The following is a 103,005-nucleotide window of genomic DNA, read 5'->3' as shown; positions in this document are numbered from 1 at the left end:
TCCAGGGGATCTTCCCAACTCAGGAATTAAACCCGGGTCTCCTGCATCGCAGGCGGATTCTTTACCCTCTGAGCCACCAGGGAAGCCCTTCATAGTCATATAGTAACTAGATATAATCATGAGTGTAATAAATGGTGGAAGACCTGCAGCTCTTATCATTCTCAGGTCTGCTTAGACACAGATCATTCTGAGAGATAATATAGACTTTGGAAGAAGGTAGGCTGCATTCTCTAAGTGGAGGGTCTGGGTCCTAGTGAGTCAGCAGTGTTTGGTAACCTCCTCCCAACAAATGTCTACACAAACATTTCTCAGAAGTCTACGTGGCCTGGTAAGTCAATGTTATGTACCTAGGACAACTCTCTACCCAGTGACACTAAATGCACAAGACCCTCATTCTGTCCTCAACTTAGAAAGGGAGGTGGAGGCGTGAATGCAAAGAGCAGCATCCAGAGGTGACATCAGGGGCTGAAGGGAGGCCAGGGCTGGGGACACAGACTCTGGCCATGTGTGCCTTCCCCTGGCTCAGGGCCACCAAGCTGCCCTGTCCTTCTAGGGTGAAAACAGGTCAGGGTCCCTCCCAGCCCACATCTGTAGTCTGACTCTGGATCTCAAAGCTAATAATTATGATTATTTTCTCATCCTGCTCATAAGGGTTCCAGGGGATCTTTGGATAAATTAGGTGAATGTCTTATTTGTCAAATGCTGCTCACAGCCACCCCTGGGCTTACTACTAATCATTCTTCCCAAGTCTGTTCCCAAAGGACCTTCCAAGCACAGGGCCAGCTGCTCGGCCCAAGGAGTACATTTTAATCCACCACATTAAAGCTTTTCCACTTTATGACATTTCAAAGGAGGCGATTAGACTCAAGGTGCCAGGTGTCCAATAGTTTGGCTTTGTGTCTGGGAAACAATTTGTGAACATACTCCTTATTTTTGCATGTTTGTTATTTCTTTTGAAACCATCTGGCAACCCTAGCGAGATGAGAAAGAACAATCTCTGAGATATAAGAGAAAACAAACCACGCAGGAGCTTTATTAGAATGATTATTCTTGAAGTTAACCGTGGATAAATTCATTCAGGGGAACAATTTGCTTTCAGCGATCGGGAGCCCGCAGATACACGCCAGATGCAGCTAAAAGGACAAGAAAGATGCGCGACACGGCACTCCTGGCTGCAGCAGTACAAGGCGTCAAGGATGAGTCTTCAGCTCCGCAGCAGAGGGTGCAGCGGTCCACAGACGGACCCGCGCTGCCTGCCCTCAGGATCCCTCAGAGATGCCGGCTCCGGGAGGTAGCCAGGAGGAGGCTACACACCCAGGCGGCATCTCCAAAAGCCAGCCTCTGTTTATAGCAACATCTCAGTGGCTAAGAAATACGAGATGTGACTACGAACTGCCGTGAGTGTGAGACCTTGGCTCCAAAAGTCAATGAGAGGGGAAACCAAACGTTGCCTTTAAGATGTGAAGCAGGGCTGGCTTTTCCCTTAGAGACGGGCAAAAGCTAGGTCTGCATCACCTTTACCAATCGTGGACATGGAGTTGGAAAGAGTGTCAGAAGGGCTGTGGGGTGCCTGCTGTCCCCATTGCGGATCTGCTGCAAGTACTACACTGGCAAGTGGGATAGTCAGGCCACACCAGCTCCCAAAGCGTTTGCTCCGGGAGATTTGAACATGTGCCTTTCAGAAAAGCAGGGCACCCAATTGCTGTAAGCAGTCTAGGGCAGCTCTGGGTGGGAAACCTGGGCAGAAAGCGTAGGATAATCTGAGATGCCCAAGTGAACGGTGCCCTAGGGCAGAGGGTGTTCTGACACTTCGACTGACTGACAAGCAGGCTTTTCTAGCTCCAGTAGTGATGTGATGCTTCTACTTTTCCCTCGGGGAGCAAAGGCAGGTTTTTATCTGATCTTTCCCTGTGGTCAATGCTTTTGCTCTAGCGTTCCAGGGTTATCCATGTGTCTATTCTTCCACCTGGTCAGGGATCACTCCGAGAACTTCAAAGCAGTTCTCGAGGTGATCACTGAAAAAATGAAGGTTCGCCTTGATTTCCCGGCGAGCCTGTGTGGATGGTGGGGCCGTGCGGGACTTGGGACCCACACTGAGAAATTTCAGTCTGGAAGTATTCCCTTTGGGCAAAATTTTTCAGCCAGATGACTCCTGGAATAAAAGAGCCTCTTCAGAGCTATAGGCCCTTCTCTGGCTTTTCTGGCAGAGCTTGGTGTCGCCCTGTGATCTGAGCCCTCGTCACACAAGGGAGGGAAATTCAGTGATGCTGTTGTCTATGGCAGTATCCTCCCTACTCAGGTTTTCTGTAATTAACGCCTTCATCTCTTTCTCTTCCCTCTAGGTGTTAAGATTTGATTGTCCTATGACTAAAAAGCATGCAATGATTGAGCTTTCCCCTGACCTTAATCTAATCCTCCCAGATTTGTGCCTGCTAATTTTTAAGACCACTGGCAGGGCAATTGATGAACCAGAACTGAAGCTAAACTGGGAACAACGTCACTTCACCCGGGTCTTAGTAAGTTCTGCTCAGGGCACAGAGAGAGGCGTGATGGTCCTCAGGCGACACCAGCCAGGACTCCCTGGAAATGAGGATTGGGGGTCTGATTCTAGTTTTAGAGCTGGAATTGAAGGCAAAAGAAGGGGCACTTTGCTTTGTCTTAGATTTCCCAGTGGGGCAGTGTTTTGAGGAAGATTCCAGTTCTCTTTGCCGGAGGAAATATCAAGTGTCGGGGAACCGAGGTGTGCCTGGTGAGGGTGCTGGGTCCTCGCTGGTCACTTGCGAGGCTGCTGGATATGCTGGGTCCTTGGGGAGGGGTGTCTGTCTATGGAGGCGTGGGGCTTCTGGTGGGCCACCTGGGCGGCCGCTGGGGGGAAGTCCTTGTCGCCCTGTGGGAAGACACGGAAAACACTGGCTCAAAGCACTGTCTCATCAACCGTGAACAGCTGGGTGAGTTCATGCACGCCTGTCTGCCCAGTCGCTCAGTCACGTCTGACTCTCTGTGACCCATGGACTGTAGCCCACCAGGCTCCTCCATCCATGGGATGTCCCAGGCAAAAATACTGGAGTGGGGAGCCATTTCCTTCCTCCAGGGGATCTTCCTGACCCAGGGATTGAACATGTGTCTCCTGCATTGCAGGCGGATTCTTTACTGTCTGAGCTGCCAGGGAAGCCTGAGGAAGTTCATGAGCAAGACCCAAAGCCAGCATTCTCTGGCTTGCCTGTGCGAGTGGGTGGGTGGTGGAGTGGAGAACCTGTTGGAAGGTGGAAACCCATCTCCTAGGACTGTGGGGTGGTCCTGAGGCTTTCTGGGGGGCTCAAAGGGGTACAAAGACCCATGTACCTTCCAGAAGGTGAGAAAGCTCGCCATCTGTGCCCTCATGCCAGGGGCTCAGGCACCACAACACTCACTCAGAACCAAGCTCGGGTGTTGGGTGGCTTTCTTCTGCTAGAGCAGTTCTTGTGGTTGTTTTGAATCCCATGGACAGAGGAACCTGGTGGGCTATAGTCCATGGGGTCACAAAAGAGTTGAACCCGACTTAGCGACTAACACTTCACAGGTATCACCGTGTAATTCTTATTTCAAATCTCTTCAACCATTAAAAAATGTAAAAACATTGTCAGCTCACAGATCCCCCAGAAACCCTTTGGCCTGTGGATAGTCTACTAACCCTGGTCAAGTCTAAGGAGAAAGAAGACAGCAGAGGGTGGAGGAGAGGCAGGCAGGTGCTGTGGGCTCTTCCTGGCTACCACCCCGTCTGTCCCTGACCACAGAAGCACGTTCCGTGGACAGGGGGGCAATTAAGAGCCCCCCAGTCCCCCCGGCTCCCGGGTGGATGCATGGGGTGGGAGTAAGGATAGGAAGAATCAGGAGATCACGTGCTGAGACCCCGAAATGATGAAAGGGTGCTTACCCGGGCAATGACTCCAGAGATAAACACGGTCGGCTTGGGTGGACTGGAAGACAAGAAGGAAAAGACATGGACCACCATGAGTCACAGAGAGGAACACACAGGTGATGCGAATGGGGAGACTGACTTCATGACCGCATGATAAACAAGGAGCCCCCGGAGGGCGGTGGGAGCACGCCTCTTCCTGTTATTTCATCACCCGCTGGCCGCCGTCCTCTGGACACCCTTCTTCCTGAGGCTGAGCTCAGGCAGAGAGGGAGAACGCTGTAGCAGAGGACGTGTCGCTGAAAAGCACTCTTTTTGTTTTTGGTTAATCCTTCAGCTAACTGTGGGCAAGCCCAGTGGTTTTGGTCTTAGCAGACTGTGAACCTGGGTGATCCCTGGAGCAGGGAAGGGGCAGAGTCACAAAGGATGAACAGGAGACTCCAGGCAAGGGGCCTCCGGTCCTCTGGGCTGCGAGGCGCTCTCTTGCCAGAGTCCTCAGCTTCCAGAAGCTTCTAACGGGTGAGTTTCCCAGAGCCGATCGATGCAAGGCTCTTGGCCCTTCTGGGATGCCAAGTATTAAAAACGTAAGGTTCATGCTTCCACTGCAGGTGGCATGGGTTTGATCCCTCGTTAGGGAACTGAGGGGATTCCCTGGTGGCCCAGATGGCAAAGAATCTGCCCACAATGCAGGAGACTCAGGATTGATCCCTGAGTCAGGAAGACCCCCGGAGGAGGGCATGGCAACCCCCTCCAGTATTGTTGCCTGAGAAATCCCAGGGACAGAGAAGGCTGGTGGGCTACAGTCCATGGGGTCAGAGAAGAGTCAGACAGGACTTAGAGACTAACACTTTCACTTCACTGTCTTAGGGAACTAAGATCCTGCATGCCCCATGGTGTAGCCAAAAAAAATTTAAAAAAAGAAAAGAAAAAGTAAGGTCCTTGTGAAGCTCTTGCTATTTTTTAACACTCTTTCATCATACTGAGCTGACCCACCCTGTCACCAATACTGAGGGAACAGGATTTAGGATGAAAGCAGTACATGTTCATTGTTCAAAAGCAACAAGGCAAGCACATTAAAATCACTTGTAGTTCTACCACCTGGAGAGAACTACTGTTAACGTATGGGATGTCCTTCTAGCCTTCCTTTCTGTGGATAGAGAGATGCACTTGTTTCCTTATTAAATTTCCTTCTGTCTTACCAAAAGAGTCACCTTGTTTTGTAGTCTGCATTCAGCACTTAGTATCTGGTGAGCATACTTCTAAGATATTAAAAATTCTTCTATGGGTTCAATTCCTTGAGTCAGGAAGATCCCCTGGAGGAGGGCATGGCAAGTCACTCCAGTATTCTTGCCTGTAGAATCCCATGGACAGAAGGGCCTGGCAGGCTACTGTCCATGGGGTCGCAAGAGTAGGACATGGCTGAAGTTAGTTAGCACGCACACACATGCCTTTATAAAAATAACTGCATGTGTCATAGTTTAGAAGCATCAGGACACAGTTACAGGCAGTACACAGGTGCTCAAGCCTCCGAAATGTCTCAATGAGAGATAAGGGGACCCGGAAGCTGTTAGGTGAATGCAAGGCCGGCCAGTCAGGGTGGAAAGTGGGGTGAGGGCAGCTCTCAGAAGTTGGTGGCTTGGCTTACAGCTAGTCCTGTGGGCAGACAGAGTGGAATCGTCACCCCTGAGCTGCCCAGCCCTCCTCCCACTAGCTCTGCTGCTCCACCCTGGAAGGAAATCATTCGTTTTAGCTTTCTTTTGCTGCTGGCAAAAGTCCCAGCATTCAGAAAGTTCATTGTTTACATCCCAAGTTCAGTTCAGTCACTCAGCTGTGTCTGACTCTTTGCGACACCATGGACTGCAGCACGCCAGGCCTCCCTGTCCATCACCAACTCCCAGAGTTTACTCAAACTCATGTCCATTGAGTCAGTGATGCCATCCAGCCATCTCATTCTCTGTCTTCCACTTCTCCTCCTGCCTTCAATCTTTCCCAGCATCAGGGTCTTTTCCAATGAGTCAGTTCTTCACATTAGGTGGCCAAAGTATTGGGAGTTTCAGCTTCAGCATCAGTCCTTCCAATGAATTTTCAGGACTGATTTCCTTTAGGATGGGCTGGTTGTATCTCCTTGCTGTCCAAGGGACTCTCAACAATCTTCTCCAACACCACAGTTCAAAAGTATCAATTCTTCAATGCTCAGCTTTCTTTAGAGTCCAACTCTCACATCCATACATGACTACTGTATAGCTTTGAATAGACAGACCTTTCTGGCAAAGTAATGTTTCTCCTGTTTAATATGCTGTCTAGATTGGTCATAGCTTTTCTTCCAAGGAGCAAGTGTCTTTTAATCCCAGAGTTTAGCAAAAACATCTGAAATTCCCCCAAGTAATTTCTGTTGCTCCATGAGACTAAGGACTTCACGTCTTACTAAGCAGCACAGAAATGTTCCCTACATGATGCTGGTTTTGTTTTATTTAGCTTTTGTGGTTGCTTAACTGGATTGGTTGTTTTTTTTTTTTTTTTAACAAATATGGCTTGGCTATGGGATCAACAGCCAGCCAGGGATGAGTAAGTTTTGCCCAAGTGTAAGTCTCTGATGTCATTATGTTTGGATTTGTCTGGAATCCAAGCACACCCTGCCTTGACTGCTCCAAATCACCCACCAGCTCCGCCTCCAGGGATTTCACGGCCAAGGGTTTCCCATTGGAAGCTTAAGAACCATGCTCTCTCTGGATTCTAATATTTTGGAGGAAGCATCGAATGGCTTTCCACAGCATTTCCACATCTTAGATTCCTACCAGCAATGCATATGGGCTCAATTTCTCCACGGGCTCACCACTTTTAAAAAAATCATACATTTATTTATTTAATTTATTCATTTGGTGAGGGTGGGTCTTAGCTGCAGGACTTGGGATCCTCCATCTTCTCTGCAGCATGCAGGAGCTTTCAGTTGCAGCACTTGGGATCTAGTTCCCTGTTGTTGGTCAGTCGATAAGTCATGTCTGACGCTTTGCAATCCCATGGACTGCAGCACTCCAGGCTTCCCTGTTTTTCACTATCTCCCAGCCATCCAGCCATCTCATCCTCTGTCGTCCCCTTCTCCTCCCGTCTTCAATCTTTCCCAGCATCAGGGTCTTTTCCAATGAATCAGTTCTTCCCATCAGGTGGCCAAAGCATTGGAGCTTCAGCTTCAGCACCAGTCCTTCCAATGAATATTCAGGGCTGACTTTCTTTAGGATGGACCGGTTAGATCTCTGACCAGTCTCGAACCTATGTTCCCTGCTTTGAGAGCTCAGAGCCTTGGCCACTGGACCACCAGGGAAGTCCCCTCACCACGAATTATTTCCTGTTATTTATTTATTTATTTTTTGATAGAAGTCATCTCAGTGGGTGTGAAGTGGTATTTCATTGTGGTATTAGATGTAGCAACTAATTTTAAGAATAAGCTTTCTTATGGCAGGGAATAATAAACATCTGTATTGATCATTCAAGATCTTTAAAGCATAAAATCCACTGCCCGCAACAAAGTCCAATCTCCTCTAAAACACTGAAAAGGCCATAACCAACCATAAGGACACACGGCAACTGCCTGTACAAAGGTGACGGACTGAAGGCTAGCCCCTCGTGTCTTATCTAAGAGTGATCTCTGTTTTCACAAGTCTGGCACAGTGTGTGTGCAGTGCTGGTTTTCATCAGACTTAGTCTTTTCCATCTTCAATTAATAGCATCTCAAACTGGTCAGTGATTGTCTATTACCTTCCTGTAGTAAAAGCATTCTCTAAACTCCTTGAGACATGGTAGCTTAAATTCACAAACCCCAGTAAAGCGTGTGCTCTCGAAGCTGTGCTTGCAAAAACACACTTGTTTTAAATTCCATTAGGGTTCCACGTGAAGCATAACCTACATTTCCAAGATTCTATAAACTGTGAGAGCGGCTTTGAGGATTTATTTAATCTGATGAGAATCATTCTGACAGATGTTGGTTTGAAGAAGCAACATTACTTTCACGAAACAGAGACGGTGAAAAATATCGTTCCTGCCCTCCCCACATGCTCAGGCCTTTCCAGTCTTTGAAAACCATATTTATTTAAATTTAAAGGAACCGCAAACCTGATGGGATTAGCTGGAATTAGAGCCCCCGTAACCCTCCCAGCCTGGTGGGCTGCTGTCCATGGGGTCGCACAGAGTCAGACACGACTGAAGTGACTTAGCATGCATGCATGCATCAGAGAAGGAAATGTCAACCCACTCCAGTATTCTTGCTTGGAGAATCCCAGGGACAGAGGAGCCTTGTGGGCTGCTGTCTATGGGGTTGCACAGAGTCAGACACGACTGAAGCGACTTAGCAGCAGCAGCAGCAACCCTCCCATACATCAGCAGAAACCGCAGCTCTCTCACACTTGGCTTGTGTAGCTGCCAAACGTTTGATGCACGTGGGTTTCCAGTATCCACCTGTCAATATGTGTTAGGTGCTCAGTTGTGTCCGACTCTTTATGACCCCACGGACTGTAGCCCACCAAGCTCCTCTGACCATGCGATTTCCCAGGCAAGAATCCTGGAGTGGGTTGCCATTTCCGTTTCCAGAGGGATCTGCCCGATCCAGGGATTGAACCCGGGTCTCCTGCATTGAAGATGGTTTCTTTACCTGCTGAGCCATCTGGGAAGCCCGGCTTACAGGTGAGGGGACAGTAAATCAGAGAGGTCCATAAGTCACCCGATGCCTGCACAGCAGAGAAGCGCTCTGAGCCAGACTTGGAACAAGGGCAGCCCAGAGCATTAGCCTGTTGCCCTCATTTCAGGGCTGAGAACTGGGTTATGGAACAGGCTCTATTTTTAGGTTCTGGATTTTACACACGATTTAGAGGTGCAGATTTTTCACGTAAGTAATCTACATGCAGTCAGAGGATTCGTTATCCAAGCAGACAGTACAAGGTATTCAAACTGGCCTCTGCACTTCCTTTCTGACTTGGTAATGGATTATTTTCCCTTGAAAACCATCATTTATGTCTCTAGCACTTAACTAGGGCATGGGGCACTTCCATATAAGTTATTAATGCATCTGATGCTCTTCAGCAGGTGCTAGCCCTCTGTTACAGGTGAAGGCACATCGACTGCAAAAGGCTGAACCTTGTTCGTGGTCCTTGGAAGCACAGCCTGGAGGACGCAGGTCTGGGCCCCTCAGCTCCGTGCTCTGTGTTGGTTCATGGGCTCCACTGTTGCCTACATCTCAGCTCCCAAGCTTCAGGAACAAAGCTTGGTTTCAAACTATCCATTGAGTCAAAATGCAGTCTACATGGCCTAAGAAGGAGGCCCAGAGGAAGGTGGCAGGTGGATGCCAGTTGAGTGTGGGTTCTGATGTCAGACCATCCCAACTCTGCCAATGATTGGTGGGTGGGCTGGCGTCTGACCTTCTGAGGCTCAGTTTCCTCATCTATAAAATGGGTGGCAGTGGACCTTCTCTCACCAGGTACTATACATATACACGCTGCTTAGCACATAGCAAGTACTTGGCAAAAAGAGGCTCTGAGATACATACACAGATGTCACCAAACCATGGACTTGAAGAAAAAAAGCCCTCTGGGTCCTCAGTCGGATTCCTGTCTGATCGGATGGGAACAGACCGCTTGTTAGTTTCCCAGCCCATGGAAGACTGGAAGCAAGCCTGGTCAGTGATAAGGCCACATGAGCTTAATTAAGGTGGGGCGGCTGCCCTGCGGCAGGTGGCTCTACCCGGCCCACCAGCTACTCATCCACCCCCAGCTGTGGTCACAGCACAGGAAGCCAGCTGGGAAGGAAGCTGCTGGGGACGCCGGAAGTGGTGGCGGGAGCACCGTCATGTCGGCTACGTGGGGACCTCGGAGCCATCATCACGTAATGCTCCACCCTTCCCGGTGAGAAAGCACGTGAATGCTCAGAAAGGGATTGTACCCTAAAAATCTCCCTAAGAGTCAAAGCTGCCTGGGAATCAGGGAGCAGGGCTCTGATGAATGCTCAGACCGAGAAAGCTGCATCAGAGTCTCGATTTCATTTTCTGACAAGCGGCTAACACCCTGGGTGCAGTGTGCAGGTGGGTGGGTGGGTGGGGTACTTTGTAGAAGGAAGCCAGAGCAGACCTTGAGAGGTGGAGTTTAGGCTGAGATCTGAGTGTGAGCATGAGCACACAGGTGTGTAACAACAGGAAGGATATGACACCACAGCCCAGTGAGAAGGAAGGGGCTTGGGTTCATCTGCTGTTGTCAGCAGAGTGCGTGGGGCCCAAGCCTCTCATCTCTTAGTGACGGAGGTGCGTCAGTTTGGGCTCAGGTCCTGTGATGGACTCCTGGGGAAAGCCATCTCCTTACTGGGAGGACCGAGCCTTGAGGTGGTCTAGAAGCTGAGGCTGTGGCTATGGTCTGTGACTCTGTGTTCTCACAAAGTTTACTGAAAAATATATCCCACCTGGGGTGATGCTGAATACATTTTCTAGTAAATGGAAGGCAAGCAAAATCCTTCCTGGCCACTGTTAATTCTTGAAATATCTTTCTGGCTTGGCGTTCGCTTATTAAAGCTATTAGTTTTCTGGACACCAGAATCCTTAGTAGCATGGCTGGTGACCAGAGGGAGCCCTCACACGTGACTGCACCCGGGCATTGCTTTGTCTCTCACCCTTCGAAGCGTGGCAGTCAAGCAAGGTTGCCTCCCTCTTTCGGCCTGATGTCAGGCGCTTCAAGAACTCTCCCACAAGATGGCACTGCTGGTCCTTTGAGCTTGCGGCTCTCAGGCCAGCAAGGCTTTGTCCAGCTCGGCCAAGCCCGGGAAACTTCCCCCAGGAAACTGGGGGTCCACGGTGGGCAGGGGCCACGGGCATCTTAGGGGGTGCCCCCTTCTCCCTAAGGGCGAGGTTATTGTTCAGGGAGTCTGGCTGCAGGGAAACCAAGGACGACTCAAGGGCTTTAGGAGAAATTCTAGATCTAAAGAAAATGATCAGGAATCCAACTCCTTCCAGGATTTGGCATTCAGAGTTTGCAAAATCCTTAAAAAAAAAAAATTGGCTGCATCAGGTCTTGGCTGCAGCACTCAGGGTCTTTGCTGCTCGTGTGGGATCTTTCCTTGTGGTATACGGGCTTCTCTCTAGTTGCAGCGTACGGGCTCAGTAGTTGTGGAGCTTGGGGTTAGTTGCTCCATAGCAAGTGGGATCTTGGTCCCCACAACTAGGGATCAAACCTGCAACCCCTGCATTGCAAGGCAGATTCTTAACCGTTGGACCACCAGGGAGGTCTCCTGTAATGTCTTTTTAAGGGCGTGAGCAAAGGTGCTTCTCTGGAGGACAAAGTCTGAGTTTGTGTTTTCATCTTCATTTCAACAAGAAGACCAAGCTTCAGCATCAGCCATGGTGTCTCTAGTTCCCTGACTCAGGCCTGCTGATCCCAGGGGGCCGTGACTTTGGGACAAAGCCCAACCCGGCCTGTTCCTCTGAGTCTGTCCTAGACATGGGTCTCCATGCCAGAGGAATTCCAAAAACTCTGCCCTCCAGATGACACTCTGCCCACAAATACTGGATTGGTTGTTGATCCAGATGCCAGCACCTCACCACCAGCTTATTTCGAGAAGACTGCTGCCCCTAGTACTGACTGTGTAAGGCAAGGATGGCCTACGTGTAAACAAATGTCCCATAGACACTCTAGCCACAGTGGTTGCTGCCTTACTAGGGCCTCGGAAGCCACTTCTTCCCTTTAGACACGTGTTTCCAGAAAGCTACTCTAAGGTTCCCACCAGTCTCTACACACAGGACCGTCTCGTCGTGTGACCCGATGGTGTTCCCTCCTCTGGCTTCCCTCTGCTCTCACCTTATTCTCTCTCCCTTGCTGGATGCAAAGAGGATAAGATAAACACAGTCCTGACTCTCATTTTTAGCTGGCATCCTAAGGATTTCCTACACAGGTGCTGTTCCAGGCCAGTGTGTGTGTGTGTCTGCATTCATCACGATACAGAGTGGTCACCACGTCTGATCAGGGAAGCCTAGCCTGGTCTCCTGAGCGTGCTGGGGTGAGCTGAGCATCTGCAGGGCTTGGCAACGCACTGCCTTCTGCCGCTGAATCTACCAAGCACTGTGAGGACTCAGCAGCAGAGAGCAAAGCTGTGTAATGGAGCATTTGAGGGCTGGGCTTTGGAGACAAAAGGCTCTGGGTTCAAATCTTAGTGCAGAGGAGTAGCCTCCTTGAGCCTCTGTGTCCATCTGCAAAATGGGAACAATTCCTATTGTACAGAACAGCTGTTCAAGTCAAATAATGTATATAAACTGTGCTTACAGTAGGATATTGCCTCCACTGGCAAAATCAGTTCATTACAACAGAGACTTTCTCTGAGCTTAACCTGAGACCACTTCATGTAACTATCTGACAAGCTGTGTAGCAATCCTTCATGTGTATTAAATATTCTAAATGTTAGCTCATTTCAGTAAAGAGCACTTACAACGATCTAACCCATCTTCGATTCTGAACACATTTGTTTCAGTGTCATTCTTTTGAATTCCAATATAGGGAAGTACTAGTGGTTCAGATGGTAAAGAGTCTGCCTGCAATGCAGGGGACCCGGGTTCGATCCCTGGGTCAGGAAGATCCCCTGGAGAAGGGAACAGCTACCCACTCCTTGCCTGGAGGATCCCATGGACAGGGCAACCCGGTGGGCTGCAGTCCATGGAGTTGCAAAGAGCTGGACATGACTGAGCAATTAACACTTTTCACCAGTGAATAGCAAATGCTGACTAGACAGGTGCTAAAAAAAAAAAAGATATTTGTGGCCTATATAGCTTGAAATCAGATCTTGTTGGCTGTCTTCAGGGTCAAGGTTATGTTTTATAATGAGCTGGGGGTTCATGGTTCAAAGTACAAAGTATGTATTTTCTATAAGACAGCTATCATGGCTATAAAAAGGAAAATGATTGTTTAAGTAGAAAAAAACCTGACAAGATGACTGTTAATAGGATTCCTATTAAAAAGAGGTCTCATATCAATGTATGACAAAACCCACTGGAAAAAAAAAATAATAATAATAAAAATTAAAAAAAATAAATAAATAAATAAAAAGAGGTACACACTGATGTTAAATCAAATACAGATACCAAAACCCTCGTCTGATCTGGGTTTACTCCCCTCCTGGGCGGTGCAGGGGGCTGGCTTTGCATGGGACCAGCTCTTGCTAGGCTGGTTCTGGGAGACCCTAGCCAAGAAAGAGGAAACCCAGATTAACTTGCTCCTGGGAGACTGTCAGCCGGCCTGTCTTGGTTGTGGGAGCTTTGCCTCACACAAAAGTCAAGACATGGCCTGGGAGGACCAGACACAGCTCAGGTTAAAGTCAAGTACATAGAGAGATGGATGAGAGCTTTTGGATTTCTCTGCTGCTGGATTCCCCAGTAATTACATCCTTAATCCACCCTCCAAACTCACGGCACGGAGGGACTCCGTGAGCTGATAGCGGCCGTGGCTCTCTCCCCAGGCAGTCCGGTGCACACGATAAGAGATAAGCCGTGGTCCTCAGTGGTCTCCGGATTTTCAGATTCACCCGCCGCCTGATTAAAACCCTGCCTCTGTGGGCCCTCTTCAGATAGCACCACGCCCTCCTGCCTTTTCCAGAACTAACAGAAAAAGAGGCACAGAGTCAAGTACACAGAAAGCTAAACGCACTGCCAATTCTGCTTACTTGAAATAAGCAAACGCATGAGTTAGGACAACTTCCGTTCAGTTGGGCAGCTCCCACCCTCTCCCACGTTTTGACAGCAAGCTCTTGGGAATGTCCTGCTAGCACACAGCACAGCAGAATGGACCGGGTCAAGGTCACTGCGGTCGTGGGGAGTGCAGGCTGGGCGCTGGTTGGAGCCTTCACTCTCTGATGGTGAATAGTCAGCAAGCTCTGATTCCCCCCACAGTCCAGGTCACTGCCGGGGCGAGAAATCACTGTTCAGAACCCTAAGGCTTATTCTTGACTCGTCAGTTTCATTTGTTGGGTTATTTGTTGATTCATCAGTTTCACTGGTTTATTCATTCAACAAGAATATGTGTGTGTATACACGTATACACTCTAAGTACCCAACATGCCTCAGAATTGGGAAGAGGCCTCACGTTACATCAGATGCGTCTCCCATTTGCTGCCTGGGCGGCGGCTGCAAGGACCTCCCCCTGCCTCTCATCATGCCTCCTCCTCTCCTCCGCTAACACCCACTGGGCAGCGCTCTGGGTTAGGGGCCGGGGGAAAGATGAAAGTCCTCGGGGAGCTGGGCCTGGAGACCAACAGGGCACACCTGTGAGGTTCCCCAGATGCCAAACTGGAAAACAGGTCAGCGCCATGTTCCAGAAATGGGTTTTCCTTATTTCAGTTGTGGCCCGTCTCCATGACAACCACAGGGAACCCAAGCTTGTCCTCATCGGCATGAAGGAGGTCCATAGGCCGATCCTCCGATGGGGATGGGATCCTCCAGGGCTGCTCCTGAGCACCAGCGGGGGACCAGAGGCTCTCTCTGAACTTGACCAGGAAGGATTCCAAGTGGGGAAGGAAGGGCAGAGACCCCAAAGCTCTCATCGCCACCCTCCCTTCCAGTGTTCCCTTTGGGTATCCCCTTCCTGATGGTCCTTTGCTTTCCATTGAGGCACCCAGATAATCTCCTTTTGCCACCAATGATGCATTCATGGTACCTGATATTAACATGTGAGGAGGGTAACAGGAGAAGGGGGTGGCAGAGGATGAGTTGGGTAGATAGCATCACAGACCCAATGGACATGAATATAAGTAAACTCCAGGAGACAGTGAAGGACAGGGGAGCCGGGCTACAGTCCACAGGGTGGCAGAGAGACTGAGACACTGAACGACAAGCACAACAGTAAGCACGCAGAAGCATGGGGCTGGGAGAGACGGGCTGGCAGACAGAAAACACCCTCTCTGACAGCCAGGTAGCACCTGAGCCTCAGCATCCTCATCTGAGATGTGGAGCTCGTCACCCCTGGATCTCACAGGGGTTCAGGAAGATCCAGGGAGTGCTGTTTGTTAGGCACGCTGCGTACGAGGTGGGACTCCAGGAGAGAGCTGTCATGAGGCTAGTGTGTGAACGAGAGCAGATTTATCACCATGTCAACGTATGGACTGCGGACTGGATGGTGGTCATAGTACTTACAAAAATTAAAGCAGAGAAGCACATTCTTGTGGCTGGAGGAAGTGTAACCTGTAACCGTGAGGCAATACTTGGAGACCACAACGTGGATTGTGCCTGGGGCTTTGGGGGAAGAACTGAACCTGAACCAGTGCAGCGGCTGAGCTCTCAGCAGGCTGGTGATGACTGAGTTCCTGCGGGTACTAGGGCTAAATGCAAGCTTGAAAGTGAAACTGTTGTTAGTCTCTCAGTCGTGTCTGACTCTTTGCGACCCCATGGACGGTAGCCCACCAGGCTCCTCTGTCCGTGGGATTTCCCAGGCAAGAGTACTGACTAGAGTGGGTTGCCATTCCTTTCTCCAGGGGATCTTCCCCACCCAGGCAATGAACCCGGGTCTCCTGCATTGCAGGCAGATTCTTTACTGAGCCACCAGAGAAGTCCAAATGTAAACTCAGTGTTTAAGACATCAAAGAAGAACCTGTATTTTGAGATGGCAGGCATGAACACACCCCGCCCAGTGCCTGCCTTCCACCACCATTGGGCAAATAAACCCTTACTGAAGGCACATCTATTCTGAGTGGGTAATGGCAAGTGTGAGGACAGTGTGGCCACATTTCAGAAGAGCCGAAGGTTGCCCTCAGTCAAGGGCAGCTGTGAATTACCATCACAGGCGTAAAGGATTTGGGATATAAACTAAGGCTGGGAGAGAGAAAGAGGCAGGGGCCCTTTTCCTAGTTTTTTTTTTTTTTTTTAACACCCAGAGGAAGGGGAGTTTCGTTAGGTTTGGGAAAGGCGGACAGTTCAGTTGGAAGAGCAGGTTCTGGCTGGGGAGCTCGACTTGGTGCTGTCAGGATCCAGGGTGGCACAGATGTCCATGGGGGTGTTCACCAGCCTCTGTGCCTGGGCCTGTGTGTTGAATAAACACTGAACAACGCCGGTACAGCCAGAGGGCTGAGTTCTACAGACCCAGCATCACCAACACAGCCTAACTCCGTAGGGTGGCCTGGGGCTCAGGACACATCCGACCTACACGCAAGTGGACTCAGGGCCCCAATTCCTCTGGGTTTCTCTGGGTCACGTGCCACAGGTGAGAGAACCCTGCCATTGATTTGCACCTTGTTGCTGAAAACTAGAACACACTGCCTGACAAGCAGAAGCTCTCGTGTGACAGTGGGAAACAGTGTTTAAAACCAGAGCTCTTCCAGGGAATGTGGGCCACGTGGTCTCTGGAGCAGAGGGTACGAGTCGCCTGGGTTTGCACTGTCTGCAGCCTCGGTTATCGCATCCGATGGTGGAGCTGTTACGATGGACACCAGAGAGAAGGACCCTAGACTAAAAAACGCGACACCCAGGGGGCCACCTGGAAAGGTGTGGGGCACGGAGTCTGCTGGGGAGTGGGTGCCTGGCTGAGAATCACTCCGGGGGAATCAGAGGGCCGTGTTCCACGTGAGACACTCGACCAAGCGCCCAGATAAACATCACCGGTGTCCCTGCTTCTTCTCTCAGGGCGGCAGGCGAGGGTGGCATGCGAGTGCGAACTTGAAACACTGGTTTTTGTTTTTTTGTGGGTTCTTTGGTTTGTTTTTAAATATTTCTGGAGTATAGCTGCTTTACAATGTTGTATTATTTTCTGTACAGCACAGTGAATCAATATACATACATGTATATATATATGTATGTATGTACATATATCCCTGTTACAGGAAAAAGCCACTGCTGACTCCTCGTTGGGACTGTTTCTGTGACTTGCTTTCTGTTGCTTTTGTTATTATAACCACACATAAAGGGCATCCTCAGAGAATCTTGCCCCTGTGCCTGACCATTAAACCAAACTGCTTTTGTTCATTTAGCACCCTGTCCTCAAAGTGGATGGCAGGAAGAAATGAACACCTCCCCTGCCTGAGGCTTGCCATTCTAGGAGATACTTGCAAGATTAATGGCCTTTTCACTTTGCTTCCTCACCACCCCACCCCCCCATCTCTGATCCATAAAAGAACCTGGCATCTAGACACTGATAAGACGGTTATTTTGAGACATTAGTCTGTCACCCTCTCACTCGGCTAGCTCTCCGAATAAAGTAGTATTCCTGGCTGCAACACCTTGTCTCTGATTCACTGGCCTGTCAGGCAGTGAGCAGAGAGACCTAGAACTTGGTGACACCCTCTTCTTTGGATTTCCTTCCCATTTAGCTCACCGCAGAGACTAGGAAAGTTCCTTGTGCTGTAGCAGGTGCTCATTAGTTATCTATTTTATGTGTATTATACTGTGCCTGTGTGCTAAGTCATGTCCAACTCTTTGTGACCCCATGGACTGTAGCCTACCGGAATCCTCCACGGGATTTTCCAAGCAAGAATACTAGAGTGAGTTGCCGTTTCCTCCTCCAGGGAATCTTCCCAGCCCAGGGATTGAGCCCATGTCTCCTTCCTTGGCAGGAGTCACTTGGAAAGCCTTATTTTATGCACGGAGGTGGTTTAGTTGCTAAGTCGTGTCCGACTCTTGTGACCCTGTGGACTGTAGCCTGCCAGGCTCCTCTGTCCATGGAATTCTCCAGGAAAGAATACTGGAGTGGGTTGCCATTTCCTTCTCCAGGGGAACTGAACCTGGGTCTCCTGCATTGCAGGCAGATTCTTTACTGACTGAGCTAGGAGGAAAGCCTATTTTATGCCCAGTACTGTATATATGTCAATCCCAATTGGGATTGAAACACTGTTTTAAAAGAAATAACTTATATCCCCTACAGCAAACCCCAGTCACAGAGGAGCTCTTCTTAACTCAAGATGTTAAGTTTCCTCAGCATAAAGCGACATCTTTATGGTTCAGTAACAGGGCTATGAGTCCCTAAAACAATTACTAGTGAGGTAAATACCAAGTATTTTCTGCATCGCTGTTTTCAAAACAGATCACGAGGGCAGAAGGCATTGTATATTTGTCTTGCTGCCCTTTCTGGGAAGAAGAAACAAAGCAGCCAAGCCCCTCCTGCCTGTTCCGAGACCAGCAGAGAGAAGACAGAATTGGCCCCTGTGGTCCTGGGGACAGTCACGTGTCCCTGACTCCCTGGGAGAGTCCAGCCTGAGGCCTGGGTCACAGTGTCACTACTATTTGCACCTCCTTTCACGCTGGAAGACATACCAGTCTAAACACGTTGCATGGCCGCTCCAAGCCGAGATGGAATTCTAGAAGGGTCCTCACCATTACTCGGGCTCTAAGGAGTTTGATCATGCATGTTAGCAATTCTCAAACTCGTGCCTGTATGACCTGAAAACCTGAGCCAGCTTCGAGGGCGGCTCATGGGCTTTCTTTCCATTGTTTTCCCTGCACTGACCCTTCCCCAGCTGTGCTCCCCTGAGGACTTCCCACGTATCGTGATACAGCAGAAGCGCTTACACGCCCAGCACCCCATCAAGGTCAAGGTTAATGGTTGAGTTTACACTGTCCCCAGCACCTGACATAGTATCTGGTGCACATGGAGGCCCAACAGATGCCGTCAGCACCAGCTGAGCGTGGCGGGCACAGTCTACAGTGGCAGGGGTGGGACGGTGAGCTCACGTCTTAGGAACGCGCGGAGCTCCCCTGGTACCAGAGCCTCAAAGGCTTGCAAGGAGCAATTCAAAGATTTGCTTTTGTTCCCTACCGGTGGGCTGGGCCAGATCTGGTGCAGGGGGTGGTGGACCTGGTGTTTTCAATCAAATGGGCTCCTTCCCCAGCGTTTGCCAGAATGACCTTGAAAACTAGTAAACAGTCTCTCCCTAGTAAGACAGGGCTCAGGCTAAGAGGTACCTCTTAAGTCATCTCACGCCAAACTGAGAGTGCTGGTGGAACCATGAGTTGAGTATTAGAGGATAAGAACAGTTAGCTGAGGGCAGATAGAAGACAGAAAAGGGGCGAGCACCTTACTGAGACCACTTTCCAGAGCCTATGAATTAAATTTCACAGGAAAAGAATCCATCAACTTTCTCTATGGCCATTCCTGGCAGATGCCAATAAGGGTTGGGTTTCTTTGCAGGACTCTCATCACATTTCCCTAAAAATCTCAAAAAATACAGACCTAAGGCACAGGTTCAAAGGCAGCCAACCCTGTAAAGAAACTGGAGTCTTTTTTTTATAAAGTCTGACTTCATTTTACTGCAAGAGGGACCATAATGTCCAAGGCATTGACTCCAGAGCTTGGAGAAGATGAACTTGAGCACGTGCTATTCCAACTCTCATCATGGACAGGTTTTTAAATTCCATTTGCTTCTTCCCTTTGGGGCTTCCCTGTAGGCTCAGACAGTAAAGAATCTGCCTGCAATGCAGGAGACCTGGGTTCGATCCCTGGGTTGGGCAGATCCCCTGGAGAAGGGCATGGCAACCCACCTCAGTATTCTTGCCTGGAGAATTCCATGGACAGAGGAGCTTGGTGAGCTACAGTCCATGGGGTCACAAAGAGGCAGACGCGACTGAGCGACTAACACTTGCCTCTTCAGCTGGATTCTCAGATAGGTGTGTCAGGAATAGCTGTCAGGAATTTTATTTTAGAATTTGGAAGGACCACCAAGGGAGTAGCCCAGTGACCTTAGCTCTAAAAGAGATCTTCCTTCTAACAATTAAAAGAAATACACCACAGGATTATGAGGGCTGAGTAAATCATTAAAGCATTAAGATGTTGATATAAATAAGCAGTGTGCATTTGATCACTCAAAATGGACTGGTTCTACAAGACTTCCAAGGCTCATAAAATAACGCTGGCTTTTGGCAGTAGCTGGCACCTTGGGTGCGGCTTCCCTGGTGGCTCGGTGGTAAAGAATCTGCCTGCTAATTCAGGAGATGCGGGTTTGATACCTGGGTCAGGAAGATTCCCTGCAGAAGGAAATGGCAACCCAATTCTGTATTTCCATTCCTGGGAAATCCCATGGACAGAGGAGCCTGGCAGACTACAGTTCATGGGGTCGCAAAAGGGTCAGACACAACTTAGCAGCTAAACAAAAAAAACCTGGGGTGCATGCCAACGGCTTCTTTAACCTGGCAGCCTGGCTGTGGGGTACCAGGGAGCCTTCTCCTTGGCTGCCTCCCAAGGTGCCCCAGTGGAGCAGAGAGCAGGGCCCTGTGCTGTGATGCGGGTCCCTGCCACCCAGCCCGGGGCCGGCCACTGGCCGGCTGTGACTTTAAGAGGGCGGCAGGGAGGAAGGAGAGAGAGGGGGGGTCACAGATGAAGCTTCCTGCCAGGTGCCGTGATAATGATGAGTGGGACAGTGAGAACTGATCCACAAGGTGTAGCAACCTCCTACCTGCACCAGGAACAAGGCAGCCCGCGCCCCCAGGCCCTGGGCCCGCATGGCTGACGCTCATCTTCACACGTGCCTTTGTGCCTCAGAGTCTCCAGTATCTCCCCTGACCTCAAATCAAAACCCTTGGGGCCAGGTAAGTTTCAGAATTCAGATTTTGTTGCAAATATTACAAAGGCACCACACTGCATAAATTGTGATTAATGAACATTCCCGAAGGGGCCAGGGGCAGCACCCCTTAGTCAAAACCATTCATATTTTCTATAGCCAAAATACAGAGGTTCCACCCAGTAGGATAAACAAGAACTATAAATAGCTGCACTTCAGTTTCTGCCACCGTATGAGTTTTATTGTGAAAATATGAAAACCTCTGCAGTTTTCCCACCCCCCTTGGACTGTGCACTTTGCTTCTCTGGGGACACTGGGGCACTTTCCGCTTGCTACCTCCTAGGAGGCTCCCTCCGCCACCGAGCAAGAGAAATGGATTTGAAATAAACAAGACAGTACAGCTGTCGAGTGGTAAAAAGAATCTTAGGCATTAGCCTGGGATTACACAGAGAAGCTGCAGTCAGCTCTGTACATTTATCTATAGACAGCAAAATCTGATTCATGCATTTAAGCCAAATATTTGGCAAGGCAGAATAAAACAGATGCAACCAGGAAATTCCTCCCAGATTGGCAGCCTGCCCCACTGTTTCCTGGGTTCAGACAACTTGCACTAACAACCTAGTCTCACATTTGCAGCTGATCTCAGAGTCCGCATTCCAGCCACTCTCTGAGAGGCAGGCAGGGCAGGCGGCACATGGGGAGCTCAACCTCTTTTTATACAGATGAGGAAGCCACCTAGTGATAGAGGAGACCGTGTTACCTGTGGTCCCCTGTCTGAGAGGAAGTGGGGTCCCGACAGGAACCTGGGTCCTCAAATTCTCTGGCAAACTGTCCTCCTGACACCGGCCACATGCACAACCCTCAGGACTGTGGCCCTCAAATATGTTCCAATCACTTCTAGTCTTTTTATTTTTAATTATTATTTACTTTTAATGGAAGGATAATTGCTTTATAGTATTGTGTTGCCTTCCCTGGTGGCTCAGACGGTAAAGAGTCTACCTACAATGCAGGAAACCCCGCTTTGATCCCTGGGTTGGGAAGATCCCCTGGAGAAGGAAATGGCAACCCACTCCAGTATTCTTGCCTGGAGAATCCCATGGACAGAGGAGTCTAGCGGGCTGCAGTCCAGGGGGCTGCCTAGAGTTGACACGGCTGCGTGACTAACACACACATTGTGTTGCCAGCCACCTCAGGTCTTGTGATGTGATGCGAGTAACCTCGGTCAACTAATTCTTGGAAACCCTGCTGCCCGTCTCCTCCTCTTGGAGATTTAAATGCCCTGAGCGCATGAGGACCCTGAGGTGTTGCAAGGAACCCAGATGAGCTTCATTTCACGTGTGTTTCATGAATGCATTTGAATATGCAATCTCTGGGGCAGAACTCCCGTTGGCTCTGACACATTCAGGGATGCTGATTAAAGGCAACTCCAGTTGTGTTCCAGGCTGTGCACAGAACTGAATGCGACTGATCCACTTGGAAAGTGTTTCACCTCCAGGATTGGAAGAGAAATCACAGTGATTTATCGGGAGACCCAAGTCTAGGGAATCAATTTTTCCAATCCTCCTCCTTCTCCTCCTTTGGCCAGTAATCCCCAGCCACGTGCTGCTGGAGTCCTGAATGGACAAGCCAGGCTCCCTCCACTGCTGACCGTGAGCAAGGCTGGGAATCCTGCTCACAGTTGCTTAGGCATCTTGTCACTCGCAGGGAGACAAAGCACCCCCACGGAGGGCTGAATGTCCTCACTGACTCACACTGTCTGTGCAAAACCTGGTGAACAATGGGCATTTTTCAAGGCAAAAGGGGACCCATCTGTGGCCTAAGACCCTGCCCTCCTCCAGCCTTCCTTTCCAAGCCAGTATACCCTTTCCTGGGGCTTCCCCGTTGTTGCTAGTGGTAAAGAACCTGCCTGCCAATGCAGGAAACATAAGAGATGGGGGTTCGATCCTTGGGTTGGGAAGATCCCCTGGAAAAGAACATGGCAACCCACTCCAGTATTCTTGCCTGGAGAATCCCATAGATAAAGGAGCCTGGTGGGCTATGGTCCATAGGGTTGCAAAGAGTTGGACAGGACTGAGACGACTTAGCACACGAATACACATCCCCTTTCCTGGTTGAGCAAGGTGATGAGGGCACAGCTGCTGCTGCTGCTGCTGCTGCGAAGTCGCTTCCGTCGTGTCCGACTCTGTGCGACCCCACAGACGGCAGCCCACCAGGCTCCCCCGTCCCTGGGATTCTCCAGGCAAGAACACTGGAGTGGGTTGCCATTGCCTTCTCCAATGCATGAAAGTGAAAAGTGAAAGTGCAGTTGCTCAGTCGTGTCCGACTCCCAGCGACCCCATGGACTGCAGCCTACCAGGCTCCTTCATCCATGGGATTCTCCAGGCAAGAGTACTGGAGTGGGGTGCCATCGCCTTCTCTGTGAGGGCACAGCAGCAGATTTAAAAGCAAAGTGAAGTCACACCTTTGGCTCTGATTTTTCCTTTGGAATTTACTTGACCTATCAACATGCTGGGAAATTCTAGAAATTATGAAATTCTTGGTCAGGTGGGAGAACTAGACCAAGTATCACTGGTGAACATTTGTTCCTGCAACTGTAACAAAGTGACGTTCAGGTGGTCACTAGGAATTTTACCTTCATTTGGGTAATAGTAAAATTGCCCTTGAAAGCCTGTGAGGTCCCTAGAAACAAAGCATTTTTTCAAACGTGTGCTGTTAGGTGGGACAAGAAAGCAAAAATTATCTCCAAACTTAGATTGGGGAATTCGAGCTTTGCTCAGGGTCAGCACTTGTATCAAACAGTGGGACACTGAAGGGTAAGGGAAGGAAGGGTTAGTCGCTCAGTCTAACCCTGAGTTAGCGACTCAGGCAGAGTCGCTCAGTGCCCAACTCTTTGCGACCCCATGGACTGCAGCCCGCCAGGCTCCTCTGTCCATGGAATTCTCCAGGCAAGAATGCTGGAGTGGGTTGCCATTTCCTTCTCCAGGGGATCTTCCCGACCCAGGGATCAAACCCGGGTGTCCTACATTGCAGGCAGATTCTTTACCGACTGAGCTACAAGGGAAGCCCCTGGGACACTGAAAAGATGCCCTAAAACCTGTGGAGCAGGCGGCAGCGCTGGGGCAGCCTGGCCCACTGCCTCCTGCCAGCCTTCCCTGTGGACGGCATGCCACAGCCAGAACAGACCCCGGCGGCACCCTGTGCCCTAATGTTCTAGAATAACCAGAGGGATCTACTTACCGTGCGAGGACTGCTTTCAGCTCTAGGATTCTGACCGTAAAGTAGGTGAAGGGTCTATTTTGGACATCCTGCTACTAAGAGCTAATGTTTCTCTTACTCTGTGCCAGGAACAAATCCAGGTGTGGGTGGTGTGTTAACTCATGCAGTCTTCACAAGGGACCTGATCAGGTAAGCTCTATCATCAACCACAACTTATCCACCGATGAGGACGCCAGGGTACAGAGAGGTTTAGTAAGCTGCCCAAGGTTACACAGAGAGTAAGAGGGGGAAGCTAGGATCCAAACTCACAAATCTGGGCCCTTCAGGGCAGGCAGTGCTTTTCAGAGTCCAAACCTCCACATACTTTAAGGTCTTTTGCGGCTGTGACACAATCCTGTGAATTTACCCAAATGTTGCTTATGTGATAAGAAAATCAGACCGTGACTGATGAGCTGTTAAGACTAACTCACTTTACTAATCGACGGCCAGGCATCAGTGCAGCTCCACATAGCAGATGCCTCTGAAAGGGCAGAGTGTGCCGGGGCACAGCAATGACTTGGGGGCATAGATGGGCAAACTATAACTTAAGGAGAAAAAGCTGAATCTTCAGTTATTAATCCTCTATTCTGCCTGATGCGAAGAGCCGACTCATTGGAAAAGACTCTGATGCTGGGAAGGGTTGAGGGCAGGAGGAGAAGTGGGGGGCAACAGAGGATGAGACGGTTGGATGGCATCACCGACTCAATGAACATGAGTTTGAGCAAACCCCTGGAGATGGTGAAGGACAGGGAAGCCTGGTGTGCTGCAGTTCATAGGGTTGCAAAGAGTCAGACAGGACTTAGCGACTGAACGACAAGTCTGGAATTGCTTAAGCTATTCTCTATCGGATGGCTTTGATCAAGACCCACAATGAAAACTCGGGTCAGGTAACACCGTGACCCAGTGTGCACACACAGACACACCTAAAACAAACAGCTCTGACTCTTATAGCCTGGGAGGCACTCACATATTTTCTGCTTGATCCTATTCCATTAAAAAAAAAATGCTGGTCTGTTTCCACTCACTGAACTGACTTCAGGACCTACCAGTGGACCATAGCCTGCATTTGGAAAGTACGGTTTACTCTGAGGAATCAGAGTAAATGGTAAGCCTTCCTGTGCCTCCATTTTTGTCTGTAATCATAATAACACCTGCACATCGCTGTGGTTTTGCAGGGAAAGGCCCGCCCTGCAGGGCGGTTACAAGAACGGGCTGGCACACAGCCACGGCTCCCTGACCAGGACGCAGTGTCCTGGGGCCAGATGGTGAGGCGCTCGAGGGTGGCTGGAGTGTGTTGTCAGGTGACTGATTTTTCCATTAGAGGAAAACCTTATTTAGTCAGATTTCACTGATTTGAAGTTTATATACATTAGGGGACAGTCTGGATGAGTAGGCAACATAAACAAGATGGTAGGAAGGATATCAAAACCCTTTACAAAAGAAAGGTTTGGGGAAGAAACCCCGAACACTCGTCAGTGAAAGTATTATTTGTGTATCATCTGTATACACAAATAATGAATACGTTTATTACACAGGCATGAAATCACGACTCTTCTACGAGGAATTTTACTGGCAACACTCTAATTAGACAAGCCTGAGTTATGGTTTGGTTGCAAAAGCCACAATATCACATTTCTTTCTATTTTCTGACTTGGAATTCTAAAAAGAGTATCCCGTTGTTGTTGAACAGAATTAATACGATCTGGTAAAGTTCTACTGCATGAGGTTATACTTTATAAGGGCTGTTAGGTTTGCTATTCAGAATACATACATGCAATCCTATAAACGGTCAGGCAGGGGACTTCCCTGGTGGTCCAGTGGCTAAGACTCCAAGCTCCTGATGAAGGGGGCCTGGATTCGGTCCTTGGTCAGGAAACTAGAGCCCCCATGCCGTAACTAAAGAGTTCGAAAGCCACAGGTAAAGATTCCACATGCTGCAACTAAGACCTGGTGCAGCCAAATAAATAAATTTTTTTAAGAGGCAAATTACTTGGGATGGCAGGTGACAACTAAAAGTCCAATTAATTCCATTCGACCCCACATTAGTCTCCTGGAGGCTGTGTAGCTGTGCCCAAGGTGCAAGGTCCAACAGAACGTGCCCCCGAGAGGAATGAGGTAAACAGGTCAAGGGCTAGAGCCTTTCCACCGTCAGAGAAGGTTTCCTCCCCCACGTCGCTGTGACAGCCCTGCTGCCCCCTGCAGAGGGCTGTGGATGCGCTCGGCAGATGTTGAGGCTGCCCGGGGTTTGTGGTTTTCTCTGTGCTGGGCCTCCCAGGCCAGGTCACAGCTCAGGTGCCCTGGGAATTCCCAAGACGGGACCATGAAAGGCACTGACAAGACTTCTCTGACCACAGGACTCTTAAAATTTTCCTTTTAAACTTTAGCTTTTCCTTTAAAATCTGCAAACATACACAGGATTAGAAAGCATCATGTACACTAGCACCCAGCGCCTACAGCTCCCATACCACACTGCTCTATCATCTGTTCCTCCCCACTTAACTCTGTCTCGTGGGGGCTTTTAAAACAAATTCCTGGTGCCACATCATTCCATACATAAACATTTGAGCAGCTAGCTCTAACAGATAAGGATTTTTGACAGAACAAGACAATACCATTTTAGTACACCCAATGCAATTAACATCCATTTCAAAAGCAGTATGTAATCAATGAAGTGTTCAATTTTCCTGATTTGCTGGAAAAAAAAAATCTTTTTTCCCTTGGCTTGTTTGAAGCAGTAAAAGAATATGTGGAACTTTAAAAATATTTGTATTAAAAAATGCTGTCCTGATTGTGTCCTGTGCGTTGGGCGGCCTGCAGGTCATTTCCACCTTGTTCTATGTGGCAGCCACTGGCTGGTGGGTGATCAGTGGGTATGGGCCCTGAGGCCACCCAGCGGGCCCCTGGTTCTCAGCCAGAGGCCTCTTGGGAGAGACTGCACAGGAACCCCAAGGGCACAGGAAGACAAAGGGGGGAAATTGGGGCCACAGGACTCTCTTTATCAGGGTCCTTTACGGGGCTGGCCGGCTGGGATGAGCAGGCTTGGAAAATTTTACACAAGGAATGCACCCACATCTCACAGTATCATCAAAAAACATGGCTCATGTAAAATAAGCTGACAGTTAGCTCCTTGTAACATGTCCCAGGGGGAGTCCTCGAAAGGCAAGCATGGCTGTCAGCACTCAGCCTAATTTATCATGTGTCCCTCGAGGGCTTCAGGGCAGTGGCTCAAAGTGTGGGTCCCACACGGCAGCATCAATTCTTTGGGAAGGGGCTGGAGAGGCAGACACTTGCCCCCCCGACCCCCAGATTTGCTCAACCAGAAATGCGGGGGGCGGGGGGGGCAGGGCTGGCGATCTGTGTTTCAGCCACTCCCAGGAGATGCTGCCTTGACTCGGGCTGAGAACGAAGCTGTCCCCAAGGTCATGGTGCTCTCAGGGAGAGGGGCAGCCCTGGAAGTCCAGTCTCCCCCACCTTTAGAAACAACCAGGGGAACACTTGCTCCTGTGTGTGGGGGCACTGACGACAGGACAAGAGTGTGTGTGATGGTCGCTCGGTCGTGTCTGCCTGTTTGCGAACCTACGGACTGTAGCCCGCCAGGCTCCTCTGCCCATGGGGATTCTCCAGACAAGAATACTGCAGTGGGTCACCATGCCCTCCTCCAGGGGGATCTTCCCGACCCAGGGATAGAAACCTGGGTCTGCCGCATTGCAGGCAGACTCTTTACTGTCTGAGCCACCAGGGAAGCCCCAACTAAGACAAGGCCCAGGGAAATAAAGAAATATTTTAAATAAGCGTTTTGGTCCTAACTCTGCACCTGTCCCATTTCAGAGGCTGAGGGGACCCTCCAGGGTGCAGCCCCCCCCCCCCCCCCCCCCCCCAGTTCTGGGCAGGCTTGGGGTGCCCTGCGGAGCAGCAGAGCTGGAGTAGATGGTGCTGCAGGAAGCCCTGCTGGACGAGGACCAAGGAAGAAGACGAGGGCCAGGGAAGACGACGAGGACCAGGGAAGACGACGAGGGCCAGGGAAGACGACGAGGGCCAGGGAAGAAGATGCGCAAGTTCTGTAATCAACAGTGGACAGTGCAGGCGGCTGAGCTGAGAGAGCCCTCATTACGCTAGAGCAAGTCTCATCAGTCCACCCTCGTTATATTTGAAAACGGAGAAGGTACTCAGGACTGGCAGAGCTGCAGACCTGCTGTCCCGTCGCTTAACTAAGCTGTGAGCCTTCCCCCCCTGAACGGAGGTGCATGTGGGGTGTAGAACCCTGAGAACCACGCCAGCACCTAGACCTTCGAAAAGTTGTCTGATGTGCCGGAAAATTAGAGTGAATTTGAACTTGAGTGAAAGATGCTCAGTTGTGTCCGACTCTTTGCAACCCCGTGGACTGTAGCCGGCCAGGTTCCTCTGTCCATGGGATTCTCCAAGCAAGAATACTGGAGTGGGTGGCCATTCCCTTCTTCAGAGGATCTTTCTAAGCTAGTCGAACCCAGGTTTCCTGCCCTGTAGGCGGATTCTTTACCTGAAAAGCAATTCCCAAGAGTTTATCTGGGGAGGAAGCAACAGACAAAAGTGAAGGATTCACACAACTGTCGGGAAAGGAGGGGGGTTAATGCAGGTTTCCAGGCAAACGGGGCTGTTTCTCCAACGCTGTGGAAAGAGCTGGGCAGCTGAGCAGGACGGGCGCTCTCCTGCCTTGTCCATCATCCGTGCCCCGGGGCCACGAAAGCTCACCATGGAATTTTCACCAGGAGGCTGCACCGAGGCGTTTATTACTTTCTTTGCATGTCAGCTTGTCACATGTAACAATTAATTTGATGATCCCAAATTGGACCTGACAAGAAGCCTCTTGATGATACGGCATGCCTGGTATTCGGCAGAGATGAACACCATTTCTAATTTCTCCTGCAGAGATGCAAGGATCAGCTGGGGCCTCGATTCTAATTCCCAGAGCACTCGACTGGGTGCCCAGCTCGTGGCGGCGAAGCCCTCTCCTCTGACAGCTGTGGGTGATTTTAGGAAGCGCCATGTCCCAGGGCTGCTCACTGATCATTTACAGTTTTCAGGATGTGAGGAGGACAGGCAGAAACCGAGTGCCGCCAAAGGAGAATCAGTGGGAAAACACGGCTGAATAAACTCTGACAGTAAGTCAGGAAGGAAGAACATTTGGTTGGGGAACCTGATTAATGATGAATTTCTCAGGAACCCATCAATGGTGCCAGGTACACGCCCTTTGGACTAGACATCCGTGGGCAGTCATCTCATTCCATCTCCTCCCCTCCGACAAGAAGCCACTGGCTAAACCCAGTCCCTGCAGTGTGGGGGTCCCTTGCTGGCTGCCACTCCTGCCCCCCAGGGCAGATACCTTGGTCACACTAAGGAGAATGGTTTAGGGGAAATATGTGTGTGCTAAGTTGCTTCAGCCGTGTCTGACTCTTTGTGACCCCATGGACTATTGCCCGCCCAGCTCCTCTGTCTATGGGATTCTCCAGGCAAGAATATCAGAGTGGGTTGCCATGTCCTCCTCCAGGGGATCTTCCCGATCCAGGGATTGAACACACTGTCTCTTATTGGCAGGCAGGTTCTTTACCACAAGCGCCACCTGGGAAACCCGGGGGAAATATATCACCGTCTAAATGAAGACACTTGTCCCCTGACAGTGATGCCTCCCAGCTCACACCCACCACTCAGCAATGGGCCCTCACGCTTGACTCTTTCTGGAAGTCACTATTCCCGATCTCCCTTTAAGGGATGCAGTTAGGAATGAGCCCACAGAACCAAACATCAATCACAGAAGCTGCACAGCTAGACATTCAGTGTTCAATGTACTGAGAAACCCTCTTTACACGTCTTCTAGCCCTTGGCTCCTGCAGCCGCAAAGTCTTTGCCGTCAGAAGGTCAGCCGTCCTTCAGAATCATGTCCCTTGATGAAATGTCAAAGCCAAAGGAATATAGACAGACGTGCCTTACACACCTGCCACCTCACCTCCTTCCTGCTATCATGTACTTAGTTGCTCAGTCATGTCCGGCTCTTTGCGGTCCCATGGACTGTAACCTGCCAGGCTCCTCTGTCCATGGGATCCTCCAGGCAAGAATACTGCAGTGGGTTGCCATGCCCTCCTCCAGGGAATCTTCCCAACCCAGGGATCGAACCCAGGTCTCCCGCATTGCAGGAAGATTCTTTACCGTTTGAGCCACCAGAGAAGCCCAAAGAGCAAGCAGTTTACAAAAGAAAGCCAGCGAACCATTTCTCTTATCTGAAACAGTATTTATGACGATAAACTCTTAAGCTGATAGGAAAGAGAAGATACGTTAACAGCTTATTAGATAACAAATAAGAATGCAAAAAAACACGGCAATTAATTTAATCCCTTATATACACATCTCCTGTGTTCAGTCACTCAGTTGTGTCTGACTCTTTGTGACCCCATGGACCGTGGCCCACCAGGCTCGTCTGTCTATGGCATTCTCCAGGCAAGAATACTGGAGTGGGTTGTCATTTCCTCCTCTACGCAATCTTCCAGACCCAGGGGTCTAACCCACATCTCTCATGTCTCCTGCCTCGACAGCCGGATTCTTTATCACTAGCACCATCTGGGAAGCCTATGTGTCCCCTATCCTATAAACATCATTTGAGTTGTGCAAGATCCCTCAACTAGGTAGTGGTACAACTGGCCCAACTCAGGTCTTCCAGCTGAATCCTTCTATTCCATCTTGATACCCAGTGAGAACAATTCAGTGGCTACGAACCCTAGAAACAATACTAAGCTCCTCTGGAGCATCATAATGTTTATTGGTAAGCCCACTTCCTTGGGACATTTGGGGAGAAATAACAGATGAAAAATAGAGGTGCTTATAGAAACAACTGTTAAGAATACTCAGGCAATAAAAAAAAAAGAATAACCAGGCAAGAAGGAAAATAACAGTTTTGAGTATTTTTAGTAAAGGAACAGACAGCATGCTACAGTCACTAACATACAGTGCTTTTCAAGGAGAGACTATTTTGCAGGCTCTGGGTCAGAAGCAAAAGAAGAAATGTGTGAAAGCAAGCTCCCGCCTCATTAGAAGTCTTGGTCTGAGCTGGCTCTACGTTTTACTATATGTCACCATCTTCTACCAGTCAGTCCTAAAGCAACTCCATCCTGAACAGTCACTGGAAGGACTGATGCTGAAGCTGAAGCTCCAAACTTGGGCCACCTGATGCGAAGAGCCAACTCGCTGGAAAAGACCCTGATGCTGGGAAAAATTGAGGGCAGGAGGAGAAGGGGGTGACAGAGGATGAGATGGTTGGATGGCATCACTGACTCAATGGACATGAGTTTGAGCAAACTCTGGGAGATAGCAGAGGACACGGAAGCCTGGCATGCTGCAGTCCATGGGATTGCAAAGAGCCAGACACGACTGAGCTACTGAACAATAACATCTTCCTTCTCATTATAATGCTTAGTCATCACAGTGCAGCATTGATAGGGCTCCTAAGGATGAGTGAAAAGGATGCTTATCCATCTTGCCCTGCATCTGAAGGGTCCTGGCTGCCATCCGAGAGCATCTGCCAGCTGTCCATTTGGAAGATTATGGAAGAAATGCCGAAATACAGATGCGGCATCGTTCAGGGGCAGAAAGACACATATAGCACAAAGGTAAACCTGAGCAATTTGTTTAATGAGCCACTGAGCACGGGCAGCCCATTTCCCTGTGCTACCCTAAAACTGCTTTACAATAACTTTTAGTAAAAACTTAAAAAGATTTAAGAGCACAGCCCCTCTCATCCTGTTTAAGCCTGAAATGGTTTATAAACACCCACCCAGGAACTCAGTTGGGAAGATTCCTTGGAGGAGGAAATGGCAACCCACTCCAGTATTCTTGCCTGGAGAATTCCATGGACAGAGGAGCCTGATGGGCTACAGTCCCTGGGGTCGCATAGAGTCAGACACGACTAAGCAACTGAGCACGCACGAGCACCCAGGAACTACTCTATCCCCAGGGGAACGCAGAGGACCTCGGTGAGTTCTGAGCCATCTCCCCAACTTTCTGGAGGACGGAGTTCTGTTTTCTCATCTCCTTCCATGTCTAGTGGAATTCTAGATAGGTGGAAGTATCTCCATAACAACCAGAGACTGGTTAATTCATGCTGGGTTGCTAGTTCTTGCTCCTCAGAGCTTGCAGAGACTCACTGCCTCCTTCCATTTCACTACAAAAGTCCAAAGAGAAATAGATTGCTCTACAAACCTCGTGCTGCAGATGAGGAGAGAGGCCCCAAAGGCCAGCATTCTACCTGGGACCACCCAGGGGCCATGGGCCAGGACACAGGGAGCCACCAACGTCCAACACCTGCCCCCACGTCCACCTCCCCAGCCAAGATGCTGTAGGCACATTTCAGGAACACGTGGAAACCTGATCCTTGAGGAGGACATGTACCCAAGTGACTTGACTGCACGGTCATAAGGGTGGTCGAGATTTAAAAAGGAAACTGAGAAGACCAACAGATAAACTAATAGATGAAAGGCCTGAGTGGATTTCAAGGGGACTATTTCTCTGCTTTGGTTCTGGGTCTCCCTAAGAAGCTCTCATGCTCAGCCCCGCACCTGGGTGTTCAGAGCTCCTCATTCAGGATGACAGCCATCTGGGCACAAAGCCAAAGGCTCTGAGAATCCAGAGATACTCAGGATGGGATTCCCTCCCCTTCCCAGGAGGAGAGGTGGGGGTCAACAGACGCTTGCCAGCCTGAGCCTCACTCTGCCTCAGGCGCCCCTCTGACTCTACAAATGCAAAAAAAGAGATTTCTCATAGAAATCCACCCTGCAGGCTCAGCCTTGCAGAAGGTGGCAGCGGTTTGCATCTGTTTCTACCTATAATTACATTCAGAAACTCTGGCAAAATGAAAACAGCCTCTCCCATTCTTTAACAGTATTTGTTCTGGGTCCATGTGGCACCACCCTTCCCATTTAGGCCATTATTTCTTTTTTCCGCTTAAAGTCATAACGAATTTAGGGACCGTGAATCACTGGTTTTACCTTGACGCCAACTTCCTTTCATTTGTACTTTGGTCTGGTTTCCTTTCTTTGCAGCGGACTTTGGAAACCTTGGACCCAGTTTCGTCCAACCAGGGATCGAACCCACAACCCCCATGATGAAAACAGGGTCTTAACCACTGGACTGCCAGGGAAGTCCCAGGCTCCCTTTTCAGTAATTTCTCTTCAACTCCTTGTGAAAAGAGGGCCAGCTGCCAGAAGACAAAGACTGGGCAGCAAATTAGCAAGTCTTTGTTGTTGGTTTTTTTTTTTTTTTTAAATGTAATAGTAAAGGACATTTAAAAAAACTTTTTATTTTATATGGGTGTATAGTTGACTTACAATGTTGTGTTAATTTCAGATGCACAGCAAAGGGATTCAGTCACACATATACATGTATCTCTTCTTGTTCAGGTTCTTTTCCCATTTAGGTTGTTATATAATATTGAGCAGAGTTCCCTGAGCTGTACAGTTGGTCCTTGTTGGTCCATTTTAAATATAGCAGCATGAGTCTTTGGAATCAGAGGTTTGGGTTCAGATCCTACTTCTGTCAGTTTCTGCTGGAATGACCTTAGGCACATTATTAGCCTTTCTGAGCAAATTTCCTCCTTCATAAAATAAGGGCCCACCTTCCCTGTAGGCTGGGAGGACAAAATAAGACTAAGCATATAAAGCACTGGTCTAAGAGTGGCTGGTATTTGTCATTGTTTGACTATTAGACTTTCTGAATGATGCTGAATTGCTTGCTTCATAGCAGGGACCATCTTCTAAACTTATTCCCTGAGGCCTGATTAAGATGGGACATAGTCATAAGCTCACCCAGCTGAGTGACAGATGCTTTCTCAATAGATTCAAGTCCCATAGAAACAGGGTTCAGTCCTGTTTCTGAGGGAAACAGGGACAGTTCTCAGAGTGTTTGCCTCCTTCTCTTTGCAGTACTTATAAATATGGTGACCACTTAGGAAGTTATAACTGCTTATGAACAGCCAAAAGGTAAATTGTTCATGTAACATTTTCTACCTTTTATAATACATGGGCTTCTCAGGTGAGAATCCGCAGTAAAGAACCCTGCTGTCAGTGCAGTTGTGGATTGGATCCCTGGGTGGGGAGGATCCTCTGGAGGAAATGGCAACTCACTCCAGTATTCTTGCCCTGGAAATCCCATGGACAGAGGAGCCTGGCGGGCTGCAGTCCACAGGGTCACAAACAGTTAGACATGACTGGGCAACCTTTGGCACAGTGTTGATACACTTCTGACAAGCACACAGACTTCGTCAGACAGACAGGGATAGGGTCTGGCTACACTAAGTGTGGTGGGAGCAGGCAGCACCATGACCCATCCTCCCAGAACCACCCCACCAGCCCATGGCATTTTGGCAAGATTCCCAGGTGATTCACAAGTGCTCTGAAATCTGAGAGGGTCTGTCTGCTCCTGAGGAGCACTGCTGCTTGGCCAAGCACCACTGGGCAAGTCCCACGCTGTCCATGCCTCCTCCTTCCACCCCACCTGTTAAACTGCAACCTGTAAAGGATCTGGGTTTTACTTTACCTGCCAGCCAGCCAGTGTGGGGGAAACGAGGGGACGCCAGTTACAGATATCATATATATATACATAAGTCATATATATATGTATGTATGCATATATATATATGTATGTATGTATGTATGGCTTCCTGATGGCTAAGCAGTAAAGAACCTGCCTGCCATGCAGGGGACTTGCATTCGATCCCTGGGTTGGGAAGATCCCCTGGAGGAGGGCATGGAAACCCACTCCAGGATTCTTGCCTGGAGAATCCCATGGACAGAGGAGCCTGGCGGGTTACAGTCCATGGGGTCACAAAGAGGTGGACATGACTGAGAACAGCACATATACTCACACGTATACTATTGTATAACTTAATACTGTATTGAGAGAGTAGATCTTAGATGTTATCATCACTAAAAACGCTAATTATTTTGAGGGGGTGGAGGTGTTAACCAACCTTATTGTGATGGTCACTTTACAATGTACACACCTATCAAATCATGCTGCATACCCTGAATTTACGTGTATGTCAGTAATATCTCATTAAAGCTGGGAAAAGATTTAAATAAGAGTGGAAAACCTAGAGAGGATCAGGGTTTGGTGGAAGAAAATGATGTGTTCAAATCTGTAGGCAACTTGAAACATTTTTTAGGATTGAGATATCCAATCTCTATATAATTAATAGACAATTACATATAACATTAGGACATTTTTAGTTCACTTTTTTTTTCAGACCCCAGAAAGTGAACTTATTTGATTTGTTTACTTTTAATTTGTTTACTAGTAATATTTGTTGACAAATTTCTACTGTTTTATGAATTGTTTACTCATGTTCTTTTTAATTCCTTGGTACTATCAATATGCTCCCCATTCATTTTTGCAGTCCATGTTAGGCTTTTAATCATCACTGCTATTAAAAAAGAAAAAACATAAGTATGGAGTTACTTAAAACGCTGGGGAAAGATTTAGACAGCCCAAGGGGCAGGCAAGAAAGACCACACTGGGAACCTTGGAGGGACCAACACTCCTTTCCTTTCACCTTATTTTTCAGAGCTTCAGGGAAATGAAATATAAATCGATGTACAGAGTGGTAGATTTTGAGTGCAAGAAGTTAAAGCAGTGCTACTGACCTATAACCTAACTGCTCTGTGAGTGTTCTTTAGACACCTGACCTGCCAGCGTCAGGAATGGCTATCATCTAGATCTCAGGTTCAAACAAACCATGAGCCAGGAGGAATGTATCCTGCCTGAAGGTAGGTGTTTTTGGTCACACCCCACTGCAGCAGCAGGGAGAGAAACAGCCGTATGTGGAGACCTCAGGCACGGTGTGAGCGAGGAGAGGAGAGCATGGGGAGGAGGAAGAGGGGGACAGACCCACCCCCAGTTCACCGTCCAGCAGGAGCACCGCTCACCCCACCTGTCCCCAAAAGCCCCTTCATGCTGTTCCCTGGCCACTGCAGTCTCTCCCTACCTGTCAAAACTTCATATATGCTCCCAGGCTCAGAGCATCAACTCTTCATTGTTAACTGAACAGCAGGTTCAGTAACTACACTCACGTGTTAACCATCTTAGCTTTTCTCTCAACTCCCAGAACTTATCCAATACTGCAGAGTATCAACGGTACTTCCTCCGCAAAAAGTGTAGATTTCAAAACTGTCAAAAAACTACTGCATCTGGTCCGTTTTCTACCGAATCCCTGTGTCGTAAAGTGAACTTAGCAGCAAAAGTCCAGCTATTCCGTAGGAAGGAATGTTGTTAAAGAAAAGGGAACCAGTTAGTCCCCCTATAATCAAACTTAAACATTATCTTCCACTGCCATCTTTGAAAATAGGCACCCAGACCAGAACTTGGCTGTCTCTACTCTGTCATCTTGGCTTTCCATCCTCTCATTTTCAGGCCTCCCGCGATGCCCCCAGGAGGGTAAGCAGCAATTACTTCTCTAAATTTAGTCAGCCTGGCTGAAGACACTCTAAATTTCACCGTCATCACACTGAGGGAATCAGCTACAAAAGGAGCAACAGATGCCATTTGGAATCTTTGCTCTCCCACTTTTCATCTTTAGTCCTGACTTACACAAGGTCAGCGTTAGCCAGAATAAAAAGTTCACGGTGGCGGTCCAACTTTTGGACAAATTCTTGGGGGTGCCAAGGACATATTCTTCTCAAACACTCTGGGATGCTCCCCCGTGGGGCTGTGCTCACCTGAAGTGCCAGGAAAGCAGCCAACCACCCCTACCAGCACACCAACCAGCTCGTAAGTAGAATTGTGTATTATCTGTCCTTTTGTGAGTGGCTTATTTCACTTGTTTTTGTTGTTTAGTTGTTCAGTTGTGTCTGACTCTTTTTGACCACGTGGACTGTCGCCCGCCAGGATCCTCTGTGGGATTTCCCAGGCAAGAATACTGGAGTGGGTTGCCTTTTCCTTCGCCAGTGGATCTTCCTGACTCAGGGATCGAACCCACGTCTCCTGTTTTGCAGGCAGATTCTTTACCACTGAGCCACCTGGGAAGCCTATTTCACTTGACACAGGTTAATCCATGCTGTGGCATTGTGACGGGATTTCCTTCTTTCCTAAGGCTGCACAGTATTCTGTTGAATGTATACACCACATTTTGGCTACCTGGTCATCCACTGATAGGCATTTAGGTTGCTTTGACCTCTTGGTTATTGTTAATAATGCTGCCATGGGTCTGCAGATAACTCTTGGGGACATTTTTTCAATTCTTTTGGATATATATCCATAAGTGGGCAAGGGCTTCTTCTTAACATAAAAATCTCTGTGGATCTCTTCCCAATAGATGTTTTGCTTCTGGTATCTAGACCTTTCTAGGTCTTTAAAAAAATCTGGCATCTAGTCTGTCAAGAGCTCCGCCTAGGAGAACCTGGAGTAGGTGAACTCTCAGGTGTGTCCAGCTCTAAATGCAATGATTCTATGAGAATTTCTTGAGTATAATACCATCCTCATGACTCTGGTCCACATTAATGAGTATATCTTCCCCTATAAGATGTACACAACCAGAAATCAAAGTCAATCTCTCCCTGGAGAGAGCTGAGGGCTCAATCGAATATCCCAGAAGGAGGAAGAATGTTCTTCCTTAACACTGACCTTACCTGGCTCACCTCTTTCACCAGCTGGAAAATAAGAAGTAACCAAGTTACTAAGTTAATTAACTATTTACCTTTAAAGAATCAAATTCTAAGCTCATTATTACTGATTCACTAAGTATTTTCTGAGTGCTATGCATTCTGACCCAGTTGAAGTCAACAGTTTATTTATTTTTGTTTTCCTCTTTCATTCTTTTTTTTCTTTTTAAATAGAATGTATTTAAATAGGGGGCTTAAAAATTTCAGGCATAGTTATTGTAATGTAATAAACTCAATAAAGGGCTCTTTTTTCTATGTAGTTATTTTTCTAGGTAGCATTATCCTATGTTGTTATTATTACATATTGCATTCTGTAAAATCCAGCCGCTGGAGAGTTGATTTAAATTCAGTTCCTATGTTTATGTAACAAGGAAACGCTCTTGATAAATATTGCAGCCCTCTGAGGAGCACCATAAAAACAAAAGAATTATCGGTTCCAAGAGGCTGGCTCCGGGGCAGACGCACAGGGCTGTCTGGAGACGGAAGCCGATAGCTCCATCTCCCTTCTCCCCTCCTTCTATCTGATGAAATGTGGAGGGCAGTGTGGTGGTCTGGTCAGGAGGCTGGAGGATTGTGGAGGGAGGGAAGCGGATGCTCAAAAGCACATCGATCACACCTTGTTTCTGCATCCCTTACGGAACCAGATGTTGGGTAAATACTGCCTCCAAGCCCATGACCAGCAGCACCAGGCACCGGAGGATAGCACGTCCCTTCTCAGCCTCACCCTGGCAGAGTCCAACCAGGCTCTCCTGACACAGGGGTGCCCACATGCTTCCTCCCTCCACTGAACAGTGAGGTTCCGATTCACCACCCACCAGACCCCATCCTGCCTCAGGGCCCATCTAAGGGGAGCTCAGACTCTAAGTTCCTGATGACACCACTGCCCACGACTCCCAGGACACAAAGTATTTTGCGTCCCACGCCAGTGGCTCTGTGTTCATTGCACAATTCTGGGCAAAACTTCTTAATGTACCTAGTTGTGCTCCTCCTGATCATCCTAAAATACATGAAGCCACGGGTTTTGGAAGACATGGAACTACATACAACCAGAGAGGGGCTACCCAGTGCCACAGGGGTAAAGAATCTTCCTGCTAAGCGGGAGACATGGGAAGCCTGGGTAGGAAGATCCCCTGGAGAAGGGCATGGCAGCCCACTCCAGTATTCCTGCCTGGAGAATCCCATGGACAGAGGAGCCTGCTGGGCCACAGTCCATGGGGTTGCAGAGTCGGGCACGACTTCATGACTGACAGGGAACTCCTGTTGGAGCCACCACCCGCCAGTCAGTGACGAAGGCAGTCTCGTCTCCAGAGGCCACGGCACAGTCGGGGAAAGTGATAAACGTGCAGATTATTTTATTTACATTTATCCTTTATCTAAAAAACCTCAAACACAATGAACTAAGCGTCACCGCAGTTCACTCACAGGGCCTATTTTGCCCGTCTGCAGCTGACTGCTCCCACCCGGCCTCCTGGTCCCTGGGGACCGAAGGGCCCTTTACTTCCTGTGTCTGACAACATACGCACGACACTGGTTTGCGGGCTAGTTAAATTCTCTAGTTCTACCTTTCATATGTTTCAAGCATCTAGAACTGCACTCAAATACACAATGAATGAATTTAAACTAACTATGACAAGATAAGGGGGCTTCCCAGGTGGCGCTAGTGGTAAAGAACCCGCCCGCCAATGCACGAGACGTAAGAGACTCGGGTTCAATCCCTGGGTCAGGAAGATGCCCTAGAGGAGGGCATGGCAACCCACACCAGTATTCTTGTCTGGAGAAAACCATGGACAGAGAAGCCTGGTGGGCTACAGTCCATGGGGTCGCAAAGAGTCAGACACGACTGAGCGACTTCAATTCCAGCTCGAGCTTCTCGTCCTGGTACATGTATTTCATGAACCACATTACGAACACCAAAGATCTAATTAGACTTGACAGGAAGCCACCCTTCCCCACAAAACCTGAAATCACCAGGAAGGACATTAGAAATTTAGATTTACATCCTGAATCATTAATGAGAAACACTACCTCAAGGGTATTTGGACCTTGAGATATGAGCTAATGGCAATAAAAAGTCATAATGGTTGGCAGGACATTTAAAACATTGCTTATTTCACCTTGATCTCATACATTAATATCCATTTTGTATACATTTTGTATATAACAGTAGCAAAATATGCACAGTATAATTTAAAAATGAATACACAAATATGGGGGGTGCAGGCAAACAGCAATTTTTAAATTGATGGAGGGACTTCCCTGGTGGCCCAGTGGCTAAGACTCCAAGCTCCCAATGCAGGGGGCCCAAGTTCAATCCCTGGTCAGGGAATTAGACCCCACACACCACAAATAAAGATTCCACATGCTATAACTAAAAGACTTTGCATACCTCAGTGAAAATCAAAGATCCTGTGTGGCGCAACTAAGAGCCGGAGCAACCAAGGAAATAAGTAAAATAAATACTTTTTTAAAATACTAAAAAAATAAATTTGGGGGTGTACAGTCATGATTTGGAGCCACTGCCCTGGTACAGGGCACCCACTGGGATGGGAGGGCAGACTGCTGCAGTGCTCAGCCTGGGCAACTGTACATGCTCGCACAGAAGCAGGAGTCATTTGCTGCGTGGGCCTCACAGGTGATAAGTTACTGTGCTGCCATTGCTGATGGGATGTCACTGAAGCTGGGCACTGCCAACTGGTGCCTCGTGCCATGAGGTGCTGAAGCGTGTTAAGAGGTGAACTGTGTGTTCCTCTGCCCCCCCTGCTTCTTATGTTAAAGTCCTAACCTCCAGTAGCTCAGCATGTGGCCTCATTTGAAAATAAACTTGTTGCATAATTAGTGGAAGCAGTGACAAGATTTTATTTTCTTGAGCTCCAAAAATCACTAAAGATGGTGACTGCAGCCATGAAATTAAAAGACACTTGCTCCTTGGAAGAAAAGCTATGACAAACCCAGACAGCATATTAAAAAGCAGAGACACAACTTTGCAGACAAAGGTCCATCCAGTCAAAACTATGGTTTTCCAGGAGTCATGCACAGATGTTAGAGTTGGACCATAAAGAAGGCTGAGTGCTGAAGAAGTGATGCTTCTGAACTGTGGTGCTGGAGAAGACTTGAGAGTCTCTTGGACAGCAAGGGGATCAAACCAGTCAATCCTAAAGGAGATCAACCCTGAATCATCATTGGAAGGACTGATGCTGAAGCTGAAGCTCCAATACTTTGGCCACCTGAAGCAAAGAGCCGACTCACTGGAAAAGACCATGATGCTGGGAAAGACTGAAGGCAAAAGGAGATGGGGGTGGCAGAGGATGAGATGGTTAGATAGTATCACTGACTCAATGGACATGAATTTGAGCAGACTCTGGGAGATGGTGGAGGACAGAGGAGCCCAGTGTGCTGCAGTCCATGGGGTCACAAAGAGTTGGAGATGACTTAGCAACTAAACAATAATTAGTTAAGATGAGGTCATTAGGGGGGCCCTGATGCAATATGACTGGCATCCTTATGAACAGGGGAAACAAGCCCCAACACACACAGTGAGACAGCCGTGTGAACACTAGAGTCCCGCTGCCTCAGCCCAGGAACCAGGAGGGGGCCTGAAACAGATCCTCCCCTACTGCTTTCCGAGAGGGCATGGGTCTGCTGACACCTTGACCTCAAATTTCTCGGCCCCCAGGGCTGTGAGACAATCCTGGGTCTGTGGCACTTTGTTCTGGAAGCCCTAAGGACATGAATTCACTCCTTCTTTGAGGGGAGACAGGCTGCCTGGCAAGAAGGTCCTACTATAACCCAGGTGTAGACGCAAGCAGGTGCACCTGAGCCTTTGCAGAGTGATGGGGAGAGGAGGGCTGCCTTGAGAAGGGGCTGCAGACTCCGTGATGCAGACAGACGCTCCCCACCCCTTGGCAGGCTCTCCCACGCTACCCGCTGACCTGGGCTGCCATGTGGAGACCCGGGCGCCTGCATGAGCTCTGTTAACCTTCTGCAGCCTGAGCGGCTCCAGGCAAAATGATGACTTTCACAGCTGCCTTGCCAGCATACAAACTGTACCACTTCATCCATGCCCAGGTGGCCTACAGACGCAGAACACTGACCATTGAGACTCCCGGACAAAGCTGACAGTGAGAGCTGCCCAACGACAAAGAGACTCTCCCCGTGTTCCCCACCAAAGCAGACAGGACCGTCCATCACGACTTCCTGTTGCCATGACAACGTGCCTCGGGCGCCTTCTATTCGGAGGATCTTGCTGTACCTTCAAGAAGGCTCTTCCCTGGAGGTGGCATCTCAGTCCACAAGCAGGTGACAACCCATTACCCCATCACAAGGACATCCCGTTATCCAACACCCCACCTCATCAAGACTCTTCCTGTGGCTGAAGGCAGGGGCTGGCTGCCACGTCATGGGTCCTGCCTGCTGACCGGGGCACCCAAACAGCACAGGAGTGGATGGCTGGCTGGCACCCCTAGTCCACTGGCAACTTCACGCATCGTGGGGAAAGGGTCACAATGCTTCTAAAACGTAGGTGACAGCTAGCCTGGATATAAAAGATAATCCTATTGCAAAGTAAGGATGATGCTGAAACTGGCTCACAAGCCTCATTCAAGTTCAAACATGAAGATAATGGCTTAAAGATAAAAATTCCCAGGCGTATAGGGTGTGCCATCTCTTAACCTCAACGTTTTCAATTTTCCATTTCTTACTTAAGACAACTTTAACTGAAAGAACCATTAATAATGGCCATAGATTATCATTTGGCATCTATTAGAGAACTGACCCGTTCCCCAACCCCAACTACAAGAAGCCCTTACCCCCAGGGCCTTAGAATTTAACCTTTTATGGAAACAGCGTCTTACAGAAGTAAATGAGTTCAAATGAAGCTTTTAGGGTGGGTCCTAATGCAATATGAGTGGGGCTTCCCAGGAGGCGCCAGTGGTAAAGCAGCCCCCTGCCAATGCAGGAGACAGAAGAGGCGGATTCAGTCCCTGGGTCGGGAAGATCCCCTGGAGGAGGAAATGGAACCCACTCCAGTATTCCTGCCTGGAGAATCCCATGGACAGAGGAGCTTGGCGGCCACAGTCCATAGGGTGGCAAAGAGTCGGAAACAACTGAAGCGACTTAGCATGCATGCACAATGTCCTTACAGAAAGAGGAAAGAGACACACAGAGGGAAGGTACAGCGACACGGGGAGGGCCATGTGAAGACGGAGATCGAGGCGAGGCATCTAGGACTTCCCCGGTGGTCCAGTGGCTAGGACTCTGAGCTCCCAGCTCAGGAGGTTCATTCTCTGGGGAACAAAGATCCTGAGTGTTGCACAGCATAGACAAAAAAAAAAAAAAAAAAGTAATATATGTGTAAGCCAAAGACGGCCAGCAAAGGAACCAACCCTGAGGAAACCTGGGTGTCGGCATTCCAGCCTCCAGATTTGTGAGACAACACAGCTCAGTTATTTCAAGCCACGTGGTTTGTGGCATTTGTTCCGGCAGCCCGATGGTAACTCAGCCTGCATCTAGCAACAACTGTTTCAGGCTGGAGTTAGCCATGACGGCAAAGAGCAACAGGTGAAAGCTTGTTGTGAAACAAATACAGCACTTTCACAGTCATTCACAGAACACGGAGCAGCAACAAGGAACGTCATGGATGTGCAGGTTCCCATCTGAGGCCCAACAGGATGACTCTCTGCCACCCACCCCTCCTTTTTAAAAAATTTATCACTTTTTAAAAAAATTTTTTAATTTTGTATTGGGGTATAGCCGAAGAATTGATGCTTTTGAACTGTGGTGTTAGAGAAGACCCTTGAAGAGTCCCTTGGACTGCAAGGAGATCAAATCCTAAAGGATATCAGTCCTGAATATTCATTGGAAGGACTGATGCTGAAGCTGAAGCTCCAATACTTTGGCTGTTTGATGCAAAGAGCTAACTCCTTGGAAAATAATCTGATGCTGTGAAAGATTGAAGGTAGGAGGAGAAGGGGACGACAGAGGATGAGATGGTTGGATGGCATCACCGACTCAATGGACTTGAGTTTGAGCAAGCTCCGGGAGTTGGTGACAGACAGGGAAGCCTGGCGTGCTGTAGTCCATGGGGTCGCAAAGAGTCGGACACGACTGAGTGACTGAACTGAACTGACAGCTGACTAATAAACAAAGTTGTGACAATTTCAGGTGAACAGCAGAGGGACTCAGCCATCCACATACACTCTCCCCTCAAGCTCCCCTCCCCTCCCATCCAGGCTGCCACATAACACTGAGCAACTCTCTGCCTTCTTATTTCAGGTCTTCTACTGTAAACGAGTGTCTTTTTCATGGTCTCCATGTAAAGAAATTCCTTGCTTAGCAATTAATAAGTATATTGGGGGAAACAGACTGCAAATAGCCCGTTTCTCCTTAAATTTTTGCCCTCTAATTGTAGTATCCCTCAGTGTATCCTGCCAACAACAATTACTGTGGTGTTTGCCTATTGGTGATATTCTACTTTACACATTTATTCACTGGAATTCTTCTATAAAGAAGAGCTGCCCCTTCTCATCTATGTGTTCAATTATTCATATCAGTATAGACTCATGGATATCTATTTTACTCTAGGGGTTATAATCCAATACTATCATTATTTATTTTATCATAAATTATTCCAGCTTTGCCATTAGGTGCGCCTTCAGGCTGGCTTCTGTGTTGCTCGGGAACACTTCCATGTGTTCTGGCACTACAAGCTGTGCCAGGCTCATCTGGTACTTTTCCAGCCCTGGTCCTGGAATGAACCACTTCTCCAAAAAACCCTTGATTGGGGAATGGTGTTTAGAAACCAAGATCCCGGCCCTGGGGGGTGCTTATGGCTATGTGGTGACAGTTCTTTAATGCCCTGTCAGTAAAAACAGCTAGGATGTATGTACCTCTTCCATGTATGTTTATTTATGTATGTATGTTCCCATCTATACCTACCATCCATCCATTCATCCATTCATCCAGTTAAGTTATGAGTTCGTACTGAAGTAAAGTGTTAGTCTCTCAGTCCTGTCTGACTCTTTGTGACCCCATGGACTGTAGCCCTCCAGGTTCCTCTGTCCATGGGATTCTCTAGGCAAGAATACTGGTCTGTCCATGGGATTCTCCAGGCTAGAATACTGGAGTGGATAGCCATTACCTTCTCCAGGGGATCTTCCCGACCCAGGGAAGGAACCTGTGTCTCTTGTATTGCAGGCAGACTCTTTACCATCTGAGCCACCAGCGAAGCCCGAGTTCATACTAACACCTCCAATTCTGATTAAATATCACAGTCATCTTAGTCTTCCCCTTTTGATCTGAAACCTCTTTCCCTGACCATGAGAAACTTGACTCTTCATCAGCCACAACATATTTACTTATTTGTTCAATCCTAGTGCACACATAAAGCAATTTCAGAATCACTAACCCAAACTCCTGTATGAAACACTGACTAACTGGAGTGTAACATTTATGCAGTTTTTTTGCATTTTTTTGTTTTTGTCTTTAGCCTGATAGTTTCCAGTCAAAGTAATGTTTCCCAAAGTCACTTATGTTAGATCATTTTTTTTTCCGCTGTACTCCTTGCAGTTGATAACTGTAAGCATTTGTGTTACATTGAGGGCCAGCTGTTACTGTGTGTATCCCATCTTGGGTATTTCCCACATCCTGGATGATTGGAACTGTTTGCTTATTTTGGGGGCAGGGGAGGTATGTGAACAAGAAACAGCATCACAGCCCTAAGTCAGTCCTGTACAAATTGTGGAGCCCAGGAAGGGCTGTTCCCTCCTGACCCTCACCACCCGCTTTCCCCTCCCTCACTCCTTCTACCCCTTTCTAATCCTCACCAAACCCTTCCAATTCTACTTTACTCCTCCTGCCACCTGCCTTTTAAAATACTTTCTACCCAGCTTGATTCACGCTCAGGCCTCAGCACATGTTCACTACACTGTATGTTAGTGAATTCTAATGACCCCTGAAATCCATTCTATGTCTGCAGTTTCTCCATTACATAATCAAACTGGACATTTTGACTTAATATGCTCAGCAGATGGCTTTGAGAGAAAAATCAGCTTTCCTTGATTGGGTCAGTTCTGAGATTGAATCTTGCACCCACTCAGGAAAGTATTAGCCCACAACAATGAAGCGTCTTACTCTTCTTGGATACAAAGGGCCGCAGGTAACTAGAATTCAGCCTGATGGGAATGTTTGGAAAACATTTTCAAATTTCTGCTACATTATTGGTTTCTTTTTTTTTTTTTTAATAGCATTTTTAAACAATTTGGTGGTATAAGGAATTATCTTTTTAATATCTGAAAAATGACAGGATTAAGGGGACAAAGGATAACACAAAGATTTGCAAAAGAAAAGTACAAGTAAGAGTGCTTTGAGGTTTTTTTGGGTCACACAACAACCTCTTTAATGCTCCAGTTGTTCATTTTCTCTGCAATCAGTATTTGATTTTCTGATTGGGAAAGGAAGCCATCAGAGATGAGTCAGTAAATGCAAAGCCAGCTTTAAATATCTAGGAAGTAAAGCAGAGTTTTGCAAATGCATATCCAAGGAGGAAATTGGCACCTGAGACCATGCACTTATTTTCATATTTGGAAAATGCTTGGCTCAAAACATGATAAAATAGAAAACTTTAGAATGAGGGTAATGTGAATTTTGAAGTCACATGCCATGGCATTTCCAAAGAAATTAATGTAAAACATTACATACCTGACTAATTCTGGAAATAACTATGGCCTTTCCATATGTAAGGAAACCAGCCCAGTGTCCTGAAAGTTTATTATAAGCTGTAATTAGGCCATCTACTTCGGTGAGGTTGCATGGGTGGGATTGTGGGCTTGAGGAATATGGGAAAGGTTATGGGCAACCCCGGAATCAATGTTTATTTTACAGAGGATCTAGGACTTCCCTGGTGGCTCAGATGGTAACGAATCCACCTGCAATACAGGAGACCTGGGTTTGATCCCCGGGTTGGGAAAATCCCCTGGAGAAGGGAATGGCCACCCACTTCAGCATTCTTGCCTGGAGAACTCTATGGATAGAGGAGCCTGGCAGGCTATAGTCCATGGGTTGCAAAGAGTCAGACATGACTAAGCTACTAACACTTTCTTCATTTTTCTGGATCTACAGTCTATATTGATCCTGAAAATATTTCGTCAGTTCAGAGGGTTTCTGTACCCTATTAGGGACATGGGATTCCAAGTTAAGACAGAGTTAGGGCTGAATCCTGGCCAGACCACTGATTGGGTCAGATAAGCTTACTGAGCCTTGGTTTCTTCATCTGTGTAATGGGCAGCTTTTAGTGGTATGAACATTAAACCCAGTGGGAAGCACTTACTAAGTGCCCAGCACAAAACAGGCACTCGTTGGTACACACAGCCCAGGGGCTAAGAGTAGGGGCTCTGCACCCAGCTGTGGGTCTGGGATGCTGGCTCTGCCACTCACTTGCTGTATGCCTTTGGAAAAGTCACTTAACCTCTCTGAGCCACTGAACTGGGAGTAGTAATCTGGAATGGAGATAATAATCAAGAGCCAACTCCCAAAGGGGGATGAGAATAGAGTAGTTGCAAGGATCAAATGAGTCAACAAGGGCAGAGCCCCCGTTAGAACCGGGCTAGGTCCACTGCACTCTGTATACCATCAGTGATCGCTATTAACTATAATTATTCAGTTAGCCCACTAGCAAAATAGAGACTGCGTGGTGGTGGAAGAGGACTATTACACAGAGTTCCAGGTCTGGTGCGGGGAGTTTGGAAGGAGTTGTATTGGCAACATGTGCCGATAGCTGCAGCGTCGACAGAGGCTTCCCCCCACCTTTGTCAACAGTGTGGGGGGATTTAACCCGCAGCAGTGAGGAGAGAAGCCGGAGCCCAGAGGACAAGAGCTATCACCCCCACAGGGAACACAACAATTTGACTTCAGGGAACAAACATACCCTGGCTCATATGCAAACCCTGCCCTGCAGTCAGCCAGACTCAAAATACCTGGTTCCAGAGCAAACCAGCCTTCACGGTGGGTGAGAGACTAAAACCTAGGGTGCTGGGTGTTCCCCTCCTTTCTATTGTAATCATTCATCCTCTGGCACCTTTATTTACATTGTGCATCTTCCATAAACGCTGTATTTCACCTCATGAGAAAAAAAAAATCAGTAGAAAGAGAACGAACGGGCTGTTCTGTCTTGATTTCTAAACATGCTAAGAAATGATCAGTTGTCACTGTATTGACACTGTGTTACACACAGAAGTAGCTATTTGTCCCTTATTCCACTTAAACTCATGCAGAAAAGCATGTTTCATTAATTTCCCAGGGTTTTTTTCCCCCCTAGATACAGCTCTGTCTCATCCTCTTTCTCCCTTCTTAAGGAACCAGCGGATATGAAGGGAAATGACATTCCAGGTTTCTAGCAGAACAATGCTACAGGTCACATGATTTTATCCTTGGTTCCAAGTCCAAGAATGTTTTCAACACCAAATGTTCTAACTCTTATGCAGGCAAAACTTACCCTGAACTGGTCCAAGTCTGTAAATCTTTAAAATGAATCTCACCAGGTATGAACATCATACACAGATTCCAACAGGCTGCTTGAGACCCCACAACAGGTACTATATGAAATACATACGATCTTATTCAGCTAAAACCTGCTTCCTCTCCCAAAACATAAGAATTTCTGAATTCTGATATGAATTAGGCCCCACGGTTTTCAGATACAGGACCATGGACCTGTAGGAGAATTCCTGATGCTGTTATGTTCCAAACACAAGTGAAGATAGTGGAAAGAAAATTCGAGACTTTTCTTTAAACCACCTTCTTCTTTTAAAAAATGAGAACTTGAGCTGACTTTCCTGGTGCTGATATCTCATGATTTAAAATGGGCAATAATCACTCACAAACTTCTCCCCCAATTTTGTCCTCCCCTCCAGCGACCACCCTAAGTGACACCCGAGGTTTTACAGAAAATACCCAACGGCACAGCATCTACGTAAGCAGATATGTGGGATCACCAAACCCATGCTCGTCCTTCTCGGGGGGCGCCTCTTGTCAGGAGCTATCCTTTGGAAAGCCTGGGCTGCTCTGAACCCCAGGCGTGGGGTTCAATCCTGCGCAGTGTGGCAAGCATTGACCTCTGTGGACTTCAGTCCCCCATGTGTAACCTGGGGAGCATTCCGCCTGCTCTTCAGGACTGCTGGAATGAAATGCACAAACATGCGCTGGCTGCTCTCCACACTCCCTTTCCCTCTGGCTGAGATTCGGTCAAAGACGAGTGACAAGGTGCAAAGCTTAAGTGATGAGTTACCAGGTGCAAAGCTTGGTGTTCACTTCTCTTTCTGGGGACAGGCTCAGAGACAGGTGGGCACTGACTGTGTGTTACAGGTGGGAGGAGATGGGCTTGTATCAAGGTCCTTGGACCAAACTTGGCATCAGAACCTGCAAGGAGCGCAGGTGTAAACAGAGATGGTGGTGTTGCAGGAAGGTGAGCTTTCGGGGACCCAGGGATCTGGTGGCAAAGACATCGTTTAAGGGCACTTGGTCACTCATCAGGGTGTGGCCTCGATGATTCAAGGTTTGGCTGAAACTGACAAAGCCCTAACGCTTGTGAACACTGTTTAAATCAGTGGTTCTCTGCCCTGACAGCCCAGAGACTCAACTAGAATGGCATTTTCAAAGGTCTGTGGGTGATTTTAATGTGGTGGTGGAGGGCTTCTGCCCAAAGACGGATGAATCCACTTAGATTTATTCGGGGCAAGGGAAGAAGGCGTGCTCTAGCTGTCCTGTTTCTCCTCTGTCTGGGGGACAGAACCCCCTCCTCACTGATCAGGAGAGGAAAAGCTCACAGCACAGGGCCCCAGGAGCCCAGGGTTTATCGGAAGTACACAGCAGAGAACAAACGTTAATGTTTAACTGAATAAGGGTGACTTGTGAATCCAGAACTTTCCTACCTGGGGCTCTCCCACTCCTGGTCGTCCTTGTCCTTCTCTTCTTTGGTGTCTCCAGAATGCGGGTGTTTCTGCACAATTCGCATCCCACCAGCTTTCACTGAAATGAAGACAAAGGGGTGTGATCAGTGTGAACACACAACCACCAGATGGCAGGGGAGCTACTCAAAGGTGTGTGGCTGACCCATGGCCCCAGGTCCAGACCAGCTGGCAGTGACAGCGATTAATCACGGAGAATAGTGCTATTATTGCCATTTTTGAGTGACTCAGTCACGGCTGACTCTTTGCAGCCCCGTGGACTGTAGCTAGCCAGGCTCTTCTGTCCATGGGATTGTCCAGGCAAGAATACTGGAGTGGGCTGCCATTTCCTTCTCCAGGGGATCCTCCCGACCCAGGGACTGAACCTGCGTCAAAGCCCCAGTACTACTGGGGGAGATTCAGAATGACAGGACACTCAGCCCTGTCTCATACTCTGGAGCCACTCGATATTTTCCAAGGCTTCTCTGTGTGTCTGGTCTCCTTTCAAGTGGGTAAGAGCAGTGGTGCTACCAGAGTACAAACCACATGGAGAAAGCGGCCGCCTGCTTTTAGGTTTTGTACAGGTTGTGATGCAGCAGCGGCCACTCCATCCCTGCCGGGGACATTTTCTCAAATGCCGACGGTGCTCTGATGGGGATACAGCCACAGGCAACACAGGACATCAGCCGTGTCACAGCCACAGAGCCCGCTCTGGTGACGACCTTTCCCGGACTGTGCTGTGAAACCCTGGGTTTGGCAGAAGTTAATTTCGTTTTTAAAAAACAGCCTTATGGACATGTAACTCACATACGACATGGTCCCCCTGGTTAAGAGTGTACAGTTCAGCGGTTTTGTGTATATTCAGAGTCGCACAACTGTGGCCACAATCATTGTTAAACAGGATCATCACCCTCAACAGAAACCCATCAAAGGTCCCTCTCCAATCCCTCCTCTCCCCCAGCTCCTAGCAACCAGTCATCTGCACCGGCCTATTCGGGACATTTGACATAAATGGAATCATAAAACATACAGCCTTTGATGACAAGAATTTTCTCTTAACATAACGTTTCCAAGGTTTGTCCATGTTGTAGCATGCGTCAGTACTTCATTCCTTTTTTCTTTTAAAGATTTTTTTTTTTTGATGTGGACCATTTTCAAAGTTCTTATTGAATTTGTTACAATACTGTCTTTGTTCTGTCTTGACCTTTTGGCCTCGAGAAATGTGGGATCCTAGTTCCCCAAGCAGGGATGGAACCCGCACATTCTGCATTTGGAAGGTAAAGTCCCAACCACTGGACCACCAGGGAAGTCCTTTCATTCCTTTTCATGGCTGAATAACACTCCACGGCATGGACAGACCACACTTTACAATCCACTCATCTGTGGATGGTCAGTTGTGCTTTTCCCACATTTTGGCTACTGGGAATAAAGCAGTTATGAACGACTGTGTATGTACAAGTTTTGTGTGGCCACATGGACTTATACCCTTATTTCCTTGGTACATATGTAGGAGTGGAACAGTTGAGTGACATAGTAATCCCACATTCACCCTTTTGAAGGATCTTCAAATGCTTTCCAAAGCCATGGCACTGTTTTACACTCCCACCAGAGGGGGTTCCAATTTCTCCACATGCTTACCAACACTTGTTATGGTGTTTCTTTTTAATTATAGTTGTTCTAGTAGGTGTGGTGTCTTATTATAGTTTGATTTGTATCTCCTTATAACTAATGTTAATACTGTTTTGCAAGAGAAAAAGCAGCAACAAAAATGGAGATTCTAGGATCTAGCAAGTGTGCAAAGAGCTAGGTTGAACAAATTAAGTGGCTTTCCTCAAGATAGATATTCTGCCTTTCGCATGTGCTGTAAGGTTCATGTGGGCACACAGAGTGTGCCGTCTTTCCCAAGTGTATTTGACCACAGAACGTCCCTCCTTCCCCAGTAATACTGGTTGTCATCCTTTAGGACTCCTGTATTCCACGGGATAAAGCTTGGAAATGCCGGCCTTATTTCCAAAAGCCAGTGTCACATGGCAGTTGACAGGGTTGTGTTTTAGGGTCAGCAAGTCCCTCCATGTCCTCAGCTGCATGGTCTCAGAGTAGTCAGCTGCTCACAGTCTCAATGCTTCATCTAGGTTAAGAGCCACGTCCTAAGTTGGAGAAGTTTAGATGAGAAGAGAAGCTATGAATCCTATCTCCCAAAGTCATGCTGTTTGGAGGCGAGGCCTTTGGAAGGCGCTTAGGTCATCAGGCTTCCCTGGTGGTTCAGATGGTAAAGAATCCACCTTCATTGAAGGAGACCTTGGTTCAATCCCTGAATTGGTAAGATCCCCTGGAGAAGAAAATGGTTACCCACTCCAGCATTCTTGCCTGGAGAATTCCAAGGACAGAGGAGCCTGGGGGACTACAGTCCATGGGGTCGCAAAGAGTCAGACATGGTTAAGCGGCTTTTACTTTCTTCCTTTCTTTTCACTTAGGTCATAAGGGTGGAGCCCTCATGAACAGGATTAGTACCCTCCTAAAGAGAACCCTGAGAGCTCCCTCACCCTTTCTGCCAGGGAGGACAGAGAATACAGCTGTCTGTGAACCAGAAGCAGGACATCACCAGACACTGAATCTGCTGTTGCCTTGACCCTGGACTTCCAGCCTCCAGAATGGTGAGAATGTCCACTGTTTACAGCCACCAGTCGATGGTATTCAGTTGTAGCAGCCCAAACAGACTAAGACAGAGGTGCACAGCAGCTTCCCAGCACTTAACAGAAAGCAGACTTTGCTAACTGAGCTCATGGTCCAGGGTTCGTATGTGGGGCTCACAGCACCACCCACCCCTCAACCTACCCACCCCCTCTCCCCGCCCTGCCCCAGGACAGCCACTCCACGTTCTGCCACAGCCCTGCTCCCATCACAAAGTATAGCCAGCTGGTCAGCCCACCTCCTTCAGTGTTTCAAATTAAGTTGTTCTTGTTGTTCAGCTGCTAAGTCGCGTCCGACTCTCTGTGACCCCATGGACTACAGCATGCCAGGCTTCCCTGTCCTTCAGTATCTCCTGAAGTCTGCTCAAACTCGTGTCCCTTGAGTTGGTAAAGCAAAGTTAAGTTGGACCCTGCTGAATTAGGAAAGCTCCGGACTGCTTTCTTTGTGATGCTGCAAACAGGAAGGAGAATGTGAGACACTTTGAGGCTTATACACGTCAGGTTTATTAGTTTTCAGTTTCCCTGGGAGAATTCAGAAAGCTGCTGATGGCTGCAGCATGGCCAGCAGTACACAGAGGCACTCGCTCAGAGGAAGGTAAAGCAGAGGCACGAGAAATAAAACACTGTTATTTAGTGACACGTCTGCGGGTCTGGGTTTGGGATGAGACTCTCCCTGCTGCCACTACCACTTCTTTTCCGTGGGGATATTCTATTTGTTAGGAAAGAAATACAATCCTGTCCAGTAATTCTCTCAAAAATCTGACTTCATCCTGAAAATTTTTGAAGTAGGAATAATTATCCTGATTTTGATTCCAATCATTTTATCTTTTCATTTCTAAAGCATTTCCCCCCTTGAATTCATGTGGTCTTTATTTGAGAGCATTTTACTTGTTTCCCATGTTTTTGATTCTTTTATATATTTAACCATTTTAGCCATGCCTGTCTTGTGGTTGTATATCTAATTTTTTTAGTTTAAATTTTTGGTTGTGCTGGGTCTTTGTTGCTGCCCACAGGCTTTCTCTAGCTGGGGCTGTGCACCTCTCTAGCTGTGGTTCACAAGCTTCTCATGGAGGTGACTTCTCATGTGGAGTACGGGCTCAGGAGTTGCTATTCACAGGCTCCAGAGCTCGGCTCAGAAGTTGTGGGGCACAGGCTCAGTCGCTCCACAGAATGTGGAATCTTCCCGGTCCAGGGATCAAACCAGTGTTCCCTGCATTGGCAGGTGGGTTCCTATTCACTGTACAGCCAGGGAAGTCCTATGTAATTGTATTATTATCAGGAGTCTTGCCCCCACTGTTTGCTTTTCTGAATCTGGCTCGTTTGGGGGGAATGTCTTCAGTGAGCCTCTGTCTGTGGGGATCCTCTGGGGGTGGTCTAGACAGCACCCCTTGGAGAGATGCTATGCACGCTTCTGTCAAACCAGGAGTAGGGGCAGCAGGAAATCGTTTTTACATCTGATTTCTCAGGATAGGAAAGACCAAACAGTGTAAATCTGAACAGACTGCCCATGTAAAGGCAGACCTGCAGTTACAAATTCTCAAGGAGACTCTGTTCTCCATCCGGAGGCCAGGCTGAAACACACCAGCTTCCTCACCACCCCACTGTCCTGCTGGACACTTTTTCCTGCACTCTTTCTCCATGGGTTTGGCCTCTGAGCACCCAGCTTGCAGGTGGCGTCTTGAGTTAAACGAGGCTGTGTGTGTGTTGGGGAGTGGGTGGGGGATTGCCTAATTGAACATGAGTGAAAGTCGCTTTAGTTATGTCCAACTCTTTTCGACCCCAGGGACTGTAGCCTGCCAGGCTCCTCTGTCCATGGGATTCTCTAGGCCAGAATACTGGGGTGGCAGGCGTTCCTTCTCCAGGGGATCTTCCTACCCAGGGATGGAACCCAGGTCTCCTGCACTGCAGGCGGATTCTTTACCAGATGAGCCTCCAGGGAAGCCCAACATGACTGCTGTTCTTATCAGAAGAGGAGACACCAAGTCACTTCCTGCCTCTCGTGGGCCCAAGGCTCAGGCTAACTATTCATTTAGTTTCTTCTTCGGATGTTGTTCCTAGAGATCGCCCTCACTTTGGGCTAAGATTTAAAGAAGAAAAAGAAAACAAAAATAACATTTTCAGGTTGTTTCTCAAGATTTCCAGGGTTATGAAGCCTGCCAAACTTTAATAAATGGGAGACTGAAAAGAAAATTCTACGTTTACATTATTTTTCACCCACTCTCTTGAAATGTAAGATTATGAATGCTTTTGTTTGAACAATAAGGCTGGAAGAATAATCCCATTAAATTTAAAAAAAAAAAACACATTTTCCTGCCCCATTTATCCCACCCCTACCCCGTGTCCATGAGAAATGGGTCAAAGGTGCTGTTATGAGTTTAACTATGACCTCCCCAAGTTCGTACGTTGAAGCCCTGATCTCCGGAACTTTAGGCCTGACTGGGTGTGGAGACAGGCCTCTAGAGAGGTGATTAAGGGGACTTCCCTGGTGGTCCAGGGGTTAAGAATCTGCCTTCCAAGGCAAGGGATCTGGGTTTGATCCCTGGTTCAGGAACTAAGATCCCACATGCTGCGGGGAAAACTAAGCCCAGGAGCCTCAACTAGAGAAAGCCCGCATGCTGCAACAAAGACCTAGTGCAGCTTAAAAAAAGAGAAGTAATTAAGTGAAAAAGAGGCTGTGAGGGTGGCCCTGAGGCTTCCCGGCTGGTGCAGTGGTAAAGAATCCACCTGCCAATACAGGAGGCATTAGGGAACGTGGGTTCAATCCCTGGGTCGGGACGATCCCTTGGAGAGGGGAATGGCAACCCACTCCAGTATTCTTGCCTGGAGAATCCCATTGACAGAGGAGCCTGGCAGGCTACAGTCCACGGGGTCGTAGACAGTCGGATATGACTTAAAAGACTTTACACTCACACACAGTCACACACACTCACACACACACAGGGTGGCCCTAATCTGATAGGGCTGGTCTTCTTATCAGAAGAGGAAGAGACACCATGGACGCACATGCAGAGAGGAAAGGCTACAGGAGGACACAGAGGGAAGGTGGCCATCTGCAAGTCGAGGAGACGCCTCAGGAGAAACTACACCTATTGGCGCCTTGATCATGGACTCCTGGCCTCCACAACTGTGAGAAAATAAATTTCTGTTGATGGAACCACCCAGTCTGTGCTATTTACTTTGTTATAGCAGCCTGCACAAACTAATAGAGATGTCCATTTAAAAATAATCTCTGAATCACTTCTGCTTGGCAGACAAAACACCTTGACACTGTAAGTCCCAGGTGTTCAACTGTGGCTAAAAGTAAAAAAAGGGTGCGCAACTCACTACAAAAGGAAGAGATGATGAATGCCAAGGTGATGTTCAAAATAATCAAGCCTTGGGAAGCTCACAGGGAGCCCGTCCACTCCTCTCTTGAAGTAAACACACACTCCCAGACTCACACCTCCACATCAGCACTTCATTTAATCTAGTTTATAAAAACAATTAACTTCATCAATCTCTCACAGTATGGGTGGTGATTAATGCAGCAATAAAGTGGCAATAATAATAATAACTCAAGGCTGAGACAGATTCATTTTAACTTGCACGACTGCCAAAAAATATGACAGCACATATTTATCGATTGTTTTATCATTGTCACTAGGACTCTTCATCAGTCAGAAATACAAAGGGAGAGTTACTTCTGCAGAAATCTTTGCAGGATTATTTGCAAATGCAAGTATTTTTCTGAGTAGTAAAAAACAAAACAGATTTTTGTTGTGATAGTTGTTATTCAAATATGAGCTTCAAATGTAAAGACTAACAAGCTTCCTCTTGGTAGAAGTCCTGAGCCAAAGTTAAGGCATGGATTCTGGGAGCCAGATCTCCAGGTTCAAGTCCCAGCTCTACATGTGTGTCCCGGCAGGTTGCCGGCACTCTGCCTCAGGGTCCCATCTGTGAAGAAAGGGTGGCAATGCTGATGACTGAGGAGGGAGCCCACCTGGAACACCCCCATCAGGGCCTGGCTCCCACAGATGCTCAACTCCTAGCCACTCTCACTCAGTAAAGTCACTCAGTTGTGTCTGACTCTTTACATCACCATGGACTGCAGCACACCAGGCTTCCCTGTCCATCACCAACTCCTTGAGCTTGCTCAAACTCGTGTCAATCCAGTCGGTGATGCCATCCAACCATCTCATCCTCTGTCATGCCCTTCTCCTCCTGCCTTCAATCTTTTCCAGCATCAAGGTCTTTTCTAAGGAGTCAGTTCTTTGCATCAGGTGGCCAAAGTATTGGAGCTTCAGCTTCAACATCAGTCCTTCCAATGAATATTCCAGGACTGATGTCCTTTAGGATTGACTGGTTTGATCTTGCAATCCAAGAGACTCTCAAGAGTCTTCTCCAACACCACAGTTCGGAAGCATCAGTTCTTCAGCATTCAGCCTTCTTTATGGTCCAACTCTCACATCCATACATGACCACTGGAAAAACCATGGTTTTGATGAGACGGACCTTTGTTGGCAAAGTAATGTCTGCTTTTTATTATGCTGTCTGGGTTTGTCATTAAACGGGTTTTAACACTTAGCATCCAGCACTCAGAGAGCCCTCCGTGTCCGAGTCCTTGGTGGTTTATCACCTCCTCCCCACTGTTTCCTCTGTGTAAAGTGGGGGTGGCAGGATCTAAGCACCGGATTGGTGAGTGAGCCACTCGCCCTCCATGGTGAGGGACTCCACCGCCTGGCAGCTGACCACTTCCAGGACTGTCCTCAGCCCCTCCAAAAGGAAGCTTTTGGAGAGTCGAGGACCTTGGATAACCCTTCCCACCGGATGGCGCCGCGTGCCAGGCCCTGTTCTAACCACCGGCCAGTTTCCACCCCACCCACTTCACCCTAACCCTATGGTGCAGACCACACCCCACCCCCACGAGGAGGGGAAGCCACAGTGAGCAAGCTTCTGACCCCGCCAGCCAGCGCCCTTAATCTCACCCCACAGGCCTTTTCCTGCTTCAATGTTCCAGGAAACAGAGCATCAGTGCTCCTCAGAGAGATGCCTCTGGGCAGGTTCTAGGCCCAGGAAGGCAGTGTGTTTGATGTGGAGAGCTCTCTGTGAAGCAGGTTTTCCTGCCCACAAAAAAAAGCAACGTGGGCGGAGGAAACAGCCTCCAGCTCGGACTTTGTCAGGGAGAGAAGCAACTGATGAAGATACTGCCCTGGGGCCTGGCAGCCCCTGAGGTGCTGGGGTGCCTGGCTGTGAAAGGGTTCCCAACAGACTGCTCCATACCCTCAACAGCAGGCTAGGAAGACCCACAGCTGCAGGTCGGGCAGGGGAACGAGAAGGGTGTCCCCAGCGGGCTTGAGACAGTAAGGCGCCCGGAGCCAAAGGAGGGGCCAGCCCTGGGGACCAGTGGGGCAGGACCCGTGAGCAGAGGCTTCCCTTTGCTCTTGCTGGGAAGAGCTATTGAAATCTGGTTCAAAGGAAAGCAAATCCACCTAAAAGAAGCCAAGAAAGGCTCTGAGAATTGCTCCGGTGAGAAAAAAAGGAAAGCAAAACAGAGACGCCCAGAGCTGCAGATCAGGGGTGAGAGAAATCCTCCCAGGTAGAGCAGCGCTGTGGCCGGAAAGCGAAGTGGGCACCAGACTGGACGGCCCTGGGATGGGGACAGTGGGTGGGACCAAGGCAGAGGGAGGCGGTCATTCTCCATTAAGAGGAGGTGCCCCACCGGGAGAGGGGTCTCCATGGCCAGCAAAGAAGCCACGCCTATCCGGGGAGGCTGGCGCCCCGAGCCAGGGGGATTCGCAAGGAGTGAGAGAAACAGGGGCAGCGGCTCTGAGTTAGAGGGGGCCCCTGGAGCTCCCCACCCCCCGCGGCCACGTTCAGTCCCCACAGGGGTTTTCTGCAATGGGTGAAAGGGATGCTTGCTTGAAAAAATGAGTCCCTGATACATTGCTGAACTTGCACCCCTGATGGTTTCCTCTCTGAGGAAACAGAGGATGAAAGAAGGTAAACTGCCATTCTCCACTTAGAGGCGAAACGTGTTAGGGTGGGAAGGCCCTTAAGTGACAGGGAGGAAGCTCACTCGCTCTCCAGAGGCAGGGTGTGATTCAGAGACCTTGTGCGTGGGCTGGACTAGAGAGGCCGGCCAGTCTTCCACACAGTGCAGGCTCCATCCCCTAGCGGCTGTGACCCAGAGGTCAGAGTGCCTGGTCATTGTTCAGTCGCTCTATCCTGTGCGCCTCTGTGACGCCATGGGCTGCAGCACACCAGGCTCCCCTGTCCTCTGCTATCTCCTGGAGTGGGCTCCAACTCATGTTCACTGAGTTGGTGATGCCATCCAACCATCTCACCCTCTGTTGGCTACTTCAACTTGTGGTCTCCATCAGGATCTTTTTCAGGAAGTCAGCTCTTCCCATCAGGTGGCCAAAGTATTGGAGCTTCAGCTTCAGCATCAGTCCTTCCAATGAATATTCAGGGTTGATTTCCTCTAGGATGGACTGGTTGGACCTCCTTGCAGTCCAAGGGACTCTCAAGAGTCTTCTCCAGGGCCACAGTTTGAAAACATCAATTCTTCAGTGGTCAGCTTGTGTGGTGACAGGGCCCACACCTGCCAGACAGTGACTGGTCCAAAGCTGAGGACTGGGAGAGGCAGATGCAGGGGAAACCCTGAGTTCAGGGAGGCTGGTTTCAGAAAGTCCAGGGAAGAGTGAGATCCCTGCCTCGAGGTTCTCGGGGACAGACAACCCGATAGTGTTCACCGACCACAACCCTAGTCTCCCCGCAGTGAGAGTGGGGCCATTTACCTGGGTTGTGGCCAATTCCGGGGAAAACAGACCACGGTAGGCAGGGTAATGTCCCCCTCCCCACCAAGCTGGCCACGCTCTAGTCCCCCACCTGTGAATACGCTTGGCAAGGAGGAATTAGGCTGTTAATCAGTTGACCTTAAAATAAGGAGGCTATTCTAGATTACATAGCTGGGCAAACTGTGATCACAAGGGGGACCTGAAATGTGAGACAGGGACACGGAAGCATCAGCGTGCCTACTGTGAGGAAGGCTGGACCAGCTGTTGCAGGTGGAGGAAGGGGCAGTGCACCCAGGAGCGTGGGGGTGTCTGGAAAGTAGAAGTGACAGAAATGGGGTTCTCCCAGGGAACCGCCAGATGAACCAGCCCTGCAAACGCCTTGACGTCTGCCCAGTGAGACTCATTTTGGACTTTTTACCTCCAGAACTGTAAGACAATAGAGCGGTGCTGTTTTAAACAACAAAGTTTACGGTCCTTTGCTACAGCAGCCGCGGGAAACTAACACAGTGACACATGTCACTTGCAGGTGGCACCTCGAGGCCCCGACACCTTGGCGTGCACTCAGTCCCCTCCGAGGAGGCCACACGCTGGGCAGGAGGGGCCTCGCCCTCTGCATTCCCCCCCCCCCCCCGGTTGGAGGGCCTCCTGGGAGAGAAATCAACCTTGACTTGTTCAGCCACTGCGATCTGGGGTTGTCTGTTACAACAGTGAATACATAATATAGCTGATATAACTGTAACTAATACAGGACCTGATACAAAAGTGGATAGTCCCTATACAAACAAGAGAGTCTGTGAACCTGGGAAGGCGAGGCCATTCACAAGACCAAGTAAGACTGCGGAGGCATCTTCTGAAATGAACAGGACACTCACAGAAGTGAGGAGCAGGAGGCATGTGTCAGCCAAAGTCTCAGAGCACAGAGGGAAAATCTTAAACACATCGTAGAAGTGCTTGGTCCACCCTAACTGGAAGCTCTTGAAAAAAAAAAGCACTGACTAAAAGGGTCCCTTTTTCTTCTTGGCATCTCAGGAGCAAAGGTGGGCTTCCCAGCTGGCATTAGTGGTAAAGAACCTGCCTGCCATTGCAGGAGACATAAGAGATGTGGGTTCTATCCCTGGGTTGGGAAGATCCCCTGAAGGAGGAAATGGCAACCCCCTCCAGTATTCTTGCCTGGGAAACTCCATAGACAGAGGAGACTGGTGGGTTACAGTCCATGGGGTCGCAAAGAGCTGGACATCGGCCATGACTTAGCGACCGAGCACACACACGCAGGAGCAAAGGAGGACACCTCTGTCCTGTATCTTCAAGCGCTGATCAGTGACTGGGTTGAGGATACTGGGGGTCGTGCTTAGCACACCTGTGATTTCACGGCTAATGCAATAAAAACCAAATCAGTCTTGCCTTTCTAGCAACAGAGTGGCCTGGATAATATGAAACCTCCAAAGGGAGGTAATTCAGGGGGAAGTATCACCCACAACCTTTTAAATGTATCCTGAATGATCAGTAGAACAGAGAACTGAATTATTTTGAAGTTACTAAAGAAAAACAAAGTGGTCTCTTTTCCACTATAATGAATAGAATCGTGTTTGTATTTCCATTTGACTCAGTTCTAGAAGGGACATAAAGTCTACTCCTGAAAGGAAACCACACATAAGATTAGTAACACTTCAAGCCATCATGTATTAGATTTATGAGAACTTTCCTGACATATGGTTTGCATCCCCTGGGAACTGGGAGGGGACCAGGACCAGCAAAACGTATGTCGCGAAGAGATGTTATTCCCACCACTGCCAGAAACCCACGGAAACTGGCAGGAGTGAGTCACAGTGAGGCTTGTCACCGAGTCCCCCTTTCTGCTGGGGATCAGCGTTCTGCTGTTAGATGAAACAGAACCTCAGTCACTCTGTTCATCTGTTATTTGCAAGAATTCCCAGAGAAGCAGCAGTCTCACCTCATCTCTCCACAAATATTTGGTCGCCGAGAACAGTGGCGAGCTCTCAAACATGAAGACTTGGCTACTTTGACAGAGGACCCAGCCACCAGCACATCACAGGATGCCAGGCAGTGCCCACCAGCACTGTATTTATTCACACAGTCCCCTTCCTCCGAGGCTCTTCAGGAGCCTCGTTAACCTCACAGCCTGGGAGGAGGACCTGGTGAAGAATGGAGCCCCTTTGAGAAGGGCTGCTGAGGTTCCAGGAGGCAAAGTACCCCCCTCAGGGAGCCCCCCTGAAGTCACTGTCTTGCGGGTGTCGGCAACACTCCAGAGGGCTTGGCCAGGGTTAAAAACAGCGTCGTCCCCTTGATCCCAACTGCAAGGTGACTGTTCGTTACTGCCAAGTGCTTAGAACTGACTGGTGAAGGGGAGCAGGCTGCCACCCCCAAAACCTGCCTCTTGGGCAAGTATGATTCTGAGCTGATTAAGAAACAGCACACAAGGAAAAGCTGGATACAGAGAAGTCACCCTTGCTGGGAACTTTTACACTCGTAGGGGAGATCTCCAAGTGTTAAGTGTCTCTTTTTCTCTGTACCAGGAAGAGAAATATGACTAAGTCACAGGAGAATCCTACTCTGCATAACGACCTTCCCCGGGCTTACCAGGCATTTCCTGGCTCCCTCCCACAAGGGGAACCTCCTCTCCTGGGCATGTTTTATTGTTAGTATTTAAGGTGGGGCTTGGGAGTCACTCATTTATCTTGAGCATCTCCTTTGTATACAGGAAAGATATATGTTATTGAACTGCTTCTTTTTCTTTATTAGTCTGTTTTTTATCCTAAGGGGGATCTCAGCCAGGAACCTAGAAGAATAAAGGGAAAGTGTGCACACATACTAAGTTGCTTAGCCCTGTCCGACTCTTTGCACCCCTCTGGACCATAGCTTGCTAGACTCCTCCGTCCCTGGGATTCACCAGGCAAGAGGACAGGAGTGGGTTGCCACACGCTCCTCCAGGGGATCTTCCCGACCCAGGGATCGAACCTGCGTCTCTTACATCTCCTTCACTAGCAGGCAGGTTCTCTACCACTAGTGCCACCTGGGAAGCACCCCATGCCCTGTAACACTCGGCAAATATAAGTTACGATTTCCATGATGCTGCTGCTGCCTAAGCTGGCTGAGAGTCCCGCCTGCACCACGAGGACACGCTGGAGACAGCTCAGCAGTGGAGGGAAGCTGTGGGCCTCTCGTGCCAGGGAGGAAGTGAGAGGCAGTTAAGAGGCTCTGGAGAAACTCACAAGCTATTTATTACGTATCACAAGCCAGGCCCTGCTCATCAACGGGACCCAGGCCCAGAAGCAAGGGGCACAGGCAGAAAGGTAGAGGTTGTGGGGTGCAGAGAAGCGTACCTGGCTCACAGAGCAATAATGAGAAAACACGAAAGAACATGAAGAGAGTCACAGAGGAGAATTTTATTGTTTTCCATCGCAGACTTAGGCACAAGATTTTGTTATCCAACTTAAGCACTTAATGAAAGTGTTGCCAATGTTTCAAGGCTGTTATTTTGATTTAGGAACTGGGCTCTGGGCTATCTGTGATGATTACCCTTTATTATAGTAGATGCTCTTTTTTCCTTTTAACATCTACTCTGCAGAACTTTCTGTTCTCTGGTCATGCTGGAGTAAACAAGACCACCCAGACCTTTCTGCCAGAAAAGGCTTCCACACAGAGGTCTCTGTGCGGTACTAACGGAGAGGCAAGACACTGCAACCGACGAAAGGTCTCTTTCTAACCTGCACCCCTGGGCCAGGATGCTAGGCCCTTCCTCCAGCTCTGGCCAAGTGTGACCATCCTTGCGAAAGGCACGATGACAGTGATGGCTTCCTTAGCGTCTCCTGCTGGACTGGGAGTGAGCTTAAGTCTCAAAGCCTTAAGAAGTCACTGCCTGAAGTCACTGGAGTTGTTTACCTGTGGCATTAACTGTCCCTGGGCTCCAATCCTATAGACGGTGACATTAAGAGCACAAAGGCAGCCCTGCCCTGCTACTTCCTCAGGGACCATCTGACACAAACCTCCCATTTCATGGATTAGGAAAACCGAGCCCTAAAGAAGTGACCAGCCTCAAACTCAGAACTCAAGTTCACTGCTTTGCCAGCACAAATACATTAGCTCCCTTCTCCTTGAACATAAATAAAATACTTAATTCATGATTCACACAGCCTAGCTGTTTACAATTCAGAGAAAACTCTGAGTCCTTCATGAAATTTCTCCCAGGGAGGTAATATCGACAGTTTATTCCTCCAGTCTTAAAGATCTCCATATGGCTGTCTCTATATGCAATTTAATTACTGCCACTTTGCTTTGGTATCATCCCAACACATACATTCTACTGCTACTCACTCCCTGGGAACAGGGGAGCCTCAGGCAGACTGCGGCTGAGGGTCACCAGTGTAAACGAAGGTGTTACCTCCTGCCCAACTGCCCAGGTCATCAGGCAGCTGGGCATGAACTCCCAGTGGTAGGACTTACAGGCCAGAGTTATCATGAAAGGAAATGCTTTGACATTCTTAACTTAAAACTGATTCAACACAGAGGCCCCCAAACTCTACTTTCCATTACAGTGGAACTGTTTTCTAAAATCCCACACCTCTCACACCCCACATGCATCGGTTAGCCATTTTTCTTTCCTGGTGCCTGTCTTGCTCTTGAGAGCTTATTTCACTAATGAAGAGTATGACCTACTCTGGAATGCAACACATGCTAAGGAACTGCTCTATTCACTGTGTGGAGACAAAGAATTAGCGCCCTATGGTGGGGGCGGCAGGCACAAATTGGGGAAATCTTTCCTTCAACAAGAAGATGGCATAAATGTTCCACAGAAAGCAGCCATGTTTGGCTCAGGCCTCTGTTACTAGCAGACTGAGTTGATACTCTTCACTAATGTGTGGAATGAAGACCCTAAAAATCCCACAGGCTTGCGCGACTGGGGGTCAGTCATCTCTAATTCCCTCCCAGTGCCCTTCCATATGGACTGATGGCCATTTCAAGGGAGAGGTGAAAAAAGCAATCGACCAGTTTGGGCAGATTCGAAAGAGCAAACAGGAACTGTGTTCAAAAGGGGGAGGAGACCATATGAAAATAAACGCTGCTCTGAGTCCCATTTTCGAAGAAAAAAAGACTCCAGCATTTAACTTCCTTGCCTCAGAAGTTTGGGATGTACAGAAGTTAAAAGCAAAAAAAAAAAAAAAAAACAAACAAACCACAAACCACACACAGAATCAAACCACTTTTGAGGAAAAGCAGAATGCGAAAGAAACTGGAGGGAGGGAAAAAAAGTCATATTGAGTGGTTAACGAAAAAAAAAAGATTTCCACTCCTTTGGTTCTTTTTTGTAATGCTGTCAGCCTACATTTAATCATCGCCAAGACGCTGAGAACTCTGTGATTTGTCACTGTTTTGGCTCCTCGTTTTCTTTTCTAAAGCATCTGTGCATTCTAAGGAAGCATTCACCGCCCAAACTTTTGGGGACACATTGTTCAGCTGGGGTTCTTTCAAGTCAGTCTAATCTGCACGCAACTCCCACGGACTTGCGATGTTTTCGCGTAAAGAAAACAGGTGTCGCCCGCGCGGGGCTGAGTCTACCTCAGACCGCACGAGTCGACCCATCCCGGGGCGGGTCGCTGCCTCCCCGCCCGGCGCCCCGAGCGTCCCGCGCCCCGCGCCCGCCGGTTCGAGCCCGCCCTCCGGACCCGCGAGAGGAGAGAAAGTGGGAACGCGTCCGTACCGGCGGGCGGGTGTCCAGCTTTCGTCTCCAGCTTCCCCTCGGGAGGCGAAGACATGGTGCGAAGCCGGTTTCAGACGGACCCGGACGGCGGCGGCGGGCTTGGGCTGCTGGGAGGGAAGCGCGCGAGCGTCAGCGCCGGGAGCGAGAGGCGCTCCGAGGCCGCGCACAGGCTGACTGACCGCGGCCGCCGAGAGGGGGCGCGGCCGGCGCGCGCCGACGTGGCACGGTCCCGCCCACCCGCGGCTGCGCAGTGGCGTCACCGCGCCCGCCCAGCCCCGCCCCGCCGGACCCCCCGCGCGCGGGCGCGCGCTTGTGTCCCGTGGACTGAGCATGCGCAGTCCGCGGCGCCACGTAGGACGCCAAGGTTGGAGGCTGAGGAGGAAGAAGGGGGCGCGGGGAGGGCGGGGCGTTGGTAGACGCCCGCGTTGCTGGCGGCAGGAGCGGGAGACTGGGTGAGCGTAGTCCAGCGGGAGGGTGGCACCGACGTGGGCGGTGCTCCGCCAGCCCGCCAGAAGGGCTGTGACCGTGGTGGGAAAGCTGAGCCTCCAGAGCTGGGCGTCCAGGCCAGTGGTGTGTGTCGTCGTCGGGGAACCAGCCCGTCAGCCACGTGTCCTCCGCCCCCCTCACACCTGGAGCCGCAGTTCGGAAATGAGACACCAGCGGGGACCGACCAGGGGCACGAGAATAGCCCGGATTTATTGAAGTTCAGTTCAGTCACTCAGCCGTGTCCGACTCTGCGACCCCATGGACTGCAGCACGTCAGGCCTCCCTGTCCATCACCAACTCCCGGAATTTACTCAAACTCACGTCCATTGAGTCGGTGATGCCATCCAACCATCTCATCCTCTGTCTTCCACTTCTCCTACCTTCAGCCTTTCCCAGCATCAGGGTCTTTTCAAATGAGTCAGTTCCTCGCATCAGGTGGCCAAAAATCAGAGTTTCAGCTTCAACATCAGTCCTTCCAATGAATATTCAGGACTGACTTCCTTTAGGATGGACTGGTTGGATCTCTTTGCAGTCCAAGGGACTCTCAAGAGTCTTCTCCAACACCACAGTTCAAAAGCATCAATTCTTCGGCTCTCAGCTTTCTTTATAGTCCAACTCTCACATCCATACATGACTACTGGGAAAACCATAGCTTTGACTAGATGGACATTTGTTGGCAAAGTAATGTCTCTGCCTTTTAATATGCTGTCTAGGTTGGTCATAACTTTTCTTTCAAGGAGTAAGCGTCTTTTAATTTCATGGCTGCAGGATTTATTGAAAAGATGCTGCAAACGTCCCCACCCGCCACCCCTGAGAGAGCGTGAGGCAGCGCTGTGAAGCCTGGAAACCTTAAAGGTCTTGGAAGGTTGAGCGTTTGTGCCCAAAGGATGGCTTTGCAATGGGTCTTGATTCTGTCCAAAGCTGAGTTGGTCTGGTGCACTGAATCTCATCCTTCTTGACTTCTCAAGCACTTTGCCACTACTCGTATCCTCTCCTGCACAGTCAATCCCACCGTACTAAGTTAGTGTTCACACATGTCCAGTGTCATTTTGAAATGGAAACACCGCCACCTGTCTTGACCGTACATCTAGCTTTGACAGCACAGCTGCTGGAAGACCACCTCACCCACTCTCACTCCTCAACCCAGTCCAATCCATCTGTTTGTCATCGAGCTCCACAGAGGCTGCCACCCGCCAAAAAGGTCCTTTTATCAACTCCACTCGTAACCTCTCTGCTGCCCAGTCCAGTGGTCACTCTTCAGCTCTCATCCTCATTGACTTCTGGGCAACACTTGACCTCGCTGACGTCAGGCTTCCATATCGCTGCTTTGATATCCAGTGTTTGGACTGGATACCTGCTGCTAACTCTCAGTGGGGTTGGTTGGCTCCTCTTGTAGATTTCTAAACACTTGAGAACCCCAAGGCTCAACACCAACTCCTCTCCACCTCACCTTGGTTTCCCTGGCCTGTGAGGCCCCATTACCATCTGTGGGCTTGTGGGTCACAAAGCTGCAAACCCATCTTTCTACACCTGTCCCTTCACTAAGCACCAGACTCACATTCCACTGCCCTCTCAGCCTCCCTAACTGGAGGTCTCACCCAGTGCTGCCCAGCTCTTTGCTTCAGGGCCCACGTAGAAATGCACACTACAGGTGGATCTGGAACTTCCCCCCATTTCAGTAGCACTATTAGCAAGAGAGCTGTTGGCCAGGCAGCAGTCATGATATAGTTGTCATTATCTTGCATTCACATCCAAACTTGCAGACAGGTGTCAGCAGCTTTGAAGAAAATCCGAAATCAATAGTGGGACACTCTTTGAAGAGATGCTCCATCACTAACACAGTTGATATAACAGAGTGAGGAATACACAGACACAGGTGATCTGGATTCTAAATAGATGCTTGAAGGACATGTAAGCAAATTAATTGTATGAATAATTTCCGTGACTGCTATATGGTTAAAAACTTAACTTTAAAATTACCATGTCTAAGAAGTGCAGGAAAAAAATTATGGGTTAGAAAACACTGTGTTATAGTTTAACTGGCATCATTTTTTCCCCTTCAGTCAGTCAGGTCAGTCTCTCAGTCATGTCTGACTCTACAACCCCATGGACTGCAGCATGCCGGGCTTCCCTGTCCATCACCACCTCCTGGAGCCTGCTCAAACTCATGTCCATTGAGTCAGTGATGCTATCTGAGCATCATCCTCTGCCTCCTCCTTCTCCTTTTGCCTTCAATCATCAGGGTGTTTTCCAGTGAGTCACTTCTTTGTATCAAGTGGCCAAAGTATTGGAGCTTGAACCTCAGCATCAATCGATCCAATGAGTATTCAGGACTGATTTCCTTTAGGATGGACTGGTTGGATCTCCTTGCAGTTCAAGGAATGCTCAAGAGTTTTCTCCAACATGTCAGTTCAAAAGCATTAATTCTTCGGCACTCGGTTTTCTTTATGGTCCAACTCTCACATCCATACATGACTACTGGGAAAACCATAGTTTTGACTAGATGGACCTTTGTTGACAAAGTAATGTCTCTGCTTTTTAATATGCAGTATAAGTTGGTCATAGCTTTTCTTCCAAGGAATAAGCATCTTTTATCTTTTAATTTTGTGGCTGTGGTCACCATCTGCATGATTCTGGAGCCCAAGAAAATAAAGCCTGTCACTGTTTCCATTGTTTCCCCATTTATTTGCTGTGACATCATGGGACTGGATGCCATGATCAGTTCTTTGAATGTTGAGTTTTAAGCGAACTTTTTCGCTCTCCTCTTCCACTTTCATCAAGAGGCTCTTTAGTTCCTCTTCACTTCCCGCCATAAGGGTGGTGTCATCTGCATCTTGATTCCAGCTGTGCTTTATCCAGCCCAGCATTTCACATGATGTACTTTGCATAGAAGTTAAATAAACAGGGTGACAATATACAGTCTTGACATACTCCTTTCCCAATTTGGAACCAGTCTGTTGTCCCATGTCTGGCTCTAGCTGTTGCTTCTTGACCTGAATACAGATTTCTCAGGAGGCAAGTAAGGTGGTCTGGTATTCCCATCTCTTTAAGAATGTTCCACATTTTGCTGTGATCCACATGGTCAAAGGCTTTGGCATAGTCCATAAAGCAGAAGTAGATGCTTTTCTGGGGCTCTCTTGCTTTTTAATGATCCAACAGATGTTGGCAATTTGATCTCTGGTTCCTCTGCCTTTTCTAAATCCAGATTGAACATCTGGAAGGTCTTGGTTCATGTACTGTTGAAGCCTCGCTTGGAGAATTTTGAGCATTACTTTACTAGCGTGTGAGATGAGTGCAATTGTGTGGTAGTTTGAACACTCTTTGGCATTGCCTTTCTTTGGGATTGGAATGAAAACTGACCTTTTCAAGTCCTGTGGCCACTGCTGAGTTTTCCAAATTTGCTGGCATATTAAGTGCAGAGCTTTCACAGCATCATATTTTAGGATTTGAGATAGCTCAGCTGGAATTCCATCACCTCCATTAGCTTTGTTCCTAGTGATGTTTCCTAAGGCCCACTTGACTTCACATTCCAGGATGTCTGGCTCTAGGTGAGTGATCACACTATTGTGGTTATCTGGGTCATTAAGCCCTTTTTTGTATAATTCTTCTGTGTATTCTTGCCACTTCTTAATATCTTCTGCTTCTGTTAGATCCATACCATTTTTGTCCTTTATTGTGTCCATTTTTGCATGAAATATTCCCTTGATAGCTCTGATTTTCTTGAAGAGATCTCCAGTCTTTCCCATTCTATTGTTTTTCTCTATTTCTTTGCACTGATCACTGAGGAAGGCTTTCTTATCTCTCCTTCTATGGAACTCTGCATTCAAATGTGTATATCTTTCCTTTTCTCCTTTGCCTTTTGCTTCTCTTCTTTTCTCAACTATTTGTAAGGCCTCCTCAGACAACCATTTTGCCTTTTTGCATTTCTCTTTCTTGGGGATGGTCTTGATCCCTGCCTTCTGTACAATGTCATGGACCTCTGTTCATAGTTTTCAGGCACTGTCTATCAGATCTAATCCCTTGAATCTATTGTCACTTCCACTGTGTAATCATAAGGGATTTGATTTAGGTCATACCTGAATGGTCTAGTGGTTTTCCTTACTTTCTTCAATTTAAGTCTGAATTTTGCAATAAGGAGTTCATGATCTGAGCCACAGTCAACTCTTGGTCTTGTTTTTGCTGACTGTATAGAGCTTCTCCATCTTTGGCTGCAAAGAATATAATCAACCTGATTTCGGTATGGCTTTTTTCCCCTTAGTGGTACATAAAGCTGTACGTTAAGAGTGATGGCAGTTTAGAGTCAATGACCCATGATATTGCTAGGAACCCTGTGAGTAAAAGAAGGAACCTTCTGAGGAAGGAATTAACTACCCGGGGGCCTTGGAGGCTCTGGTCACCACTGGGCTGCAATGAGGACTGAGAGAATCCATATATTTGCCTGAGACCTGTTTTGGGACTACACTGATCAAGACGCTCTGGTGTAACAGTTGTGCCTAGTTTTACATGTAGAACCTGAACTCCTGATTCACCCACCTACCCTCAGAGACCTTCCCATCTGAAGGAGAATCCAAACTAATAATTACAATGGGAGTACCTGCCTAATCCCTTGCGTTTTTACTGCAGAAAACACTGTGATTTAGGGAATTGAGCTTGAAAAAAATACCCATTTTTTCCCTTGCAGCTAGGAGTGGCCAAGAGACAGTTCTGGCCATTGAAATACAAGTGGAAGTCGACTGGGGTTTTCTGGGGGAAGTTTCTACAATTTTGATATGAGGACCACTCTTCTTCCTGGTGACTTCATTGTTCAGATGGCCTTGAATTCAGACAGAAGGTAGAAGCCAGAGCGATTGTACTGCACCCATGAGGCAGCCAAAGGCATGAAAGCCATATACAAGAGGTGGCAGAGCAGAAAGACGGAAGGAGGTAGGGCTTTGAGATTCTGCGGAGGCTTTACAGAGCAGCTGACCCTGCCTCCAGACTGTTTTGTGTTGTGGGAAACAAACCCCCTGTTAGATCCAGCCCCTGTGGGTGGTGTCTTTACATGCAGCCTAATGCAACCCCTAGCCAGTGATGGGGCCCTGCCTGTCCCCAGAAGCTCCTCTCTCACAGCAACTCTGGACACCGGCCTTTCTGGTGCTCCTCCCCTGTGACAAGCCAGTCCCTCCCTTTGGGCCTTAACATTAGCTGTTTCCTCCAGCTAGGACCATCTCCCCCAGATTCTTGCATGGCTAATGCCTCCCCATCCTGGAATCAGGATTTGAAAGGGCCTATCCTGACCACTCGGTCTAGAGAAGGCAGCCCAGGCCCTTGACTCTCTCCACTTTGTCTTCATCCTCATCCATCATCTCTCTCCCTGGGCATTACTGTCTTTCTCCTCTGGTGCACAGTCTGTGTCAGCCCCATGAGGAGAGAGGTCCTGTCCAGCTTGCCTGCTGCATTCCTAGCACCGAAAACCAGGGTGGGCACAGATAGACATTCTCCCCCATTTCCCCCATCATTCCAGAGTGTAGATACATTTAGTTTCTCACAACTGTTATATAAATGAAGAGCAGCAAATGAGGTCTGCAAACAGTGAAAATTAAACATAGTCATGGAGGATAGAGGAGCCTGGTGTGCCGCAGTCCATGGGGTCTCAGAATTGGATGCAACTTAGTGACTGAACAGCAACAACAAATGTAGATGGCGTGAATTCAGGTGGCCATGAATCTTTTCTGATACTTTACTTTCACTCATAAGTACGTTTGTGTCTATGTGTGTATGTTTGTGTGTTCATGTGTGTATTCGTGTGTGTTTGTGTGTGTGTAGGTCCAGCCACTCAAGTCCTGGATCCTGAAGATAAATGTCAGACACAACCCTTTGGGAACTTTTTATGTGGACGTGCACACAATAAACATTAGAATTCCTGAGTGAATAATCTTACAAGTGCACCATACCTCTGGGAGTAAAATAGATTGACCCATTTTTACCAAGGAAAAAGGCAAACAAAAGGGAAAAGAAAGGATCGTTGGACTTACGTGGGACACAACCCTGTTGAGTGCATCCTGGGGCCGGAAACCACATCATTAAGCCCCAAACCCATTTCCTCCCACCACTGGCTGCCTTCTAAAGTAAGTTTTGTGAGCTATTTTCCCCCTGCTCTCTTAAGAAGGCTCTCTTGTCATCCCAAATGATACTGGGGAAAATGGCACTGAATCTAAGACACTGCTTAATATGTATGCTGTAAACACTGGAAAAGTATTCAAAGAAGAAACAGAAAATGCAGATTCTCTCCTCCGTGTGAGTATTTTGTGCCCTCGGTTACTTCACTGAAACATTCCGAACTTCAGTTGACTTATCTGCAAGTTGGAGATGTAAACTCTGCCCTCCCTCCCTGGAGAATCCAGGGCCTTCCCAGAGCCACACCCATATGGCTGTCCATCATCTGTTCTCCATAAGATTCTGAGACAGCAGGGCTTCTCTGCCCTCAGGGATGGAAAGGCCAAACTCGGGCTGGTCCTCAGGGATGTGAAAGGCCAAGCACAGGGACTGGTAGCTAATTGGGTAGACCCGAGAGAGCCCAGCTCTTGCCACAGTCCTGGATGCACCTTTGGAAGTGCTTTATAAATCGAGTATACTATGGGATGTACTGCTATTACTGCAGAAGGAGTTCTCATTGTTGTTCAGTCACTAAGTCATAGTCCAGCTCTTTGCGACCCCATGGACTGCAGCATGCCAAGCTTCCCTGTCCTTCATCATCTCCTGGAGTTTGCTCAGATTCATGTTCATTGAGTCGGTGATGCAATCTATATGCAGTTCTTATTCAGTTCAGTTCAGTTCAGTCACTCAGTCATGTCTGACTCTTTGAGATCCCATGGACTGCAGCATGCCAGGCCTCCCTGTCCAACCCCAACTCCCAGAGTTTACCCAAACTCATGTCTGTTGAGTTGGTGATGCCATCCAACCATCCCATCCTCTGTCACCCCCTTCTCCTCCTGCCTTCAATCTTTCCCAGGATCAGAGTCTTTTCCAATGAGTCAACTCTTTGCGTCAGGTGGCCAAAGCATTGGAGTTTCAGCTTCAGCATCAGTCCTTCCAATGAACACCCAGGACTGATCTCCTTTAGGATGGACTGGTTGGATCTCCTTGCAGTCCAAGGGACTCTCAAGACTCTTCTCCAACACCACAGTTCAAAATCATCAATTCTTTGGTGCTCAGCTTTCTTTATAGTCCAACTCTCACATCCATACATGATTACTGGAAAAACCATAGCCTCGACTAGACGGACCTTTGTTGACAAAGTAATGTCTCTGCTTTTTAATATGCTGTCTAGGTTGTATTCATTAAATACAAGAATTATCCCACAGTGTTTTAAAATAACCCTGCCTATCAATCAGTTTGATGAACATTGTTTTTTCATTTCATGCTGACCCATACCTCTGTCTTCTTGTGGCTGTTGTCTGATGGATGAGAATTTTTATATTCTTACTCACCTCACAGGATTTCACTTCCATATTTGATTTTGCTTGGAAGGTGAGGGCAGCAGCCACTCTGAGCCTTGCTTTGTAACATCCAGGATGTTTCTCACTATATAATGTTGTAGGGGTTTAAATGATATTTATTTAAATATAATTTCTTTGACACCCACAAATCACATACAATACTTGAAAAAGATAGATAAGCATGTCCCAAAACCAAATAAGAATGGTGGACTATCTCACTCCCTCCCTCTGGCGCGCACGCTCTCTCTCTCTCTCTCTCTCTCTCCCCCCCCCCTCTCTCACACACACACACACACACACACACACACACACATACACATACACACTGAGTCCATCAGAGTTTCATTGGACCCCGACTTGTCAGTCAGTCACAGGGTAATTGAAAAGCATTTCAAGGCATTTTGCAAAAGTGATTCAACAGCTGGTAGAGAACCTGAAGGTCACTTTCCATAACATCTGAGGTCGTCCTTTGCTAAGGATATTTGAAGAAGAAAAAAAAAATAACCAGTCTGAATCTCGGCAAAATATTCCTCTTATCTTTATTTGGAAGTTGGAAAATAGAAACTGCAGCAAAGATGGGAATACGACAACCATGAATACTGATTTGGCACAGAATTGCAAATGCTATGTAAGTTCTTTATGAAAAATGTGTTTTAGCAAGAAATGGGGGTGGAGGGTAGGGATAATTTTGTTTCTGGCTGTTTCACTGAGTCATTATTTGACCTTGCGCAAACTACTTCCACATTCTGTGATTATAGTGGAGGCAATAATACACCTCTCAGGCGGGGATTCAAATAGTTACTCAATATTATGTCTTAGCATTTATCTCCTTGTGTAAAATGTCCTACAAGGGTATATGAATTGCTATAAGTACAAAAAGCAAACATGACAAAGACATCAAGAATAAAGAGGCTTTCAGCAGGATAAAATCATCTCGAGGGGGTATGAAATCTACAATAGAAGAACAACGTACTTTTGTTAGCTTTTTTTTTCTTTTTAAAGAATCTAGCCAGATTCCCTGATAGCTCAGTTGGTAAAGAATCTGCCTGCAATGCGGGAGACCCCCGTTCAATTCCTGGGTCAGGAAGCTCCCCTGGTGAAGGGATAGGCTACCTAGTCCAGTATTCTTGGGCTTCTCTTGTGGCTCAGCTGGTAAAGAATCCATCTGCAATGTGGGCGACCTGGGTTCAATCCCTGGGTTGGGAAGATCCCCTGGAGAAAGGAAAGGCTACCCACTCCAGTGTTCTGGCCTAGAGAATTCCATGAACTGTATAGTCCATGGGTTTGCAAAGAGTCGTACACGACTAAGCGACTTTCACTTTCATCCAGGTTTAGTGGTACTAAGACATTATTTTACCCCTTTTTTCTTAGTCTGAGGAGAAGAACCTGTAAATGACTGAGGTTTGAGACTCAGCCTGCTCACAACTGAGATGTGCAACATCAGAAACCATTCACTGTGCGCCTCAGTGCCCTCACCTAAGGTGGGGGCCATACCGCGCCCCTCTAGAATGTTCACAGAAAGTATTGTACATGTGACAACACATTCAAAGTGCTGGCTACACTTTAAAGGGCTAAGCACAAGTTTACCAAAAGCACCTTACTTATTAGAGATTTTAGATCACCATCCAAATAGACATTTATTTTAAAATACAAAACAGACAATGAATGTTCTAGGACAGAAAGAAGATTCCCACAGGTTTGTGGGTGGGTAGGAATGGTGATAAGGAACAGGTTTCAAGGGAGGGCGTGTGTGGAACAGAACCTTCCTGGTGACAGAGGCAGGAATAGGGCGTTCTCCTGAAGAGAAACGTGGAGGGAACAGCAGCTCACGTGCCGGAGACCTGCTTGGTCCAGCCTGACTTGAGGTGAGTGTAATGACGGACCAGAGGGTCCTGGTTTAAGTCCCGCTGAAGAGACCACTAGGTTCTTATCTCTGCCTCTGTATTCAGTCTCTTGCAAAATCATGTCATGTAACCTCTGGAAAGCAGAAGGGAATGGCAATCCACTCTAATATTCTTGCCTGGAGAATTCCATGGACAGAGGAGCCTGGCGGACTATAGTCCATGGGGTCGCAAAAGAGTCAGACATGACTGAGCAATTGACACACACACGACCTCTGAAAAACTTCCTTGTACACTGAAAGAGAATAAAAGAGGAGGAAAAGAAAGCAAATAACATTTCAGTATTATTTTAAAACATTTGTTTTGACCTCACAGATGCTGTGGATAGATCTAGAAAACCTCCAGGGGTCACTGGACCACACTTTGAGAACTGCTGTTCTAAATCATTCTTCAGACACTTGTTGATTTAACAATAAGAAAAATATTTATGTTTGGATTAAGATACAATCACCACACTGTAGTCAGTGGTAATGTCAACCCTATAACCAGTCAGGATTACAATGGCAGGGGGTGTTGCCCAGGCTTGGCCCAGGGCAGCAGGGGAACTCTCAGAGGCTCCCCTCTTTTCGGCTGACTCACTGGCTTTGGGCCAGCGACGTCAGTTGGGAGGGAGGTGTGAGGATGGCCTCCAGAGACAGAAGCAGCCCCCACTCACTGGGCTTCCCCACTCACGACAGCTGTTTCTAGATTCACACAACTCACCCGCTGTGCTGTTTGCCTTTGAAAAGGCAGTCTGAGCAGTCTTTGAATTTTAATAGTATCGCTGACATCATTTTTCAAAAGGGCTGCCTTGCACTGGCTTGAAAAATTGAGATGTAATTGACATACAGCATTGTGCATGTTTAACACTTACGATGTGTTGATTTCATACCTTAATATATCAAAGGATGATTACCACCTTACTGTTAGCTAACACCTCTATAATGTCATATAATTATCATTTCTCTCTCTTTTTTTTCCCTTGTGGTAAGAGCAATTAAAATGTAGTCTTCTAGGAACTGTGACGTTTAGAAAACAGATACTATAATCACTATCCAGTGTGTTAGATCTCCAAGACATTTTATCTGCTAGTTCTGGGGGCTCAGATGGTAAAGAATCCACCTGCAGTGCAGGAGACCCGGGTTTGATCCCTGGGAAGATCCCCTGGAGAAGGGAATGGCTACCCACTCCAGTATTTCTAGCCAGGAGAATTCAATGGACAGGGGAGCCTGACGGGCTCAGTCCCTGGGGTCACAAAGATTCAGACATGACTGAGTGACTAACATTTTCACTTTCCAAATTTGTACATTGAACAAGATTTCTCCCATTCTCCACTCCCCTCACCCTCACCATTCTACTCTCTGTTTTTATGAGTTCATCCCCTTTAGATTCCACATGTAAGCGATGTCATACAATATTTATCTTTCTCTGACTTATCTTACTTAGTATAACGCCCTTAAGGTCTTTCCCATTCACAATACTGTCAAAAACAATAAAATAGTTAGGAATACGTGTAACTAAGGAAATGAAAGATCTGTATTATGAAAACCACAAGACTTTGATGGAAGAAATTGAAGAAAACACAAACAAATGAAAAGATATCCCATGTTCATAGATTGGAAGGATCAATATTGTTAAAAATGTCCGTAATACCCAAAACCATCTTTGGATTCAGTGCAAACCCTATCAGAATTCTAATGGCATTTTCCACAGAACTAGAAAAACCCATTTTTCATAGGCTTTTAAGTGAGGCATGGCAAAAATCTCAAACAGGATACTCTTGGCCACATTTTTCTCTCCCAAACTGCATAGTGTGCCTTCGCTCATTAGGCAAACTGAATGTCTTGACTGCTTTCAAGAAATACTTTCTACGAATACATTTTGAAAAATTACAAAAGCAATATACTTTGGTAAACCTAAATAGCAGTATTCTCTATGTCCAAAGGAGAAAGTGAAACACTGCATGTCAGTAATCCTGGAGGCATTAAAGTCTATTATTTATTGTTTGTATGTTCCCTCAGGCTTCCAGAAAAAAATAAATAAGGATTCTTGTTAACTATGTCATCTTGTAAATTATCCTCCAATTTAGGTTTGCTTGTTGTTTCATTGTTAAACAGAGGTTATGAGTTTTGGGATGGAAGGCCATATAAGTGAAGTTTCATTTTTATGTTGATAATGTTCACTTAGATCACCTCCCTGATAGAAAGGGCTTTATTTATTTATTTATTTTTGGTCTTTCTTTGTTACTGGCTTGTTAAAAAAATTTATTTATTTATTTTTATTGGAGACTAATTACTTTACGGGTTTCCCTAGTGGCTCAGATGGTAAAGCATCTGCCTGCAATGCGGAAGACCCAGGTTCGATCGCTGGGTCAGGAAGATTCCCTGGAGAAGGAAATGGCAACCCAGTCCAGTACTCTTGCTTGGAAAATTCCATGGACGGAGGAGCCTGGTAGGCTAGAGTCCATGGGGTTGCAATGGTTTTTGCCATACACTGACATGAATCAGCCATGGGTGTCCATGTGTCCCCATCCTGAACCCCCCTCCCACCTCCCTCCCCATCCCGTCCCTCAGGGTCATCCCAGTGCACCAGCCCTGAGCACCCTGTCTCATGCATCAAACCTGGACTGGCGATCTGTTTCACATATGATAATATACATGTTTCAATGCTATTCTCTCAGATCATCCCACCCTCATCTTCTCCCACAGAGTCCAAAAGTTTATTCTTTACAACTGTGTCTCTTTTTCTGTCTCGCATATAGGGTCATCGTTACCATCTTTCTAAATTCCATATATATGCATTAATATACTGTTTTGGTGTTTTTCTTTCTGACTTACTTCACTCTGTATAATAGGCTCCAGTTTCATCCACCTCATAAGAACTGATTCAAGTGCATTCTTTTTAATAGCTGAGTAATATTCTGTGTGTATATGTACCACAGCTTTCTTATCTGTTCGTCTGCCGATGGACATCTAGGTTGCTTCCATGTCCTGGCTATTGTAAACAGTGCTGTGATGAACACTGGGGTACACGTGTCTCAGAAAGGGTTTTAAATATGGTTATTTTATAGATTTATAAGGATTCCCAGGTGGCCCAGTGGTAAAAAATCCACTTGTCAACGCAGGAGACCCAAGAGATGTGGGTTCATTCCCTGTGTCAGGAAGATCCCTCAGAGTAGGAAATGGCAACCTCCTCCAGTATTATTGCCTGGAAAATTCTATGGGAAGAGGAGCCTGGTGGGTTATAATCCATGGAATCACAAAGAGTTGGACACAACTGAGTATGCACAAATATTTTATAGATTTATGTTAATTTATTCATAAATTCAGCTCTTTATTAGGAATCATTGTGAACATACACTTAATTTTTTATACCTTAACCTTGAATTTGCCTAAAAAGTGATAATAGTCTATATTAATAAGTGTATACCTGGCCTCGTTTCTGAAAGATAACTTTTGAGCTCTTTCAATTGCAGTTTTCTTCTCTCTCACAGTTCTGGGGATAGAAATAGCAAGTACTTTCTTCTACAAATTTAAAGCCTATTTTCCCTGCTGAAGTTACCTTGGTTTCTTTTTAAGCCATCTTTTTCCCTCAGCCAAGTGATTTCAAATAATTGATTAATTATTCCATGCAGGCTAAAGTATCTGTGTGTGATTTTTGTAGACCAGAGAAGGCTGTAAGTGATGACTTTAGCCAGTATCCTAGCTCTTACCATGTTTGCAGGAGAAGTCAGCTCACCTCTTGCTCAATGTTTGAAAAAAGATCTGAGCTTGGGAAATATGATTGCTGTTAATTTACATAAGAACATACCCTGAGCTCATCCTTCAGGTTTGGAGGGGCCCCCCGGGGCACCATTCAGAGCTTTTCACTGACATAAATGAAACTGCCACTGACTATAGATAAGATAAAAGAAAACATACAACTTTCAATGGCGTACTGGAAATTCACAACCTAACTATTCGTCTTCCTAACGAAGAACCATGGAGCATTCGGGTAAAGAAAAGTTACACTTAAGCTGTTCCTTGCAGGGTCCACAGAAGAGCTAAAACGTGGTGTGTGGCACTCCGGCAAGATGGGAGAGTAACTGCTGGGCCACACCTGGGCTGGATTTGGTTTATTCACTGCTCCTTTTTCACTTAAGGATGTTATTGTTCTTTCCTCTCCTCCCCTTTCCACTCTCTCTCCCCTCTCCTCTTCCTTTTTCTTCTCAGAAAGAGAAACCAACTCTGAGTATTTACTGGAATCTTGTAGAATACTGGAAGAATTCGTGGAATTAAGGAGAGGGCTCCTGTAGCTTCAGGAAGAGACATGGACCAATACCTGAGGTTCTGTCTCTAAAACACCATCAGAGGATAACTCTAGACAAAGGTTCATTCTTTGTGTCTACTTGGCTAAGCCGCAGCACCCAGGCACTTGGTCAAACAGTATTGTAGATGTTTCTCTGAAGGCATTTAAAGAATGAGATTACCATTTAAATCGGTAGACTTTGAGTAAAGCAGCTTACCCTCCATAAGGTGAGTGGACCTCCAACCAGTTGAAGGTCTTAATAGAAAAAAAAAAAAATGACCTCCCATAGGTAGTGTATTAGTCAGGGTTCTCTTGTTATCTGTGGCTTACTCATTGGGAAATGTAATCCTTTAACCCCATTCCTGGTGTAACATCAAGTCATGAAATATGTTTAAGAGAATTGCATCAAGTCCTAAACCCACACCTGGTGAGGAAGAGTGTTAGTTCATAAATCATGCCTACTATTAGGAACTCAAGCTGCAAAAGCTCCCTGGCTTTGTATCAGTTTAGCTCACCACCATAGATTATGTATCTTATGTCAAATCTCTTGCTTGTGGAAGATTCTCAGACTTCGGGGTCTAGTTTTTTCTCCTTCTACACTTGCAGGTTACAGATAAATAAAAAGTATTATCTCTAATGGATCTGTGACATAAATAGGTTTGCTCTACACCCCATTCTCTCCTCAGCCACCCTCTTTCTGATACTACCTTGCTGGAGTTTCTGATGCTAAAATCTGCTCCATCCCACGAGACACAGCGTTGGTTCCAGGCTCTCCGTCAGCTGTCCACAGCTCTCCGCTTTAATTCTGGGCTTCTCCCTGGTGTTCTTCACCAGCTTTTCCAACGTTCACTTACATGACTGGAGAACTGAGTGGTCCTTGAGGTTCCAGCAGCTGCTACTGTAGCTGAGACAGAGGAAGGAATCTTGTCCTTATTACCCATGCACAGGGGATGGTCCTGATACACATATGCTGGCCCCAAGTCTCCCTCCTGGAAGCCCTGTCCTTCCTACTGGACCAGAAGGGAAGAGGGCAAGGCATAACCTTTAAAAGAATGACATTGCTGTTAGGGACATGATATACACTGGTTAGAACCAACAAGATCCAAGACGGTGAAAGATTTGACTTCCAAGAGCCTATATCCCTTGGACAAAGAGATCAAACCAGTCAATCCTAAAGGAAATTACCCTGAATATTCATTGGAAGGACTGATGCTGAAACTGAAGCTTCAATCCTTTGGCCACCTGATGTGAAGAACTGACTCATTGGAAAAGACCCTGCTGCTGGGAAAGACTGAGAGAAGGAGGAGAAGCAGGCAGCAGAGATCAGATGGTTAGATAGCGTTACTGACTCAGTGGACAATAGTGGAGGACAGAGGAGCCTGGCATGCTACAGCCCATGGGGTCACAGAGTTGGACATGAAACTGAAAAATAACAACAAACCTTTGTTATAATATATTAACATCTAATGACATCCCCAATAGTGCCATGACAGTTCCAAAGCCAAACATAAAAGGCCAAAGCAAGGGTGGTGGCCCAATTCCTGGAAATCCCTGCCCCTCCCTGAAAATAGTTGGAATCATCCTCCCATTCATTACTTTGTGAAATTACCCAGCCCATAAAAACTAACCACATGGTATTTCAGAGCCTCCTGCCTTCTGAAATGGCACACACTGTCTGTGGAGTGTGTTTCTCCCAGGATCACTCTTTCCCTTTTGAGAAGGACCACATTCTATCTATGGAATGTGTTATCTCACTTCGTGAACCCATGTACCTATCACATTGCCTCTCACCAAATTCCTTCTGTGCTGAAATGAAAACAACAACAGCTACAACAGCAAAAACAAAAACTAAGCTTCATTAAGTCCTGAGACCAGGTGTGTGATCTTAATTAAAAGATGGTGGATTTGCATCGCAGCCTGTGGGTTCAGGTCCCAGTCTGGGTTTTGGCTGGGTTTGAGTCCTATCTGAGTTGTGTGGTTTCACTACTATCCCAGGGTTATAAGGGCAGGAGGAGGGAGGCACATTTCCTTCCCAGACTCTGAGGACAAACCTAGAAATCTCAAGACTAGAAAGGGGTTTACTGATTTTATAGACTTTATTTAATTCAGCAGACACCTTTGAGGACCTACTCCATGCCGAGCACTTTTCTAGAAATTGAAAATAAGTTTTCAGCTTTTGGGGGGCTTCCCTTGTAGGTCAGCTGGTAAAGAATCCACCTGCAATGTGGGAGACCTGGGTTTGATCACTGGGTTGGGAAGATTCCCCTGGAGAAGGGAAAGGCTATCCACTCCAGTATTCTGACCTGGAGAATTCCACGACTGTATAGTTCATGGGGTCTCAAAGAGTTGGACATGACCGAGCGACTTTCCCTTTCACTTTTCTCAGCTTTTTTAGAGTTTATATTCTGTATGGCTGGAGGCTGAAAGGGTGCAGGGTGACAAGTGACAGAGGTCAACTTCTGGTATTCTCCTCTAAACCCGTTGAAACCCCGGTTAACTTCCCAGATCCTGAAGCTTTGAGATGTTAACATGCTGTGTTGTTTGTGCAGGTGTACTGAACAAAGAGTTCCTCTGGGACACATTTTAAAAGATAAAATCCAGGTGTCCGCGGTGTTTCTGGCTCTCTGTTATGGTCAAGCGAGACCCTTCAGGCAGAAACTGTGGGTGTGGAGGGATTTATCCCTTTCAGGTGTGACTCAGACACTGAGAGCCAGGGTGGGTCTGGTGGTGAGAGTCCTTCCTCCTCTGGGGCAGGGATGGGCACACTGCAGCCCATGAACCAAGTCCAGCCTGCCTCTGGTTTTAAATAGTTTTATAGACACTCAGCCATGTGCATTCATCTGTGTATTGTCTATGGTTACTAGCCATATGCTGCAGTGGCGGAGTTGAGGAGATACAACAGATATGATGCTGGCTGCAGAGCCTAAATTTTATTATTTGAGCCTTCATAGAAAGTTTACAGACTCCTTCAGAACAATGGGTCTGTGCATGAAAAATGTTGCCTGCCGTCAGTAAACAAAGGAAGTTGCAGCCTTCAAGCCACCGCAGCTGCCCCCAGTGACAAGCCCCGAGGGCACTCAGGATGAAGCCAAGCAGGCTGCCTCCAGATGGCAGCCACCCCCAACTGTGCACCCTGAGGGCATCCGGGTGGGAAAGAAGAGGATACTGGCCCCAGATAGTTGAGGGCAGATCAAAGGAATGATTTCATTGAGCTCAGACTCTTGTATCTTTCCATACACAGTTCAGCTCAGTTCAGCAGTCACTCAGTCGTGTCTGACTCTTTGCGACCCCATGAACCTCAGCACACCAGGCCTCCCTATCCATCACAAACTCCCAGAGTTTACCCAAATTCATGTCCATTGTGTTGGTGATGCCATCCAGCCGTCTCATCCTCTGTCATCCCCTTCTCCTCCTGCCTTCAATCTTTCCCAGTATCAGGGCCTTTTCAAATGAGTAAGCCCTTCGTATCAGGTGGCCAAAGTATTGGAGTTTCAGCTTCAACATCAGTCCTTCCAAAGAACACCCAGGACTGATCTCCTTTAGGAGGGACTGGTTGGATTTCCTCGCAGTCCAAGGGACTCTCAAGAGTCTTCTCCAACACTACAATTCAAAAGCATCAATTAATTCTTTGGTGCTCAGCTTTCTTTATAATCCAACTGTCACATCCATACATGACTACTGGAAAAACCATAGCCTTGACTAGACGGACCTTTGTTGACAAAGTAATGTCTCTGCTTTTTAATATGCTGTCTAGGTTGGTCATAACTTTCCTTCCAAGGAGTAAGCGTCTTTTAATTTCATGGCTGCAATCTCCGTCTACAGTGGTTTTGGAGCCCTCCAAAATAAAGTCTGACACTGTTTCCACTGTTGCCCCATTTATTTGCCATGAAGTGATGAAACCGGATGCCATGATCTTAGTTTTCTGACTGAGAAGTGCTAAATTCATTAACTTGAGATGTCTGGTTTTCTTTGTTTAACAGTAACGTTTTGATATTCCGACTACCTGGCCTCTGTTGCAAATCTCCCTCTGTTTCCTGGCTCCTCCCTAATCTTCCAGAGCAATCACTCAGAGCTGTCTGAGAGGTTGCCTCCCAGGCCTATGTCCTCAGCTGTGTCTGTCAAATAAAATGCAATTCTCAACTTTTAGGTTGTGGATCTTTTCAAGTCAACAGGTTGTGTTAGTCTGGGGGCTTTTCACTTTGCTGACCCCTGGTTTTTCCAGGTGACAGTCTCGCCTGCTCTTTTGTACTATTAAATTCTAGTACCTCGCTCGCAAGCACTCAGACACCCCCAAACTCATGGAATTTAACTCTGTACAACAGGAGCTTCTTTCCCTTGGAAATCCATGTCCCCAGCTCCATGAAGTTTCTTGGGTTCTGTCCCAGCCCCCCAGTCTCACCCTTCATGTGCCCAGATTCTCAGAGCTCTGCCTTCACATCCTTCCTGTTCATCCTCTTATCTGTATCGTCCCTAAGCACCACTTTAGTTAATGTCTCCACCACCAGCCAGTGAGTGGGGTTTTGACTAGTAGATAAACGGAAAGGAAATAAGGAAGCTCACTGAAAGGAAGAGAAGGGAGGTCTCCAAACACTCAGAGATGCAGAATGCTCATCTTCTAATTTTTAGCTTGTGCAATTCATTTCAGTCGACAGTTCTCAAAGTGTGGTCCCTGGACCAGCAGCACCTGCATTACCTGAGACCTTGCAAAAATGTAAGCTGTCTCTCAACCCTAGAGCTACTCAGTCAGAAACTCTGGGGTGGGGCCCAGCAACCTGTATTGTTAGCAAGCCTTCCAGTTGATTCCCATTCATGCTAAAGTTTGAGAACCATCAAACATTTGACTTTTTTTCTTCCTATAATTTTTCAGGACCTACTAGGAAGTCAAAATCTCAAAGCAGTCTTCGAATTCCTGATATACCCTTATTTTTTCACATGATTACTAAGAAAGTGAATGTTGCATGTTGAGATGCACTGGCTGAAGCATTTTAAGGGAGCCATCACATACAGTAATGGCATTACTGATTAAGAACTGTATTCACCGCAGAAAGGATCATTAACTGATTTTATGACACTTACGAGGGCTAATGTTTAGCTCACTGATTTATGAACATCACATCAGTGTCCCTTTTAAAAGTTAAATCTCTGTAGTTTTTGATCACAGTTGAGGAGACGACATTGATTGATTATGTGTATTAGTGCTCCGTGACTACAAACAACTCCGCGTATTGTCCCAGGAGGCTGTGAATGAGTCTCATTACAGGTTCCCATGTGAAGGCAAAGAGTCAGACATGACTGAGAACTGAACAAAAGCAACAATGTAAGGGCGCAAGAAAGGGAAGGCAATGGCTGCGCCCTTCTTGCCCTGGGTAAGATTGATGCTGCCCCTGAGGCTGCTGACTCTTAACCACTATTACCCTCTTTTAAAGGAAAAAAAATCCCTGCCTCTTGGCATGCTGAGTTTCAATGTCTGGGATTTCCAAAGTGCAGTCTAAATGAGGAAATGGAAGTGAGCATTGGAAGCCTTTAGTCCATTGTTTGGAATATTTCCCTGGTTATGTAGATGAATGATGAGTGAAAATTTTGCAACAAGGAGGACCCCTTCCAGGTTCCAAGAGTGGCTCTTATCTATTGTTGTTGTTTAGTTGCTAAGTTGTGTCTAACTCTTTGCAAACCCTTGGACTGCAGCATGCCAGGCTTCCCTGTCCTTCACTATCATCTCCCTCAGTTTGCTCAAACTCATGCCCATTGAGTTGGTAATGCCTTCCAACCATCTCATTCTCTGTCTCCCCCTTCTCCTTCTGCTTTCAATCTTTTCCAGAACCAGGATCTTTTCATTGAGTTGGCTCTTTGTATCAGGTGGAAAGTATTAGAACTTCAGCTTCAGCAGAAGTTCTTCCCATGAGTATTCAGGGTTGATTTTCCTTTCCAGACCGGTATTGACTGGTCTGATCTCCTTGCAGTCCAAGGGGCTCTCAAGAATCTTCTCCAGCACTGTGATTCAAAAGCATCATTTGTTCTGTGCTCAGCCTTCTTTATGAACCAACTCTCACATCTGTACATGACTACTGAAAATACCATAGCTTTGAACATACGGAAGTCAGGGGCCTTCGGAAGCATCACTACCAACAAAACTAGAGGAGATGATGGAATTCCAGTAAAGCTATTTCAAATCCTAAAATATGATGCTGTGAAAGTGCTGCATTCAATATGCCAGCAATTTGGAAAACTCTGAAGTGGCTGGAAAAGGTCAGTTTTCATTACAATGCCAAAGAAAGACAATGCCAAAGAATGTTCAAACTACCACAAAATTGCACTCATCTCACACACCAGGAAAGTAATGCTCAAAATTCTCCAAGCCAGGCTTCAGTAGTACATGAACTGTGAACTTCCAGATGTTCAAGCTGGATTTAGAAAAGGCAAAGGACCCAGAAATCAAATTGCCAACATCCACTGGATCATCAATAAAGCAAGAGAGTTCCAGAAAAACATCTAATTCTGTTTTATTGACTACACCAAAGCCTTTGACAGTCTGGATCACAATAAACTGTGGAAAATTCTTCAAGGGATGGGAATATCAGACCACCTTACCTGCCTCCTGAGAAATCTGTATGCAGGTCAAGAAGCAACAGTTAGAACTGGACATGGAACAACAGACTGGTTCCAAATTGGGAAAGGAGTACATCAAGTCTGTATACTGTCACCCTTTCTATTCAACTTATATGCAGAGTACATCACGTGAAATGCCGGGTTGGGTGAAGCACAAGTTGGAATCAAGATTTCTGGGAGAAATACCAATAACCTCAGATGTTCAGATAACACCACCCTTATGGCCGAATGTGAAGAAGAACTAAAGAGCCTCTTGATGAAAGTGAAAGAGGAGAGTGAAAAAGTTGGCTTAAAACTCAACATTCAAAAAACAAAGATCATAGCATCTGGTCCCATCACTTCATGGCAAATAGATGGGGAAACAATGGAAACAGTGACACACTTTATTTTCTTGGGCTCCAAAATCACTGCAGATGGTGACTGCAGCCATGAAATTGAAAGACTCTTGCTCCTTGGAAGAAAAGCTATGATCAACCTAGACAGTATATTAAAAAGCAGAGACATTGCTTTGCCTACAAAGGTCCATCTAGTCAAAGCTATGGCTTTTCCAGTAGTCATGTATGGATATAAGAGTTAGACCATAAAGAAAACTGAGTGCTGAAGAATTGATGCTTTTGAACTGTGGTGTTGGAGAAGACTCTTGAGAGTCCTTTGGAATTGAGAGTCCCTTGGACAGCAAGGAGACCCAACCAGTCCATCCTAAAGGAAGTCAGTCCTGAATATTCATTGGAAGGACTGGTGCTGATACTGAAACTCTAATACTTTGGCCACCTGATGTGAAGAACTGACTCATTGGAAAAGACCCTGATCCTGGGAAAGATTGAGGGCAGGAGGAGAAGAGGATGATAGAGGATTAGATGGTTGGGTGCCATCACCGAGTCGATGGACATGAGTTTGAGCAGGCTCCAGGAGTTGGTGATGGATAGGGAAGCCCGGCGTGCTGCAGTCCATGGGGTGGCAAAGAGTCGGATACAACTGAGCAGCTGAACTGAACTGATATGGACCTTTGCCAGCAAAATGATGTTTCGGCTTTTTACTATGCTGTCTAGGTTTGTCGTAGCTTTCCTTCCAAGGAGCAAGTGTTTGCAGGCAAATTCTTTGCTGTCGGAGCCACCGTGGAAGCCAGCTCTTATCTAATGCTCAAAAATGAATTTTCCGAGGAGCTAACCCACGCTGACAAAGCAAGAGAGCTCACTGAGAAGGAACAGCGAAGTGGAGAGTAGTGTGTCTGGGAACCCGGGAGGACTGGTCTGCCACATGGTTCACAGTCTCAGGCTTGAAGGTAATTGTTTAGTTTCTGGGTCGTCTCTGACCAGTCACTCTGACTCAGGGTCCTTCCTGGTGGCACATGCATCACTCAGTCAAATGGATTCCAGCAAGAAGGATTCTGGAGGTTGGTAGGACCACAGACTGAAATCTCCTCTCTACTCTTGCTGCTGCTGCTGCTAAGTCGCTTCAGTCGTGTCCGACTCTGTGCGACCCCATAGACGGCAGCCCACCAGGCTCCCCCGTCCCTGGGATTCTCCAGGCAAGAACACTGGAGTGGGTTGCCATTTCCTTCTCCAATGCATGAAAGTGAAAAGTGAAAGTGAAGTCGCTCAGTTATGTCTGACTCTTCGCGACCCCATGGACTACAGCCCACCAGGCTGCTCTGCCCATGGGATTTTCCAGGCAAGAACACTGGAGTGGGTTGCCATTACATTCTCCGCCTCTCTACTCTTAACCTTCCCCAAATTCTTCCAGTTGGTGGTAGCTTGTTGGTTCCATGTTCCTTACCAGGACATCCTATTGTAACATAACTGATGTAAGTGGTTACTATTGTGCCTGGCCACGGTGGGCAGTTTGGGTCAGTGGTCCCCCTAACAGAAAGGTCCCATCACACTTCCTTGATCTGGTGATAATGGCCTGACTCCTGTTTCCAGGTGCTCAGACTCGAAGGATCTCCATGACAAACCTTCTTCCTCTGTCTTCACTTTAGGTTTAATAATTACCATCATGTGCTTTTTCTTTCATCTGTATCCCCCAAACACATGGGATTTTCATGGTCAGCATGATGTTTTTCTGTTATATCATTAACTAAAATAAATAAATAGTACTCCTCTTCTAGTTGACTTGGTAGCAATTCATTATTAGAATGGCAAAGGGAAAATATCAGGTAATTTCAGGTCTTCCCATGCTCACCCCATTGATTCAACTGTCACACAACTTGAAAAACAACAAGACAATTCCCCAGTTATATGTCCTCTACTTGGATGGTGACTATCCTTACTGACTCAATATGATTTGCATCTGTTTGTGATGAAGCATTTTATACATGTGACCAAAATGCCTTTTTTAGAAATAGAAACATACTAGCACTACTGTACATTTACTGCTAATTTTTATTTTATTCCCAAATAGAATATAGGCTATTCTCAACTGAAGGTTTGGCTGACTACACCCGTGAACAAAATTTTGCCTGATGCCTGTTGGGTAAGTAAAGTTTTATTGGAACACAGCTATGCCTACTCTTTTACATATTACTTAATGCTGTTTTTGTGCTCTCATGGTAAGGTGGAATAGCTGGGACAGAGGTTGTATAGCCTTTAAAGCCAAAAAAATTTACTGTCTGACTCTTTGCAGGAAGTTTGCCCACCCCTGTCAACTGCACCACTTAATGCCTCCAAGAGAGACGACATCACAGGGTTAGGCACAGACTGGCTTCTTGATGACATGAAATCAGGTAAAGGATGCTTCTTTCCTGTTTCAGCTCTGCCGATGTCACCAAAGTCTTGGCTCCCTGTAACTGATGCTGAATAGAAATACAGAGACAGAGTTTGGAGGGAATGAAAGACGGCTTTATTCCTCTGCCAGTCATAGGGGGAAGACACGGCAGGCTATCATCTCAAGAACTGTGCCCCACCCCCAACATGGGCAATCGGGGGGGATCATAAAGGTGGAGCTCGCAGTCCGGGGTATACGGTAAGGCACAAAGTAGTGAGAGTCTTGCTTTCTTCTTTTTCTTGCCTTTTTTCAAAACAGTTAGAGCTGCTGTCAGGTAGCCCAGTAATCTGGTCTGTTTGTCTCTGGTTTATCAGCCTGTGAGCTTTTTTCTTAAATGTAAAGAGCTACAAGGGGTAGTCTGTTACAAGCGAGCACAGATTCTCTTCCTATATAGGTCATTACAGAATATTGAGCAGATTTCCCAAGTGCTATACAGTAGGTTCTTGTTAGTTATCTATTTTATATATAGTAGTGTGTGTGTGTTAATCCCCAGCTTCTAATTTATCCCTCCTTCCCGTGTTTCCTCTTTGGTAACCATAAGTTTGTTTTAAAGATCTATGAGCTTATTTCTGTTTTGTAAGTAAATTCATTTGTATCATTAAAAAATTAGATTCCACATATGAGGATATTGTATGATATTATCTTTCTCTGTCGGACAAACTTCACTTAGTATGATCATCTCTAGGTCCGTCCACATTGCTGCAAATAGCATTATTTTGTGCTTTTTTTATGGCTAATATTCTCTTATATGTAGGTACGACATCTTCTTTATACAGTCATCTGTTGACAAGTAGCTACATTTTGGGGGCAATTTCTTATGCAGCTATAGATAACCATTACACGGGAGAGAAAAAAAAAAAACCCAGAATGAGGGATCAGTATAGCTTTCAGCTTGATAGAACTTGTTCAGTCTGCTTTACTTAAGTTAAATACAATTGGAGAATATTATGCAGCTATTAATAAGTTATCCCCCTTTAGAAGCAGATTGTTAATTTGACATGAGCTCAGACACCCCTACCTATTTTCAAACACATGCTGGGCCTCTCTGTCCTCTCATAGGTTTGCATGGTGTGCTGGGTCTTCAGCTATCTTCATGCACAGACCTAATATCTTAGCTCCTGAAGGAAAATGGTCTTATACATATGAACTGGCTAATATTTATACAAAAGAAGATGCCGGAAAAATGTCTACTTTGTATTGAGCTGCTGCTATTTCTTTCTTTGAAAATCAAATGATGGCACATCACGGATACAGGTTTGGACTTTGCGGACGTTCCCGCTTTGACCCATGTTCACTTGGTGGAACAGCTGTCGTGCTGAGCAGCTTCTAGCACCTGCGCTCGGCAGAGGAGCTGTGCGCAGCGGGTCCTGGGCAGCTGCAGCTGCCCCAGCATCACCCCAGCCGGATCCGCTCACCCCGCTGCCCCTTGGACCCCTGGCAGCTGCCTGGGTGGCTGTCAGCCAGAGCTGTGCAGGCGGTGGGGGCAGGGCTTGGCTGCCAGGGCTGCTTGGCCCAAGATAAGCTGCTTCTGGAAAAGACAAATCAACTCAACTTGTTTGCTTTGCTTTTCTTCTTTCATTCTCATCTGCAGAATCTTGAAGCTATTTTCTGAACATGGGTACATGCTTAGAAAACACACAAACCTGGACACACGGATACACACGCAGACACACACACCTTCATTCTCGTGTTTGCTTCATGTGGATGGTTAACAGAGCTGAAGAGTCCTCTAGAGCTTGTCCTTCCAGTGCCTTTAAACCAGCCATCCCTTGCTGTACCTTGGGGGTGATTTTTAAATGCAGATTTGGGGTCCTGTCCTGACCTAGTTGAACCAGTCACTGGTGTGGCGTCTGTATTTATGACAGATGGCAGTTTGTCCGTCGCCATCTCCACCCACAACCAAGTGGCCACGTGTGTTTGGTGAGTGGTGACCTGTTTTAGTTTGTGCTGCTGTTATCAGGCTTCCCAGGTGGCGGAGTGGAAAAGAATCCGCCTGCCAGTGCAGGAGAAACAGGAGACGCGAGTTCGATCCCTGGGTTGGGAAAATTCCCCTGAGGGAGAAAACAGCAACCCACTCCACTATTCTTGCCTGGGAAATCCCATGCACAGAAGAGTCAGGCGGGCCACAGTCCAAGGGCTCGCAAAGAATCAGACACGGCTGAGCAACTGAGCACACACGCTATAACAACGTGCCCTATGGACTCACGGGCTTAAACCAGAGATGTTTATTTGCTTGTAGCCCTGAAGGCCAGCAGTCCAGGCTCAAGATGCCTGCAGACTGGTTCCTTCTGAGGCTGGGAGGCAGAACCTGGTTTCAAGAGTCTCTCCTCAGAGTGTAGACAGCCGTCTTCTCCATGTCTCCTCACAGGGTCTTGCCCCGTGTGTGTCCAAATGTCCCCTTTTTATAGGGACACCCATCTTATTGGATTGGGACCCACCCTAATGACCTCATTTTAATTTGATTATAGCCTTTAAGACCCTCTCTCCACATACAGTCATGGTCTGAGGTACTGGGGTCAGAACTCTAACATGTCTTTTTGGAGGATACAATTCAACCCACTAAATACTTTGAATGGTAACGGATCCAGCTTTTGCTTTTTTCCAGACTTTGGAGTTTTACCCTTCACTTCCTCCAGAAGCGCCCTGCCTCAACAGTCAATAATGAGGTGTTGAGAAACCATGGGTTGCTGGGTGGCTATAGCCCATAATAGACAGTATGTCCTGAATCTTCCACAATAATAACATGATCATGGCTATGTTTATGGGCACTTACTATCTGTGCAAAGTGTCTTACATGCATTATTCAATTTTAACTTTCATAGCAAACTTTGAAAAAATTGCTATCATGTCTCCTAATTTAGAGATGATAAGACTGAGGCATAAGGAAATTGGGGAATTTGCCCAAGACCTCAGAACTAGGGCTTCCCTTGTGGTTCCACTGGTAAAGAATCCGCCTGCAGTGCGGAGACCTGGGTTTGATCCCTGGGCTGGGAAGACCCCCGGGAGAAGGGAAAGGCTACCCACTCCAGCATTCTGGTCTGGAGAATTCCATGGACTGTGTAGTCCATGGGGTCACAAAGAGTTGGACATGACTGAGCGATTTTCATTTTCAGAACTAGTAGATGCAGGTTAGGGCCCCAGTCCAGGTAAGAATAATTCTAGAAGCCATGCTTTTCTCTATTGTACATTAATTGTTATAAAGTTCTCAGTTCAGTTCAGTTCAGTCACTCAGTCATGTCCGACTCTTTGTGACCCCATGGACCACAGCACACCAGTCTTCCCTGTCTTTCACCAACTCCTGGAATTTGCTCGAAGTCATGTCCATTGAGTCAGTAATGCCATACAACTGTCTCATCCTCTGTCATCCCCTTCTCCTCCTGCCTTCAATCTTTCCCAGCATCAGGGTCTTTTCCAATGAGTCAACTCTTTGCATCAGGTGGCCAAAGTATTGGAGTTTCAGCTTCAATGTCAGTCCTTCCAATGAACACCCAGGACTGATCTCCTTTAGGATGGACTGGTTGGATCTCCTTGCAGTCCAAGGGAACCTCAAGAGTCTTCTCCAACACCACAGTTCAAAAGCATCAATTCTTTGGTGCTCAGCTTTCTTTATGTTCTGATTGTTACCAAAGCCTCTTTGCATTTAGCTGGTCTTTCTTCCCTATCTCATTGGTCTAACTTTTTTGTCCCCCTTCTGTAGCCTGAGTGACTACACTCTTTCCTCATTGTCAGATGCTTCCATAAGGTTTCTAGGCCCTTTTGAGCCCTTAGTTTTCCAGGGCCCACACCCCTATTCTTTCCTTAGGTGCATGCCCAGCGTCCTCTGACCACAGTCCACCTCTTGGACCCCCCAGTTTGCTGATATGCATCTTAACGTGTAGTCCCGCTGTAGACTGGAGCTAGGCTCACACAGTCTTGCTGTAAGTGAGCTGACTTATTATGCTCAGAGTAAAGAAACATCTCCCAGCCAAGTGTGCTTGTTGTTCCATCAAAACAGATCACGCAGCTTCTGTTCCTTCCAGGTAAGTACATCGGAATATGGGCTAAGCACACATTGTGGGCCAGGACTCTATGTATACATCACCCTAAGCAATGCATTCCCACTGTGTTGACCAGGGCAAAGTTACAAACCAAAACAAGTGAGCCCCAGTGTTCCAGGGACAAGACCCTACTGTTGGGACCATTTCTGGGGTTTCCAGCTCACTGTACAGTGCCAACCACAAACTCCCCTCTTAAGTGGGCTTATCACAGTTGGAATTATCTGGAATTATCCAGGGCTTATTCCAGCCTCTCGAACTGGGAAGGACTCTCCTTCTCGCCATCTTACTCTCTTTGGACATTCAGAAAACTAAGATCATGGCATCTGGTCCCATCACTTCATGGGAAATAGATGGGGAAACAGTGGCTGACTTTATTTTTCTGGGCTCCAAATTCACTGCAGATGGTGATTGCAGCCATGAAATTAAAAGATGCTCACTCCTTGGAAGGAAAGTTATGACCAACCTAGACAGCATATTAAAAAGCAGAGGCATTACTGTGTAAACAAAGGCCCGTCTAGTCAAGGCTGTGGTTTTTCCAGTAGTCATGTATGGATGTGAGAGTTGGACTATAAAGAAAGCTGAGCACTGAAGAACTGATGCTTTTGAACTGGATGTTGGAGAAGACTCTTGAGGGTCCCTTGGACTGCAAGGAGATCCAACCAGTCCATCCTAAAGGAGATCAGTCCTGGGTGTTCATTGGAAGGACTGATATTGAAGCTGAAACTCCAATATTTTGGCCACCTGACACAAAGAGTTGACTCATTGGAAAAGACCCTGATGCTGGGAGGGATTGGGGGCAGGAGGAGAAGGGGACGACAGAGGATAAGATGGTTGGATGGCATCACCGACTCAATGAAAATGTGTTTGGGTAAACTCCAGGAGTTAGTGATGGACAGGGAGGCCTGGTGTGCTGTGGTTCATGGGGTTGCAAAGAGTTGGACATGACCGAGCGACTGAACTGAACTCTCTCTAGTTTATGCAGCTGCCCTTTAGGTAACCTTAGAATTCTAGAGATGGTCATTGTCCCACACCCGTGGTTTTGTACTTGGCCTGCTGAGTATGGAGGAGATTGGCATCACCAGCTTGTGCAGGGCTATTCAGCGTGGTTGATTTCAGCATCTGTCATGGGACAAGAGCCCAGTTGCTAGCCCTCCCGCCCCTCCCTCCCAAACAGTGATGAGCTCTGGCTCCAGGCTTTCTAGATTCTGGGTACCCTGTAGTTGAACAAGACACATAAGGTTCCTGCCCTCGGGGGCATTCTAATGGTGGATTGACAGGTGACAAACAAGTAAACCCGTCAAGTGTGCTCAGGTTGTGTTAACTGCAATGATGAAAATAAAACAGGATAATGAAGGGTGTATGTGTGTGTGTGTGTACGAGCCTTCTTCTACCAAGTTTGTCCAGTGCTTAACTTTCCAGCTTCTAATTTTTGCTTTCTTAGCAGGCCTACAGTCTCTTGATACATCCTGCATCACTACCAGCTCACCTGTCTCATCCCCCTTCGTTTGTCAGGTGGAGTTCTGCAAAGTGAGTTTTGAACTTACCCCAATAGTGGAATTAAATTAAATATGCAATCAACCAACTTAAAACTACAAGTGGTTCCTGCCAATGTTTTCACTCAGCCCGGCACGATTCTGGACTTCAGATATGATATGAACTCCTCGACACCACCTCTATTTTGTGAGACTTGGTGGAAGCAGAGCGGAGCCCTGGAGAAATTGCAGAGCCCAGCAAGATGGTCTTTGTTTCCTGTTCCTCTGCCCTTTCAACTCCTTGGCAATGCCCCTGTCCACCTCTCAGCCCTCTTCATCCTGGATCCGCTCCACTAATCTAAACAAGAAAAAAGAGGCTATCATTTATTTATGGTTAGGAGGAAAATCAGAGTCAGGGTTACCAGGCCTGGGACTCTCTCTTCAGGAATAATGGTGCAGTTTTCAGTAACCTCCACAGTTCTCATCCTTGAGGACCTCCAGCTTCACCAAGCAAGTTCTAGGTCAGGGACCCTGGCAGGTCAGCACACAAGGAAAGAGGAGCTATGAGGCTAGTGCTGGCCCCACCTACATCAGTAAGACCCAGATAAGGCAGCCAGGGATGGGATCCATATCAGAACAAATACTGCCTTCCATGGAGGGCAAAGGCCCTCATTCCAGGGATGCAGAGAAGGCTTTTTCAGGCCTTTTTCCTGAGGCTCAACAGGACAGAGCTGATGGTCATATTGAATCCTAGAGCCCCTACTTCGGCTATAACTCAGGGAAAATGATCTCAGGCTGTTTTTTTTTTTTTTTAATTAACATTTTAGGCACCCACTCTCCTCTTGTGGAGTGGGAGGTTCTACCCTTTTTAAATGACATCTCAGACATGAGCCACCTAAGCTGCCTGTCTGCTGGGCACTGGGGGTGGGGTGGGAGTCTAGGGGCTGCCCTGAGCCCAGTCTCCGGGTCTCTGGGAGACCCTGCTCTGGGTTGGAGCAGTTCCCAGGGCGACCTCACACGCTGCTTCTGAGCAGTCACTGGATGGGGTCAGGTCATCTTGGCTACTTCAGGGCTACTAACGGCGTGGCCCAAGCAAGGGATGGGGCATCTGGGCTCCCCCGGCTGCAGTCCCAGGCCAGAGTTCTGCCCTGTGGGGTGACCACCTCTCTTCCTGGCTCTCCCCACTGGCTCCCTCCCTTTGCTGCCTTCACAGAGGCTGGGGCTCCCTCTCACCTCATTCCTCCCCTTCCTTTAGCCTCTGTTCTTTCCTCCTGCTGTGCAAAGATTTCCAGCTCCACAGAGCTCATTTCCTGAGTATCATCTGTCCATCTTTGGACTAAGTCTCTGCCTCCAGGCAGAGGCACCGGAAGCTTGGACCAAAACTGGAAGCTGGAAGTGAGAAGCAGGAAGCAGTTGTTTCTGCTGCTTCCAGATTCCTTCCTTTGGGGCCCAGGAAACTTCACCCTGGTCAAGACCAGTGAGATTAGGGATGCAGAGAATCCTACCTTTAGGGCTAAACTGTAGAAAATATTCAGGAAGATGGTTAACCAGGATGCTGATTTCAGCTACAAAGCAAGGTGAGATAAGAAAAATTATCAGGAAGCTACTGCAGAAATGATTTCAATAACTATCATATAAATGAGTGACATGATCCATGGTTACTTGTCACAGGGTGGATAAACAAGTATGCACATCAAAAAATGTCAACCTAACTTTAAGGCAAGTTTTCATTAATTATAGAGGCAAATCCAGCTGATATATGTCCCACTTTCCTGGTGAATTCTCAGGTAGCATGGTCTAAAAGACAATTAGAAACACTGGCCTGTAATGAACACGGTGTGGACACCTCATTGTGAACATTTTATCAAACATGCTACTTGGGTTTCTTTCTTTTCAGAGTTGACACGTCATGTAAAAATTGAGTGCAAATAAAACTGTCCTGTCATGTAGTATTTCAAATGCTCTCTAAGATCTGTTTCTAAAGCATGCACTCTCAAGGGGAGTAATTCTGCACTCAAAGGGGGGTGAAAATCATTTTTAATGCATCATTTATATAGCTTTTTATGAACAAAGCACAGATATATAATACATAAGTAGATATACAGTATGTCTTTAGTATTAATATTTCATTGGGGAGTGATTAGGACAAAAATATCTAAAAAGAGTCTTTGAGGGGTAGAGATGATAAAAAAATAAGTTGAGAAACACTACTTTAAATGGATGATACTTTTATGAAGGTCTCTATTTTAAAGTATTATCTCCTAGTTAAGTTTTAAATTAGAAATCCAGATTTTCAGATATTGCGCTGCTTAAAACAAGACAGATCTGTAGCAAGTCACTTACTGCTAGAAGGCAACATCCATCCCTCTTTACCACAGTATGGAGGCCCCCAGGAGAGTCTTCCAGTCGGGAAATCTGTGCCATGCTGTTTTAAAATAATAAGGCTGCTTAGTGTCCACAGCCCGTGAAAGCAGTCTCATTATTGTTTTATGGTCAGATCTCTTTGGTAATAATAGTACTGATAATTACAACACGGTGTTTCATCAAACCAAGACTCAATTGATTGTAAGATGTGCAGTTAAAGTTTGACACAATGCCAGGATGCTGCAGACTGTCATATGCATAGAAGAAATGTTAAAATGTGGGAGAATGGGATCAGTGAAATGTAGAAACAATAGCTGACAACCAGCGAACCTTCACCACGTGTCTGGTGTATCTCACTGAAGACTTTGAACAGTAATGCCGATTACACATGATGATACTTATTACTACCTCTGTTTTTCAAATGAGGATAACTGAGATTCAGAGAGGTTAAGTAACTTGCCAAGGATTGTACAACTTTAAAATAGTGGAAGAAGGAATTAACTAGAGGACTTCAGGACCCTCTTGCCTTTATGTTTTGAGGAACACGAGGCTGCATCTTTTCCTGTTCTATCCCCTGTTACCTGGAAAAGCAGATTCACCTCCATTCATTCAATGTCCAAGTTTCTGGAAAAATGTACAAGATAGAATGCTTGTAACTTTCAAATTCAAGAGGTGGAAGTTATTGTATAAAGAAATGTTTTGGAAAGAACGCTTTGATAAGGTGGCATTCGCATGCCCTCCTGACCTAATTTAGCTTGAAGTTGGGGTTGGTCCTGACTCCTACCTCCTACCGTGGGATTGTGGCTGGACATTCACCTTTTTGAGTCTGAGTGTCAGTCCTAAAGTTTGAGCCTCATAAAATCTAGGCTCTGATAGTCCAACAGTGTCATTAATAAGCTCCTGGAGGATGAGACATTCAACCCACATTTCTAATAGGTTTACAGTCTTCGGCTTGGGGTTGCTGTCTGGGGGTGGTGTTCTGTTTCTATGACTTCTTTGCCTTCATTCAGATTGCTGTTCTGTAAAGGATCCTGGCTGTCCAGAGTATATTTAGCTCATTCGGCAGCAACACTTTCTTAACAGTATAGAGATAACCAATTATATAGTTTATATTGGAATTGAGGATTTTGCCTCCCTCAAGAATATTATAATCTTAACTACTGTTTGAGGCTCCATTGCTTTTAGATAAATACAAAAATGCGTTTTCTCTTCCCTTATTCCAGTGAGCAGTTTTTCAAATGGACTGTAACCGAGGCTTTTTCTGTTTGCATTGGGAGCCATCTCAGGTTTATTTAAAAAACCCAATAAAAATGTGAGTTGCAAACAACTGGGCCAAAGCAGAGGAATGAAAAGAAGTTGTTTGATGAGGATTTTGCAGAACAGAGGGACAAGGCTGTTGCTCACGGAAGGACTTAGTTTTTTTCTCAGGAGGGGAATGTTTACATCTGTCCACCCCAGCTAGTCACTCCAGAAGGTTCACAATACCCTTCGCCCTTCATACAGAATGATCCCGCACATCTGAGGCAGAGACTCCTTCCACGTGACCTCTGTTAGATTGGGGTCCCTTTCTAGTAAGTTCTTTTCTGACTCTGTGCGTTATAAAGCCATTTGAAGTTATTTTAAGCTAAAACAAACAAAAATTTCATAAGATGATGTCTCCCTGAGCTTACCTGGTGATGTTTATTCTGCCAATTTCTGGACAGAAAAGCATCCCACCTATGTTAACTATTATTGTTGTTGTTCAGTCACTAAGTCACGTCTGACTCTTTGCCACCCCATGGACTGCAGCATGTCAGGTTTCCCTGTCCTTCACTGTCTCCTGGAGTTTTATCAAACTCATGTCCATTGAGTCAGTGTTAACTATATATTTTGGCAAAAGTCAAAAGGACCATTTTCCCCCTTAAGGTTTATCCATGGCTTTTGTTTACTTCAGTAAATATCGTCAGTTGAATAAATAAACTTTGGCCAGCAGCTGGGCTGGTGTTTTGCTTCTGTTTCTTGTGAGGGTTGAGTATTGTGGTCTTTTAACTTGCACTCACATCACCCGTGATTCCCTGGTACCTGAGCAGAAGGAATGCTCACCACAGTTGATCCGAGGAGTCTCTTCCTGACCATGCTTTCAGTGACATCATGTCAGGGCCTGAAACTAGCCTCGAGGGAGCATTTACACCCCAGAAATTGGCAAGCCCTAAAAATCACAGCACACTTCCCTTGTGGCTCAGGAGTAAAGAATTTGCCTGCCAAGCAAGAGACCTGGGTTTAATCCCTGGGTCAGGAAGATCCCCTGGAGAAGAGAATGGCAACCCACTCCAGTGTTCTTGCCTGGAAAATCCCATGGACAGAGGAGTAGCCTGGCGGGTTACAGTCCATGGGGTTGCAAAGAGTCAGATATGACTTAGCAACTAAACAACAGCAACAAATCATGGCCTCCCCACCACTCCCTGAGAGTCTGTTAAATATTTACAGCTGCCCAGTGCCTGCGGCTGTGACATCTCAGTGACTCAAGCCCTAGAAGACATGTTACAAGCGCTGGAAAAAGAGTGATCATCTAGGAACGTGGTCTGGGGCTTCACCAACAGAGGAGAATGCTGGATGGTCCTACATCCGCTGCCTCTGCCATCAGTCAGCCAGAAGGTGTATATGTGTGTGTGCACAAGTGTGCACCTCTGTATGCATTCATGCATGTACCTGTGCGTGTGCACATGTAAACACTCAAGGGAGCCTTGGTGTGTGACCGAGGGCCCAGGCAGCTCCTCCCTCCTGCATGGATTCTCTTTCCTCCTCACCCTTTCCTTCCTGCCTGAGCCTGTCAGACCCGGCAGGGCATTCATTAGCCAGGAAAATAGGCAAATGGCTGCTCAGAGCTGACCACGCTTTGGGGGAGTGAAGAGTGACTCCCAGGGCAACATGAGGCTGGGGCCATGCCAATCACATCCTTCCCCTTGTCTCCTCCACCACTCCTGCCTGCCCCTTAAACTTAACATTCTGAGCCCTTTAAATGGGAGAAGATGCCTTGGCTGGGGCATTAGTGGGGAATGATGGGGGAGGGGAAGCTGATGTGACCTGTTTGCCAGGCAGTTGGGGTGGGGGTGGGGCAAGAGTCTGGACTGGCCATGGTGTCAGAGCCTCCTGGCTTCTCCAGAATCTTCCAGCTGGACCTCGTCCTCCTCATCACTGAAAATTCAGACTGACCTGAGGATACTGAACCTTTGCGAGCTCTTGGCTCTTGCCTGAGACTGACTCAATGGACACTGACTCTGCAGATACTGCTTAGGCTCTTCGGGGTAGAGGCCTGAGTTATCACTCAGAGTGAGAGATGTGAGCAGGAGCCCCGGCCTCCACTTTGTGCTCTGAGGCTAGGCTGCTCGGTCCTTTTGAAGGCTTACTATTTGCCTGCATTGCTCTACAATCTTTATGTATCATAGAAGCCTTAAACCTCACAGGGATCCACCAGGGTCAGTCAGTCAGTTCAGCCACTTAGTCATGTCCGACTCTTTGTGACCCCATGGACTGTAGCACGCCAGACCTCCCTGTCCATCACCAACTCCCAGAGTTTACTCAAACTCATGTCCTTTGAGTTGGTGATGCCATCCAACCATCTCATCCTCTGTCATCCTCTTCTCCTCCCGCCTTCAATCTTTCCCAGCATCAGGGTCTTTTGCAGTGAGTTAGTTCTTCTCATCCATCAGGCCAGCTCCACTGGGGTTGGTAACTCATATTCCCGTTTCCCTGGTGGGTAAACAGATTTCAGGTCATGAAGTAACTTGTCCAAAATCTCACAGCCAGAAATTGGGAGAAGCAGAACTGCAGGCCAAAGTGCCAGCCCTTCATCACCATTCAGTCTCTCAGGGGCCAGAGGCAGGTATTCAGTTTAGTTGTGAGTTCCTTTGACTCTCTCCCCCACCGATGTAGAATCTCACATGTAACCGTAGGAACGCTGGCTTACTGGGGCCAGGAGAGGAATCCATGACTTCAGGGGCCTTTAACTCTCCCTGCATTACGTGTGTGACTGCGCTGCAGTGGGGGGACCACCCCTTTTAGACTCTGCAGGCAGGACCCAAGGAGCGGGGTGGTGGTGGGGTGGTGGTGGTCCATCCCCAAAGCTGCCCCTTGCTCTGCTCTGGGGGAAACCACAGCCCAGCGAGTAGAGATTGCAGACGGCTTGTGGACTTCACTCTCTGCCAGGCCAGCTGCAGCCCTTTGGGAGTACTTCCCTGTCCAAGAGGGCACCCCCAGGGCTCTGCTGGGCGTGGGGGTGCATGCATGAGAACCTTGAAAGGCGGCGGGAGATCACCACCATTGTCCCCCAGGAGTTGCTGCAGAAGGACAGGGCCCATCTGAGAAGAGATGCAGAAATGTCCCAGGTGCCTGGTGGGCAGGGCTGCATGAGGCCCCAGACGTGTGTCCTCGGTGGGTACCGTGTGGGCATCGGTGAAATGAACCAAAAGCCCATGGCTGCCGGAGGCCGGGTGTTTGGGCCCTCCGCCCCCACCCTCCCCTTCCAGACCTCCCAGAACCATCTCAGGGCTAGAGGGAGACATTCTCCTAAAATGAAAGTGAAAGTCGCTCAGTTGTGTCCGACTCTTTGCTTGTAACTCCATGGACTATACAGTTCATGGAATTCTCCAGACCAGAATACTGGACTGGGTAGCCTTTCCCTTCTCCAGGGGATCTTCCCAACCCAGGGATCGAACCCATTGCAGGTGAATTCTTTACCAGCTGAGCCACCAGGACAGCCCAAGAATACTGGAGTGGGTAGCCTATCCCTTCCCCAGCGGATTTTCCAAACCCAGGAATCCAGGTGCTTAAAACCTCCATCGATTGATGAACAGAGCAAGCAGGGATAAACAGCCCTGACGGTGGTGGGGGAGCACCTGCTTGACTGTCTTCTACGGTTTCTTTTCCAATCTTGCCTCTTCTAACGAGTCTAACCTCAGCCCTGATCAAATAACGCCTTGGTTGTACTCCTTTCCTTAACTGGAATCGCTTGTTTTGTTTGAGCATGCTTGTCATTTTGCTGCCTGCCTGTGAAAGGGAATATGCTCAAATTTTACAAGTTCATGAATTTCATATATTTTCGATTTTCAGCAGGGTCTCCAGGCTGATTCCACATCTCCCTCCTGGCGACAGTTGTTCCAAAGACAGCAGTTCTTATTTATTTATTTTTTAAATAAAACTCTTTATAATAGAACAAGGGCACTGACATGTCGGGGTTCATGGAGAGGTGTGTTTTTGTCCCAACCTGTTTACTGTTAGCAGGTGTTAGATCAAGTCTTATCTTCAGCAGGCCATAAAACATTTGACTGTTGGTATTTTTTGTTGTTGCTTAGTTTGCTAAGTCACCTCCAACTCTTTTATGACCCCTGGGATTGTAACCGGTCAGGTTCCTCTGTCCATGGGATTCTCCAGGCAAGAATACTGGAGTGGGTTGCTATTTCCTTCTCCGGGGATCTTCCCGACCCAGGAATCAAACTGGGGTCTCCTGCATTGCAGGCAGATTCTTTACCACTGAGCCACCAGGAAAACTCCTATTGGTATTTAGATAATTACAAAAACATCCTAACAGTTCACTTTCGTTCCGGATAGAAGACTGTCAAGCTTTAAAATATTCTATAGCCTGGGTGGCCTGGGTGAAAACAGGGAGGTTTCTTTTGTGTTACACAAAGTGTAGAAGACTCTTTTTTACCCTTCACTTCCGAGGAAGAGGTTTTCTTGTACAGTAGAGCTCAGCCGAACCTGACATCTGCTCTCTGCCTCCGAGTTCTCAAAGGTGTGCTGAATGAAACTCAGCAACAAGTCTCAGAATGGTCTTTACTTCTAGGTGTTGTGGGGATGACCCACAACAGTGTGTATAATGCCCTCTTCACACGTGAGCATGAGCCACATCCGGATGTGTGAGCCTTTCAAAGTCCCCAAGGGGCACTTCCCAGGAGGAAGTGACAAGGTCAAGGTCAAGGTTACAGCCCTGACCTTGACCAAAGCCACCTCTTGGTCTGCTCTTTCATCTTTTAGATGTAGGAACTGCTACCCTCTCTCATGAGAAAATATCCCCTTGACCTTGTAATCATCAAAGATGCCTCAGCTGATGCTTTTCTAAGTAATCCTACCTAGCCTGCATGAATCAGTCTTAAGATTGACCTGAAATTATCTCCACATAGAAAGACTAAGACAATCTTGTGCACCGGTTTCACTCAGCCCTCCAAATTCAGCCCATGAGATGGGCCTCCATTCTTTACTCCTCCCTCTTTCCCAGCCTTTTATCAGGTGACTTTGCATCTTTGCTTATCAAGAGGTAATGTGTATTTCCCCACCTCTGCACATGACCTGGTCTTATGTCTTGCAGTGACTCAACAAATGCAGCAGATGAGACCGTGGGGACAGGCATGACCCTGGGCCTCCAGAGACCCTGTGCACTTCTGTTTTCTCTCACGCGTCTCTATGAAAACATGGCCAGGCTAGCCTGTCTGAGGATGAAAGATCATTTGAAGTAGACCCAAGATGTCCCAGCCCAAGACCATCACAGACCTGCCCGTCCCCAGCCACACTCCCCACCTATTGCAGATGCGTGAGCTTGGCAGCCAATGACACCCAAGCCCATTCAGCTGATTCAGAAATGACATTAATACATGGCTGTGGTTTTAAGGCATACAATTTGGGGGGCTTTTTGTTACTCATCAGTAACTAACTGATACACCTGGAGCACAGCAAGTGTTTGTAAAAATAGATAATATTTTTAGATTTTTATTCAGCTCATCAAATAAGCCTGGCTCCACCACTGTGAGTCCCCATCACCTGGGTCTCCCGACTCTGGTCCCCATTTACTTCTGCTCCCTGTGCTAAGTACATGCATCGGTTGGCTTCATAAATGCTAGACATCATCCACTCTTCACATTTCATTTTCCTACACAGAGTCCAAGAAAAGAAAAAAGAAAAATAAATCAAAGTGCTCCTTCCTAGTGGGAGAAAGAGGAGAGTATATTAAGTTTCTGGAACCACGTTACGTTGACACAGAAGTACAAGATGAGTGGCGACTCGATTCCAGGCACTGCAATTTGGCATCAATTTGACCTTCCTCCATCTCTTTTAAGCAGGAACATCAGTCCTCATTCTCACAATTGTCTCAGGTGAGCCCCTAAATGCTGAGCACAGAGAGAAAACAGAGTAAATACATGGGGAATGGAATTGAATTAGATGGAGAGAAACTGT

The 103,005-nt window shown here is 47.4% G+C and overlaps 1 protein-coding gene across 1 annotated transcript; it reads right to left on the bottom strand.

Annotated features, from left to right (window-relative positions):
- Positions 1-1,005: 1,005 nt before the first annotated feature.
- DAP (death associated protein) lies at positions 1,006-64,619 on the bottom strand. Its single transcript, XM_061129329.1, has 4 exons — positions 64,427-64,619; positions 49,230-49,326; positions 3,914-3,956; positions 1,006-2,887 (listed from the first exon to the last, which is right to left on the bottom strand). The coding sequence occupies exons 1-4, from the start codon at positions 64,479-64,481 to the stop codon at positions 2,774-2,776; spliced, it is 309 nt and encodes a 102-aa protein (XP_060985312.1). The 5' UTR covers positions 64,482-64,619; the 3' UTR covers positions 1,006-2,773.
- Positions 64,620-103,005: the final 38,386 nt, after the last annotated feature.

The sequence above is a fragment of the Dama dama genome, chromosome 25, assembly GCF_033118175.1.
Source record: "Dama dama isolate Ldn47 chromosome 25, ASM3311817v1, whole genome shotgun sequence".
Lineage (NCBI taxonomy): Eukaryota > Metazoa > Chordata > Mammalia > Artiodactyla > Cervidae > Dama > Dama dama.
The sequence above is the reverse complement of the archived record's forward strand: the minus strand, read 5'-3'. Positions and strand labels throughout refer to the sequence as shown.

Excerpts from the sequence above, each read along its gene's own strand:
- DAP (XM_061129329.1), bottom strand. The coding sequence starts at position 64,481 with ATGTCTTCGCCTCCCGAGGGGAAGCTGGAGACGAAAGCTGGACACCCG. Across the intron at positions 49,327-64,426 it reads AGCTGGACACCCGCCCGCCG|TGAAAGCTGGTGGGATGCGA; the intron begins GTACGGACGCGT and ends TCTTCATTTCAG. Across the intron at positions 2,888-3,913 it reads TCTCTGGAGTCATTGCCCGG|GGCGACAAGGACTTCCCCCC; the intron begins GTAAGCACCCTT and ends GTCTTCCCACAG.